Genomic DNA, 144,179 nt, shown 5'->3' on the forward strand with positions numbered 1-144,179 from the left:
TAACATCATTACTACCACATGCTGACTGCCTTTAAATTTAAACACCACAATACCTAAGCTTTACAGCCTTTACTGTAACTTGCAAATAGTGGTTTACCAACGTGGCCATAAAAACACACACTTGTAAGTGTGTACAGAGTTTGGTTTCTCTACGGTACAGCCGGTATTAGACAACATCAAACTCAGATTGTACGACATCCGATCTCGGCACATTATTATATAATTTTTTTTATTAGACTTTGTTTATTAGAATTGTCAAAAAATAGTTTTGAGCATCGTAACATTTCTCGAAATGTGTGATTTTCAGTACAATGCATCATATCAGGTTTTTCAGCCGACAAATTTACCAGAATAGAAAGCCTCTGCCACATCACCCTACCCTCCGGCCTAAGCGTGCTCAAAATAGATTATCTTCAACCTAACAACACATCATCCACTAATTACTCAAATCCGACAAGCAAAGCAAAAAAAACATTATTGATCGATATAGTATTATGGTTAGGCTTAAATCCTATTTACATGTACATCAACAATTGTCCACGGCTCGTAACGTTGCCTACGTGTCATGTTACACGTTCACACGTGTTCAACACCCATTCATTTGACCCTACAGTCAAATATAAGGCGCCAAACGTAGCGTCCATCCTTCAACGGCAGTTAGGCACAAAGTTTAAATTTTCTGCATTACTTCTTTGTATTGGACGTGTCTAACTTTAATTTATCTGTCATCTTGTAGCCATAAATAGTGATTCAACCACTTCAATTGTGTCATCCACACACTCCCTCTCCCCCTCTGCATCCTCAATCTTCATTGATTTCGATCTCTTTCTTCAAATTTTTAGCTCACTGAAGAAGATCAAATCAATCAAAATAATGGGTTTCTGTAAGTTTTCCAAATTTAGTTTTCTCTTCTTGATTATAGTACTACTCATGGTGTCTGGCCAAGACACTGCGGCTAGCATTTCGAGTGATCAATCTTCACTTCTTTCATTCATGTCGGGGATTGTTTCTGACCTTCAATATGCTCTCAAAAATTGGAATTCGTCGAGTGTTCATGTATGCAACTGGTCTGGTGTTGGATGCAATGTGGATAGAGATCGAGTGGTGGAGCTCGATCTTAGTGGCTATTCGCTTCGAGGCACCATTTCACCGGCACTCTCCAATCTGTCTTACTTGGCCATTCTTGACTTGTCAGGTAATTTCTTTGAAGGTCATATTCCTGCTGAGCTCGGATTGCTTTCCGGGCTCAAACAGCTAAGTTTGTCTTCTAATCTTCTTCGAGGGAACATCCCCACACAATTTGGTTTTCTTCACAAATTGGTGTATCTTAATTTGGGAAGCAACCAACTCACCGGTGAAATACCCGTGCCACTTTTCTGCAATGGCTCTGCTTCTTTGCAGTATATAGACCTTTCTAACAACTCCCTTAGTGGGAAAATACCTTTGAGCAATCAATGTGAGCTTAGGGATCTGAGGTTTCTTCTTCTTTGGTCAAACCGGCTCGTGGGTCAAGTTCCTCAAGCCCTTTCAAACTCTTCGAAACTTGAATGGCTTGACTTGGAATCAAATTCACTAAGTGGAGAATTGCCTTTGGAGATTGTACATAACATGCCAATGCTGCAATTTCTCTACTTGTCATACAACCAGTTTGTGAGCCACGATGGTAACACTGACCTTAAACCTTTTTTTGCTTCTTTAGTAAATTCCTCTAACTTGCAAGAACTAGAATTGGCGGGAAATAATCTTGGAGGAGAGATTCCTTCTATTATTGGAGATCTCTCTACTAATCTTGTACAGATTCATCTTGATGAGAATCTTATTTATGGTTTTATTCCTCCTGATTTTTCGAAACTTGTCAATCTCACACTCCTGAACCTGTCTAGTAATCTCTTGAATGGCTCAATCCCACCTGAACTGTGTCGATTGGGACATCTTGAGAGGCTTTATTTGTCGAATAATTCACTCTCCGGCGAGATTCCATCGGCCTTTGGTGATGTTCCCCACTTGGGTCTTCTTGACTTATCAATAAACAAGCTCTCTGGTTCGATTCCAGATAGTTTTGCCAATCTCTCTCAGCTAAGAAGGCTCTTGCTCTACGAAAACCAGCTCTCGGGAACAATACCACCAAGTCTAGGCAAATGCATCAACTTGGAGATTCTAGACCTTTCTCACAATAGAATTTCAGGGATGATTCCAAGTGAAGTTGCAGGACTAACTAGCTTGAAACTGTACTTGAATTTATCTAGCAATCACTTAAATGGACCAATACCACTAGAGCTGAGTAAGATGGATATGGTGCTAGCAATTGATCTATCATCAAACAATCTCTCTGGCACGATTCCTCCACAATTGGGGAGCTGCATTGCTCTAGAGAACCTGAATCTTTCCGGTAATGTCTTGGAAGGCCCTCTTCCGGTATCAATAGGCCAGTTGCCTTACCTCAAAGAACTCGATGTATCCTTTAACCATTTAATTGGAGAAATACCACAATCTCTGCAGGCATCTTCAAACCTTGATCGGCTCAACTTCTCCTTCAATAATTTATCTGGAAATGTACCAACTGAGGGTGCCTTTTCGTCGCTGACCATGGATTCTTTCCTAGGCAATCATGAGCTCTGTGGTTCGATAGAAGGCATGCCGAAGTGCAGGAAGAAAAGGGGACACCATTTCTTGTTCTTGCCAATCGTACTTGCACTATTTTCCATTGCCACGTTTTTCATATTCGGGTACCCTCTAGTACTCAAGCTACAATTCAGGAGGCAATTGGCAGTATTTAATATTGGGGACTTGGAAGGTGAAGAACAAGAAAGGAAAGAGCACAAATACCCGGTGATCTCTCACCGACAACTCATTGAAGCCACCGGAGGGTTCAGAAGCTCAAGCCTAATTGGGTCAGGTCAATTTGGCTTTGTCTACAAGGGAGTTCTTCAAGACAACACAAGAATAGCCGTGAAAGTATTGGATGCGAAGACAGCTGGAGAGGTTTCTTGCAGCTTTAAGAGAGAATGCCAAGTCCTAAAGAGGACTAGGCACAGAAATTTGATAAGGATCATAACAATTTGCAGCAGGCCAGACTTCAAAGCTCTTGTTTTCCCACTCATGCCGAATGGGAGCCTGGAAAGGCATTTATATCCATGCCACGGGTCAAGCCATGGACTGAATTTGATTCAGTTGGTTAGCATCTGTGGTGATGTAGCTGAAGGGATGGCTTATTTGCACCATTATTCTCCGGTCAGAGTCGTGCACTGTGATCTTAAACCGAGCAATATTCTGCTTGACGATGACATGACAGCCTTGGTAACCGATTTTGGCATTGCAAAGCTGGTAAAAGGCAGTGATGATAATGTTTCTAATCATGACACAGCTTCCTACAGCTCTACAGATGGCTTGCTGTGTGGTTCAATCGGTTACATTGCTCCTGGTAAGTAAGTTAATTTCTAGCTAATATATACTTAGATTATATGGTTGAAAATAACTGTGACACTCTTATAAACTAATTCTTTCGCATCTTTGCTTGAACAAATGAAGAATATGGAATGGGAAGGCAGGCTTCAACACAAGGAGATGTTTACAGTTTTGGAGTACTACTGTTAGAAATTGTGGCCGGAAAACGTCCTACAGATGTCCTTGATCACCAAGGTTCGAGCTTGCATGAATGGGTGAAGAGTCACTATCCTTACAGGCTCGACCCCATAGTTGAAGAAGCAATTGCAAGGTGTGTGCCTTATGCCACCGGGGCATACCATGACAAGATATGGCGCGAAGTGATCTTGGAGTTGATTGAACTTGGTCTGATGTGCACACAGTACACTCCTTCAACTAGACCAACTATGTTGGATGTAGCGCAGGAGATGGCTCGGTTAAAGCAGTATCTTTCTAGTCCTTCCACCCAACTCATTGAAGATGATTCTGCTAAAGTCAGTGCTCTCTGATCATAAAAATGGCAATGAAAGAAGCATTGTAGAGAATGGTGGAGATTGATCATTTTTTTCAGTTGTTTCATTTGTTTCTCAGTAGTCCGTCTCAATTTTGTTGAAGGAATTTTCTTTATTTCTTTTTCAGTGCTCTTTTTATTTATTTTTTCTTTTCTTCTTCTCTTCTGTAACTTCATAATTTGTAATTCTTTGTTCATGCATTTCACTTGGACTTTCCTGGTGAGTCAACAATGAAAAAGAGAGATCAATTTTTAGTGATCCATAATGGAATTCTCTCCACTCTCAAGCATTTTAGGACATGACAGATACTACTGTCCACACATTTTTGGAAAGAGTAGTCATGAGCTCTCTCTTTTTTGTCACTATCATGTATAAATATTGAGACGTGCCACTAACTATTTGAAGGCAAATTGTATTAGGATTATAAAGTCAAAATTTTGTATCAAAATTCATTTAAAATACATCACACGAATCAGTCAAATTTTTACTTTTCTTTGGTTCGACTTCATATGACCAAATTAAATTACGGTATCATTTTTTACTGTCTTGTATAATATTTTATTTTATATTATTTTGAGTTGATTTTAATTATAATTTTAATTATAATAAGACCACTTTAATATTGGTTAAGTGACGATTTTGTGTAAAAATTTTGTTAATTCAAAATACGCTAATTAATTCAAATGAGAACTCCTGTCAACCTCAAACCAAACCATATAATAGAACTCGACTTCTAATGCTATTAAAAAAGAATAATGTTTGCCTTAGGCCGCATTAAGGTGGTCCAATAAAATATCAACAAGTGTTAAAGTTTTAAAAGAAAAAAAATTGAAGATTACAGGGAAAAGAAACTGGTCATTCCCTCTTTCTCTCTCATGTGGCTATATATATTACTTCTGTATTTTGAATCTAAAATTAAATAATGTTTCTTTTTAATTTTCGTACATCACCACCATCATAAATTCACAAAGTTTATTGATTTTTAATCAGTAGTTTGATCTTCAAAATCGTACAAGTCACTCAATTATCTTTACGCGGTAAGTATCTCTCTCTAGAACATCAATAATTTATTCTACTTCCTCTGGCAATCTCTGTATATGTTTTGTAATTGTCTATTAAATCTTGTATTTAGATGTTCTCTAATTGTCTATTAGATTTATAAGTGCAATTGATAATTTTTTTCTTTGTTTCTTTTTCTAAATCTCAAAGACATTATTGAAGCTTGATATAAGAACCGATAACAACTTGCAGGTTTAGATTTTATTGTCTCTAAATTTTGTTTGTTTGAGTTTAGATTCAAAACATAGAAGTAATATATAGCTGCGTGAGAGAGAAAGAGGGAAGGATTATTTTCTATTCTTTGTAGTCATCATTTTTTTTTTTTCTTTTAAAACTCTTAACACTCGTTAATGTTTTATTAAGGAGGTTCTTCTTATACTGTTTAAGACCAGTATTATTCATTAAAAAAATATCAGTAGTATTGGATATTGTAAATAAATTAAGATTATGTTTTTGCTTGTTAATTTACAATTATCTTAATTTATTAGCATTGTGTTTGTGGTAACAAACACCGAATCATAGTGCTTGCATAATAGAAATGCACTTATGTTTCTTTCCGCATAGCATTTTAATTGATTAATATACTCTTTTTTTTTTATTGGTAGCTAGTGGAAGGTTGAGATTACCAAACTCACTAGCTCCAACTAGATGATAAAATGCAATTAAAAATAAAAACTTTTATCATCATTGTTAACCAAGATTTTTGGCTTTAATTAGCAGGTCAAAAATATCTAATTTGCTTTCAATTTTTTTCTCATTCCATTTTAAGTTTAACCTAGCAAAGTACAAATTCTTATTCAAATGAACAACAAAATTATTCTCAGGATGTATTCGGATGTATTCGGCTGCATAGAATTGGTGGAATTTGAAAAAAATTTGGTTCAATTTTCTTTGTTATTTTTCTCAAATTCTACCAATTTCAATTTCAATTTCAGTTTCAATTTTAATGATCAAATTACATGCAACCGAACACACTCCATAATAATTATAAAATTACAGCATATTTCATGAAGTAGAATTTTAAATGGTATCTTCTACGTGCTAAACTAAATTACACTTGTTAATGAACAACTTATGTTAGTTGATATCTACTCATCACGTACCAAAATTATAAAGCCCACCCACTGAGTTCTTTGCAAAAATCTCCTCCTGCCCAATCCCCCAAAACCTACCATCACTACCAAGTTCCCCGGTTAGGATTTATATATTCTCTGATACTATTGGCTTTGTTTGCTCTGATGAGTGATGAAAAAATATTATTGGCTTTGTAGCTCTGAAAACAAATATTATTGGCTTTGTAGAGCCGATAAGTAGTACACTTTAGTCGAATTTTTAGAAGTACTTTAATATATTATGCTTTTGTTATGTTACCTTAGTGAGAGGTATTTATTTTATTCTGAACGAATCTGTGTTTGTGCAGTTTCTAGTAAAATCCCTACAACCCGTGAACATAACTCTAATTTTTTGGTGAACCATGCATATTATTGTGAGTGTCTAATCTATTTTCTTTTAATTTTTCACTGCAAATATGTCCACGTGTCAATTTATGTATTGCTTTTGACGATGGATAGTTGGCGATGAGGGAATTAAATACTATGGCACATCTGTTGCAGAGTTCCATTGCAATGTTTTGTGATTGTATATGTGGTGTAACAATCTTTTTTTTACAGAATGAATGGTTTTCTGAGCAGGAAAAAGGCAGGACTCGGTACCAAAAAAAACTCAATGATGACATACTTGTTAGATAACAAGTGGAGACCCAATAGCAAAAAAGGTTACAAGAGATGATATAGACTCTTCTTGGTAAAAGCTTAAGAAAGAACATCAGAATAGGCATAGGTCTTGCAAATTCCTTGCACAGTGGCCTTCTAAACCTAACCACCGCCTGATAGAGTAGTTCCACCCTACTAGAACAATCTTGAGGAAGAACACATCACAAATCTCTTATTCATAAATGAAAAGAAGATGAATGGGACATGGTGCTCCATGACAGAGACATCCACGAGTGACAGCCATTTGAATGTTTCTGTATATACATGTTTATATGAACGAATAGAGACTGAACAAGACGATGATGTAATCTATAATAGACCTGTTTTTATATGGATTCATTTAAATCATGACTTTGCTGGAAAAAACAATGACATTAGGCTGATTAACTTAACCATTATCAACAGTAACTTCGCGATAAGGCCAACACAGTATGGGGATTCTGGGAAGGGGCAACGAATCGTCATTTCAGCAAGTATCTTATGCAAGGAACCCATGGGACTCTATTCTTATGATTTTGGTGAAATTCATGGATTTGGAGTAAATGTTGTGCATGCATAAACTATCAAAAGAAAGCACAACAATCTTCTTGGTTGAGCAGCGAAAACTGGCCATAATTGAGGAATTTACCGAAGCAAAGGGATCTGCACGGTAACTGCTGGAGAAACAATGCCATTTGGCTGAAGGAGGCACAAGATACTCACAAGTCCTTTGGCTGTTGATTTACAAACAAATAAGCAAGACTGATACATTACCAACACTTTCAATATCGTTTTTTTTTTTTGTTTTTTTTTTATCGGTAGATAAAAGAATTCAACACAGTCAATATCACATTTCCTAAAGAAGCACCTGGAGAAACAATGTAGCCGACTGCCTGTTAACTTCTTAGAAACCATAACTTTGAGATTCATTACCATCAAGTCAATCCACCGGAACCTCAACTTCCATTTTCAGGCCAGAGTTCCCAAGAATCTGCAAGGCATACGGCGAGTAACTTTGTAAAGTATATCAAGCTTAACAAATTGTAAAATATAGAATTATATAATTTATACTAAAATATATTATAAAATGTATCAAAATCAAATGATTTTGCATGAAGTTTATCACAAACTATTTGATGTCAGTTATATGGGTCCTAAAAAAAAAAACTCATGGTATATCAACATCCATCACTTGAATAGAATGCTTATGAAAACTAACTAGGAAAAGCTTGGAAACTTTAGTCTGGGCATGGTCTAAAATCAATTTCCGTACCTTGCATAACAAATTCACGCAGTATTATTTATAATATCAGATAAGATATTCTTTAAGAAACCACTTGATGGAGCTTTCCTCTAACTTTCCACATTAAGGCTTACTCTTGATATCATTGGAACACAAGGACCAAGGTACACAAAGCAAATTGAAAAACATGATATTTTGCTGTCCAAGGACAATCTAGTACATGAAGGGTCAAATTAGTTGCCTAAAAACCATAAACATCTCATATAACAATGTCTTTTTCCATGGTATCAACAAAATCCCCTTCAGTCACTGTTATAAAAGCCTAATAAACTACCAAAATTTGAGCTCTCCAATTGTACAACCATGTTGCACTAGAACCAATCCAGCTTTGATTTAAATTTTCATTTTATAAGTAAGTTACTAAGAATGGCGCCTATTAGCGAAGAAATAAGAGACAATAGATTTAGATGGTATGGGCATAAACAACATAGAGTGGTAGATGAACATATTAGAATTGTTTGCATAGAAGATAAGAGACAAAGAGGCAGATCAATGAAGTTATTAGAATGATTTTAAAAAAATAAATAAAATAGGAGAAATGACTTGTAATAGAAAAAATGGAAAAAGAGAATTCATGTAGTGGACCCTGTTCAGATGGGATAGAAAGCAAGGAAGATGATGATGATGCAAAGGATGAGTGCAATGAATACTCTTCTGAACTTGGAACCAACATTTATGTGAGACAAACGCTCGCAGGAGAGCTACTGGACTGCATGGCATTACTTGTAACACCATTTTTTCCAAGGAATCAACAAAATCCCTTTCATCCTATTACAGCCCATTAATTTCTAACCTTGGAAGTTGGAGCTCTCCGTTAGACTGTAGGTAGAGATTGATACCACCATGTTACACTAGACCCAGTCCAGCTATGATTGAAAATTCAATTCCATGGGTAAATTTTAGTCAGTCTGGTGTAGGATGTGTGCAGGGAATACTCTTAAAACTCTGATACAACACTGTAACAGATTACGAGAAGTGCTGCTAAACAACAATCACTTGATTGGAGACCGAACAGGTGTATGTATCATAATTATCAAGTAAGCAATGATGTTCTTCCTGTCAGGACCTTACATGTTTTGCATTATATTAGACAACCAAATGACCCAACAACTTAAGGGTCTAACTTAAAATTTTATAGCATCTACATCGCCCATTTAAGCATAAATAGACTTTCTACCATGAGTGGGTCAAATATCAGGAAGGCAGTAAAAGTTAATGTAAATGTGTTCTCTGATATCACATAACAACCCACAGCTTTAAAAGTTTCAACTGTTATTGTAGTGACGTTAAGCATTTATATATTATGAAGGGCCAATATACTTGCTACATGGAAAAACCACGGTTTATGAACAAACAAGTGTGCATTAACAGAGCTTACCATTCAACCAAAAAAAAAAAGTGTGCACTAACACACATTCTAACATGTAAAAGCATAGTCAACACTTAAATACAATATGCTACCATAATGCTAACAGAAGTAAGATGTCCATCAAAATACACTGTAAAATGAATGAGATGGTTCTTTGTATTAGCAAAAAAGAGTAGCAAGAAGACCTCGAATTTGAGAATGCATGAAAACGCTCAGAGCTATGAAAGTAAAATCTACTAGTGAGTGAAAATAAGTCAAATAATTGATTAAATGAACATGATTAAAGCCTGCACATTCATTCATACAAGAGAAAACTACGTTAGAAGCAACAAGTTAACACAACTATGGAGAAAATAGGCATACCAGTTTGATATTTACAAGTAAGAGATGAAAACAATAAAGGAGAAATGAGAAATACACATACCTGTTAATATCTACAAATTTATATTCAACTAATATAACACATAAATAATTAAAATTTCAAAATTTATTGATTACGTAAGGTTGATATGGACTCATATTACCTTCATAAAGTCAGACACAACTAACAAAGAATCCGTTTTGTATCCAGCTTCCTCAAGAACATGGGTCAGAACTTGCTGTGGAAACAGAGAACATGACCAGAAATATGTATGTTAGCTCCAACTCTCATTGTCTACAAACCATGCAATAATTATATTGACATAGCATGTCGTGCATTCTCAATCATTAATCATGAGTACTACCCACTTTCAAGTCCTTTAACCAACTTCTATTAGAGTTCAGAATTTTAAAAATAAAAAAATAAAAAAGTTTTGCTGTTTGATTGATACATACTTTATAAATTGGATCCATTAGTCTTACATTTTTTTCCTTTAGGCAATTTAACTCACCAGCTAGGATACAACATTGTCATTCGCCACCAACAACAATTCGAATATAATCTTCATAGGAAACTTAACCATTGAGGAATCCCAAGATAAGAACTTGGTGACTGATCCAATAATCCCACACTAATTCAAATAGTTGAAAGACCAACTGAAAATATTAAGACAGCTCAATAGGCCTGTATTAATAAAATTTGAACCTAACACCAACGAAAACCTAATCCATTTAGAGAAAACCATTTGTCTTTTCCTGTATAACTGCAGAGTTCCATATTGCAGATTCTTCACAAAAATAAAATAAAAATAAAATTTGCATCCTAGAAGTTGAAAAAAATGAGTAGTATTCTGTTCAACTGCAGAGCTGACATACAAAGAGCCACAGAAATAAGAAAACTGGATTTTTATTGCAAACTAGGATCAAAGTGGCAATAGCAAAAAGTATAACCCTTTCTTTGGATCTTGGGATGATTGGGAGAAAGGAGAGAACAATATGATGAAGAAAATGTTCCAAGATGATCTCGAACGAAACAATTTTAAGCATTTGCTATGTTTTACGAATATTAGAGAACATGTTAGTTTTCTATTTTCACTATTCTTTAAGAGTTAAATTAAAATGTTAGTTTCCGTTTCTCTTCATGTTACTCTTCATCAACCAAAAAAAAGTATGACGCTCTGGTTGGTGTAGGGAAAAAAAAATTCACATACTACGTTCATTAGTATCATCATTTGGGCATGGATGAATTTCCAAGTACAGCTAAATGATTTAGTTCAGATGAGTTAATCATTTTCTCTTTGACACCATAGTTATAATATCAACCGTTATGTTTGAATTTTATTATAATATTGCTTCCGAAATTTCACTCATAAAACAGAATCAGAGGTAAAGGAAAATACGACCCAATACTACAAAAATAGAAGCCAACCTCCCTTTGTTGTTCAGATATAAATTGCCCCGTCAAGTCACGCAAAACATCCAACATATCACTGAATGTGACTTTGCCATTGCCATCCGAATCATAGACCTTAAAGATGACTACAACACAAATTCCATTATAACAATCAAAAGTGGAAATTTTTAGAAAGAGAGAATGAAATCACATAGGCAGGCTACAAATACAGAAAGTAACTTTTTTCCTGATCAATAATAGAAAGAATAATTACATTCTACTTTTTGCTGCAAGCTTGCGCGAGAACTAAATGCAGACAAGAAAGCCACAAATTCCTTGAAATTCAATCCATCCAGCATCCTCAACAAACTCTGGAAAACAAAAAATAAATAAATCAAAAGTACATATATATGAAGCCAATGTATATGTGTATCTGTATACAAAAATCACAATCATGTAAGGATCATTTGAGCTTCAAAACCCAACCCAATTTTGAGACCTTTTTAAAACATTGAAAATATGGTCAACATGTTTATATATCTCCAAAATGTGGAGCCCAAAAAAAAAAAAAAAAGCGACTTTGAACCTGAGATAGAGGATTGACGGCGAATTCGGGTACGGACAAAAACTCCTCGCCGGAAATGAAGCCACCACCGTTGCGATCCAGCTGACAGAACCTCTCATAGAGAGATACTATCTCCTGCTGCGAAACTGCAGCACAAAGGATCAACCCACACTTAATAAAGAACCCAAAATCTCCACCATTACAAAAATAAAATTATAGATATGTATGAGTATATGTGCTTACAGGTGTTATTACAGTGTTCTTGAACCTCCTCGATGTCATATTGAGTAAGCATGGAAGATGTATTACCCATGATTCCCAACAAAACTGAACCAAGAGAGAAGAAATCGACTGAGCTTGAGGGTAACAAAATTATAAGAACCCTAATTTCAATTATTTGAAAGACTGGATTTTGGGAGGGTTTATTTAGATGGGGTTTGGTTATCTGCTTGCAACAGAATAGAGATCTGTCAAGTTGTCAACACTACGTCAGCTATTGGATCGCGTTGCAAAAGCCCTTGATGTTGTAATTTAAATTGAAACGTTTAAAATTTGGGTAAATTACACTTACCACCCCTCATATTTGGACAAATCTTACACAAGTGAAGCGTTTCAGATTTATTATTTTGACCTCTTTTGAAGTTTGGGTGTATATTCAACAACCCCCCTCCATCAAAACTTGTAAAAAAAATTCATAAAATGAACAAGTTGCCCTTACACTCAAAATTTTCATTTATTTATAATATTTTTTTTAGGAGGGGGTAACAGTGGTGGAGAGGATATAGAAACTAATAAGAGGGATGAGATAGAAAATTAATTTTTTTTAATTTTATAATATATTTTGTATTATAAAAATATATTATATATAAAGGTATATTTGATTTTTTATAGTCGTAAGGGAAATTAGGGTAATAAACCTCAAACGCTCCACAAATGTAAGATTTGTCCAAACTTAAGAAAGGTAAGTGTAATTTATTCTTAAAATTTTGTGAAAAATGTGAAATGTTTTATGATACCTTTCAAAAAATATAAAGGACAAAAAGGATAATTATTTTGCTACATATATGTTATGTTGGGTTGCATAGAATTAAGGATGGTAACGCGTGGTTTGGGTTGTGAGTCTACTATATTACTATGAATCCCACAATTATTGTGAGTGAAGGGCTAACTCGCATACGGAATTGGAACATAAGAAATAAATTTTGAATCCCACAATTATTGTGTGAGTGGTGTATAAGGAATAGATATTGGGTGCGTCTAATGCACTGAGCTCATTCGAATCATAAGTGTTGTACATGTATGGCTCAAATGAGCCCAATATATAATACGGCGTATCTGACACATTCAATATCTTATTGTAAGCAAGTATGCCATAATACTTAGGTATTGTTCTACGCTAATGTTTCATTGGTAGAAAATAAGAAAATTGAATGTGAAATATTCTTAAAGAAGATGTTATATATATTTTCTGTTTGTGTCCGGTAAGGAAAGAAAAGAAAAGAAACAATAATGATAGTGTAAAAGAAAGAGGGATATAAAGAAATGCCTTCAACAATGACTTGTAAAAAAGAAGAAAAAAAATTCATTTAGTTGTCCCTGTTCATAATAAATGAGGGCCACAAGGACCACGATGATGATAACATGAATGAGTGCAACAAGGAATCTGATTGTGAACTCGGATCCAACGTTGATGTGATACAAGACCATATTTCCATGGTGCAACAAAATCCCCTTTCAGTTCTATTTAAGGACTGTTAACCACTACCTTTCAAAAAAAAGTAAAATGAAGGAGGCCATCAAACACCAAGTTAATAAGAAAAACAAATAAAAAGGGCTTTCTATTGGATATTAAATGGGATAACAACAATTCACATACAAATGGAAATTTTCAAGTCTAGGAAAAATACAAAGAACTACTTTAAAGTTCATGTTCTGTTTAAAGTGAGAGACTTGAGTTCAATGGTTGTACGTATGCGAAAAAGTATAATAATGTTTTAATTATATTACTGTAATATAACCATCTTTTAAATTCACAGTTTCTGCATTCTCATCTACAAATTAAACAAAGAAGAGCGGGGCAATAATTAAATTTTTACCTCAGTCAAGTGGTGTCAATCATGAATTCGTGATTGATCACAAATCTATATATATATATATATATAGTTTGTGTACAGTGTACTTGTATATTTTCGTGTCTATGTCTCCAAGAAAAGAGACCATGCATTATATATATATATATATATATACGGTTTTTTCTATTTTTACAAGGATTTTTTTTTGTTTTTTTCACCAAGAAACAAACAAACTAGATTAAAGAGGAAACAAAGTTACATTCAGGGAGAAGAGCAGTTAACCTGTTTGTAGATGTTAAAGAAACAAATAGGACCTCAACCCTTTTTTTCTTTTTCTTTTTTTTTCTATAAATCAACAAATTTTATTAAAAGAACAGAAAATACAAAACGGGCCAAGCCCAAAGGCCAAATCCATACAACGAAAGAGGAGCCCAGCCCACTCCAAGCACTCAAAAAACCGTTGCTACAATAACATTACTGTTAAATCAGCAATCAGAGCACGAAGAAGGCCATCACAGGTCCATCCCTGGTTAGAGCTCAAAGTCTCAAAGATAATGGCAAAGGTTATTTACAAAGGTAAAAAATCATAAAGTTTCAAGTTAAGAAGCAAAAGCCAATTGGAAACAAAGATGAAGAAAATGGATAGTATAGCTATGGTGAGAGCTAAACTTGATGTAAAGTAATATTTGATGCAATTTTCTCAAAGCTCAATTTTATAGGGTTTAGAGTAGACTCCTTCATTCCTCGTACCATGCTCGTCCTATCATGAGAATTAATGCCCGCTCCCTGGCTTGTCCTCAAATACTATTACTCATGGGCTTGTGTATTCACACTGTCCATTCATTTTTGTGTCATCACCAACTCTGATGGAATCTCTGTAGCACCTCACGATGAATCTTTTGCTCTGATCTTCTGTACTAACTATAGACTTTACCAACCATCGACTCTAATACCAATTGTTAGGGATATTAATTCCCTCCAACACACTCAATAGCTTGAGAGTTAAATCATTCCTCGTCACATGTAGCAGAAGATCATCATTAGATCAGTTACACAAACGTATAAGGAGATAACAATCAAATACATTAATGCACAACACAATATTTTACATAATTCTTCTAATTTTAGACTACGTCCATCGACATAGATCTCACTATTATAAATCAATGAAGAGAGTACAACTAGATGTCAAAACCCACTAGTGTAGTCATCACACTCTTAATGCTACATCTTTAAAATCGAAAATTACATATAAATTCCCCTCTCCTCACCGACCCCTTACACTTATGAGTTACTTAAATGTATGCTTACATAATTTTATATTAAATGACATGTAATCAAATACTACTTTTGAGTAAACTTATAATTATATAATGGGATTTTACTAAGTGGTAGTATTACATTACTAAAATCATATAATATCATTATTGTATTGATCAAAACTCTTAGGCCATGCTTTGATTAAGGATAATAATTCTTAAGCCTAAACTTCATGAGAAGATTTGGACAAAGTTAATTGCATATATCTAATTAAGGTGAAAAGAATAGTTGGATAGAGATTCTCTTGACAGAGTCGGTACAGCAATATGTGGTGTGCTGCATTCATACGCATGTGAGTAGTCAGATGCATTTTTTAAATATTATTTGCCTAAAAAGTCAATTACATTAGAATTTTTGTCCGTAGTTATCATCCACGTATATATACACATATCAATATATTTGATTTTTTTATTTACAAAAAAATAAAAACAAACTCTAAAGATCTCAAAATTAACAAACAAAGTGCTCTACAGATAAAAACTTCTGATCTACAAATTAAACAAAGAAGACCCGGACAAAAACTAAATTTTAACCTCAGTGGTGTCAATCATGCATGGAATTCGTGATTGAACTCAAAATCCCTATATATGGTTTGTGTACTTGTATATTTTTGTTTCATGTTTGCTAAAAAAGGTGATCACGCATAATATGTACGGTTTTTGCTATTTTTGGAAGGTGTGCGCGTCCGGATTAGGAACTGTGCAACATGTGGTTGGCCAATCTCCAAACCTGTTTGTAGAATTTAAAGAAACAAACAGTAACTCAACCCTTAATTTATTAAAGAACAAACAAATATTAATTGTTTTTGAATTACAAAGCAGCGGGACATACATTCATTTGCTTAATTTCTCACCCAAAAACCAATTATTAATCACACACACAGTAGCATGGATACCCCCACCTACCTAATTCTAAAAAAGGAAATATTACGATGAGAGCACTCTTACCTTGTACTGATTCAAATTAAGAAAGCGTGATCACTGACCGTTAATCAGATATCTTCATAAAAGAACTTCCTAAAAGCATCCATATGAGCCACCTGCAAGCGCAATGGAATGATATAGGATCCATCTTGGTCGTGGCCGGGTAGGATAAAAGACTTGCCATCATAACCTATAGCTCCAGGTCCCATATGAATCTCCTTTCCCCACCCGAAATCAGCACCATAGAGAGGTAGAGATGCCCAACTCGTGATCTCTAAGTTTGGGTTCCCATAGAAAGCCCCTTTGGTGCACCCAAGTGTGTGGAAATTACGGTACCTAGACATATCATCTTGGCTCCTCACAAAACCAAGATATGATCTCAGGTACTCATCACTCATCTTATCTATTGCTTCTCTGATCTTACTCGAAGTATAAGACAACGGCTTTGACACAATCTCGCCCGACATGCCTATTGCTGCCGTCCGAGCGACTGCATTCCCAAAGTACCCCTTCGGCAATGGTGGTTCCAAACGGTTCCGCAAATTTACGGCAACATCTAACCTTGTTGGCTGCTGGCTTTCGAGCTTCCTAGCCCTGCATGCACACCTCCACATGTGCCCAGCAACAGCCTCGTACCGGCTATAGCCACCGCCGTTTCTGTCTCTACTCTTACCCTCATTTGCTATCTTCTTTAACTTGTCGATTTGGTCTTTGCTTAGCTTCAACATGACCACCATAGTTTCCTTCTTTCGTTCCTCCAAATTATCGGATCGACCAATCAAGAGTGGTGTTGGATTTAACTCTACATGATCAAAACTTGGTGGAGCCAAAGGTACCTTGGCCAGTAATACGGAGCGATCAAGAAACGGAGGGTTGTCTGATTGCTCGCCACGAGCGATTTTGGCCCACTCGGTGACGAAGTGAAACGCACTGGGGCCGTCAACCAAGACATGGGATATCCCCAGGCCGACGCTAATTCCACCGCAGCTGAACTTGGTGAGCTGCACCAACACTAGAGGCTGTTCGTGAATTGGCGAGCTATAGTCTATGGATGGTACGAGGGCTCTGATCTGTGGAGTTGGACAGAAGTCACCGAAGTCGTCTATTTTGGCTTCGGACTCTGCTTCGAGCAGCAGAGCTCCCATGGAGTTGCAGTGGAGCTCGAGGCGGCCTGCGGAGCCAATCCAGTGCAAGCGGCCAGCAAGAGGGTAGAAGATAACAAGGGCTTTGCTGAGAGAGTCTCTTAGGATGTCTATTGGGGTAGTATAATCAAACTTTGAGGAGGGTCGATAGAAATAGACTGTTGGAGCATGAGTTATGGCTTGAATCTGGTCACAGTCTGACAAATCCATAAGACTATTTGGTGTCTGCTCCAATGGCTTCACCATGTAAGAACCCTTTAAGCTCACCATTTTTCAAGAAAGAGAGAGGAGAGGTGTTTGCTGGGCCAATTTACAATGAAACTGAACATACATATAAATACACAAACACAAGTACTAGCGGAGGTGATGTTTGCTCAGTTTCTAAATATAGATTTTGTGTAAATATATAAGAACACACGTATATATTATTAAAAAAAATGTCCTCTAAAATTTTCAAGATGTGATCCTAATTTTTTTTGAATTATATATATTAATTTATTTTGTTATTTGAAGTCAGACTGAATTTAAAAAAGTGGACCAAATAAGCTTTTCAAGAAAATATCCTAACAAGGTGAAAACAAATCCATACAAAACGAGGGAGAATAAACAGACCCATTTATCGATTGCAATGAATTTATGTATCAAATTGAACAACTCAAATGCCGCCATCTTTCATCATTTTATAAAGAGTTTTAAAGTTTCTACTAGGACAGAAACTGGATGTGCATTTGATTTTCAGATGATGGGGGAAAACTGAATGTGCATTGAGTTGTAAAAATATATAGGGTAAAGTACGGTAACATTTCATGAGGTTTGTCAAAAGCACACTCAGATTAAAGTTACTTATTTTTTAGATAATGATACCCCCTTGAAGAAATTCCATTCAAATAAGGCCTTAAATCATATGAAAAGACAAAATTACCCCTTAATATTAAATTCCGAATTTATTTTTAACAAAAATTTCATTCATGTTTTCTTTACTAAAATGAGGTTTCTTTACAAAAAAATATTGTAAAGAAATATGGGGTTTTCTTTATGCGGTTTTTTAAATATGAGGTTTTCTTTATTTTCTTTACAAGAAAATTTTGTTCTTATTTTCTTTACTAATTTGTGGTTTTCTTTTTTCCTTTTTTTTTTTTTTTTTTTACCAAAATTTTGTTATTTTGAAAAATTGTGGCATAATAGAATTAGTTTTTTTTTTTTTTTTTTTTTTTTTAACAAATGGGGTTATCAATTTTGTTATTACCATAAAAGCAGAATGAAAAATAATTAAATAACTAAAATAGCGAATCCAATTTAGGCTATGTAGCAAAGTAATACCCAGTGGCATCAATTAGTTCTTGAAAAACATCATTCAGAGGTTGGATAACCCATCCATAATATCTTATAATTTTTTTAAGGCAAAATTGAACAAACATTGACATATATAAGTAGTACCCACAGATATTTTTTTAGATTGGTCAAATTTTTTTCTTTTTATAAGAAATTAAAAAAAAATTACAACAAAAGAAATATATAATTTTATTATCAATTTTATTATTTTAAGAAATTGTGAATTATTAATTTTATTTGTTTATAAAGAATAATTTCATTCAATTTATTAACTTATAAAGTTATAAATGTCAATTAAATGGTCAAAGGCATCCCTCTTATACCAATAGGAGAATGGTGGGGGATGAATTTGTAGTGGATCCCACACTGTTGGCCGGAGTGCTTTGAATCCATTCATTCAAGCTAAGGTTTGACCATGGGCAAGTAGAAACGTGACCTAAGCGTATACCTATGACACACTGCCAAAGTTATCCCTGTTTGCACTTTCTCCACCTCACAAAATTCAGCAATGAATTAGCCTGTCCAATTCCCAACCGTACCAAAAAGGATTTTAATACCGCTGGCTGGTTTGGTATATTACAGTTGCTATTTGTTTTTACTTTGATCCAAAATAAAAGAAATATTTTTGTTTTAAAATGTGTTTAAATTTGTTTCAAAATTTGTTTGGTTACCTAAATTTATTGTAAGAATTTTGAAAGTAAAAATATGAGAATATATTTGATAAAAAGTGTTACACATTTAAAATTTTGAATGAATAGTAAAAAATATTAATTTCAAAATTTTTTTTTTTTTTTTTTTTTAACAACATTTTGTTATAATGCGGAAGCAAACAAAAATATCATTTTGATACTTCTGATTTTGACCTTAATTTTAGAAATACTTTGATACTATTCAAATGAACAATTTGATTGATTATTGATATAAACACCTAGTCCATGAAAGAGAGAGGAGAGGTGTTTGCTGGGCCGATTTACAATGAAATTATGAAACTGTCCATATATATATATACACAAACACAAGTTGAAGTTGCGTACCCAACAAGTTTTGCTCAGTTTCTAAATATAGATTTTGTGAATATATGTGTAAATATACACACACACCCACACACACACACACGTATATATTATAAAAAATAAAAATAAAAATAAAAAATGTCCACTAAATTTTTCAGGATGTGATCCGAATTTTTTTTGAATTATATATATTAAGTTATTTTGTTATTTGAAGTCAGACTAAATTTTAAAAAGTGGACCAAATAAGCTTTTCAAGAAAATATCCTAACAAGGTGAAAACAAATCCATACAAAACAGACCCATTTATCGATTGCAATGTATTTATGTATCAAATTGAACAACTCAAATGCCGCCATCTTTCGTCATTCTATAAGACTTTAAAAGTTTCTATAAGCACAAAAACTGGATGTGCATTTGATTTTCAGATGATGGGGAAAAACTGGATGTGCATTGAGTTGTAAAAATAAATAAATAAATAAATAATAGACTCCAAATGAAAATTGAATAATAAAAAAAAATTAAAAAAAAAAAAACAAGAATTTATTAACAATGAAACCAGTATATAGTGCATGTTCCTCGGCGCCCGCAATTCTAAAATTGACAATGAATGGAATTTTAAACTATTTCAAAACTTGCTGTTTGAGAGTATTAAATTACTTGTCTCAAATTTAAAGTCTTAGTCTTATTTGAGAAGGATAACTTTTGTGAGTTACAATTGTTTGAGACGGAGGAAATAATATTGAGTTTAAACTAAAAAAAATTTAAATTTAAATTTTTTTTCAATTTTAAATTTAGTTACATATCTTTAGATATAGTCCAATCATTTTCTTTCTATCCAAATCGATACATTTGTCAACAAGGGTGTACTGGTGTAGCAACAGTGAATACGACCTGGGCCAAAAGATACGTGGATGGAAGTGTTCCATATAAACTAGACATTTTATTCCAATAATAATAAAAATAAACTAGACAATAAAACAACTCAATACTATTGAAATATTCGTTTTTGTTCCGTGGAGTGTTTTTGAATCCATTCATTCAAGCTAAGCGTATACCTATCACACAGTGCCAAATAATTTAATCTAATGAAATTTTCTAACTTGGTAAAAACTGTTAGAAATAAAAGAGAGAGAATATTGTATTGATGTCTTGTTAATGAATAAAAGAGAGAGAGAGTATTGTATTAATGTGTTGTTAAGAATTAAGAGTTTATATAGGAATGGTTATGTATGGTGAGTAAGTTAACCTAAATCGTATATGATAAATTTATATATGATAATAATATATTCTATAATATATATATATACACGTTAACTATATATGGTAACAATATATTATATAATATATTCTAACAGTCACTCAAAATTAAGGTGAGTTATATGAAATCATCTTGAATTTGAATTTGAGTTTGAGTTTGAAGACGATCCTTTCACCCTAATGTAGCTGACGTGGCACCGATGTTGATGACATCTCAACTGGAGTGGTAGGTGATTTGGCACTACTACTGGCCACTGTTGCATGACAACTGACGTGGTAAGTGACATAGCACAACTACTGGCATCGTTACAGAATGTGTCTAACGTTGCACCAATGTTAACATATCAGGTGATGTAGAGTGAATCTGTGAAGATCTTGGAAGTAAGTGTGAAGTGTGAATAGGTTGAGATTGCCATCCCCGATGGTAACAACTATAAATTGATGGGTGATGAATTTGTGAAGATTTACCATGTTGAAGGCATGTGTGATCAAGCGCATGATAATCATTGATAGCGCATGGTGGCGCGGTGCAGAAACTGATCCGACACATTGAGGTGCGGGGTTACTGTTGGTGTGCATAAAAATGCATAGAATAATGGAATTATCACCGGATACGCATGATGACGCGTTGACGGCGTTGATCCTGTGTGAAACAAAAAAATGTATCTCTCAGGACCAAAAATGGACGTGCATGAAAAGAATAAATAATAATAAAAAAATAAAAAAAAATAAAAAACATTCCAAAAGGGCAAAAAAGTAAGTACAAAAACTGTAATATTGACGATATGATATGGACGAGAACTAAATAAGTTTAGTGAGCCTACCACCAGTAAATGATGTGGCAAGTGGCCGGCTACCCTTAATTACGTGGTCAGATTCTGAGTTTAAAATTAATTCCTTTTATAAGACTGAACTCTCATTTTCGAAGCAAATGGGCCCCTCTATTTCACTCTCCCAAAAATAGACATTTCTGATTGAAGAGTGTATACTCTCTTTTTTTATTTTTTTTGATAAGCAAAAAAAAATAATAATAATAAAAAATTATATTCTTTCTATTCTGAATTAATTATGACCTTTGATATTTATAACTCATAATAATGTGAGTTACAAATATCAAAGGTGATATTTAACTCGGGACAAGAGGAGTACTAACTAAATAGTATATACTTCGTTTTTAAGGGCCATCTGCAGTGTTACTGTCGGCGCTTGATCACTTGGCCAAATTGGATATATCCTATCCTACACAATACACATCCAATTCGGTCCCGGCATAGTATATGTATGGTACACTGTGATACTTGTCGGCTAAGTTTCTGCATCTTCCAATGAAGTACAGCACACGAGATCACATTAGTGAATAGTGAGTGATACACGTCTATTTCAAAACCTCACAGCTTAAGGCTTATTTCTATTATTTCTTTTTTATTCAAATAAATAGAAATGAGCCAAAATCGACCCACGTGGATATGGAGGCTGATTTGACGAATTGTTCCTTTCCTGTACACTTCGTGTCTTGTCATCTATAATTGGATCGCCTAAAATACGATTTTTTTTTTTTCCTTTCTATAAATTAAAATATAGTTTGATTTTTAATATAAGCATATCTTACCTTCTTAGCCAGTACTAATAGATTTTTTTTTTTGAATGGTCCAGTACTAGTGGAGTTTGAATACAAAAAAAAAACATTCATAAAATTAAATTGAATTTGAAACCAAGGTATGTATTAAAAAATTGATTTCCAAAATACAAATCAATACTATATTACTCAAAAACTAAAAAAACTATAAAATACACTTGTATATTGTTAGGCGAAAAGTAGAAAACACCTAAAAATATATATTTCGCTTAACATTATTTTTCTTTATTTTAAAAAGTGTGTTTAAAACACCCTTAATCTTTTAACATTGTGCAAAAAGACCCCTCAAAATATTTTTTGCAGAAATTTAACCTAAACTAATGATGTAATGCCCATTTTGCCCTTCTACTACATCCCAAAGAGAGACCCAATAAATGATACATTCTAGTCCAACTCATTCAAAATCTACGTAGTCAATACATATAGATACATACACATAAATACACACTGAAGACTCAAACTAAACTATAGGGCAGACTCAACTTGATAGTAGATATCCCATACAAATCGCAAATAAGGTGATCACGAGTCCCTCTTCTATCAGGGCACACACATCTTATATATCCAGCTACCCATCTCAACTGGTAATATACGAGTCAACCCTAACCATTGATCCCGAGGTCTCAAGCTCGTATCATGGTATACAATAATAATATATATATATATAGTTATATCCTGACAATGGCACAACGATAACGACATAAACAATAATATAACCATATCCTAATAATGACACATTCAAAGATCATAACCATATCCTGACAATGAAGACAAATAACAAATATATAACAGGTCATATCTAAGATCATATAATATTGTCATGAACATGATAATAATCATATTTTCATCCATTATAATTGTTATAACAAAATAAGTATTAATAGGCATCATGTGAATAACTTACAACCCAAGTAAAATCCATTATACCTCAAATCTTATCATATTATTGTATATTATACATGCATGCTAGGATTTTATCAAGTCCATATCAGTCATTTAATTCAACATAAAAAAAACCTAAGTAGTAAGTACTAAGACCCACAAAACAAACATCAAAGCCCAAAACCAAACTAAGTCGGCTTCTTCCGGAAGGAGTCGGCTCTTTCTTAACTGAGCCAGCTTTTTCACAACGGAACCTGCTTTGTTCTGTTGGGTTCCTTTTTCTCTGATTATGGCCTCTATAATTCCCTCCGATCTCCATACTTAAGGGTCCTAAGTTTCAAAACTAAGTTTCAGAACATCCCAAACATCCATATGCAAAGCACAGGTACATGATTTAAGCCATCAAAACATACTTTAATGCATTTATATTAAAGGTTCAATGATTTATATACATACATACATATATATATATATATATATATATATATATATATCTATTTTGATCTGTTTTAAGCACGCAACGGTTCAATTTAATATGTTATAAAAACCCTAAAATCATTTTAAGGATGAATCGAACACGAAATCAAAGGAGAAGAGTAAAATAAGAACTTACCTTAAGGGTTTCAGATCAAAAACCCTACTCCTTCCTTCTTCGTTCGTTTCCTCAACTCCGATAGCCTTCGAGTTTTCGTCGTGTACCTCTACTGATCTGGTTCCACCCCACAAACAATTTTCTTCCTTCTCCCTTGGATCGGTTTCACAGTCTCTCTCTCTTTCCCCAAAATGTCTTAAACCACTTAACCTCTCTCTCTCCTCTTTGATCCATCTTCCATTTTATTCTAAGTATGTTACAATATATAGAAATCACTAAGGGACGATGTAATCATTTCAAAAAGCTATTTTGGAGTTTATTTCCTAACAATCATATAAGGAAGGGTTAATTTGCACACATTTTTCAAATATTTAGAAATCATATACTTGTACTAAATAGATAATGAGTTTCCTGCATATATTTTTAGGGTAAAGTGCATTAAACCCCCCTGAACTTTCTTCTCTTTCTCACAAAACCCCCTTGAACTTTCTTCTCTTTCTCACAAAACCCCCTTGAACTATGACAAAGACACTTAACCCCCTAAACTATTCCATTTGTTGCAAATGTTAACTCACCGTTATAAATTTAACAGAAATGGGAGTACTTAAGTCACGTGAGGACTCAAAATTTTTTAAAAGGACAAAATTAGCCCTTATGACACAACTAAGATAAAACACTTCCTTCACCAGAGTGAATTTGAGTCTTTGCTGTTGGTCACCTCAACCACATATCCCTCCTCCCACCTGCAAACCTAAAAACTTAAAAACTAATTTATCTCGTATGGTCTTTGTTGTGTAAAACACCACTTTCTTTCATTTCTTCACGCATCAGATCCATCCCCAAGTTCCATAGGTGGATTTGCATTCTTGCTCCAAGGACTGGGTTGAGTTTGCATCATCTTGACCTGCAGTTCCTGATACATCTTCAGATTCCCAGAACACTGTTGTTCAATCTCCGGCGCCGAGCTTCTCTGATGAAAATCCAGTGAGTAGTCAGTTTTCTGGTGAGGATAATGTCACCGAAGTTATACGCTAACCGCCCTCACCGTAGCCGGCCGAATCTGTTTCCACAGCCTTAGACTTTTTGGCGCGGAACTTGTCCCGAGAAAAGCCGGTGAGTAGACAGTTTTCCGGTGGATCTACAATTTTTTGCCATATCAGAACACTATCTCCGGCTTCGAATCATCACGTCGAAGCTAAAGGGGATGTTGGAAAGAAAGCTGTGACCAATGATACGCGCCGACATCCGCCTCCATTGCTGGTGGAATCTGCTTCCATGCACCCACTCAAACTCTTCAGTGCCGAGATTCTTCGGTAAAAAGTCGGTGAGTAGTCAGTTTTCCGGCTGTGTAGGAACACCATCTCCAGCTTCGAATCATCACGGCGAAGCCAAAGGGGATGTTGGAAAGAAAGCTGTGACCAATGATACGCGCCAACATTCGCCTCCGTCGCCGGTGGAATCTGCTTCCATGAACCCACTCAAACTCTTCAGCGCCGAGATTCTGCGGTAAAAAGGCGGTGAGTAGTCAGTTTTTCGACCGTGTAGGAACACCATCTCCGACTTCGAATCATCACGGTGAAGCCAAAGGGCATGTTGGAAAGGATGCTGTGACCAACGATACACTCCGACATGGGTTTCCGTCGCCGGTGGAATCTGCTTCCACCCACTTAACTCTCCAGCACCGAGCTTCTCCGGTGGACCTTCAGATTTCAGACATGTCGGAACACCATCTCCGGCTCCGATTCATAACAGCAAAGCCAAATGGGACGTTGAAGAGAATGTCGTAGCCAACAATACACTCCCACCACCGTCGCCGTCGCCGGTTGAATTGGATTCCAACGATCTGAACTCTTTGTCGGCGTCTTCACCGGTTTGCTCAGATGGCGTCGTTTCGTCTCTCTCACTCAAGGGTGAGGGTGAAAATTTATTCTGTCCTCTAACCATACCTACAAAAGTCAAGAGTGGAGCTTCACCCACGACCTTTGCTGCCACCACCCAACACCCACAACCTTCGCTGATGGAAATTGTTCCTCATCTCTCTCTATGTTTTTTTTTTTTTTTACTCATTGGCCTTCAACTTCAGCAGAAAATCATTCAACAGGGGTAAGGGCTAAAAGGTAATTTCAATTTTCAGTTAACAGCTAGTTAACGGTTCATCAATGAGTGCAACAAAATGATAGTTTAAAGGGTTTTACTTACTTCAGGAGGATTTTTTGCAATTGGGTCATAGTACAGGGGGGTTTAATGCACTTTATCCTATTTTTTATATAACAAGGAATTTAATGCACTTTACTCTAATCTAGTGTTTGGAGGATATTTTAGATATTTCATTCTTTTATTAATGATCAGACTACTTATTTGCACAATTTGAAAACTATAAAATGTTAAGAGGAGTTTTCGTATCTTTTGTATACAAGAGAGAAATTTTTTTTTTACTATTTTTATTTTATTTTATTTTTGCACCTCACTTTTTAAACACAAACACAAACGGATGTTTTATCATTAATAAACATCTAAACACTTGTTGGTTGGTGCAGTGTCTTTACTATTTCAGTGCATGGGACCGCAGTGTACGGTGTACCAGAAGGGTTTTAATACCTGTATAGCTAAATGATCAATATATATATGTATATATATATATATACACAGTATGTATCATCAAGGAGGGGGAGGAGAAAAAGACGTGGGCTTCCGGAAATAGAAGTGAGAAAGAGTAGGTGGTACTGGTGGAGAGCAAGTGTGGAACGTGGAGAGAGAGCAGAGACAAGTGGGTCAGTGTCCCCCACTTGCCCCTATTGATGGGATTAAAGTTCCCATCCCGGATGAGCTGAATGACTGTGGACGATATTTTTATACTCCTCCGGTTTCAAATTAAGAATAAGCTTGACTAGACGACACTCAATTTAAAATGAAAAAAATACAAATTAATTGTTTTTATATATATATTTTTTCTTCTTAATTTTTACCTTGTTATTGCAAAGGACATTCCCAATAATCAATATTACTATTGCATACGAAATTTATTTAATTTAAGACCACAGATGCCTTAACTATAGAATTTAACAGCAAAGTAATAAGTACAATCAGTAAATGCGGATCTCTCCAATGAAAGTCGGAAAGACATTAAAAATACAAACATTATCTCTTCAATTTAGGTTAATTAACTTGTACTTACAGGACTTTAATTGTAATCCACGACTAAAATTATATATATATTCAAAAGCATTCAACTCCCCTCGCTAATGTGGAAAATAAAGAAATAAAAAATAAAGGGAACTTGTATTAAGAGGCACTCAATTCATAGTATAAAACAGGATATGAAATCATATATGTTAGTCATTTCAAGCATTTTTCCTATGAAACTCTCTATTATTATGTCAAATTACACGTGTCAAAACTTTAGTAATTCAACTTATAAATGATGCAAAGTGGTTTCAATTTAGAAAATCGTTTTCATACTACAGTTACTTGCAATAATATATATTTTTCCCCAAAATGGTGCTCACGTGTTCACCCCATAAAATTTCATCCGAATTTTAGTATGATCTTATATTTGTAAGTTTATATATATATATATATATTATCGTTCAAGACTTCAAATTATATTAAAATGTTAATATCACATTTTTCAAAAAAAAAAAAAGGGCACCGGAGAAAAAATTGCGGGCGACTTGCTCTTAACTTACTTCTTATAAACTGTGACTTTTGTGTTTCATTATCGTCATCGTTGTCGAAATCAAGACTTTTTCTTCCAGCCCGCCGTATCCTTTGATCGGAATGTTTTGATTAATGGTGTGGTGTAAGTGTTCCATCAAGTCCCAAAAATTTTAATATTCAATCACAGTACTTTCAGTAGTAATTATGTATACCTCTATATATATATTTATATATATATATTCATGTTTTTTTTTTTTTTAAAAAAAAAAAAGGAAATTGAAAATGATTGAGAAAAATATAAATATAAAAACAGTCTTCACATGGAGGGGAAGGAGAAAAAGACCGTTGTCGTTACATAAATAAAAGCTTGAAAGAGAGAAGGGTATTAAGGGGGTGGAGGAGAAGCATTAATTGTGGAGAGATGTAGAGCATTGATGAGTGGGGGTTAGTGCTTCCACGTGAAAGTCTATAATATTGCGGAAGGATACACAAGTGGAGAGATGTAGAGCATTCATAAGTGGGTTAGTACTGTTTTTACGTGAAAATTTATACTAAAAAAAAAAAAAAAAAAAAAAAAAAAAAAAAAAAAAAAAAAAAGGTATCAAATTGGATACCTAAAAAATACACAAATAGATATAGCTACAATGTATAATATGTCGGATATGGTGCTAGCAATTGATCTATCATCAAACAATCTCTCTGGCACGATTCCTCCACAATTGGGGAGCTGCATTGCTCTAGTGAACCTGAATCTTTTCGGTACTGTCTTGGTAGGTCCTCTTCCGGTATCATTTGGCCAATTGCCTTACCTCAAAGAACTCGACTTATCCTTTAATTGGAGAAATACCACCATCTCTGCAGGCGTCTTCAATCCTTGAACGGCTCAACTTCTCCTTCAATAATTTCTCTAGAAATGTACCAGACAAGGGTGCATTTTCATTGCTGACCATTGACTCTTTCCTAGGCAATCATGGGCTCTGTGGTTCGATTAAAGGCATGCCAGAGTGCAGGAAGAAAAGGAGACACCATTTCTTGTTCTTGCCAATCTTACTTGCCCTATTTTCCATTGCCATGTTTTTCATATTAGGGTACCCTCTAGTACTCAAGCTAAAATTCAGGAGGCAATTGGCAGTATTTAATATTGGGTACTTGGTGTTGGAATTTATATATATATATTTAAATAATAAAAATTATTTTATGGTCCTATGTATTACGTTTTCTAAAATAGGAATGCAATGTGATTATTGATACTTGTGGGTTATACTTTCCAATTTGGTGGTCTAATAGTTTTATACCGTTGGATTGTGGTTTTTCAACTTATTTGGTGTGATTTAATTCTAACCATTGATATCTAAGTTTCCATGATAGGAAGGGAGACTTAGATATGCTTGTTTGTAGAGAAGCCGTCCCCACCTGTTGTTATTATATATAAGGATTTTAAAACCCTTATTCAGTCCTACCGTATCGACAACTCTCAGAAGGGGGTAAAACGCTCTAATGTTTTACAGGAACTCACAGAGGATTATATGGATATTCTAAAGGTACTCTATGGTTTAATTATCAATCAGGTACGATATCTAAATTACTCTTTAAAGTATTCTTGATTTTTACATCGATTAATTTAATTAAAATCCAACAATTGGTATCAGCGCAAGATTAGAGTTTGTAAAAATCAAGATCAGTGAATTGAATTCACATTATATATTATTTTAAATTAAGGATAAGATAAATAAATAAATTTATATTTGATTACAAATTGTGTACATGAGTTTTGCACTGTTTGAATCGGTTTTGTGTTTGTTTTTCCTGATATGATTTTAATATGAATTAATTGCATATTATAATAATTGATGTTTAAACAATCAATTGATTCATATATATCTAATTAGTAGGATTCCTTTTGTATGTTGTTAATTCTTGTGAACGAGACTGTATGCAATCATAGATTTTTTTAGTTTGTTTTAATATGCAATATAGCTTGTGCACGCTGAACGAGAACATTAACTCAGTTTGTTATTTAATTACCAATCAGAAAAAGACATGAATCAGTTTGTTATTTTAAGCATGAAAAGAATTATTTCAAGCATGAATTAGTTTATTCAATTGTAATCAAATCGTTTTCTTCCTAATTTATGCACACGAAACGAGGAAGAAAAGACTTTGGCTTTACAAAGAATCAGCTTCTTGTAATTAGAATTTGTATTTTTTTTTTTAAGGATGCGCCGAACAAGGAAGACAATTCAAGTGTAAAAAAAAATAATAATAAATAAATAAATAAAAAATAAAATAAAATACTATAAGGTTTTAGTATTGACTACTATTTTTTGTAAAAGATGGCACAAAAGTAGGAAAGGAAAGAAAATCTTAAAGATTTGAATAGTAAAGCTATTGTAAAGTTTTGAAGTTTGTCACTATCTTATTAGTTGGATCAATCGATTATCGTGGTGCTATATAAGGCTGATTCATATATAATTATATATAAAACAAATGTATTGGTTTCAATATCCAAACCATTTATGTAAAAATTATAATATTATATTATAATGAAAGTTTACTTAGAAACAGTAGTCCTACGGATATAGATATAGGTATGAACACATAATTATTTCATGTATATATATATTCATGGGTTAGAGATGTACATGTACAAGTGATGTAAATCTTTTCTTGCCCACATATTTGACTGATTAGTTTTGTGAGCAAGCCTTTGTATTGTGAATATATATATATATATATATATATATATATATATATATATATATATATATATATATATATATGCAGTTTCTGCTTTCATGAATTTAAAGTGGACTAGTTTATTTGAATGTGTTTATACATTCACACGCATCAAATGCATAAATGGTCAATGAGGTATTAAAGTGTGACTTGTTTTTTGCCTAGTTGATGTCAGGTTTAGAATTTTAATTCATGTTATATTACATGTAATCAGTGACCTTTGAGTGGGACATAAGGTTGTGTGCCTATTTAGTCACATTGAGTAATTAATGATACTTGTTCAATTTTAAGTTGAAAACTTATGAGAGCTTGCGTGTCATAAGTAAGTATTATTAACCTAATTGATTTAAAGATTCAAAGTACTTTAAATTGTTTGTCGGATATATAATATACATGCATCACGGTTTAGTTATTTTATTTTAATTAAAGTATATATATAATTGAGATTTTTAAATCTTGATTGATGTGCATGTTATTATTATATTATTCACTGTAATTTCTTAAAATGTATGAGGAGGCTTTATTTTATTTGTATTAAAGTCATTTATATTACAGTGAAATTAAATGCTCCATAATTTTGGGTTTGGCTTATGTGCACTAAATAAATATGACCATAAATAAAATGGAACATCTACAGTTTAGGTCTTTCCTTGGGGTTTAGGAAGACCGGTAAAGTGACCGTTTCAAAGGTAATAGCTAAAGTGGGTGATGCCTGCCAAAAGGTGACACGCTCACGGAGGTTATTATTATTATTATTTTTTATTTATTTTTTAAGACATTGTTCTTAAGGTCTCACAGTGCATTTACCTGCATGAAGGCATTAGTTCTGCCAAAAGGTGACCAATGTCTTAGTGTGGGATAAGTGAGTAGAATATTTGAGAGTGCTTGGATTATAACTAAATAACCCTCTTGCCAAAAGGTAGTGGAAGTGTTTAGCAATAATCAAGTATAATCAAATAGGTCTATGTGCGATTTGATCGCAGGTTTGGGGGTAAAATAAAATCTAAAATTCTGCCAAAAGGTAATTTTTAGATGACATTTTATTTGTTCCCACGGGGTGGATAGTTTTGCACATAATAAAACACCCTGATAAATTTGGCTTAAAACCCCAAGCACGAATTAAAGTTATAATCCCTAAAGCTGAGATATATTACTATATGTTATTTATGTGATGTTATTCAATATAACATTTATTCAGGTTACAGACGCTTCCACTATTTAAAGATATCTTATAGGGATTGAACCATTGAATGGTTAAAATTATACTGCCTAAAAGACAGGTTTTGATATTATATTGGATTTCTTGGACTACGTGTCTGTTGTTTTAGAAAGAAACTCATATGCCCAGTGCATTGTTTTTTTAGGTAGAAAAGTTGTTGCATTTTTTAAGTGAACTACAGGTACTACCATGCCATTAGATTAATTTATACTTCTATTGGTGATACTATTCAGAGTGGTATTGTAGTTTTGATACTGTCAAGGAGCTTCTTGATTTGATCAAGAAAGAGTTAATGGGTATTAAGAAGTAACTACAATACTATTATCTGACATGGATTATGTCAATGAGATATGATGGTAATGGTTCAGTGAGGGAGTACATTTATAATATGTGCAAGCTGGTTAATGATCTGAGGTAGTAGAGAATCATATTTACTAATAAGTTAATTAGTCCACATGGTGATCTATTCTCTGCTTAGGTTTTTCCAGCTTTTCAAGGTGAATTATAATTCACAAGAAGTTAAATGTAGCATTAACCAACTGTTAGCATTTTGTGTTATTGAATGGAAATTACTCAAGGGTGTTAAAACTGAGTCAACTTATCTTACGGTGATAGTAAGAATAGTTTCATGAAGAAACTAGGCGGCAAGAAAGTGAATAAGGCTAAACAAAATAAAAACATTGATCATAGAATGATAAATGTTGATCCTGTAGAAATAAAAGGATATCAAAAGAAAAGGTTATTGTGGTGAAAAGAAAAATAAAGCAAAAAAGAAAATTACCATATTAATATTTGAGCCTAACTTGGTAAAAATATAGGTATAAACATAGTGGATGGATTCGGGTGTGATCCTACTTGCTTCTTGTTTTTCAATTGACTCGATACCATCCGAATAAAATCGTGTTTTGGTCAGAGAGGATTTGTGATGTTACCGATTTTTTTTTTTCGTTTTTCTAATTTCTGGAATTTATTTGATTTTCTAAATTATTTTAATTCTTATCTCGTTTTGCGTGCCACGCGGGCCCCAAGGGGCGTTTTGGTCAATTGTTGAGTCGAGGGTTTTAGAAGTGTATTTTTTTTTTTTTTTATAATCATTATAAGTCAATTAAAAGCGACGGTGTCATTTTTAGAATTTTTGGAGGTCGGCACGATTTCCGGACTCGGGAACTTCTCCCGGTTTTGTCATTTTAAGAAAGGGGTATAATGGACATTTCTCATATATATGTATATATGTATATCTATATATTAGAGGTAGATATTTTTGGGGTAAGAATGGCATTTCATTAAAGGAGGAAGGACATTATAGTAACTTAGCTTGATTTAGAAATTACACAAATGGTGACACTTGGCACAATCTTGGCCATGGAAGATGCAAGACCACTTTTCACCCTTTTCCCTTCTAATTTTTGGGCACTATTCCTCTCTCTCTATCACTTTCTCTAACTCTCTCTATATCTATACATAAGCACATAATTATGTCTTCTAAGAAAAAACTTTGATTTAGAGAGTTTAAAGTAGGATTTTGAGGGAAAGGAAGAAGGGATGTTGGAGAGCTTGGCATGAGCTTTCATTAGAGACCAAAGGTGCAAGGGCTTTGAGGATTTCGAAAATTGGCGCATTTCTTCTAATTGAGGTAGAGTTTGTCTAATTGTCGATTTCCTTGGAATTGGTAGTTAATTAAATGTCTTTCCCTCATTTGACATGCCAATTTGATGTTAATTGAATAATGAAGATTTTAGGGTTTTGGTTGATGCATAAACTTTGTCTAATTAATGTGTTTGATGGAAATTAATTGTTTATCTTGTGTATTAATTTCAATTAACATGCTATGAAGTTGTTATATGGTGGATTATCTCTATTACTCTTTGTATAGTTATCTTGATATATGTAGAAGCATGTTTAAGTGTTGGATTATCTTGTTATGGTTGTGAAATTGCTTATTAGATAATGAAAGTATGATGAGAATTTGAATGGTTGAAATCAAAATATTTCATGTGCATGTCATGAGGGTATTGATGGGTATAAGAGAAGTGAGGGTGTGAATGTGATGTGTGGATGTGTGGAGGGGTGAATGAAATGTGTTGGTGTGTAGGAGTGTGGAAGTGATGCGTGGACATACGATGGTATAGACGGAATGTGTGATTATGTGAGGGTAGAGTGTGATGTGTGGTTGCATTGGCATCTTGTGCATAGCATTGAATATGATGGTGTGTGAATTATTTAAAAATTGAGGTGTCGTATGTGAATCCCTCGCATGATCCCCGTCTCTTTTTCCTATTCATTGCTTGTAAGGCATGTAATTATTTACCATGCTTGAGGATATGCCATTTAGGTATTCTTTACTGAGCCTTGTGCTCACTCCCCTACTTATTATCATTTTTCAGGGATTGAAGATGAGCCGGTGAATAATATACATCCATGGATATCAATGTAGATAGGACTTCACTTTTATTTATACCAAAGCTATGTAAATTTTGGCCATAGAGGCCTTACTCTTATATTTAATTCCTTTGAATTTTGTATAAAATGAGACTTATGTAGTTCGGTCTTTAAATGATGTATTGGAACGTGTTATGTATCCTACAAAAATTTCGTTATCAATATGTATTATTCTTGCAACATGTTAAATGATTGGATTCATTTTGTATATGGCCCTTGGATAATGAAATTAAGTTTTACTCACTCAAAATCAGTTTGTGTGTATTTTAAGTAACATGCGGCAAATTACGTAATAACGTGGTTGTTGTACTCGTATTTATTGTTGAAATGTATTAATTTTGCACGTAAGTGTTGTGACGTGGGTGGTTGAACGATCAAAAGTTGGTGTATAGGGGTTACACAGGACAGTGGAAGGTGGGAGTGAAGATTTTCTTGAACCGGTCGACGTATAACCCAAACCGGTCGACTGGTATCTTCACAGTATGTTTGAAGCATTTCACGTCCCTAACCAGTCGACCGGTATCCTAAACCAGTCGACCGGTATCCATTGGAACTTATGTTCAGAATCAGTGGACCGGTATCCATTGGAACTTATGTTCAGAACCAGTCGACTAGTATCATGGCAGTGGGTTTTTCCACTGTTCATATCCCAAACCAGTTGACGTATAAGAAGTATACGTCGACCGGTTCTGCCTTTTCATGTAATTACCAATTTAAGTTCTTAAAATTACACTTTGGCATCATTTGAAGTTGAAATTAATTATTTTTATGACCCAATTAAATGCCATAATTTTAAATTTGCCCTAAAAGGACTATTTTACCCCGAACCTCATTTTAATTATTGTGTGATGCACGTAAATGACTATAACGTCCTTTGGGTCTTAAATTATTGAAATATGATAAATTACCATCTTGCCCTTTTTTGAACTCAATATTTTAATTTAACGTGAAATTACCATTTCACCGTTGGATGTTTTGGGTCGGGTTAGGACCCGTTTAATGATCTGGATCCATAAGGAGCTGGGTCGTTACAGGATTCATCTATGTTATGCATAGGATATTGGGGAATGTTTCCCAAAAGAGATTTGAACGCTTGGTCAATGATGAGATTATTAGGTCAAAAATTTTATGCGTTGGTTGTGTCAAAAGACAAATGCTAAGAAACGCAATTTTGAGGCTAGTCGGTCATTTGGTTTTAGACTATATTTATATCGACATTTGTGGTCCATTTCTTATTGTAGCTCGTTTGCAGCAAAGGTATTTCATTGTCTTCATTAATTGGTTCTCAAGGTATGATTGTGTACTTAATCCACCAGATGTTCGAAGCACTTGATGTGTGTAAAATCTACTAGACTAAAGTTGAAAGTAGTTGGTATAAAGATTCTAGTTTTAAGATCATACTAAGGTGGTGAGTTTTAATAGAAGAATGATAAGAATGGTGTAAATAGTAGTATTTTCAATACATACTTAAAGAGTAGGGCATTGTGCCACAATACACCATTCCTAGTTTTCCTGAACAGAATAAAGTTGCAGAAAATAGAAAGTGTAAGGATATCTTATAGAGACATAGTTATATAATGCAGATATTAAGGAGCTTAATACTCACATTACCAATAATTATTTTATTAGACATCTTGAAAGATTAAAGAATTCAAGATTTTACTGTTCTGTAGCCCTATGGAGATTATTGGAATATGTCATGCATATTTAATGAGAGTAGTGAATCCAGTGGGAGTTTAAGATATTGTAGTTTCTTTTTGCAGAAATGTATTTTCAGCATCTATTCTATTTATTCCAGGCTTCATTCCACTTTCTTTAGTGGTTTCAGTTAAAACTCATATTCCTACTCTTTCAGTTATTTCTCCTTTGCAGACCTTTCTTTCAGTTTCCAATCTAGTTCCTAAGCCAGTTTAGCTTAGAAGATTTTCTAGAGCTTGGAAGTATGCTATAGTTGGTAATTTTGAGATGTCTGTTGGATATAAAACAAAAATTGATGGCCAAGTACTTAAGCAAAAGTTTAGTGTTGATTTCTTTGAGATTTTCTCCAGTTTAATTAAAGGACTTTTTAAGAGTCATTCTTTCATTATCACTCATTTATGGATTAAGTAAGTTTTAAAGCAGTAGTATCCAAAATTTTGATACAGTGGTTACTAATTGTAAGTTCAAAGAGAATGTTATAGATAAATGCATATACCTCAAGTTTAGTGGGAGTCATTTTGTTTTCCTTGTCCTATATGTTGATGATATTTTGCAAGGTAGCAATGACATTCATATGATACATGATATTAAAAATTTTATATAAAGTTTTGACATGAAGGACATGGGTATGCAAAGTATGTCCTTGGCTTTAGAATCCACATAAATCATGCTACTGATATATTTGGACTTTCTCAAAAGGCTTATATTAATTAAGTATATGAAAAATTTTAACGGTGACCAAGCATAGTAAGCCCATTGACATAAAATTCATTTTCAAGCATGAGAAAGTTAAGGTTTAAGTGCCTTTAAGATTTCCCCATATGGTTACAGAAAGATTGTTACATGTCCTCTCACTAAAGATCTTCAGCCAAAGATAATAAAGTATTTATAAAGCACGTGATTCGGATAAGTGTTCAAGAGTCATTATGTTATGATGTCCGATATTTCTTCTATATATGATACATTGCAGTTAGTTTCTTTACGCCTTGTGGTGACAGTTATTTTTCCTCTAGTTTACGCCTTATGGTGACAGCTATTTTTCCTCCAGTTTACGCCTTATGGTGACAATTATTTGTATCCAAAATAAAGTTATGATGCATAATTATTATTATCTTGATATATATGGTTTATGCACGTGCTATTATGTTTGCCTGGAGTGATATTTCACTCATGAGGTTGTTTGGGTTAGATGTGAGATTGGCATCACATCGATAAATCCAAAATAATTATTAAAGGTTGTTTGAGAGTGATAATTCACTCATACGGTTGTTTGGGCTAGATATGAGATTGACGCCATATTGATAAATCCAAATATAAGATTTGTCTCGGAGTGGTATTTCACTCATAAGGTTGTTTGGATTAGCTTTAGATTGACACCACATTGGTAAATCCAAACATAAATATTAAATTTTGCCTGTGGGAGTTTTTTCACACTCCGTGAGGATAGCTTAGGCTAGATATGGGATTGGCTCCATATCGGTAAACCATCACACTGAACAGAAAGTTGGCGGTTTGCTGTAATATGTTCAGGTGACATACCGCGATGGTATGAAGCAGGACAGATAGTGAGGTGTGTGTTTAGACCCTATGCAGTTTGCACATCTCATGAAATACAGTAAAATCACTATATTTGCTTAAATCCTAGATGGAATCAGTTTTGAGACCATGGAACTGTTTAGACTAATATATTACTTGTCTACGCATTCATTGTAACACCCCCACATTTTCCACGCATAAGTTGATCAGGCTTATACACGAAAAACGAGGGATATCAAAAACAATTGGCAATATACAAGCATGGAATACAAAATGATGGAAATAAAAGAATTTAGACAGGAAAGAAACATTAAATAATACAACATCCATCCATCCTTTATTTAATACAGTACTTCATTACAACTTGGAAATCCTACGTCAGGGATCCCTAAATATAACCCTGAGAGTTCAACGTCAAAAGTAAATAAAAACTGAAACTGAAGTATTACATAAAACTTCTACCCTGCACTGGATCGTAAGAATAGATGAGTTCGGATGATGGTCCTACACTGCTAACCTCAGCCTTGAAACGGATACTGACCGTATCCTGAAATAACAACAATGGTGGGTCAACCCCACGAGCAAGTCCTCTCTACTATGACCCAAATCAGAGAATCAAATAAATTAATCATTATGAATCGGATGAGTACTATATCTGTATACATCCTACGGGAACTATCCGATGTATAACATGACCTCAACCAGAATAGACGGTGATCACTTAGACTCACACTAGGTGGTCAAGTGTCGCCTTTCCCTACCCGGGAAATCAGCTATTATACATGGTGCACGGTACTGACAACACAGACTATAACGAACTACACAGTGATAACACCTCGCAAAGTACTGATGAATATACTGAGCATATAAATTAGGCAACACATGCCAACAATATTAATAAATATACCGAGAATGTCAATTTAGGCAACACATGCCAATAATATTAATAAATATACCGAGTATGTCAGTTAGACAACACATGCCAATAATATTAAACCACATACCCCGACAGCCACACATCTGTCTATCGCAACGAATGCATAAGGTATAAATGAGTCTAAACTTATTAGTCAGCTCACATGGTTCTATATGGCAACACATCCATATAATATAAATGCGACATAATAAACAGTCCATTTATTCCCTGAAATGCACACAGCATAATAATCATGATTTATATACGATTAACAGTATAAACATCCCGTAAGATATCATGGATAATTTATCTGACTAAAACCATGGCCTTATTTAATTTAACAGTAATGTTTGATACCATTTAATATGATAATAACACTATTTATATTTAACAATGTCGTTAAATAAACCACATTAGTATCCGTACTGAGAACGAACCAATAAATACTTAGAAAAGATTAATCGGTCATAGGAATAAGTAACGGGTGTTAAAATAATAATTTCGTGGCCCGTTAAACCCGTAATTACCAACACAGTACCTAAAAATCCAAGTTTAAGGTTCTGGAATTTACAAAACAAGCCCTAGGGGTATTCTGGTAATTTCCAGCAGCTGTAGGGACCCCACACGCGCCCTCACGCGCCTCCCAGAGCCTCCCCACGCGCAGCCAAGCTTTCCCCACTCTCCCACGCGCCTCCACGCGCGTCTGGCATCAGCCACGCGCCCGCACGCGCACCCATGCGCGTCTGGAGAGTCCCACGCGCGCGCACGCGCTGCCACGCGCGCACTAAGGGTGCCTTGCTGACGCGGCGTCCTCCGGTTGGTTGGCTGCATCAGCTTTCCTGCATGCGCGCCACACCGGATCAATCCACCTGCATCTTCTCCATCCAACGTTCCCTGATCCGGGTGTACCGCGGTATCATGGACCGCGATGCACCGGATCAATCAGACTCCATTAATGGCCAGGATGCGCGCGTACACCCTCCTATGGTGCGCCGCGTCGCACCGGATCACTCCGGTCGTCTCCCCCACTGCCGGCGACCGGAAAACTCGCCGGAAGGTCGCCGGAAATTGCAGAAAATGCTCGGAAAAATCTAGAAAATTCTAGAAAAATCCCTAAAGTCTTATTCAATTATTTTTAGCCATTATTAATTTCATAGGACATTAAATAAATATATACCATCCTATATAATTAAAATTCCATTAATTTAATAAAATAAAATTAATTATTTATTAACCTCCTAACCTTGGCTCTATGCATAAAAATAAGCTAAACAATTAATTTATTAATTCAAAGGGGAAAAGTAGATAATAACTTGCCTTTTTGGATTTAAAATAAATCCGCCGGTCTGCGCGTAGTCGGGTAAAATTGCCTACACCGGTCCAAGCTTCTTTCTCTTTCTCTTTTCCTTTCACTCTTATAAAATAGCTCTCTAGAATTTATACTTTGCTTCTAACTCCCTTTATTTTCTTCTAAGGCAAGCTAGTTAATTTATATACAACATATATAATATAAATATTACAAATATCTTATTTATAATAACTTCTCACCCATTTCTCATACTCCTACCTATATGGCTTTAAGACAATGCTATCTTTAATCAAGATATTTGATCCACCATTCTACCATAGTAAATGAAATTCTATCCTAGTATTTAATTTTTCATCATTACCTTGATTTAATACTAATATTATTATTACTAATATTATTATTAATAAAACTTTTATAATTATTATTATTATATTATTATTAATATTATTATTATTATTATTATTATTAAACTAATATAATTATTATTATTACAAAATAATACATTATATCATCATAATACTATATAACACAAATATAATACTTTACTTAACTAATAATGATTAATATAAGCATAACCGACAAATAAAATTATTAATAATAATACATGCATATTTACATGAACAAATTTACTATTTTAACATACACAATTAATTTACATGCACAATTAAATGAACCTAATATAATAATGTAGTATGCACAAATAAATAAAATTAATTAACCTAACACAAAATTAATTTAAATACATTCTTTAAAATTTTGGGGTATTACATTCTCCCCCCCTAATAAAGGAATTTCGTCCCCGAAATTCACTACATACCTGTATTAAAAAGTTCTGGATACTTGGCACGGATAATATCTTCCCGTTCCCAAGTAGACTCTGTAGCACTATGATGGCTCCACTGTACACGTACTAATGGAATAGTCTTCGTGCGCAGTATCTGATTCCTACGATCGAGAATACAGTAAGGTTGTTCCAAATAGGTTGCATCGGGTTGCAACTCAATCTCACCCACATCAATGTGTTGGTATCGATCTTCATCCCGTAGAAATTTTCGCAGCATAGATACATGAAAAACATTATGTACCCTATGAAGATTATCTGGTAGAGCCAGACGATAAGCTACTGCCCCAATCCGATCTGTAATCATAAAAGGACCCACAAAACGAGGCGATAACTTACCATTTGACCCAAATCGCATTACTCCCTTCATAGGAGAAACCTTAAGCAAAACCTGATCACCAACCTTAAACTCCAAAGCACGAGTTCGACGGTCAGCATAACTTTTCTGTCTGCTTTGAGCTGTACGCATCCGATCCCTAATGATAGCGATCTTTTCTGACGTGTCCTTAATAAATTCAGGACCCAGAAAGTTGTTCTCACCAACTCCAAGCCAACAGACAGGAGACCTACACGGTCTACCGTACAAAGCCTCAAATGGTGCCATACCAATAGTTTTCTGATAACTATTGTTATAAGCAAACTCTGAAAGCGGCAAATATTCCTCCCAATTGCCCTTAAAATCAAGAACACATGCCCGCAACATGTCTTCTAAAATCTGATTAACTCGCTCAGTCTGTCCATCTGTTTGAGGATGATAAGCAGTGCTAAGATATAGTTCTGTACCCAAAGCCTGCTGAAAGCTCCTCCAAAATCCTGATACAAACTTCGGATCTCTATCTGATACGATGGACAATGGTACACCATGAAGTTTCACCATTTCTGCAATATACAGCTTAGCATACTGTTCTGACGTAAAGTTTGAACGAACAGGCAGAAAGTGAGCGGACTTGGTCAATCTATCAACAATGACCCAAATAGAGTTGTGATTATGCTGTGAAGTAGGTAATCCCTCTATAAAGTCCATGGAAATACTCTCCCATTTCCACTCTGGTATGGGAAGTGGCTGTAACGATCCTGGCGGTCTCTGATGATCAATCTTAATCATCTGACAGGTGCTACATTTAGAGACAAAGATAGCTATATCTCTTTTCATGCCGGCCCACCAAAACTGGCGTTTCATGTCCTGATACATCTTGTCTCCCCCTGGATGTACAGAGAACTGAGAAGTGTGTGTCTCTCTCATCACAACATTTCTCAAATTATCAGCTAAAGGCACAATTAAACGTCCCTTGTACCTCAATCCTCCATCAGTCCCTATAGAATAAAAAGGAACATCTCCGGAGGCTAACTCCGAAACCCGGTCAATACACTGTTGATCTGAGAGTTGCGCTTGAATAACCTGATGAATGATAGAAGGAGTTACTACCACACATGCCATAAAAGCGTCTGTTAACTCATCAACCGTTTTCAAAGCATCCCACTCTGTTGTAAACAAAGCTGAAAGGCTGACATAGGGTCGGCGGCTGAGTGCGTCTGCTACAACATTCGCTTTCCCTGGATGATACTGTATAGAGAAGTGATAGTCTTTCACGAACTCCAACCATCTGCGCTGTCTCATATTCAGTTCCCTCTGTGTGAACAAATACTGTAGACTCTTATGATCGCTAAACAATCGAAAAGTCTCCCCCAAAAGATAATGTCTCCAAATACGCAAGGCAAAAACCACTGCGGTGAGCTCTAGGTCGTGAGTCGGGTAATTAAGCTCATGAGGCTTAAGCTTCCTAGACCCATAAGAAACTGGTCGCTCTTCTTGCATCAACACACAACCCAAACCCTTCAGAGAAGCGTCGGTAAATACTAAATACTCAATTCCACTCTGAGGTGTGGCTAAAACAGGTGCAGAAGTTAACTTACTCTTTAATTCAGCAAAAGCAGTCTGACAAGAATCATCCCATACAAATGGTACATTCTTCTTAGTTAGATGAGTAAGTGGACCCGCAATTTTGGAAAATCCCTGGATGAACCGGCGATAATACCCCGCCAATCCCAGAAAACTGCGAATCTCTGTCGGTGAGGTAGGCTGTCCCCACTCCATAACGGCCGCAACCTTGGCTGGATCTACTGCTAACCCTTCTTCTGACACTACATGTCCCAGAAATTTGACCTCTTTCTGCCAAAATTCACACTTCTCAAACTTCGCAAACAACTGATGTTCTCGAAGTGTCTGCAATACTGTGCGTAAATGTCTGGCATGATCCTTCTCCGACTTAGAGTAAACCAGAATATCATCAATGAAAACAATGACAAACTGATCTAAGTATTCTCTGAATACTCTATTCATCAAGTCCATAAAGACAGCTGGAGCGTTCGTTAAACCGAAAGGCATAACCCGAAACTCATAAGATCCGTACCTCGTGAGAAATGCTGTCTTTGGAACATCTTGTTCTCTGACTCGTAGCTGATGATAACCAGACCTCAAATCGATCTTTGAGAAGTAAGTAGCTCCCTTCAACTGATCAAACAGGTCATCAATTCTGGGCAACGAGTACTTGTTGCGAACAGTGACCTTGTTCAGTTCTCTGTAATCAATACAAAGACGAAGAGATCCATCATTCTTCTTGACAAACAGTACTGGTGCTCCCCATGGTGAAGTACTCCTGCGAATAAATCCCTGGCTGAGCAACTGTTGAATTTGATCTTTCAACTCTCGCATCTCCACTGGTGCCATTCTGTACGGCGCCTTAGCAATAGGCGTAGTGCCTGGAGCTAAATCAATAACGAAGTCTATCTCTCGACTCGGTGGCAAGCCTGGAATTTCCTGGAATACATCCTGGAATTCCTGTACTACCGGGATGCTGTCAAGAGATACCGCAGTCGCTTCCTGTGAGTCCTCCTCAAGAACGAATAAATAAGTGCTAGGCCCTCTATCAGGTTGTGGTACAACAAGAAGATACATCTCCTGTCCTGGTATGGAAAATACAATAGACTTTTCGTAACAGTTAACCTGAGCATGGTACTGAGATAACCAGTCCATCCCAAGTATAACATCATACGAATGCATATCTAACACTAACAAATTTGCAAGAAATCGAAGCCGGCCCATATCTATAAGGATATCACCGCTATACTCTCGTAAAATTGCGCCAACTCCCAATGGTGTATAAATATTAAGAGGTTGGTCACATAACTGAGTCGTCATACCAGATAAGATAACAAAAGATCTAGACACAAAAGAATGTGATGCACCAGTGTCAAACAGTATACGAGCAGTTCGACCATGTATAGAAAACATACCCTCAATAGCCTGAGGAGCCTGCGCATTATGTGGCATGAAGTTATAAACTCTGCCATGATGCAATTGCTGTGGAGGTTGTCCCGGAGGAAATGGTGGTGCTGGAAGTGCCGGAAAATTCTGAACTTGCCCACGTGGCATCGGTGGGGCCGGTAGAGGTAACGGCTGATTAGGTCTCGGCTGCCCATACTGTCCCTGTTTAGCTTTGGGACACATCTTGGCCGGATGCCCAATCTCTCTACAGTGATAACAACGTCCCGTAAAAGGACCTGCCTGCCTCCTCTGTTGACTTCCCGACCACTGTTCCTGTCCGGTCTGAGGTATCCCACCTTGTCTACCCTGATTAGGGACTCCATCCCTCTGCACATCTAGGTTTCCTTTGTTTTTCTTCCAAGGTTGATGTCCTTGAAATCTGCCCCGATCATTGGACTTGGCACCACTGTTGCTTCCTTTCTCCACTGTCTGGTAGTCTCGGTTAGTCCGCTTATCTCCCTTGGACTTCCGGTAATCACTCCTCATCTGGCAGTGCTGTAAGGCGGCATTAACCACCTGGATATAAGTAGTATATGCCGGACTACCTAAGATCACCACTTTAATCGGCCATATCAACCCCTTCACAAAGCGGTCTCGCTTCTTTTCTTCCGTATTGACCTCCTCTGGTGCAAATAATGACAAATTAATGAACTTCTGTTCATACTCAGCCACAGTCATATCTTCCTGCTGCAGATCCAGAAATTCAGTCTTCATCGCTGATCTTACTGACATAGGAAAATACTTGTCGTCAAAGCGAGTCTGAAATTCAGCATACGTCAATCTGGTCCTCTCATCGACAGTAGTAATAGACTCCCACCACTGCAATGCATTGCCTATCAGCATAAACGTAGCCAGCATCTGTTTCTGCACTTCGGTACAGATTACCATCCGAAGATGACGCTCGCTCTCCTGTTTCCACTGATATGCTAACAGGACATCTGTGGACCCTGCAAATGTCGGTGGATTTCCCCGGATGAACGAGTGACGAACTTTGTCCCATGACATTGGCTGTGCCACTGGTTCAGGAACAGGTACTATCGGAGGAGGTTGCTGGTTTCGTAGAGCAGATGCTACTCCTGCTGCCACAGCTCGTGCAATGATGTCAGCAACTTGAGGAGAAAATTCTTGATTCTCATTTTGAGTTGGGGAAATACTGCGATGACGGTTCGCATTCCTTGTCCCACGCCGAGACATCCTTCTTTTAAATTCAGAAAAAATCTAATGTCAGTACATTATAATGGACCGACTAAAAGAATACAAAGAACCCTAATACTTAGGCTCTAATTATCAGAATACACAACGCGGAAGTATAGTAATCACAGATCCCTAAGACACTCGAACCTGGAATGCTCTGATACCAACTGTAACACCCCCACATTTTCCACGCATAAGTTGATCAGGCTTATACACGAAAAACGAGGGATATCAAAAACAATTGGCAATATACAAGCATGGAATACAAAATGATGGAAATAAAAGAATTTAGACAGGAAAGAAACATTAAATAATACAACATCCATCCATCCTTTATTTAATACAGTACTTCATTACAACTTGGAAATCCTACGTCAGGGATCCCTAAATATAACCCTGAGAGTTCAACGTCAAAAGTAAATAAAAACTGAAACTGAAGTATTACATAAAACTTCTACCCTGCACTGGATCGTAAGAGTAGATGAGTTCGGATGATGGTCCTACACTGCTAACCTCAGCCTTGAAACGGATACTGACCGTATCCTGAAATAACAACAATGGTGGGTCAACCCCACGAGCAAGTCCTCTCTACTATGACCCAAATCAGAGAATCAAATAAATTAATCATTATGAATCGGATGAGTACTATATCCGTATACATCCTACGGGAACTATCCGATGTATAACATGACCTCAACCAGAATAGACGGTGATCACTTAGACTCACACTAGGTGGTCAAGTGTCGCCTTTCCCTACCCGGGAAATCAGCTATTATACATGGTGCACGGTACTGACAACACAGACTATAACGAACTACACAGTGATAACACCTCGCAAAGTACTGATGAATATACTGAGCATATAAATTAGGCAACACATGCCAACAATATTAATAAATATACCGAGAATGTCAATTTAGGCAACACATGCCAATAATATTAATAAATATACCGAGTATGTCAGTTAGGCAACACATGCCAATAATATTAAACCACATACCCCGACAGCCACACATCTGTCTATCGCAACGAATGCATAAGGTATAAATGAGTCTAAACTTATTAGTCAGCTCACATGGTTCTATATAGCAACACATCCATATAATATAAATGCGACATAATAAACAGTCCATTTATTCCCTGAAATGCACACAGCATAATAATCATGATTTATATATGATTAACAGTATAAACATCCCGTAAGATATCATGGATAATTTATCTGACTAAAACCATGGCCTTATTTAATTTAACAGTAATGTTTGATACCATTTAATATGATAATAACACTATTTATATTTAACAATGTCGTTAAATAAACCACATTAGTATCCGTACTGAGAACGAACCAATAAATGCTTAGAAAAGATTAATCGGTCATAGGAATAAGTAACGGGTGTTAAAATAATAATTTCGTGGCCCGTTAAACCCGTAATTACCAACACAGTACCTAAAAATCCAAGTTTAAGGTTCTGGAATTTACAAAACAAGCCCTAGGGGTATTCTGGTAATTTCCAGCAGCTGTAGGGACCCCACACGCGCCCTCACGCGCCTCCCAGAGCCTCCCCACGCGCAGCCAAGCTTTCCCCACTCTCCCACGCGCCTCCACGCGCGTCTGGCATCAGCCACGCGCCCGCACGCGCTCCCACGCGCGTCTGGAGAGTCCTACGCGCGCGCACGCGCTGCCACGCGCGCACTAAGGGTGCCTTGCTGACGCGGCGTCCTCCGGTTGGTTGGCTGCATCAGCTTTCCTGCATGCGTGCCACACCGGATCAATCCACCTGCATCTTCTCCATCCAACGTTCCCTGATCCGGGTGTACCGCGGTATCATGGACCGCGATGCACCGGATCAATCAGACTCCATTAATGGCCAGGATGCGCGCGTACACCCTCCTATGGTGCGCCGCGTCGCACCGGATCACTCCGGTCGTCTCCCCCACTGCCGGCGACCGGAAAACTCGCCGGAAGGTCGCCGGAAATTGCAGAAAATACTCGGAAAAATCTAGAAAATTCTAGAAAAATCCCTAAAGTCTTATTTAATTATTTTTAGCCATTATTAATTTCATAGGACATTAAATAAATATATACCATCCTATATAATTAAAATTCAATTAATTTAATAAAATAAAATTAATTATTTATTAACCTCCTAACCTTGTCTCTATGCATAAAAATAAGCTAAACAATTAATTTATTAATTCAAAGGGGAAAAGTAGATAATAACTTGCCTTTTTGGCGTGAAAATAAATCCGCCGGTCTGCGCGTAGTCGGGTAAAATTGCCTACACCGGTCCAAGCTTCTTTCTCTTTCTCTTTTCCTTTCACTCTTATAAAATAGCTCTCTAGAATTTATACTTTGCTTCTAACTCCCTTTATTTTCTTCTAAGGCAAGCTAGTTAATTTATATACAACATATATAATATAAATATTACAAATATCTTATTTATAATAACTTCTCACCCATTTCTCATACTCCTACCTATATGGCTTTAAGACAATGCTATCTTTAATCAAGATATTTGATCCACCATTCTACCATAGTAAATGAAATTCTATCCTAGTATTTAATTTTTCATCATTACCTTGATTTAATACTAATATTATTATTACTAATATTATTATTAATAAAACTTTTATAATTATTATTATTATATTATTATTAATATTATTATTATTATTATTATTATTAAACTAATATAATTATTATTATTACAAAATAATACATTATATCATCATAATACTATATAACACAAATATAATACTTTACTTAACTAATAATGATTAATATAAGTATAACCAACAAATAAAATTATTAATAATAATACATGCATATTTACATGAACAAATTTACTATTTTAACATACACAATTAATTTACATGCACAATTAAATGAACCTAATATAATAATGTAGTATGCACAAATAAATAAAATTAATTAACCTAACGCAAAATTAATTTAAATACATTCTTTAAAATTTCGGGGTATTACATTCATGATCCACTATTGAGGAAATTTATGGAGGAGAGTGTTCTAAAGTTTCAATCCATCAATTTCGATAATTGTATTTTCTAAATAAAAATGAGTGGCCACTCAACTTTTATAAAGTGTGTTGCAATCCATAGTGTCATTTTATAAAACTTAGAGTGCATGGACCAAGTGGGAGATTGTTGGAATTTTAATATATATATTTAAATAATAAAAATTATTTTATGGTCCTATGTACTACATTTTTTAAAATAGGATTGAAATGTGATTATTGATACTTGATGGATTGGGTTGTACTTTCTAATTTGGTGGTCTAATTGGAAGTATGGTTTTATACCGTTGGATTGTGGTTTTCCAACTTATTTGGTGTGATTTAATTCTAACCATTGATATCTAAAGTTCCATGATAAGAAGGGAGACTTAGATATGCTTGGTTGTAGAGAAACCGTCCCCCCCCCCGGTTGTTGTTATATATAAGGGTTTTAAAACCCTTATTCAGTCCTATCGTATCGACAACTCTCAGAAGGGGGTAAAGCGCTCTAATGTTTTGTAGGAACTCACAGAGGATTACATAGATTTTTTAAAGGTACTATGTGGTTTAATTATCAATCAGGTACGATATCTAAATTACTCTTTAAAGTATTCTTGATTTTTACATCGATTAATTTAATTAAAACCCAACACTTGGAAAGTGAAGAACAAGAAAGGAAAGAGCACAAATACCCGGTGATCTCTCACAGATAACTTATTGAAACCACCGGAGGGTTTAGAAGTTCAAGCCTAATTGGTTCGGGTCAATTTGGCTTTGTCTACAAAGGAGTTCTTCAAGACAACACAAGAATAGCCGTGAAAGTATTGGATCCGAGGACGGCTGGAGAGGTTTCTTGCAGCTTTAAGAGAGAATGCCAAGTCCTAAAGAGGACTAGGCACATAAATTTGATAAGGATCATAACAATTTGCAGCAGGACAGACGTCAAAGCTCTTGTTTTCCCACTCATGCCGAATGGGAGCCTGGAAAGGCATTTATCTCCATGCCACGGGTCAAGCCATGGACTGAATTTGATTCAGTTGGTTAGCATCTGTGGTGATGTAGCTGAAGGGATGGCTTATTTGTACCATTATTCTCCAGTCAGAGTCGTGCACTGTGATCTTAAAACAAGCAATATTCTGCTTGACGACGACATGACAGCCTTGGTAAAAAATTTTGGCATTGCAAAGCTGGTAAAAGGCAGTGAGAATAATGTTTCTAATCATGACACAACTTCCTTCAGCTCTACAGATGGTTTGCTGTGTGGTTCAATCGGTTACATTGCTCTTGGTAAGTAAGTTAATTTCTAGCTACATTATTGATTGAAGCTAATATATACTTAGATTATATGGCTGAAAATAACTGTGACACTCTTATAAACTAATTATTTCGCATCTTTGCTCGAACAAATGAGAACTACCTCAAGTATGTAAATTTTCAACAATTTCCAAGCAATCTCCTACGGTTTTTGTTGTCCTCGACTTGTGGATGTAGCTTTGGAACTGTTGCATTGATGATGGCCTTTGATTTTTTGCATTTCAAGAGAATTGGATCCTTTTTAAGGGTGGTGTTGAAGGAAGTTGTGAAATTATTAGATGCGGGGATAATCTACCCCATCTCAGATAGCAAGCTCATTCAAACCTGTTTTCAAATCATAATATCCATGCAGTTCAGTAATCAGTCAAATATAGCAAGTACAGCCAATTATATCATCAGAAAAACTTTCAACTTCCAAAATGCCATTTTTGCATGTCAAAATCTATATTTTGAGAATACTACTTTTACTTGTCCATTCGGTACATTCGCATATAGACAGATGAAATTACCTCAATCAAGGTACCTATTATGTCAGTAGACATTTTTTTATGTATAAAGATTGAATCTTTGAAAGAAAATAATTTCTACGTTCGTTTTAAGGGTCCCTAACCAAACACTTGACATTCATTTCGTTCATTTGCAACAAGGATTCGTCTAGGTGCACCACAGTTCAACTTTAAAACCGGGATTGGGTTTCGCGAGTGTTATCTTGTAGAAGTTTTCCACGGGCTCTACCCATTTTGTGTAGATGCCCTATTGTATCTAGAATGCAAACTGAAACCTAAGGGAAGTTCTTTCTCTTACTCCTTCCCCTAGACTTGTGTTATTTCATAGGGTCTCATTAATCACGTATGAAGTGTGGCCAAGGGCCAAACGGTAATTTGAAATCATTTATTAATTTTAGTTTTCAAATTTTCCATTTCTAGTTCATTTTAGCCATTTTTGACCTCAGCGGGAGCTGAATATGAGACAGCGCAGATGGTTAAAGTTTGTGATAAACTATCATTTCTCTATACAGTACATATGTTTCAATTTATACTAAGATAAGCCTTGTTGCTTAATGTTTGTGGGTATCATTTCTGTTGAAACTGTAGGCAAATGATCTCTTTGGCATAAGGAAGGCGCAAGGGACAATTGCACTTGCACAAAGCATCCAAGAGCATGTTAAAGGCAATTTCTGAGAACTTACTTTTTCATACGAAACAGTGAGAGTAATGACAACTGAAGAACACCACTAGCATTAATGACAATCAAAGAATACCATTAGCACTCATGCAATTGAAATGAACTATGGCATACAAGTATACATGCTTAAACACACTAAACCGTATTAAAACATGATGCACCACTGCATCACCTGAAGGAGTTTGTACAAAGAACACAAAATCCAGAGCTAATTCATGTTCTCACAACTCTCTATACTCAACTTACACTTGCACAAATAATGTTCTCAATTAGCAAAGCAAGATAATCACACTTCAGCACAAAATCAGTGACGAAACAACGTAGCTCAGGTTCAGTTTTGAAGCTTCTGTGACTAAGTTTGAGGTGTACAAGCCACCAAGAAAAGAAGCCATCCGGACTCCGAATCAAGTGATTATTGAGTTCATCTTTGTTAATTTCATATGGGCCTTCCCATTTGGTACGCAACTTCCCGAGACAAGTTTAGGCCTAGGGGCAAAATGGTCATTTCTAGAAATATGTGTGTGGGTGCTACTGAGCACACCGTTGGATAGACGATATGATTCCCTAGATCTTGAACCTCCTGTAATCCCAACTGAACAAACTTCTGAAACCCTTTGACGTCACAAAGAGTATTTTAATGAGTAAAAATTGAATCTTTGAATGAAAATACCTCAATTAAGGTCAAAAATTTTTAAAAATCCATTTTTACAGTTTTTTAACTCAGAATCCAAAAATCTGCTCTCTCCAACCTCCATCCAACGAACAGGGTGTTTTCAGAACATGACCCATAATGGGGCCTCTTACAAGCAGAGAGAGAAAGTGCTTATGTGTATTTTTGTGTAGCTTATTTGTTAAGATATAAATGATTTAAATATAGAATGATGTATGTTTTTGGTACCATGGGCTTAGTCAATATGGAATGGGAAGGCAGGCTTCAACACAAGGAGATGTTTACAGTTTTGGAGTACTACTGTTGGAAATTGTGATCGGAAGATGTCCCACAGATGTCCTTGATCACCAAGGTTCGAGCTTGCATGAATGGGTGAAGAGTCACTACCCTTACAGGCTCGACCCCATAGTTGAAGAAGCAATTGCAAGGTGTGTGCCATATGCCACCGGGGCATATCATGACAAGATATGATATGGCGCGACGTGATCTTGGAGTTGATTGAACTCGGCCTGATGTGCACACAGTACACTCCTTCAACTAGACCTACCATGTTGGATGTAGCGCAGTAGATGGCTCGGTTAAAGCAGTATCTTTCTAGTCCTTCCACCCAACTCATTAAAGATGATTCTGCTAAAGTCAGTGCTCTCTGATCATAAAAATGGCAATGAAAGAAGCATTGTAGAGAATGGTGGAGATTGATCGTTTTGCTTTTTAGTTGTTTCATTTGTTTCTCGGTAGTCCGTCTCCATTTTGTTGAAGGAATTTTCTTTATTTCTTTTTCAGTGCTCTTTTTATTTATTTTTCTTTTCTTCTTCTCTTCTTCTCTTCTGTAACTTCATAATTTGTAACTCTTTGTTCATGTATTTCACTTGAACTTTCCTGGTGAGTCAACAATGGAAAAGAAAGATCAATTTTTAGTGATCCATAATGGAATTCTCTCCAATCTCAAGCAGTTTAGGACATGACAGGTCCACACATTTTTGGAAAGAGTAGTCATGAGCTCTCTCTTTTTTGTCACAATCATGTATAAATATTGAAACGTGCCACTAGCCATTTGAAAGCAAATTGTATTAGGATTATAAAGTCAAATTTTTGTATCAAAATTCATTTACAGTACATCATACGAGTCAGTCAAATTTTTACTTTTTCTTTAGTCCGACTTCATGTGACCAAATTAAATGACAGTGTCATAAAATAATATTATTTTGAGTTGATTTTAATTATAATAAGACCACTTTAACATTGGTTAAGTGACGATTTTGTGTAAAAAAAATTTTAATTCAAAATACGGTAATTAATTCAAATGAGAACTCCTGTCAACCTCAAACCATATAATAGAACTCAACTTTTAATGCTAGCATTATAGTGGTCCAATAAAACATCAACAAGTGTTAAAGTTTTAAAAGAAAAAAAAAAATAATAATGATTACTGGGAAAGGGAAAAGAAACTGATCATTTCCTCTTTCTCTCACACAGCTATATATATTACTTTTGTATTTTGAATCTAAAATCAAATAATGTTCCTTTTTAATTTTCGTACATCACCATATCATAAATTTACAAAATTTACTGATTTTTAATCAGTCGTTTGATCTTCAAAATCATACAAGTCACTCAATTATCTTTACTCGGTATCTTTAATCGTTAAGTATCTCTCTCTAAAACATCAATAGTCTATTCTACTTTCTCTGGCAATCTTTGTACATGTTTTGTAATTGTCTATTAAATATTGTATTTAGATGTTCTCTAATTGTCTATTAGATTTATAAGTATAATTGATAATTTTTTTCTTTGTTTCTTTTTCTGAATCTCAAAGACGTTATTGAAATTTGATATAGGAGCCAATAACAACTTGCAGGTTTGGATTTTATTGTCTTTAAATTTTGTTTGTTTGAGTTTAGATTCAAAACACAAAAGTAATATATATAGCTGCGTGAGAGAAAAAGAAGGAAAAATCAGTTTCTATTCATTATAGTCATTATTTTTTTTTCTTTTAAAACTTAAACACTTGTTAATGTTTTATTGGCCACCTCATCTTAAGAAGGAGATTCTTTCTTACACGGTTTAAGACAAACATTGTTCATTAAAAAATAAGTCATCCTTAGTATTGGATATTGTAAATAAAATAAGATTATCTTTTTGCTTGTTAATTTACAATTATCTTAATTTAGTAGCATTGTGTTTGTGGTAACAAACACCGAATCATAGTGCTTGAAAAAAAAAAAAAAATCATAATGCTTACATAAAAGAAAGGACAATGATTAGCTACTCACCCGTGAGTAGGGGAAAGCTACTCAACTACTCACCCCTATACGGTTCAATAACAAAATAACATATTATCTTTAATAATTTCTCTATTTTCTCGGATCAACCATCGAATAAATATATATAATGTTTTTAAGTGTGAATTATTTTATTATTAAAAGTGATGTATTATTTTGTTATTGGATCACATAGAGGTAAGTACTTTCACCCTATTCATTGGTGAATAACTAAGCATTATCCTAATAAAAATGTACTTATGTTTCTTTCCGCATAACATTTTAATTGATTAATATACTTTTTTTTTTTTTTTATTATTATTGGCAGCTAGTGGAAGGTTGAGATTACCAAACTCACTAGCTCCAACTAGATGATAAAATGCAATTAAAAATAAAAACTTTTATCATCATTGTTAGCCAAGATTTTTGGCTTTAATTAGCAGGTCAAAAATATCTATTTCGCTCTCAATTTTTTCTCATTCCATTGTAAGTTTAACCTAGCAAAGTATAAATGTTGACAAATATTCAAATAAATAATAAAATTATTTTTATGATGTGTTCCACTGCATGGAATTAGAGTTTTGGAATTGATAGAATTTGAAAAAAAAATTTGTGCAATTTTCTTTATTATTTTTCTCTAATTCCACTAATTTCAATTCCAATGATCCAATTACATATAACCGAAGACACCCTCATAATAATTATGAAGTTACAGCATATTTCATGAACTAGAATTTTAAATGGTATCTTCTGCATGCTAAACTAAACAACTTATGTTGGTTGATATCTACTCATCACGTACCAAAATTATATAGTCCACCACTGAGTTCTTTACAAAAACCTCCTCCTTCCCAAATCCCACAAAACCTACCGTCACCACCCAGTTCCCCTGTTAGATTTATATATTTCTCAAACCGTTGGCTTTGTTTGCTCTGATGACAAAATATGATTGGCTTTGTTAGCTCTGATGACAAATTATTAACAGAGGAGTATAGAACCTGATAAGTACGGTACACCATAGTAGAATTTTTTGAAGTATTTTAATATATTCTGGACTTGTAATGTTGTATTAGTGAAAGGTATTTATTTCATTCTGAACGGATCTGTATTTGTACAGTTTCTCTAAACACAATGTAATCCCTACAACCCGTGAACGTAAGTCTAATTTTTTGGTGAACCACGTAAAATATGTGCATAATTGTGTGTGTTTGATCTATTTTCTTTTAATTTTTCGTTGCAAATATGTCAATTTATGTATTGCTTTTGACGATGGATAGTTGATGATGAGGGAATTAAATACTATGGCACATACCTTGCAGAGTTCCATTGCAATGTTTTCTGATTGGATATTTGGGTGATAAGAGTAACATCTTTCTTTTTTTTTTTCTCAATGATGACACACTTGTTGGATTAACAAGTGGAGACCCAATAGCATAAAAGGGTACAAGAGATGATATAGACTCCTCTTGGTAAAGCTTAAGAAAGAACATCAGAAGAGGCATAGTTCTTGCAAATTCCTTGCATAGTGGCCTTCTAAACCTAACCACTGCTTGATAGGGTAGTTCCACCCTACTGAACAATCTTGAGGAAGAACACATCACAAGTCTCTTATTCATAAATGAAAAGAAGATGACTGGGACATGGTGCTCCTTGATAGAGACATCCACAAGTGACAGCCATTTGAATGTTTCTGTATATACATGTTTATATGAATGAATAGAGACTGAACAAGACAATGATGTAATCCATAATAGACCTTGCTGGAAAAAACAATGACATTAAATCATGACTTTGCTGGAAAAAACAATGACATTAGGCTGATTAACTTTAACCATTATCAACAGCACCTTCGCGATAAGGCCAACACAGTATAGGGATTCTGGGAAGGGGCAAGGAATCATCATTTCAGCAAGTATCTTATGCAAGGAACCCATGGGACTCTATTCTTATGATTTTGGTGAAATTCATGGATTTGGAGTAAATGTTGCGCATGAATAAACTATCAAAAGAAAGCTCAACAATCTTCTTGGTTGAGCAGCGAAAACTGGCCATAATTGAGGAATTTACCGAAGCAAAGGGATCTGCACGGTAACTGCTGGAGAAACAATTCCATTTGGCTGAAGGAGGCACAAGATACAAGTCCTTTACGCATAAATAGACTTTCTACCATGAGTGGACCTTACATGTTCTGCATTATATTAGACAACCAAATGACCCAACAACTCAATGGTCTAACTTAAAATTTTATAGCATCTACATCGCCCATTTACGCATAAATAGACTTTCTACCATGAGTGGGTCAAATATCAGGAAGGCAGTAAAAGTTAATGTCAATGTGTTCTCTGATATCACATAAGAACCCACAGCTTTAAAAGTTTCAACTGTTATTGTGGTGACATTAAGCATTTATATATTATTAAGGGCAAATATACTTGCTACATGGAAAAACCACGGTTTATGAACAAACAAGTGTGCATTAACACAGCTTAACATTCAACCAAAAAAAAAAAAAAAAAAAAAAGTGTGCATTAACACACATTCTAACATGTAAAAGTATAGTCAACACTTAAATACAAAAATGCTACCATAATGCTAATAGAAGTAAGGTGTCCATCAAAATACACTGTAAAATGAATGAGATGGGTCTTTGTATTAGCAAAAAAGAGTAGCAAGAAGACCTTGAATTTGAGAATGCATGAAAACGCTTGGAACTATGAAGTAAAATCTAGTAGTGAGTGAAAATAAGTCAAATAATTGATTAAATGAACATTACTAAAGCCTACACATTCATTTGTACAAGAGAAAACTACGTTAGAAGCAACAAGTTAACACAACTATGGAGAAAATAGGCATACCAGTTTGATATTTACAAGTAAGAGATGAAAACAATAAAGGAGAAATGAGAAATACACATACGTGTTTATATCTACAAATTTATATTCAACTAATATAACACATAAATAATTAAAATTTCAAAATTTATTGATTACGTAAGGTTGATATGGACTCATATTACCTTCATAAAGTCAGACACAACTAACGAAGAATCCGTTTTGTATCCAGCTTCCTCAAGAACGTGGGTCAGAACTTGCTGTGCAAACAGAGAACATGACCAGAAATATGTATGTTAGCACCAACTCTCATTGTCTACAAACCATGCAATAATTATATCGACATAGCATGTTGAGCATCCTCAATCGTTAATCATGAGTACTACCCACTTTCAAGTCCTTTAACCAACTTCTATTAGAGTTCTGAATTTTAAAAATAAAAAAGTTTTACTGTTTGACTGATACATACTTTATAAATTGGATCCATTAGTCTTACATTTTTTTCCTTTAGTCAATTTAACTCACCAGCTAGTATACAACATTGTCACTCGCTACCAACAACAATTCGAATATAATCTTCATAGGAAACTTAACCATTGAGGAATCCCAAGATAAGAACTTGGTGACTGATCCAGTAATCCCACACTAATTCAAATAGTTGAAAGACCAACTGAAACTATTAAGACAACTCAATAGACTTGTATTAATAAAATTTGAACCTAACACCAATGAAAACTTAAGCCCATTTAGAGAAAACCATTTCTCTTTTCCTGTATAACTGTAAAGTTCCATATTGCGGATTCTTCACAAAAAAAAAAAAAAAATTGCATCCTAGAAGTTGAACAAAATGAGTAGTATATTCTGTTCAACTGCAGAAACAACATACAAAGAGCCACAGAAATAAGAAAACTGGATTTTTATTGCAAACTAAGATCAAAGTGGCAATAGCAAAAATTATAACACTTTCTTTGGATCTTGGGATGATTGGGAGAAAGGAGAAAACAATATGATGAAGAAAATTTTCCAAGATGATCTCAAACGAAACAATTTTAACCATTTGCTATGTTTTACGAATATTGGAGAACCTGTTACTTTTCTTTTTTCACTATTCTTTAAGAGTTAAATTAAAACGTAAGTTTCCGTTTCTCTTCATGTTACTCTTCATCAACCAAACAAAGCATGATGCTCTGGTTGGTGTAGGGAAATTTTTTTTTTTTCCACATACTACGTTCATTAGTATCATCATTTGGGCATGGATGAATTTCCAAGAACAGCTAAATGATTTAGTTCAGATGAGTTAATCATTTTCTCTTTGAGACCATAGTTATAATATCAACCCTTATGTTTGAATTTTATTATAATATTGCTTCAGAAATTTCGCTCATAAACCAGAATTAAAGGTAAAGGAAAATCCGACCCAATACAACAAAAATAGAAGCCAACCTCCCTTTGTTGTTCAGATATAAATTGCCCCGTCAAATCACGCAAAACATCCAACATATCACTGAATGTGACTTTGCCGTTGCCATCCCAATCATAGACCTTAAAGATGACTACAACACAAATTCCAACAATCTCTGGAAAACAAAAAAATAAAATCTAAAGTACATATATATGAAGCCAATGTATATGTGTATCTGTATACATAAATAACGATCATGTAGGGGCCATTTGAGCTCCAAAACCCAACCTAATTTTGAGACCTTTTTAAAACATTGAAAATATGGTCGACATGTTTATAAATCTTCAAATCCGTGCATAGTACGAATTTGTGGACCCCAAAAAAAAGCGACTTTGAACCTGAGATAGAGGATTGACGGCGAATTCGGGTACGGACAAAAACTCCTCGCCGGAAATGAAGCCACCACCGTTGCGATCCAGCTGACAGAACCTCTCATAGAGAGACACTATCTCCTGCTGCGAAACTGCAGCACAAAGGATCAACCCACACTTAACAAAGAACCCTAAATCTCCAGCATTACAAAAATAAAATTATATGTGTGTGTGTGTGAGTATATGTGCTTACAGGTGTTATTACAGTGTTCTTGGACCTCCTCGATGTCATATTGAGTAAGCATTGAAGATGCATTGCCCATGATTCCCAACAAAACTGAACCAAGAGAGTAGAAATCGACTGAGTTTGAGGGTAACAAAATTATAAGAACCCTAATTTCAATTATTTGAAAGATTGGATTTTGAGAGGGTTTATTTAGATGGGGTTTGTTTTTCTGCTTGCAACAGAACAGAGGTCTGTCAAGTTGTCAACACTACGTCAGCTATTGGATCGCGTTGCAAAAGCCCTTGATGTTGTAATTTAAATTGAAACGGGTAAACTTACCTTTCTTAATATTTAGACAAATCTCACTGAGCATTTAAAATTTATTGCTTGGACTCCCTCTCATCAAAACTTGTAAAAAATATATACCGCCTCCGTCCCAAAAATAATATCATATTTAAGAAACTGTGTCAATTCAATTTGTGAGAGTCACAATTTTTTAAAAGTGACACTATTTATAGGACGGAAGGAATATATAAAATTATCAAGTTACCCTTAGACTCAATATTTTTTTAATTTATTTACAATATTTTTTAGAAAGGGGTAATGATGGTGGAGAGAAGATAGAAAGTAATAAGAAAGATGAGATAGAAAATTAATTTTTTAAGATTTTACAATATATTTTGTATTACGAAAATATATTATATATTAGGGTATAATTGACTTTTTATAATCTTAAGGGGAGTGAGAATAATAAATCTCAAACGTTCCACCCATGTTAGATTTGTCTAAACCTTAGGGGAGATAACTATAATTTATCCTTAAAAATTTATTAAAAAATGTGAAAGGTTTTATGATACCTTTCAGAAAATAGAAAAGATAAAAAGAATAATTATTTTGCTACATATATGTTGTGTTGAGTGAGTTGCATATAATTAAGGACGGTAATGTATGATTTAGGTTGTGAGCCTACTGTATTATTGTGAATCCCACAATTATTGTGTGAGTGGTGCATAAGGAATATATATTGAATCTCACAATTATCGTGTGAGTGGTGTGCGAGGAATAAATATCGGGTGCTTCCAGTGCACTGAGTTTATTCAAGTCATAAGTGTTGTGCATGTACGGTTCGGATGAGCCTAATATATTGTGCACCGGCGCATCCAATATCTTATTGTGCGCAAGTATACCACAATAACTAATTATTATTCTATACTGATGTTTAGTTCGGTTGGAAAGGAAAAAAATTTGAAATTTTGAATCTGATTTTGGATGCATGTATGCCACAATAACAAGGAATAACAACGGAATCTGATTGTGAACTCGGATCCAACGTTGATGTGATACAAGACCATTTTTCCATGGTGCAACAAAATCCCCCTTCAGTTCTATTTAAAGACTGTTAACCACTGCCTTTCAGAAAAAGAAAAAAAATCTCTGTTAACCATTAACCTTGAGCTCTTCAATTGTAGAAATTGATACAACAATGTTAGCCAGATGTTGGATGCATGCAAGGAATACTTTTTAATATATTGTGATATGACACTGATGTGAGACACGGTTGCGAAAGATTATGAGAAGTGCAGCTACTATTCAATCAATTGTAATACGATGAAAAATAAAATTACTTTGTTGAAAAATGTATGTAATTTGTTGAGAAGTGTACAACATTACGACTATAAAAAGAAGTTATTATAGATCATGTTCTTTTACAGATCGGTTTCAAGCCTCAGTTCTAAACTTCTAATTTTTTAAGATCAGTTGAATTTGGTTCAGAACTGGAGTCGAATGGAACTAGACCGTGTGCACTTGCAAAAATGACCCAGAGCCCACGGGCTAGCCCAAGCCTAGTCTGAGCCCGTATAAACCTAGCCTGGCCCATCCCTATAAGAGAATAGGGTAGGACCTGGGTATAGTGTTCAGTCCATTGCTCGGCTCGCCACCCAGGCCCCCCACCAGCCCGCATACACTAGCCCGTCCAGAAATTCCCGATCTTGCATGATATGCTTTTCTGAATAAATAGTTTGTGAGGTTTAAAAAGAGTAAACAAGAAGGCTACAAAGGAGAAAAGAACCCTACAAAATAAAATTAAAATGAAGGAGGCCATCAAACACCAAGTTAATAAGAAAGAATAAACAAATAAAAACGGCTTTCTATTGGATATTAAATAGGATAACAACAATTCACATACAAATGGCAACTTTCTAGTCTAGGAAAAATACAAGGAACTACTTTAAATTAAACAAAGAAGAGCAGGACAATAACTAAATTTTTACCTCAATCAAGTGGTGTCAATTATGAAATTCGTGACAACTTATGTATGGTTAGCCTTATCCTAAACCTAGGGGTGTCATTGTATTTTTACCCCTATGTATTTTTGTGTCATTATGTTTCCAAAAAAAGAGATGATATATATATATGTGTGTGTGTGTACGATTTTTTCTATTTTTACAAGGTGTGTGCTCTCTCAGTCTCCTTACCTGTTTGTAGATTTTAAAGAAACGAATAGGACCTCGACCCTTTTTTCTTATTCTTTTTTTTGGTAAATCAACAAAGTTTATTAAAAGAACAGAAAATACAAAACGCGCCAAGCCCATAGGCCGAAGCCATACAACGAAAGAGAAGCCAGCCCACTCCAAACACTCAAAAAAACCGTTGCTACAATAGCATTACTGTTAAAAAATCAGAGCACGAAGAAGGCAACAAAACAACTAAATAAACGTGGTATCCTCAACCACAACAGATGTCGGAAGCCTCCAAGCCCCTGCTGCAGACATCAGAATAATTGTGGACCTCAATCCTTTATTAAAGAAACAAAAAATTGTTTCTGAATTCCAAATCAAATGGACAAACATTGAATCTGAGACTGCTCTTACCATGCATATATAGATGCTCTAGCTGAAGGTTTCTTTGAATCTGAGTAATATTGAGTACAGCAAATTTGTCTTTGTCGTACTCAAATCATCTTAAACCTACCCAGCTGTGCATGTACCGGATTGAAAGAAAGGACAACACGACCAACGGAGGGACCTAACAGTATGAGTCAGAAGGCTGACCATTAAAAGTGTTAATTAGATATCTTCATAAAAGAATTTCCTAAAAGCATCCATATGAGCCACCTGCAAGCGCAATGGAATGGTAAAGGATCCGTCGTCGTCGTGGCCGGGTAGGATAAAAGACTTGCCATCATAACCCATAGCTGCAGGTCCCATATGAATCTCCTTTCCCCACCCGAAATCAGCACCATAGAGAGGTAGAGATGCCCAACTCGTGATCTCAACATTTGGGTTCCCATAGAAAGCCCCTTTGGTGCACCCAAGTGTGTGGAAATTACGGTACCTAGACATATCATTTTGGCTCTTCACAAAAGCAAGATGTGATATCACGTACTCACCTGTCATCTTATCTATTGCTTCTCTGATCTTACTCGAAGTATAAGACAACGGCTTTGACACAATCTCGCCCGACATGCCTATCGCTGCCGTCCGAGCGATTGCATTCCCAAAGTACCCTTTCGGCAAATCCAAACGGTTCCTGAAATTTATGGCAACATCTAACCTCGTTTGCTGCTGGCTTCCGAGCTTCCGAGCCCTGCATGCGCACCTCCACATGTGCCCAGCAACAGCCTCGTACCGGCTATAGCCACCGCCGTTTCTGTCTCTACTCTTACCCTCATTTGCTATCTTCTTTAACTTGTCGATTTGGTCTTTGCTTAGCTTCAACATGACCACCATAGTTTCCTTCTTTCGTTCCTCCAAATTATCGGATCGACCAATCAAGAGTGGTGTTGGATTTAACTCTACATGATCAAAACTTGGTGGAGCCAAAGGTACCTTGGCTAGTAATACGGAGCGATCAAGAAACGGAGGGTTGTCTGATTGCTCGCCACGAGCGATTTTGGCCCACTCGGTGACGAAGTGAAACGCACTTGGGCCGTCAATCAAGACATGGGATATCCCCAGGCCGATGCTAATTCCACCGCAGCTGAACTTGGTGAGCTGCACCAACACTAGAGGCTGTTCGTGAATTGGCGAGCTATAGTCTACGGATGGTACGAGGGCTCTGATCTGTGGAGTTGGACAGAAGTCACCGAAGTCGTCGATTTTGGCTTCGGACTCTGCTTCGAGCAGCAGAGCTCCCATGGAGTTGCAGTGGAGCTCGAGGCGGCCTGCGGAGTCAATCCAGTGCAAGCGGCCAGCAAGAGGGTAGAAGATAACAAGGGCTTTGCTGAGAGAGTCTCTTAGGATGTCTATTGGGGTAGTATAATCAAACTTTGAGGCGGGTCGATAGAAATAGACTGTTGGAGCATGAGTTATGGCTTGAATCTGGTCACAGTCTGACAAATCCATAAGACTATTTGGTGTCTGCTCCAATGGCTTCACCATGTAAGAACCCTTTAAGCTCACCATTTTTCAAGAAAGAGAGAGGAGAGGTGTTTGCTGGGCCAATTTACAATGAAACTGAACATACATATATAGACACAAACACAAGTACTAGCGGAGGTGATGTTGTACCTAACAAGTTTTGCTCAGTTTCTAAATATAGATTTTGTGTAAATATATAAGAACACACGTATATATTATAAAAAAAATAATAATAAAAAATGTCCTCTAAAATTTTCAAGATGTGATCCGAATTTTTTTTGAATTATATATATTGATTTATTTTGTTATTTGAAGTCAGACTGAATTTTAAAAAGTGGACCAAATAAGCTTTTCAAGAAAATATCCTAACAAGGTGAAAACAAATCCATACAAAACGAGGGAGAATAAACAGACCCATTTATCGATTGCAATGAATTTATGCATCAAATTGAACAACTCAAATGCCGCCATCTTTCATCATTCTATAAGAGTTCTAAAGTTTCTACTAGGACAAAAACTGGATGTGCATTAGGTTGTAAAAATATATAGGGTCACTCCCTTTAAGGTTCTTTAAAAGGACACTGAGGAAAAAGTTATCTGTTTTTGGGAGAATGACACCCTTTTGAAGAAATTTCATCCAAGCAAGGCCTTAAATCATATAAAAAGACAAAATTACCTTTTAATATTCAATTCAGATTTATTACAAAATATCATACATGTCAAAGTGACGCAATTGCCTATGAAAGTTTAGGGTCACAAATTAATGCCACTTAGTGCCAGATTAACAACATGTGAATTGCAAAATATCAAACCTGTATTTTTTTTTTTTTTTTTTTTTTTTACCATTATTTACTATATTATCTATTAACTTGCAAAAAAAAAATATGGGTTTTTTTTTTTTAACAAAAATTTCGTTCATGTTTTCTTTATTAAAATGGGGTTTTCTTTACAAAAAAATATTGTAAAGAAAATATGGAGTTTTCTTTATGCGATTTTCTAAATATCAGGTTTTCTTTATTTTCTTTACAAGAAAATTGTGTTCCTACTTTCTTTACTAATATGTGGTTTTCTTTGTTTTTTTTTTTTTACCAAAATTTTGTTATTTTCAGAAATTGCGGCAGAATGGAATTAAATTTTTTTTTTTTTTTTTTTTTTTTAACAAATGGGGGTTATCAATTTTGTTATTACCATAAAAACAGAATAAAAAATAACTAAATAACTAAAATAGCAAATCCAATGTGGGCTACGCAGTGAAGTAACACCCAGTAACATCAATTAGCTCTTGAAAGACATCATTCAGAGGTTGGATAACTCATCCATAATCTCTCACAATTTTTTTAATGCAAAATTGAACAAACATTGACAGATATAAGTACACCCATAGACACCTTTTTAGATTGGTCAAACTTTCTTCTTTTTGTAAAAAATTTACAGCAAAAGAAATATGCAATTTTATTATCAATTTTGTTATTTTGAGAAATTGTGAGTAAATAATTCTGTTTGTTCATAAGGGGTAGTTTCGTCTAATTTATTAACTTGTAAAGTTACAAATATCAACTAAATGGTTAAAGGGCTATTTGGTCAATTTTTCATGCCAGTTGACTTTAAGGGGTGCCTTTGTCCACTTTTTACTCTTCAAGGGGTGTCATTATCTCAAAAACAAGTAACTTTCGTCTGAGTGTCCTTTTAACAAATAGTTGTTGTACATATCTCTCCAGCAATTCTAAAATTGACAATGAAAGAAATTTTAATCTATTTCAAAGCCTAATCTTAAAAAAAAAATTATATTGTGCTTGAGAACACAGAATATTAAATTACTCCCTCTCCCTCAGTCTCAGATTAAAAATTTTATTTGGGAATTATAAGTCTGGTGAGTTACTTCTATTTTGAAACAGAAGAGTAGTATTTTGAATTTAGACGAAATTTCTTTTAATTTCAAATTAAATTGCATGTTTGATACGCTACTCTCAAGCGTATCATTAAATATATTATAATCATTTTCTTTATATGCAAATAGATACATTAATTTGTTCCAATATATGTATGTGTGTGTGTGAACTCAACAAGGTGTAGCCGGGGTGAATAGGACATGGGCTTAAAAGATACGTGGTTGGAAGTATTCATTATGATTAATTTCCGAAAAATATATATATATTCATTATGATACACATTTTATTGTTAAGGTGACTGACGCTAGCACCCCTCTTATTCCAATAGGCGATTGGCGGGGGATGAATTTGTAGTGGATCCCACACTGTTGGGTGGAGTGCTTTGAATCCATTCATTCAAGCTAAGGTTTGAACATGGGCAAGGAAAAACGCGACCTAAGCGTATACCTCTGACACACTGCCACAGTTATTTAGCAATTAGCCTGTCCAACTACCAACCGTACCAAAAAGGATTTAATACCCTATATAGTTTTTTATTTTTTTTTTATTATTATTTTTTTCACAAGACAACGGGGAAAGGAAACTAAGAAACAGAAAAAGGAGAGGCTTACCCTATATAGTTATAGCTGTTCCGTTTCGTATTTCTCAGTTATTTTGTATTTTTGCTTTAAAGCGTGTTTAATAATGTTTCAAAGTTTATTTGGCAACGTATATTTATTATAAAATTTTTTAAAAGTAAAAACATAAAAACATAATTAATAAAAAATATTACAAATTTGAAATTTTAAATGACTAGTAAAAAATGTTAATTTTGAAAGATTTTTTTATTTTATTTTTTTAACAGTATTTTGCTACCGTGTAAAAGTATTATTTTGATGCTTCAGATTTTGGCCTCAATTTTAGAAGCGTTTCGGTACTATTTAAATGACAAAAATATTACCAAACATATTTCGTGTTTTACTTTACTACCATGCACTAATAAAAGTAAAAAACACAAAATAAAAGTATTAGCCAAACATGCCCAATGATTTTTTTTAAAATGTCATCGAGGGAGGGGATTCTCTGTTTTAATGTGAGATTGTGAGGGACTATTTACCCAATAAATTTTATAGGGTTAATTTCACTTACATCCTCGTAAGTATGTAGGTATGGCTAAATATCACTTCCAAACATCTTTCGACTTTTTCACCGCTAACACCGTTAGAATGAGGGTGGAATGACATTTTTATCCTTAATTTTTAATGTCTTTTATTTTAAAATCTGTAAGGACGAAATCACCCATCACCCTCACCCTCACCCTCACCCTCACCCACACATCCTCTCTTCTAGAGCCGGCAACGTCACTCGCACACCTTCTCTTCCAGCGTCGGCCTAATCTACATCTCCACTTGTAAAGTAAAACCATAAAACAACATCCTAAAATATTAGTAATTCAAAAGGGAATATTCCATGTAGTTGCTGGAAGAGAGAGACATTGAAGAACATAATTTTTCAGGGTAAGGAATTGTGGAGAAATTAAAAAGAACTGAATTGGTATTCCAGATTAACAAAATTGGAGGAATTAAGGTGAGTAAATTTTCCTATATTTAATCATTTCTACAAAGTCTAGACATGTAGAATATAAAAGAAAAAATAATTTCTCCCTTCATCACCAATATTTTTTTTATTTTAATTATTCTTATTTTTTCCATAAACAGTTCTTTTGGTTCATATTCCTTTCCTTAGAAGGATTTGGAAAGAAAAGGAAAAATAGAGAAAACTTGGAAGGCTTGATTGACATTGCATATATCACTGTCGCTTCAGATTAGACACCATGAACGGCTATGGATTTTGGCCAAAAATAATGGACGACATTGGCAGAGGAATGTTTGGCCGGAAAAAGGATAGTATTGGTAGCGGAATGCTGGAATAAATAGACGCCAGCAGAGGAAAACTTGGTCGAAAATAATGGACAACGCCAACAAGATTCCTTGGGCAGAGACATTGGATTACGAATTTTATTTTGTCGTCGACCGGAGACATTAGATGACGCATCGACAATTACAGAGGCGTGTCTGGATTAGGTTTAGGATAGAAGATAATGTAGACACGAGATAGAGTATTTGGGAGGATAGGGTTATAGGAAATTACATAAAAGTCAATTGTTTTGCGAAGGTGTCATATTTTAATAAGGGTACTTTTGTCCAATAAAATGTTGGGAGAGGCTTATCATTCCATGAAGCCATAAAGGTGGGATGTTAGCTTTGACTGTGTAATATAATATATAGGTTAAAGTGCATTAAACCCCCTTAAATTATTAATCATTTGCAAGAAATCTCCCTGAACTACAAAAAACTCCCCTAAATTATGATTTTGTTGCAATTTACTCCCTTGAACTATTGGTCATTTGCAAGAAACCCCCCTAAACTACAAAAAACTCCCTTGAACTATGATTTTGTTGCAATTTACCCACCTGAATTATGATTTTGTTGCAATTTACCCCCATGACATCAGCTTCCGGCACCGAAAATTTTGAAAGACCGGTTTACCCTTATAAAACACTGCGTCGTTTTAACTTATACACTTCTTACATTTTTTTTTTGCCAAAAGATATTTTTCACCCAACACAACCCAAAGCAGAGAGCTAGAGAGAGAGAGAAAAGACCAAAGAAATCCGAGGTCGGCGGAATGGGTCGGTCTCGGATGATAGCGGCTTGTGCGCAGAGGACTGGCTGTGATGAGAGCTCGGTTGACTTGGCCTGAACTGTGGAGGCGGCGGTGAGCTCAAGGGGGCTCGGCGGTGAACTGTGGACGGCTGTGTGCTCGAAACACGGACGGCGGTGTGCTCGGTTATGAAAATGGAGGAATGAGCCAGCGAGCTTGGAATGGACGATGGAATGGACCGGCGAGCAAGGTGAGCTGAACGGCGGGCAAGGCGATGACGGCGATGGGCTGACGCAACGGTGCAGAGAGGTGCGATATATATTGCCGACGGATCTGGCGGGTGGTGCAATGGCTATGATGGAGCTATGACAGGAGACCCACCGATCCCAGCAACAAATTCCTCGGCTTCATCGTCCCTTTCAGTCAATCAATTCGCGCGGATGGGATAAACTGTAAAAAAATATATAGTTCAGGGGGGTTTCTTGCACATACCCCAATAGTTCAGGGGGATTTTTTGCAACTTTTATAGTTCAGGGGGGTTTCTTGCACATACCCTAATAGTTCAGAGGGATTTTTTGCAATTTTTATAATTCAGGGGAGTTTCTTGCACATATCCCAGTAGTTCAGGGGAGTTTAATGCACTTTACCCTAATATATATAATACAATTATAAATTTGCAAAGTATTTAAAAATATTTTAGTCTTTTAATATATTTATTTAGGTTAATCAAAGGGTATTAAAGTCATTTTACATGGTGTTATGTAACGGTTCGGTGTAAGTTAAAAACGGAACAAACATTTATGTATGAATGATAATATCTTTTTAAAGTTATTTTAATATGATATTTTGTCAAACCTGATAAGAGTTTTAGTAAAATTAACCCAACTTCATGTTACTTCTTTCACCAATAAACTTCAAAATGATGCACCATTGCATTATATCTATATATATATATATATATATATATATATATATACACACACACACACATACACACACACTTCTCACTAACCATTTTAAACTTCAAAACTTGTTGACCAGAGTGGATAACAGCAATAAATAAGCTGATGTGCTTCAATGTAATAATAAATGAAATTAAACCATGGTCAGATAGTGCGGGTTTGGAAGAAAACAAAGAATAGTATGCCATAAGGGGTCAAGATCTGGCTTAACATGGAGTCTATAACAACCAACAGTATTTGTGTAATTTTGATAGAGAACAAGTCATTAACATGTGTAACAAAAAAAAAAAAATCAAATCATTAACATGTGAATTTAATATTTCAATTGAGTTGTATCTTTCAGGCTTTATGTGTTAGAATAGGGACGGATTCAAAACAATATGTGAGGGGGGACGATTTTTAACCAAAAATATTGAGGAAGACAATAGTAGAGTTTTTCTTTAATTTTAATGGGGGAAAATTCAAAATTTTTAAATAAATTATTTTTTTTACAAAAAGCAAAATTAGTAAGTGAAAAAAAAAAAAAAAAAAAAAAAAAAAATCAATGGGAGCCATCACCGGTCCCTCCCTATTTAGAACTGATCAAAGTCTCAAGGATAATGGCAAAGGTTATTTACAAAGGAAAAAATTCATAAAGCTTCAAGTCAAGAAGCAAAAGCGAATTGGAAACAAAGATGAAGAAAATGGGTAGTATAGCTATGGTGAGAGCTAAACTTAATAGAAAGTAATATTTGATATAATTTTTACAAAGTTTAACCCCAAGGGGTTGGTTTAGTGAAAAAGACTTGGTTCTGGAGGCTCATTAAGTTTCAGATCTTAAGTTCGATTTTCTTTATATATATGTGAGCAATTTCTTGGACCCATGATCGCAGATATAGTTCGAGTTTTACCCGATTTGTGTAGGGAATCGCCTTACACAAGTCAAAGCCCCGAATAACCCAGTTATCAAAAAAAAAAAAAAAAAAAAAAAAAAAAATCACAAAGCTCAAGTCTAAAACCTTGAAAGACTTTAGGACCATGAATTTTAGAGTTTCCTAAACACATTGACTTACCCTTTGAAGTAATGAAATTCATACTTATATAAATTCAAAAACCAAAAGTCTCAGTTAAGCTTTAAAAGGCTCTATCCCCTATCTTCCTTCTTTTCATCCCATTGATGCATAATTGCTTACTCTTAACAATCCACCGACAATTAATACTTTTTTTTGTTTTTTCTTGACATGCTGATTTAGCGCTGACTTGATAATGACAAGGATATGTTAGGAAGGTGACGTTAATCACCACCGTTAGAATTCACTAAACATCGTTCAGTGAGAAAGTAACTAGAGAAGATTTGTTTCCTTCTATTTCACTCACCCAAAAGCATAGGCATTTCAGATTGAAGAGTATATACTTTTTTTGGGTAAGTAAAAAAAAAAAAAAAAAAAAAAAAAAAAAAAAAAAAAAAAAAACGTAAAGTATTGTAATTGAAGAGTATATACTGTCGGCCCTTGAATTGCCACTTGCCAAGAACTTGGAGGAACTAGACTAATAATTGAATGGGATAATTTCACTTACCTCCCCTGAGTTTAGGCGTAATTACAGGCAATTCCCTTTACGTTTCAAAAATTACACTGACCTCCCTCCAAACTGATCGGCATTTTATTCCGGCCATTGACCATGTTAAATGACTAAAACACCCTTCAATATTTTATTAATATCACATAAAGAATATCTTCTTTTTTTTAAATTACTATATTGTCCCTAATGGTTTTAGAGGGAAAAAAACTGACGGCTAAGTCCCATCATCTGCAACCTTTCATTTCATTCATTATATCAGGCAACTCATTCATTTCCTTTTTTTATATCACAGAACCCTTTTATTTCCTTTACACATATCACACAGGTTCAAGAGAGAAACAGAAGAAAGAGATGGAGAAGCACAGAGGTGAAGAGTTTGATGCGTTGCCTTTCAAACCCTAGATTTCTAAGGACTTTGATCTTCTGTTCTCTTTGCTAGCCATTACATAACCCATAATCATTCAACAAGCAGGCATCGATACAATATTTTTTTAAAAGCAAGCATCGCTGGTGAAGGTAAGCCTAATTTTTTGAAAAAAATTACGGGTTTTGCTATTCTTGTTGAAGTCTTAGGGTTTTTGCCTTATAGATATATAATAGGTTCCTGTTCATTGCTATTTTGTTATGCACGTCTCTTTTCGCAATGATTTTTAGGGTTTTTGTTATAGTTGTTCATAGTATTTCGTTTCTGATATATATATATATATTGCCTAATTTGTATTCTGATTTTGCCATATTAATATGTAATGAGTATAGTTGTTTACAGTATGATTTTTTTTTTTTGTTTTTTGTTTTTTTTTTTTTTTGAATCTGGATTTTTTTATATGCATCCTTTTTTTTTTTTTTTTTTTGAATATGGGTATTATTGGATAGGTTCTTCAACAAGACATAATTAACACTTATATCTGATATGTAATTATTGTCAGAGATTTTTTTCGTATCAACACTTATATCAGTTGTTGGATATGTTTTTTTATATGCATCATAATTTTTTTCGTATCAACACTTATATCACTTTATATATATATATATATATATATATATATATATATGCAACGAGTATAGTTGTTTCATAATTTGGATTTTTATTTATTTATTTATTATTATTATTATTTTTTACAGTATAGTTGTTCACAGTGTTTGGTTTCTAAAATTTTAATGAAAATTACCATATAGAAATAATTTAGTGAAAATTCATTATATATATAGAATAAAAATTCTATATATATAATGAATTTTTATTCTATATATATAATGAATTTTCACTAAATTATTTCTATATCTTTTTTTTTTTGAGATTATCATATATATAATGAATTTCCACGTACTGGATTTTTTTTATAGTTATCCTAATGTTTTTGTATTTTGATTTTTCCATATTAATATGTGTTGACTGAGAAAATTGTGCTGTTATTTTAAAATATGCATGTGATTTTGTTATATGTATCCTAATGTTTTTTCTTATGTGGTATAAACAGATGGCAGATTCTGAATTGCATGACATTATTGTGCACTACAAGTTCACTGTGAAAGGAATTTATAATGTTAACCCTGATAGGTACTGTTTTATTGATTTGATGGATGATGTTTTACAAGTGTCTTTAGAAAATTTACCTGCACAATTAGGAGTCTCAATTATCATGCACTGTGATTTGCCTAGGAGTCATGAGAAAATGGTAATGCAGAGTGATGCTGATATGTTACAAATGTTTACCTTGCATACTAATTATTATAAAAAAATTGTTCATGTTCATGTTGAGTTAGAAAATTGTTAAAAATTTAAACATGGTATGTGAGAGGAATGGTGCTGTGAGGGATGGTGAAAGGGATGGTTGTCCAAGGGGTGGTCATGTGAGTGGTGGTGAGAGGGGCGGTAGGGTAAGGGATGGTGATGAGGAAGATGAGAGAGATTATATGTTTAGTTTCAGTTCAGAAAATGAGGAATGGGAAGATGAAAATGAAGGTTATTTTAGTGATAGTGGACTAGTAGATAAAGGTACCATGGGGGGAGTTCAAATAGGTAGTGATGATGGTTTGTTAGATTATGGGTCACGGGATGAATGTGGATTAGAATAAAGTATTGAAATATTGGGTGATACTGATAAAGAAGATAGGGCTAAGGGTAAAACTTTTGATCAATGTTTGTTTAGGATAGAATTTCATAGAGTTCCAAGACAAAAGATAGAGCTACTGAAAGATCACCTATTTGACAATATTAAGAAATTTAGGGAAGTGTTGAGGGATTATGCAATTCAAGAGTGTTTTAAAATGGTTAGAAAAAAAAAAATGAAAAAGACAGAATAAGATGTCATCGTGCTGTTACAAGTTGCCCATGGATGATACATGTATCACCTCTCTTTGATAAAAATCACTTATCAGATTAAAAAAATAAACAAAGAGCATACTTGTGTGAAGGAGAGCACTTCTAGGTGTAACGACCCACTCCATCACATAGTATGATATTGTCCACTTTAGGCCTGAGCCTGCACAGTTTTGCTCTTAGGCTTTACCCTAAAAGGCCTCATGTCAATTAGAGTGACACACCTACATATAAGCACTTCACCTTTCCCTTTCTCTTTCCCAGACAATATGAGATTGTGCACCCGTAACTTGCCAGTGTGGTAGCTTGTCAGTGTCTTGCACAGGCCCATGGCACACCCGCTGTGATGACCTTGTGGGAGGGTATGCCGTGGGCTGGTGCGAGACACTGACAGGCTACCACACTGGCAAGCTACGGGTGCACAATCTCACATCACCTAGGAAAAGGAAAGGTGAAGTGCATATATGTAGGTGTGTCATTCTAATTGGTATGAAGCCTTTTGGGGTAAAGCTCAAGAGCAAAACCGTGCGGGCTCGGGCCCAAAGCAGACAATATCATACCATATGGTGGAGTGGGTCGTTACAAATGGTATCAGAGCCTGACCCAGCCGGAAGTGTGCCGACGGGGACATCAGTGGATTGTGATGACCCTGTGGGAGGGTGTGCCTTGGGCCGGTGCGAGACACTGACAGGCTACCACACTGGCGAGTTACGGGTGCACAATCCCACATCACTTGGAAAAGGGAAAGGTGAAGTGCTTATATGTAGGTGTGTCACTCTAATTGGTATGAGGCCTTTTAGGGTAAAGCCCAAGAGCAAAATCGTACGGGCTCAGGCCCAAAACGGACAATATCATACTATGTGGTAGAATGGGTCGTTACACTAAGGAAGCAACATCAACATGGATTGCTATGAAGTTTGCAGATAGGATAAAAGAGAATCCTAAGATTAAAATAACATCTTTGGGAGCTACAGTGAAGACATTATATGGAATTAAACCTAGTAGAATATAGTTGTATAGGGCAAAGAGGAAGGCACTAGAGGAAATTAAGGGTGATCATGCTGAAGCTTACACATTACTTCCAGTTTATGCAAATGAAATTGATAAAACAAATCCAGGAAGCTTGGCTAAAATTAAGAGGTTTAGGGTAAATTTGTATATGTACCCAGTCTTTAACAGAATTTTCATCTGTTTTAAGGCACTGGCCACTGGTTTGAAGAAAGAATGTAGACCATTTATTGGTCTAGATGGCTGCCATTTGAAAGGACCCTATGGTGGTGTTCTACTTGCAGCCACTGCACTAGATGGCAACAATGGCCTTTTTCCTAGTGGCCTATGGTGTTGTGGAAAGTGAAGGAAGGGAAAGTTGGGGTTTTTTTCTAACACATCTACAGATTATGATTGGCAAAGATTTTGAGGACAACCTATGGTCTTTCATGTCTGATCAACAAAAGGTATTTTCATATTAAATGTTATTTAATATTTTTTTTTTTTATTGTCTTTGGTAAATTTGACTGTTGACACTGTTTTAACTATTTTATATAGGGACTAGATTCTGCAATTTCTTATATCTTTCCTAAGGCCCACCATAGATATTGCTGCAGACATTTATTTAATAATTTTAAAAAGAAGTAACCTGGTTTATTGTTGAGGAAGTACTTTTAGAGGGCTGTAAGAGCTTACAACCAAGTTGACTTTGATATTGCCATGGGGCATTTGAGGAATCTTATAGAAGAAGGGTATAATAATTTGATGGAATTGCCTGTATCATCATGGTCTAGGCATGGGTTTGATGAAAATATGAAAAAGAATCATGTCACAAACAATTTAAGTGAATCATTTAACAATTGGGTTGGTGCACAAAAAAATAATACAATTCTGAACATGTTAGAATGGATTAGGATGCAATTGATGGGTAGGATTCAAAAGAGGTATGAGGTGGCATGCAGTTGGCAAACAGTGGTGACTCATTTAGGAAGAGGTTAAACTAACTCATAGAAGAGTCTAGACAATGTAATGTCATCTTTGCTGGAAGGAATGAATATGAAATAATGGATGAAACTGGTACAACTATGGTAGACCTTGGTGCTAGGATTTGTGTATGTAGGGATGGCAAATTTCTGGCCTCCCCTACAAGCATGCAGCTACTGCAATGGCTTACAAAAGAATGAATATTGAGCTATTTTGTGATGAAAATTTTAGTAAGGATGCTTATTTGGAAGCTCATGGGGGAATGATACATCCCATAGTTGACTCAAAACGATGGCCACCTGTGATACCCCTAGATTTCCAGATGCAGGTTGGCCAGGCCCACGCCCGATTATTCGAGGATATCAAACCAATTAACAATAAACGAACACAGAATATAATTAAGGAAACAGGAATAAATAAAAATTTGCTGAAAAGAAACTAGAATGCTAATCCAAATACTGAAATCTCAGAATAAAATTAAATTAATAAAGAATTATTCTGATACATCCAAATTCTCCATTTCTAATACAACTCGGGAATCCATCTGGTGGACCCCTAGAAACTCCAACACTGAAATCATCAACTGAAGAACTCCACTGCTAAATCATGAATAAGCTCCTACGTCGTCAGAAGAATGAGAAGCCGTCTCTGCTCAGCACGAACAAGATCTAAGACCTGGAACCGTCCGTTACCTGAAAAAATAATAGTGGGTCAGGCCCACGAATAAGTTCTATCCTAACAATAATCCAAACAGAGACCCGATACGCAGATACATCCTAGATGTCTCAACCATATCTATATAGTCCGTAATAGATAAATATATATCCACACTACAAGACTCTCACTAAACTATGCTGAGGGTCTCAACCTGAATAGAAGGCAACACGCAATACGCACCTGAGTGGGTATGACTACCTAAGCCTAACAGGGTATACCTCAACCAACATAGCTAGCTACGCATCCTATTGCATATACGCACCCTAATCGTCGACTATGAGACTCAAGCTCAGATCGCGGTATCATAATTTATATATATAAATTCCCATCCAAACTAATGTAGTGCCGCTCAACTGTCGTTGCCATGATAAAATTAGGATTTAAATATTTTAATTAAATCCCTATCCCAATTATATATATAAGTTACCTTTAAGTACAATGTTGTGCCGGTTAACAGTTCATTGCTCAAGACACAATATGTAATCAGGATTTAAACGTTTTAGTTAAAACCCTATCCTTCCTAATACAGAAATATAAACAACCATCCAGTATGTCGTTCAACTGTTTTAGTTGACAGGACATGAAACCATGTAGGATTTAATTATTTTAGTTAATCCATTCCGTATGTATGATTGGGTTGGAATTAGCGTTTTGATCTAATCCGTTCTTCCGTATGTCACCGTCCCATACCCGTACATACCATGCATATGATCAGTAAATGATACACAATCATTAGAACATCAAATAAATCCACATAATCCAAATAGTTGATAAAACAGAATTTAAACAGTTCATCAACTATCATCCCAAAATAATATCTATGAAATTGACGAGATAAAGTTTAATTGTCTGTTAATTTAAAATCCCGAATCCAACTATGTAATTGATTAGACAAGATTTAAAAGTTCATCAATTTAAATTCCAAAATACTAATCCCAGTAATTGCAGAATAAAGTTTAGCAATTCAGCAATTAAATTCCGAAACTGTAATTGCAGATTAAGGTATAGCATCTCAGCAATTATCAACCAAAGTAAGCACAAACCAAGTCCGACAATTATATGACCCTATTATGTGTCCAGAACATAATTTATGAATCATACTTCAGTACATTAAATTTGTTTCAACAAAGCTAATTATTTAATCCAGTCCATCCATTATCTATAAGTAAGATCAGTTAAACCTTCATTTTGTTAAGTCCAAGAGTACCAAGCCCTTTATTAGGCAATGTGAGTTCTAAAATGTCATATTTAGAATCCGTGCTACAATCCGTTAAGTTTTTAAAACACGATTTAACAATCTAGTTTTCCTATCCGTTACATCCGTGAACAGCATGCAATTTGTTTTAAATTTTTATACCGTTTAAAACATTAACGTATAAATAAATTATTGCATCCTAGGGTTTTAATACCTCATGAATTAATATTTAAAAACCTCTCCCTAACCCAACACAGTTCAGAAAACCCAATTTGAACCCAAACAGTGCGCAAAACCTCAGAAAACATCAAAATAGGAGAGAACCTGCTCTCAGAACTTGAGAGCAGGCTCTGAAAAACCATGGAGCCGCCTCCTAGAAGGGTAAAGCCGGCTCTAACTCTCCTAGAGCTGGCTCTACAATGGGGGGAGCCGGCTCTTTGCATTCCAGAGCCGGCTCTCCCTCTTTAAGAGCCTTTCTCTTCCGTTGATGCTCCGTCTGACTACTGATAAACGCCGAATATTGTATATTCAAGCGCTCTAAATTGCATTAGTAAAGTCCGTTGTATGTTAATTTATGTAGATTATCTTAATTTCTATGTTTTTATGCATTTTCAGGTTCCTTGGCCCAAAAGGAGCAAAAATAAGGTGTTGTGGATTTTTGATCAACAATGTGCTCAAAAGCTGAATTTCAGGCAGCAGTGGAACTCAATTTTGATTGCCACTTTTGACCCAGAAAGCTCAAGATCTGGACTTCCATTATAAAATGGCATATTTAGAGCTCTAAATTATCTTTCTAAATCTTCAAACGGTTTGTCATTCGGAGCTCGGAGCAGAGAGTTATGGCCTTATTACCAGAGATGCGCAGAACTGCCTGGCAGCAATGAAATTCTGTCTTGATCTTCATTTTCGACCAACCATCCTTGAGAATTGGATCTCCACTAAAACATGAAGTATTTAAAGCTCTGAATTAGCTCTCCAAATCTTCAAACAGTTTGTCATTCGGAGTTCAGAGCGCAAAGTTATGACCATTTCATCAAAGTAGGTCCGGGCGGGGCAAATGGAGAATAGGCATTCTGCCCAATTTTCGAGTGCTCGAGGCCCAAATTTGAGCACTCGAATTTAGGGCAGTTTGTCTCCGAAAAATCACTATTTCAGCCACTTGTTTCTTGGTTCCTTCATTTTCTGATTTCGTTCTTTATGAGGTGGTTGGAGATGTTCCTAGGGGGGAGGGAGAGAGCCTAGTTTGGTGGTAGATAAGAGGGATAAGAGCCACACATCTCCTAAGCTAGTTTGGATCAGATTTTGGGGAGAGAAGAGGGCAAGGAGATAGAGTTCTTCAAGCTTGAAGAAGGGAGCACGAAAATGGAGGAGGTCTTCAAGCTTCTTCCTTCTTCCATTGCTCCTATGGGTAACTAAATCTTCTCTAGGGAGGTGATGAAGCCCCTCCCTTGTAAGCATGTTGCTCATTACACTAATTTTGAGTGCTCGAGACCACCCTTCGAGTGCTCGAAATTCTGGCAGATTGCACTCGGAAATGGCTCAATTTCAGCCACTTGCACATTGGTTTCCTCAATGCCATCTTCCTTCTTTATGAAGTGGTTGGAGGTGTTCCTTGGAGGAGAGAGAGCCTTGACTTGAGCTTGATAAGAGAGAGGGAGGACCACATAGATGTTAAGCTTCATTTTACAAGATAGAGGAGAGAGAAGAGAGCAAGGAAGAGGGTGTTCTTGAGTGCTACAGTAGGAGCTCGAAAATGGAGATGGATCCTTCTTCTTCTTCTTCCATTTTTGTATCAATGGAGAGCTAAACCTCCATCTAGGGAGGTGATGAAGCTCCTCCCTTGTAAGCATGTGCTAGTGTAGATTTTATTTTGGGGAGAACAATGTATAGTTTTTGGTTATTTTATGATCTAGAGCATTATATTTGTTGTAATGAACTTTAATGTCTATACATAATTATTTTGAGTTATTCCTCTTGTCTTAGATGATTACTTCTCTTAATCATAATGCTTACACTTTCATAGTGACAATGGAAGTTAGATCATGAAATGGTTTTATTGACTTGAAGTTGGAGAACTTAGATAGTCCATTGCTTAGGATCCCCCTTTGATGGTCTATGCTTAATTCCTAATTTTATGTGCTTTCATCATTCCATTAAGGACTTGATAATCTTGGGCTTAGGGAGCATGTGAAGGCTACACCCTAGTTTAGGTGGCTTGAGTATGTGAACCTTTGATGGATTATTCTTGTTGTTGATTTAATGAACTTCTTGAAAATACTATAACAACCAAGTGTTGCCATGTATCATGACCATCATTTGTGTTGTTTTTCCCTAATTTAATCTTAATCTAGCATGTGTATAGGGTTGAGTGAATTCATCTCCCTAGTCTTTTCTACTTGTATCTCACTTCTTCAATTTCATTGCAATCTATTGTTTTATGCAATTTAATTTCTTAGTTTAGTGACAAACACACAAACCCTTTATAAACCCCTCATCACTCTAAAATGACTCTGAGTACTTAAGTTGCCTTAAGACTAGCGCAGTCCCAGTGGTTCGACTTACCCGTCCAATAGCCATATTTTACAATGATTCGTGCTATTGCGAAGAGGGTTGATTTATAATTGATTTCGACCGTCGATTAACTACCAGCTTCGTCTCCGACCATTCTCGACCCTCTGTTCACCTTAATACTGAACCTAAGAGTCCTATTTGTACCCTATCTCATCCCCATGACTTGTTCACAAAAGTCCAGATCAATTACAGACATAAAGATCTTTACAGATTTCATATGCTCAAAGAATAAAGTGACACCAAACTTACAAGAACAATTTCAGTTTAACACTAACGCATACAGATAGTTAATTTAAGCTATACTAAGCATGCATGATCTGTTTAATATCCGTTTAAGATCCTAGAGAACATCTACGAATGCACAGAACACAGGCCAAAGGGAGAGAGAGAGAATAGAACTTGCCTTTGATTTCAATTATGAAATCTCGGCGTCGTGTCCACTGTTTTGGCAACACGAACCACTGTACAGCCTCCTAGTGCTCTAGAATAATCCACCAAAATCCCACCTTGGTCCCCTCTGTTCTTCTCTTTGCCAACCCTTACGGTGTTCTGTTCCTTTTACCCTCTGTTTTTACAGAATTAACTTCACGTTTTTGTGCTATGGGTTATGAGCGTAAATCATAGGTTACAGCATAATGGTTATATTTATAGACTTAATCCTAAAACCCTAATCCTTGTAATATTAGAGACAGAGCCCTAATGTTACCCCAAGTCGGCCCATAAAGCAACCAAGATTTATCTATGTTGGTTAAACACACTGTCTTCCTAGAGACCCTAGTAAACTAACGTAATAACCAAAAACTCATTTAACTTATTGATATTAAAATTAATAATTACTAAATTAATCCATTTAAACATACAAGCCAATTAAATAACAATTTTAATTAATTCAATTAAAAATACAAGAAAAAAAATAATCTATTTAAGTCAACCAATCAATTCATACATCAAGTAATTCAAATTGCACACATAGCCACATAAGCACCTAAAAATAATAAAATAAATATTGAAAGCAACAAAATAAATAATAAAATTCTGATTATATCCCTTTCAAAACTAAGGGTATTACACCACCTATTTATGGTGATCCACTTGATCCTTCTCCATCTTATAGAAGGCCTGGCAGGCCAAAGAAAAATAGAAGAAGAGATGTAGATGAACCTGCAGCAGGGACTAGTCAAGTGAGAAGGTCAATGACTATAAGATGCATGATTTGTAATGCTCTTGGACATAACAAAAGAACATGTTGAAAAAATACAAATAAGGTCCAAAAGGGAAGTTCTTCAAAAGCTGCAAATACAAGTGGTCCAGAGGCTAGTTCAAGCATATCTTAAGTAATTTAATTATCTGGTTTAATTTAATTAAGTGTTTTAATAAAAACTAAATTAGTGCATGCCATTTATTCTTATGTAGGATTCATGGTGTAAATTTGTAATTGATGTATAAAGAGGCCATGAGGCCATTTTGAATCAAATTGAATGTTACCCACACCTTTTCCTTACAAGTATTTTTGGAAATTTTCATGTTTAAGCCTTATATCAGGTTTATAGGATGTTTTGGGTTGAGTTTAAAGCTTATTTCAAGTCCATGGTGGATGCCAATGAGGTCCCCAAGGTTCTATGCACTTGCAGTGACCAAATTTTAGACCTTCCAGGTGGAGAGCCGGCTCTTCCCTTTTGGGAGTCGACTCTTTTTGGTCCAAAAGCCAAATTTCATAAAAAAACGTAACATGGAACCTGCTCTTTAAAGTGGAGCCTGTTCCTTTAGAATGGAGCATGCTCCTTTGGAGTGGAGCCGGCTCCTTCTGCAGAAAGGAGGCGGCTCTATCCAAAATGGGAGCCGACTCCCTTTTTTTTTTTTTTTTTTTTTTTTTTAAATTCAGACTTTGAATGGCTATCACTTCTCGGTTCAAATCCAAATGGGTTCATTCTCAAGTCAAATTTCAAGTATTTTTAGTTAGCTTTCCAATGAAATTAATTTCACTCAAAAATTCAAATTGTAGAGAGATTTACGACCTTTTTAGTGTGGACTGCTCCGGAATTCCTTAAAAATGAAAGGCACAATTGTGCGGAATCCTCATTCTTAGGTCCAGGACTTTGCGTCATGGGTTCAAAAGACCTTTATGACTTATGTTGACCTATTTGGACTCATTTAGAATTATATAATTAATCTTCATACCCTAATTGACCGTTTTACCCTTAAGTGTTTTCGGGTTCGGTAAGGACCCGGTTAGCGATTCGGACCCACGGGTTGGAGTCGTTATAGTTATTTCAAAACAAAAGTAAGGATTGAAATGTCCTTCCAACTATATTAAGGGTAAATGTGGTATTTCAGGCTAAAAAATGGTTTATGTCATAAAAAATCATCATTGACCGGCATTGAGTTTTACTAGAAGGGGCAAAGTGATACAACGGAGCAAATCTTAAGGGAAGTCGATGTAATTTTTGAAACGTTAGGGGTACCATGTGTAATTGGGCCTAACCTCGAGGGAGGTAAGTGATATTTTCCCTATCTTTTATATTTTCACGTTGGTGAGTTATATGATACAAAGCTAATATGTAAATTTAGTTAAAAACTATGCTTCAATGACCTTAGATGGGTGAATAGATCAACTTACTTGATTTTTGTGATTAAATAAATAACTCAGAACAATTAACAATTACATATTCACAACCACAAAATATGAACAATAGAGTAAAACAAGTAAAGTAAAGTTTGAGAGATAACACCATGATTTTTAGCGAGGAAATCTTAATCGGAGAAATTCAATCAATTAAGAGAAAATCTTGGATACTCTCACGTAGTTTCAAGCGAAACAATCCATTATATTCGAAATAAAGTGTGATGTACTTTAAGTAATGGACTTTGACTCTAATTCAGGCCCACACCCACTCCGCTCTACCAAAAACCAATTGATGAGCATTTCTCGCATTGCGAATTCCAGTTCAAATGCTCTACACTTCAGATCAACTTACTCCTTTGATCGTTATAAAAGGATTCCTAGTAGATTATGTATAGCTTGATTCCTTCACAATGTGACTGATTCCTCATTTCCTTTAAATCTGAATTTATGAAGGCAAAAAGAAAACTCTATTTTTTTATTATCAATCTCTATAATTTGAAGTAGACTATGAAGATTTAGTTGATCAAATGATGAATATTACCCTAAATCATTCACGTGTTTAAGTGTCTGCTTTCAAAAGTATCAAATTAGATTTCACTTAAAATCTTTCTCGGTAGAATTGACAAAAAAGTATAAAAAATAAAAAATAAAAGAAAGAAAAACACACACACAGAAGATTCAAAATGTTTAAAATGAACATGTCATTAGACAAAATCATATGAGTCATTTTAATATATATGTTATGTAATGACTCGGTCATGTTATTTCCTTTCCTTTTCTCATATTTTCACGGATATTTTTTTTCCGTTGATCTTTTTCTTTCTGAGTTCGGTTTCTCGCCATTTAATGTCATCTTATGTGCTCGGGGATGGTTTCCGAGACTCTTTTCCTTGAATTGACGACTTCCTTTGAGGACCGATTCATTTTCACATTTTCACTTTTGTGACACTATTTACTTTCGTCATTTTCTCGGTTGTCACCTTGTGGGCATAACTTCACTTTTTGTATTTGGATTTGATTCCGGTTTTGCATGCATCCACGATATTTAAATTCCATACTATGTGAATTTTCACTTTTGTAGAAAAGCATGCTAAGTGCTTACTTTTCTTGTAAAGGGTATAGACGCATAACCTTTTTGTAATTTTCCTAACTTTTGGGGTTTTGTGTAATTACTGTAAAGTAATTATTTTTCGTCTTAGGGACCATTTTGTAATTTAATTTGGAAGATATTTTAAAAAGGACCTTTTTGTAATTTTTGAAAAGTGTGACAAGTGTCACACTCGCATTGGTCCACTTGTTGACATTTGTGTGGAAATACTTTGATGCCTTGGATGACGACATGTGGAGGGTGAAGATTTACCCACTTGTTAGCCTAGGATTGGTGCACTTGTTGGCTTGGATGGTTAACAAGTGTAGGCTTAGGATTAAGCCTACAATGGATGCTTGGATGAGTGGCAAGTGTAGGTTCACAATTTGATCTTGCATTAGTGTATGTGTGAGAGGTAGTGTAAGAGCACATAGTGAATGGAGGATCTCTATCCCCTCCACTCACATATCATCTTCATCATTTTTCATTTCCTCCCTCTCTTGTAAAGAAAACCCTAGCCTCCATGGATGGAGCCTAAAGCCTTAAGCTTTGACCTTAATTTTTGAGGGTCTTCCACTCACCTTAGACCTTGAAGCTTGGAACACTTTTTGTTCCCCTCATCCTCCTCTACATAACCCTAGAAGGGTTTCCCATTTTGTGTTAATTTGCCTTGGATTCTACAGAGACTCTTCTCTAGTGAGGTAGGGGATGTTATAGGGTTATATTTTTGTTTCTTGCATGCTATTGATACTTATAAAAGTTGTATGCATGTCTCTTGCTAATTTAAGAAATTAGTGAGTTATCATAGCTTGCACATAACTCATTTTAGACTTGGTAAATGGCATGGCCATGAGTTAATCTTTGATATATATTAATTTGGGTTGATTTATATGAGTTTTCAAATCTAGAGATTAAATGGATTTAATTTGATTTAAATTCTAGTAAATTGTGTTTTGCTTGTAATCCATCTTAGACTTGATATATGGTATAACCATGACTTAGTAGAGATCATTTGGACAACTTTTGAAATCTAGAGATTTAATTGATTTAAATTAATTAAATTCTATTTGATGATATCTTGCTCATCTTGCACTTTTGATTTGATATATGTAAAGACCATGATATGTTGCTTAACATATATTAATTTGAGGTTATTTGAAATTTAGAGAATTTAATCATCTTGTTTAATTAAATTATATCTAATGGCTCCATGGATCTATTGGTATTTTAGAAGTTGTTTCTATATTCAAATCATGGACTTGAACTTGTTATGTATTCACTTTGTTGTGTTTTGAGCATTGGACAACTTTGTTGTTATACTTATATTCATGAGAACATGTTTTCTTTATGGAATATATTGATGCCATGTGTAATGAATTGCACACTTTGTAATTGACATTATATATGCCATTTTAGAATTGAAACTCTAAGGCATAGATTGTGTGATTTCAATCTACTTGTGCATGGAAGGTGGTTTTCGTGCATTATATAAATTACGTATAAGTTGTGAACTTATTTGATTATTTTGGATTCTCTTGGAACATGGTTACTAGTAACATGGCTAGAGTTTGGCTCTAGTGCAGAAGGTATGAGTTCTCCCCAATTGAGATAGTACGCACTTAGGGTGGTCTTCCCTACGGGTTAATGCCCGGAATAACCATTGAGGTCTCGGCAGAATTCCGAGCTTAGATGTCCAAGTCTTCCACTATTTGGTTTCGCATTCAATTCCAAGTTAACAATCATGTTTATATTGTAACTTGTGGTTTTGGTTATTGGCGATTTTGATGTTGTTAAGTACATCTACGTTTATGATTTTAATGAATCATTTTGATGTTGTTAAGTACATCTATGTTTTATGATTTTTGTGAATCATTTTGATGTTGTTAAGCGCATCTATGTTTTATGATTTTAGTGAATCATTGTGAACTTTGATATTGTTAAGTACATTATGCCTTATATATTCAAATGTGATTTAGGAATGATCTTATAGATTCATTTGGAACATAGACGTTGGTGGCATGACCCACTTTGGTTATTATAGCATTTTAGATTTCAAGTTGATAACTTTGAGAATCTATATCTTGTTGCTTATATAGCATATTCCTATGTTGTTTGGAATTGCATGAAAGATGTGATTTATGCTAGAAATGATCTTAGGTAGCTTAGGATGCTCCCTGGGTCACCTTTTGACATAGACGTTAGTGGCATGAGCCCCTTTAACATGTTTCACCTTAAGGTGATAAAATTGTAAAAAGTTAGATCGATGCATGCTCATCTCCTACGAGTAGCTTTATTTCACTCACCCACGTTGTGGGGACATTTTTCAGGTACGAAAACTTGGTTCGTGATACTCATCATTCCATGGATAGCTTGTAGTCCTTAAGTTTCCATTTCATGCAAATGTTAGCATGAGATGCCTTTTGTAGCTTTATTTGACAAAATGTGTATATTTGATTCCATATATGTAATGTGTACATGAGTGCACTCCTTAGAATGTTTTTAATATGTATGAGATGAGGCCGGAGGCCAATGACTTGTATTTTGTATCCTTTGTACTTTTTGACTCCATGAAATATTATGAATATATTGAGAAATGTTAAGTTATTGTCTCACTATGTTTGTATCGGGTGTGGGAATTCCATTTTGATTCTTCCGTAGGATCTCATTAATCATGTATGAAGTATGGCTAAGGGCCAAACGGTAATTTCCAATCATTTGTTAAATTTTGGTTTTCAAAATTTCCATTTCAAATTCATTTTCGCCTTTTGGCCGTTGGGGGGTCGGATTTTGACTCGACCATTTTCGGGAGCCGCGGACCATTTCCACCTGCTCAAAATCACTTATTACGTATGCGTGCATATTCGTTTCAGCCTAGAAGTACATTTGTGGTCAAATGTATGTTTGGTGCAAACTTACATTTTTGCCGTTTTGAGCCTAAACTGAGCATAAGGGAATTTTGGGGTTTTCACATGAAAAATAAAGTTTTATTTTGGCATGGTTGGCTAGAAAACATGATTTTGAGGGGGGTTTCTTCTTTGTGTTTTTTTCAAAAAGGTCCAGAAAGTCCTCAAAATTGCATTTCAAGGTTGCATTTCAGGTGCAGCCTACAGCCGTTCGAGCGCTCTAAGGGGGGTTCGAGCGCTCGAAGTTGGGGCAGAGAGTTTTGGCCCTTGGGCGTGTGCCGTTCGAGCACTCGAAGCCCTTGCACGAGCACTCGAGGTACTGTTCATATGTGTGTGTGTTTGTGTCTTGGTTCAGCACTGCACCTCCGACTTTAAACTATCATATCTTCTTCATTTTAACTCCGAATTGGTCCGTTCTTGAGTCTAAATTGACCGCATCGAAATAAGATTTCCAATGGTACTAATTATAGCTTTAGATTATTCTTTTATCTCAAGATATTCAAGTTTTAGTAAGATTGTGTCTGTTTTTGGTTCGAACAGTGATAGGGTTTCCCTTCCTTCGACTTCAGAACTTGATATCTTTGTCGTTCGGACTCCGAATCAGGTGATTCTTGAGTCTAAATTCATTAATTTTTCATTTTCTTTCCAATGGTGTGCACGGTGGCACCCATTTCAATGTGGAATGACCATTTTACCCCTAGGTTCATTCTTGTCCGTTTTTTAAACATCGCTTCCGCATTTGCTTCTTTTGTGTTTCATGACCTCGTTGAGGGTCACATTAGTGTCCTAGAGGAGTGTTTTATCTCTAGAGATTGTTGTTCTATCTTTCTCTTTCGCATTTTGGATCCGTTTTGGGTCATCACATGACACACTGGGTTGAAAAATCCAGGGTCATCACAGGTGATATCATAGCTCCTAGGTTTGAATACCTTGGACAACGGGTTTTGGGTACATATCATGCTTATGTTACCATGCTCTATGTGCTTATATGCTCCATGATAACATGTTTTGGTTTGATAACATGTTTATGTGCTTATGTGCTATATGTAGTATGCTAACTGTATAGCTTGCTAGGATTTCATTGTAAAGAGCATGACATATGATGTATGCTAGATTAGATTTGTATATGCATAACTGTGTTGCATATTCGGCATGACATGGGATTGGTCATTGAGGCACGAGTTGAGGTTGATGGTGATTGAAGTCACATTCTCGTGGTAGTATAGGTTGTTGTCGACTTAGCATTGGTTTTAAGGTAGGTGGTGAGACACCATTTGTTTAGGCTCTCGTGAGGTGAGTCATTTGGCGTTGTCCTTGTGCTGGATTTGTTAGTTTTGGGCCATGATAAGGTCATCGACCTCTTAGGATCCTTAGTTGTTTTGGAAGGTTCCTCTGAGATTGCAATTTTCGTGGGCGGGTACGTTTGTGAGCGGGTGCATGGCACTGTCATGCTACCGTACTGGCTAGCTACAAGTGCAGTTTGGATGGAATAAATGTTGGTTTTATTGTGATAGGTGTTGTCCTTTTGGTTGGTGATGATGTGAGTTTTATTTTGAGCGTTTGGTGTTAAGGCAGTGATTGATGGTAGTTTTGAGGACGATTTTGGAGATTGATTCGGTTGTCTAATTGTATGGCTAAAGTAACCATTTTGTTTGAGTTCTCTTTGTGTGATGATGCTTTTGGGATCGAGTCGATTGATCAATATTTTGGGTTGGTGAGAGCATTGCATTGTTAGTGTCATTTATAGTGTTATCTCTAGATTCGGAGTTGGATTGTTGGAGTCTTACCATTGTGGTAAAGGCTCACGTTTGTTTTAAGATAGGTTGTTGTCGCATTGGTTTTTGGAGACAGTTATGGCTAGGATTGATCTTTTCTTTTATCTAGACACTCTAGGACACGATGTCCATAGGGTTCATTGTTGCATCATTTTGTTTTCTGTAGTTTCGTTTACTACCATGTTAGTAGTATGATTTGTGTTGTTATGATGCATAAGTAGGTAGAAGTGTATCCACATTTGTCTCCTTGTTGTGTGGCATTAGCATGACTTCTTTATATGCTTAGATATGCCATGTTTTTACTGTGTTTCAGTGACATAATTTTGTGCTTATGTGGAGACGTGCTGCATGTACCCTTGATTTTTATTTATGTGAGTAGATTTACTTATTTGGTAGTTGCATTCCTTATCATATGCATGACTTCCATATTCGGTTCTCCCTTTTGTTCCCTTTTCGTGTTTGTCGTGTTGACATTTGTGGGAGAATAGGGTTTCTTCTCTTTCTGGGTTCAAGTAAGGGACTTCACAAGGAGTGAGTCTCTTCTCTTTGTCGCTTTGTGCACGGTTTTGGGTTTGGTTGGTCCGTGAGGATCACCATTGTTGTCTTGAGTCCTTGGTAAGGATTTGGTTAGTTTCGGTCGATTTACTTCCATGTAGGGGGTGAAGTCTTTGACCTTGTGGTCTTTCGTTTCAGAGACTGAGTCATGGTGTTGTCCTTCTTAGGACTGGTGGTTCCCTTTCTTTCGTGTTTTTCCTTGGGGAGTTTTGCCGTGGTTGTTGACGGGTTGTGGTACTCAGTGTGAGTAGATTGGTGTGAGATCATTTTACGGGGACTTGTGTCCATTTGATTGAGGATTTGGTTGACTCGTTGTGTGAGTTTGACGCTGTTTAGGGATGTCTTTTGGAAACTTGTTTCAGTTTTGGAGACCTTGATATGGTTAACTCTTAGGAGGAGTTTTGAAGGATCGCTGTTGGATATGGCTTGTTTGTGGAGTCGTCTCATCCTAGTTGTGACTAGGTATAGTTTTGAGGAATCGTAGTTCCAATATTTGTTTATGGATTGATGGAAAATTGAGGAATTTTGACTGAACTTGGTGTTGCCAAGTACGGTTTTGAGAGACTTATTTTGTGATTTTGATTGTTGTCAGAATTTTGATATATGTGCCACTTAGTGGACTTGTGTTTCGAGGATTTAGTTATCCATGATAGGGATATGGATCTGATGTTTGATCATAGTGATTGGTCTTGTAGTTGATCTATTTCAGGGAGAAATGTAGGACTTTCGATGAAATATCTTGTGGTGAGGTTCGTTTTGATTTTTGGAGGTTTTGATTTGCTTTTCAGGTTTTGGATTCTCAATTGATATTGTTGGTAGTAGCATTTTGAGACATTAGAGATGTTGGTTTTACTGTATTGAGGATTTTGGGCCTTAAGCATAATGGTGCCTATGACATTGTTGTCAGAGTTTAGGATTGGCCAGAATGGTCTGGAACGTCTTTGGACCATATTCCAACTCTCACAAATGCCTGGTTCCCATATTACCTTTGGCCATGATCATTTTGTGACATTGATGTCATTTGTATCGAGAGGTTTCATGGGTAGACTTAGTGGGGGGCAGGTTATGAATTAGTGCCATATACTGTTATGCTACCGTACAAAGTTGTGTGTTGTAGGCGAGTGCTAGTTGCCGACGATGCTACCTTATTGAAGAGTAAGTGTGTGCGGGCACTAGGTACTATCATTGCTACCACACATTTGGGTATGTCGTGGGCGGGTTCTAGTCGCTATTTGTACTGCCATGTCGTCTTTGTTCAGTACCCTGATTTGATATGTGGTTATTTTAGAGTCCTTTTTGGTGGATGTTTTTGGATCCGCATGATGGTTCAGTAGGAGGGATGATTACGGTTGTTGTCTTCTGTTCCTTTGTCTGACCTTGGGTTTTGTGTGTGACCTTTGACTTGTTGTGTGGCCATGTGGTCACTTTCCTTTTGAGAGGTTGTCCTGTCGAAAGCACGTGGGTGCAAATGACATTGGTCTGTGTGTTGTCCTTTAGTTTTGGGATTGCTTTTGTAGCATGTTGTGTGGGATACTCAGAGATGTACTCTGTAGTTATCTTGGTTTTTCCTTTTGTTTTGTCGGGGCTGGATTTCGGGGATGAAATCCCTTTAAGGTGGGAAGATTGTAATGACCCGGTCATTTTCTTTCCTTTCCTTTTCTCAGATTTTCACGGATATTTTTTTTTCGTTGATCTTTTCCTTTCTGAGTTCGGTTTATCGTCACTTAATGTCATCTTGAATGCTCGGGGATGGTTTCCGAGACTCTTTTCCTTAGATTGACAACTTCCTTTGAGGACCGAGTCATTTTCACATTTTCACTTTTGTGACACTATTTACTTTCGTCCTTTTCTCGGTTGTCACCTTGTGGGCATAACTTCACTTTTCGTGTTCGGATTTGATTCCGGTTTTGCATGCATCCACGATATTTAAATTCCATACTTTGTGTATTTTCACTTTTGTAGAAAAGCATGCTAAGTGCTTACTTTTCTTGTAAAGGGTATAAACGCATAACCTTTTTGTAATTTTTCTAACTTTTGGGGTTTTTGTGTAATTACTGTAAAGTAATTATTTTTCTTCTTAGGGACCATTTTTTAATTTAATTTGGAAGATATTTTCAAAAATGACCTTTTTGCAATTTTCGGAAAGTGTGACAAGTGTCATACTCTCATTGGTCCACTTGTTGACATTTGTGTCGAAACACTTTGATGCCTTGGATGATGACATGTGGAGGGTGAAGATTCACCCACTTGTTGGCCTAAGATTGGTGCACTTGTTGGCTTGGATGGTTGACAAGTGTAGGCTTAGGATTAAGCCTACAATGGATGCTTGGATGAGAGGCAAGTGTAGGCTCACAATTTGATCTTGCATTAGTGTGTGTGTGTGAGGTAGTGTAAGAGCACATAGTCAGTGGAGGATCTCTATCCCCTCCACTCACATATCATCTTTATCATTTTCCATTTCCTCCCTCTCTTGTAAAGAAAACCCTAGCCTCCATGGATGGAGCCTAAAGCCTTAAGCTTTGACCTTGATTTTTGAGGGCCTTCCACTCACCTTAGATCTTGAAGTTTAGAGCACTTTTTGTACTTTTTGACTCCATGAAATATTTTGAATATATTGAGAAATGTTAAATTATTGTTTCACTATGTTTGCATCAGGTGTGAGAATTTCATTTTGATTCTTCCGTAGGATCTCATTAATCATGTATGAAGTATGGCCAAGGGCCAAACGGTAATTTCTAATCGTTTGTTAAATTTTGGTTTTCAAAATTTTCATTTCAAATTCATTTTCGCCTTTTGACCGTTGGGGGGTCGGATTTTGACTCGACCATTTCTGGGAGCCGCGGACCATTCCCTAGTGCTCAAAATCACTTATTACGTTTGTGTGCATATTCGTTTCAACCTAGAAGTGCATTTGGGGTCAAATGTATGTTTGGTGCAAACTTACATTTTTGCCGTTTTGAGCCTAAACTGAGCATAAGGGCATTTTGGAATTTTTACATGAAAAATAAAGTTTTTTTTTAACATTGTTGGCTAGAAAACATGATTTTGAGGGGGGTTTCTTCTTTGTGTTTTTTTCAAAAAGGCCCATAAAGTTCTCAAAATTGCATTTTAAGGTTGTATTTTAAGTGCAGCCTACAGCAGTTCGAGCGCTCCAAGGGGGGTTCGAGAGCTCAAAGTTAGGGCAGAGAGTTTTGGCCCTTGGGCGTGTGCCATTCGAGTGCTCGAAGCCCTTGCACGAGCGCTCGAGGTACTGTTCATATGTGTGTGTGTTTGTGTCTTGGTTTAGCATTGCACCTCCGACTTCAAACTATCATATTTTCTTCGTTTTAACTCCGAATTGGTCTGTTCTTAAGTCTAAATTGACCGCGTCGAAATAAGCTTTCCAATGGTACTAATTAGAGCTTCAGATTCTTCTTGTACCTCAAGATATTCAAGTTTTAGTAAGGTAGTGTCTGTTTTTGGTTCAAACCGGGATATGGTTTCCCTTCCTTCGACTTCAAAACTTGATATCTTTGTCGTCCGGATTCCGAATCAGGTGATTCTTGAGTCTAAATTCATTAATTTTTCGTTGTATTTCCAATGGTATGCACGGTGACACCCATTTCAGTGTGGAATGACCATTTTACCCCTAGGTTCATTCTTATCCGTTTTTGAAATATTGCTTCCGCATTTGCTTCCTTTGTGTTTCATGACCTCGTTGAGGGTCACATTGGTGTCTTAGAGGAGTGTTTTATCTTTAGAGACTGTTGTTCTATCTTTTGCTTCCACATTTTGGATCCGTTTTGGGTCATCATAGGACACACTGGGTTGAAAAATCCAAGGTCGTCACATGTTAAATACCCGAAATGTCTTAAACCACTTAACCTCGCTCTCTCCTCTTTTTGATCCATTTGTGTCTTCCATCTCGTTCTAAGTATGTTACAATACATAGAAATCATTAAGGGACGATGTAATCATTTTAAAAAGCGAGTTTCGTCATTTTCTAACAATCATAAAGAAGGGGTACTTTGCTCACATTTTTCAAATATTTAGAAATCAGATACTTATACTAAATAGATAATGAGTTTGCTGCCCCCCCTCCCCCAAAAAAAAATTATTGCCCTTTTTAAAATAACCCCATGAACTTTTGATTTGTTACAATTAAGGACAACTCCATCACAAAAGACCATTTTACCCTTTCTCATTAAAATGTTCATTTCTTATTAAATTATTTTTATTATCTTTTCTCTTATGTAAATATTAATTATACTATTTACCTTAATTTTATTTTTAGTATCAATTTACCATAAAAAAATAGATAAATAGATTTGTAACTACCATTTTTTAAATTGATTAACTTATTATTAAAACTTTATTATTTATAATAAAATGTATTATAACAAATTTAAACATTTTTATTATAAAAAATAGCATCTTTTTCATACAATATATTGATGAAAAATTAATAAAATACTTTTGAAAAAAAATACCTTCTTTTTATGTAATATATTCATTAAAAATTAAAAAAATTAATTAATTGTTAAAAAAATATTTTACTAAAAATTTTTATTTAAATAATTCATTAAAAATATAATGGTAAATTTATGAAAATTTAATGAAAAATATCTCATCAAATTAGTATGAATTTTTTCATAATTTATTTAGATAAAAAAATATATTAAATATAATTCAATAAGAAGGGGAATTATGGTTAGATAATAAAATATAGTATAGTGCTTGAAATATGTTGTAACAAATAAGATAGTTTAGGAGATTTTATGTCTAAAATATAATTCAATGGGGTCCTTTACTTATTCAAACATAGTTTAAGTGAATTTTTTGCGCTTTATTATAATTATTTTTTAGGTAAATTACACTCAGACCCTTTGAGGTTAGGTCATATTTCAGCTAGACGAAGATTTTAGTTTTAGATTTCACTTGTATTTGAATTAGTGCTTTAAGATTTCACTTACACCCCAATTGTCAATTTTGGATGGATCACATTACTTTTAAAGTGTTAAATGACTATAGTACCTTTTGACCTCATGTTGACTCTTTTTGTGACCAAACTACCCCTTTATTTTTTCACATGGCTTGGCGTTCTCTCTCCTCTCCTCTTCTTCCTCCTCCTCGTACCATCATCATCCCAATCATGCTCCAACACGCTGGTCGGTTATCACATAAAGAAATAATATACTGGTACTTGCACATGAAACGGGTGTGTGGAAGCAGTAGGGAGCGGATAATGGTGATCATAGCATGTTGGCAGGTCATGGAGGGGCTTTTTGGTCATTTAAAAGTATATATATTTTGTATTAAAAATTTGAGAGTAAAAGTGTCAATTTGCATGTATCAGATGCCAAATAGTAAATTGAGGTGTAAATAAAAATTAAAACTAAAATATTCATCAAGCTAAAATATGGCCAAACTTCAGTAATAAAATATTCATCAAGATTAATTAATTTATCCTTATTTTTTATATAACAAGGAATTTAATGCACTTTACTCTACTCTATTCTTATATTTGGAGGATATTTTAGATATTTTATTCTTTTATTAATGATAGGAATACTTATTTGCACAATTAAAAAAATGTAGTGTTGAACTTTTCGTATCTTTCTGGATGTTTGTCATTAATAAACAAAATTACTTGGTAGTGGTGCAGTGTTTTTACTATTTCAGTGCATGGGACCGCAGTGTACGGTGTACCAGAAGGGTTTTAATACCCTGTACAACTAAATGATCAATATATATATATATATATATATCTATATATATACTGTATATATCACAATGAAGGTGAAAGGAAAAAAAATTAAGATAGTTTAAGAGATTTGACACATAAAATATATTTCAATGGGTTCTTTGTTTGTTCAAGAATAGTTTAAGTGAATTTTTTGTGCTTTACCTTTTTTTATATAACAAGAAATTTAATGCACTATACTCTACTCCAATATTTGGAGGATATTTTAGATATATATATATTTTTATTAATGATAGAAATATTTATTTGCACAATTTGAAAAATATAAAGTGTTAAACTTTAATTTCAGAGGAGTTTTGGTGTCATTTTGGATGTTTGTCATGAGTATCTTTTTGGATGTTTGTCATTAATAAACTTAGGAGGCCCAGGACGACATGGGCCGGATCTGACTTGCAAGCACGACATCCGGTCCGTACAGCTGGGTCGGCCCATAAAAAGACACTGCTATATGGGCCGAACGCGAATAAGCCCATCAAAGGCGACCAAGACTTATGGAGAAACAGGCCCAGATCCAGCAATCCGTCAATATTTGTAAATATCTTGTAAATATCTATAAAGGAGGGAAGGAATGAAAGGAAGAGGGAGATCTTTTTGGTTGAAGTGTAAGAATTCTAGAGAGAGAAAGAGGGAATGAATTTCTTGCATCTTCAATTGGCGCCGTCTGTGGGAATCGTATGGAAGTTTGGTTGATCAATGAGGAATATCGAGTGGATTCAGACCAATTCGGTTGATCGAGACTCGATCTTTGGGATTTGGATCCAGATCTGAGCGATTGTGACCTACTCTGGAGGAATTACAATTCTTGAAGCTTTGGCAGAAGTGGCTTCAGATCTACGCAACAACGAGTTGTTCGATTGTGGCGGGATCTGACGGATTTAGAGTTCAGACAATTCAGATCTCGTAAACGGTGAGCGTAATTCGGAGAATTCGAAACCAGATCTGAAAAATTCCCACTCACGAAGCTCAGATCTACTCGCGAACTTGAGATTAATGCCTTTACTCCGTTCAGGAATAATGATAGGTGAAAGCTCCAATCCGATGGAGGCTGTCCAGCAAACAAAGCTTGAGGAGTTGATGAACTTGATTGAGGCTCTCAAAAAAGAGAATGCAGAATTGAAAGCTGGAATACAACATCGGCAAATACCTGCGGTTTCGCATCCACTTCCGGTCGGTGAAGGAGGTGTTCAATCTAATATCGCGCGTCAAGGCGAACAGGACGAGAACAATCAGTCAGCTCACCACCGTGATGAAAGGATGATGGACAATTTGCCGCCAAATGTTCGTCGAGTTGAAGATCACGAAGGATCGACTCACGTTGATCCGCATCGGGAAAGGTTCGACCGAGAGGAAGTGATAGAGGTTGATCGCCGTCGAGTAGTGTCGCCTTGGCAAAGAGAGTTCATAGAGGAACGGTCGTTCGATCCGTCTTACCGGCCCTCCATGGCTACTATCACTCATCGCGGTTCGGAGGGCAGAACCGTAACTCACAGAGCTACCACTGGACTCCAGAGAGAGAATGAAGCTCTCCGATCCGCAGCTCGGACGGTTGATTCACCATTCACCGACGAGATCTTGAATGCCCCGCATCCAAGGAAGTTTGCTATTCCAGTCTTTATTCTGTTTGACGGAACAACCGATCCGATCAATCATGTGTACCATATCCAGTTGAAAATGGCCCTGAATACGAAAAACGACTCTTTAATGTGCAAATGTTTCCCTACAAGCCTGGCCGGACCGGCGCTCAGCTGGTTCAAAAACTTGCCTAGGAGCTCCATTGGTAGCTTCAGAAACCTGTGCGATCGGTTCATAAGCCAGTACTATGGGAACAAGCGCCCGCCGAAGGACATCTCGAGTCTATTCACGATGAGGCAGCACAAAGATGAACGTCTCCAGGCTTTTCTTACCAGGTTTAATCTCACTAAGAGTATGGTGATCGAATGCCACCCTTCTACAGCAGTTCAAGCCTTCAAGTTAGCCATGACACGTGGAACTCCGTTTCACACCAGTCTGGTAGTGAACACGCCGACTACTATGGATGAACTCAATGAAAGAGCCGATGGCTTTGTGCGCCTAGAAGAAGAGGAGGCAGCTAATGCTCGGACAGCGTCGCTCGTGTCGACCGAGGAAAAGTCCAAGGCAAAGATCAGGCAGAAGCAGGCTCAGCCGCAACGTCAGACCTCTTGGAAGGCAGAAAAAAGGCCCAGGGAGGAAGAGCTGATTACTCCGCTGAAGGTCACTCTGGCGAGGCTGTATCAGGAGAACAAAGATAAGTTTCATCCACCACTGCCAATTAGGCAACCCCTCGAACAGAGGGATCAAACTAAACATTGTGCTTTCCATTCCGATTTCGGTCATCAAACTAACGAATGCAGGAACCTGAGGAGGCAGGTGGAGATGTTGATAGCTAGAGGGGAGTTCGCGAGTTATGTTCAAGGCTCGGCGATAGAGCACAATCGACCGGTGGAACAAATAAAAAGGAGTCATAAACAAAGCTCCCACAATTCACAACCAGTTCATATAATCAATGCTATCCATGGTCGACCCGAGCCTAGTGAAGAGTCAGATGAGTTACTCCGGGCGCGCCTGCGGCAGGCGCAGATGAAAAAAAGGGTCAGCAGTGTGAATACTCTACACCAGCAGAGCCCGTCGATGCAGATAAAGTTCGACCGGACAGACCTGCAGCCTGTTCAACTGCCCCATGAAGACCCGTTGGTAGTCAGTTTAACAGTGGCGGACTGCTTGGTGCGCAGAGTTCTGATCGATCCTGGGAGCAGTGCGAATGTCATGCTGAGGGACACATTTAATAGGCTCGAGATTAAACCAGAGAGGCTCAAGCCCACTGGAAATCCCTTGTTAGGGTTCGATGGGAAGAGGGTGGAGCCCGTCAGGATGGTGGAAGTGGAAGTTCAAGCTGCAGAACGAGCTCTTATGGAAACTTTTGTGATTGTAGAAATTCACCCCTCGTATAATCTCCTGATGGGAAGAGGATGGATTCACAGAGTCCAAGGTGTACCCTCAACTCTGCATCAGGTCATGAGGTGCCTCGGACCCGATGGAGATAAAGTGATAGACATTCGGGGGGATCAGGTCGCAGCCAAAGAGTGTTATTCCGTCACATTAAAGCATGCTGGGAAAGGGAAGGCGCCCGTCCGTTCGGCAAGCCCCAGATAGCAATTACAGGAACCTCCGCCCGAGCAGAACAGGGTGGAGGAGTCAGTCGACTTGACCGAGGAGCCCCTTCTGGATGTGCAGATCGATCAGTCCAGGCCAGAACGAACTACCAGAGTAGGTATAAGACTGACCAGAGAAGAGCAGCAAGAGCTAGTGGATTTCTTGTCCCACAATGCCGACGTATTTGCATGGAGTCACCTAGACATGCCTGGAATTAGTCCCTCCGTATCCTGTCATTCCCTGAATGTCAATCCCAATTTCAAACCAGTGAAACAGAAGCAGCGAAGATTTGCTCCAGAACGTAATCAAATCATAGCAGAAGAGGTCGATAGGCTGCTTGATGCGGGATTTATCAGAGAAGTGCACTACCCTGATTGGTTGTCCAACGTCGTTGTCGTGCAGAAGAAGAATGGGAAATGGCGGGTATGCATTGATTTCACCAATTTGAACAAAGCCTGTCCGAAGGACAGCTTCCCGCTGCCTAAGATTGATCAAATGGTGGATGCCACCACCGGGTATGAGCGTTTAACCTTTCTGGACGCTTATTCAGGTTATAATCAGATCCCTATGGACCCCGCGGATGAAGAAAAAACTTCTTTTGTCACCGAGCGAGGAACATACTGCTACAAAGTTATGCCTTTCGGACTAAAGAATGCGGGAGCAACTTATCAAAGACTTGTTAGCAAAATTTTTAAGAATCAAATGGGTAAGATTGTGGAAGCCTATATTGATGATATGGTGGTAAAGAGTAGGAAGAAGGATGATCATCTGAAGCATCTGCAAGATGTATTTGATGTACTGAAGCGATATGGGATGAGGCTCAATCCAACCAAGTGCTCGTTTGGTGTGAGTTCCGGACAGTTTCTGGGACACGTGGTCAATCGCAGAGGCATCGAAGTTAGCCCCGCTCAAGCAGAGGCTTTGATTAAGAATGCCGAGCCAAAGACGATCAGAGAGGTGCAAGCCCTCACAGGACGAATAGCTGCATTAAGTCGATTTATTTCAAAATTGTCAGATCACTGCAAACCGTTCTTTGACACGATTCGGAGCCATGGAAGGCAGGTCTGGGGGGATGAGCAACGACAAACATTGACTCATTTGAAGGAATATATGCAGAATCCACCAGTCCTGTCAGCCCCAGATCCGGAAGAAAAGTTATTTCTATATCTTGGAGTATCTGGTGTCGCGACGAGTGCCGTTCTGATTCGTTGCAAGGAAGGGGTGCAATACCCGGTATTTTATGTAAGCAAAACACTGACAGAGGCAGAAAAAAGATACTCAAAGGCCGAACGGGTGGTACTTGCACTTGTAAATGCAAAAAGAAAGTTGAGGCATTATTTCGAATCCCACCCCATAGCTGTTCTAACAACTTTCCCAATCAGAACGCTTATGCACAAGCCAGAGCTCTCGGGCAGAATGACAAAGTGGGCCATAGAGTTGAGTTCATTTGACATAACGTATGAGCCGAGAACAGCTGTTAAAGGGCAAGCGGTGGCCGATTTCCTGCTAGAATGTGATGCCGAAGATACGGAAGAAGACCTTAGATGCGGCTCTTGGAAACTTTTTGTGGATGGCTCCTCTAACCAGATGGGGGCTGGAATTGGGATCAAACTGCAAACCCCAGAGGGTACTTCCTTGAGCCAAGCACTCAGACTTGAGTTCCGAGCCACCAATAATGAAGCGGAATACGAGGCGTTGCTAAATGGATTAAAGTTGGCCAGAGAGCTACAGATCAAAAGTTTGACTGTGTATAGTGACTCGCAGCTGATTGTTCGGCAGGTAAATGGTGAGTACGCGACCAAGGATGACACGATGGGGGCATATCGTTCTGCCGTTCTGCATAAAGCCAAGGACTTTGCAAAGATTGAATTCATACAGCTGCCGAGGGAACATAATGCAGATGCGGACCGGTTAGCATGTAGTGCTTCGAGTTGCGGTGAAACATTGGCGAGGGTGATTCCAGTAGGAATACTGACCCAGCCATCTATTTTCGAAGAACCGTTGGACTCTAACCCTTGGCAAGTCAACGTCATACCGTATGAACCGAGCTGGATTGACCCCATCATTACCTATATTCGAGATGGCGTTTTGCCTATGCAGAGGGATGAAGCTAGGAGACTCAAAAAGAATGCTGCAAAGTACGCCATCGTGCGTAACCAGCTGTACAGAAGGTCCTACTCTGGCCCATACTTGAAGTGTGTCACCCCCGCGGAGGCGCAGCAGGTATTGCGAGCTATTCATGAGGGTGTGTGTGGCAATCATTCTGGGGGGCGATCGTTAGCGCATAAAGCAATGACACAAGGGTATTTCTGGCCAAACATGTCAAGAGATGCGGAGGAGTTCTCTCGAAGGTGCGATAAATGCCAACGATATGGACCATTGATCCACCAACCACCTGAGGAATTGCACGTAATAGCCTCGCCATGGCCTTTCGCGCAATGGGGGATGGATGTGGTCGGTCCTTTGCCAACTGCAAGAGCTCAGAACAAGTATGTGTTACTGGCCACGGATTACTTCACTAAATGGGTGGAAGCAGAACCATATCCTAGCGTGACTCAGACTCATGTGAGACGATTTATTTGGAACAATATTATCTGCCGTTTCGGTGTTCCCAGATCAATAGTCATGGACAATGGCACAAACCTCGACAGCAGGCAAGTAAGAAAGCTGCTGGAGGAGTATGGAATCAACCAGAAGTTGGCTGCAGTAAGTCATCCTCAGGCCAACGGACAAGCAGAAATCACAAACAGAACCATTTTCGCCTGCATTAAGAAGAAGCTGGAAGATCATAAAGGGAAGTGGTTGGATGAACTCCCGAACGTTCTATGGGCTTACAGAACCACCCCAAGGCGGCCGACTGGCGAGAGCCCGTTTGCAATGGCGTATGGTACCGAGGCAGTTATACCGGTTGAGCATTTGGTCCCCACTATCAGAAGCTTAGCATGGAGTCGAGATCAGAACGACAAGATGTTAAGATTGAACCTCGATATGATAGACGAAAGGAGGGACGCAGCGGCTATAAGGTTAGCATCGTATCAGCAAGTATTGGCGAATAGTCACAACAAAAGAGTAAAACATAGGGATTTTGCCCCTGGCGATCTGGTTCTGAAAAGAAAGGTGGGGATGGTCAAAAAAATGATGCCACCCTGGGAAGGCCCATACAAAATTGCAGAAGTCATAGGCAAGGGGGCATATACGTTGGAAACCATGGCGGGAAGGTTGGTCAGCAAGCCCTGGAACGCCACGTCTCTGAAGAGGTACTACCAATAAAAGCTAAGTTTCGGCTTTAATTGGATGTTGTTTGTTGTCAATCAAATACGTATGAATGAGCAAGTTACTGAAATTTACAAAAAAAATAATAACTTTCTTTTCCAACGGCCTACTAAAAAATTTAAAGCCAAGTGGCAAGTGGCATTCTAGCCGAGCGCCAGGCACTTAAGCAAGATAAGTGGCAGCTGGCACCATAAGCCGAACGCCAGACACTTGCTAATAAACGAAAAGCCAAGTGGCAAGTGGCATTCTAGCCGAGCGCCAGGCACTTAAACAAGATAAGTGGCAGCTGGCACCATAAGCCGAACGCCAGACACTTGCTAAAAATTTAAAGCCAAGTGGCAAGTGGCATTCTAGCCGAGCGCCAGGCACTTAAGCAAGATAAGTGGCAGCTGGCACCATAAGCCGAACGCCAGACACTTGCTAAAAATTTAAAGCCAAGTGGCAAGTGGCATTCTAGCCGAGCGCCAAGCACTTAAGCAAGATAAGTGGCAGCTGGCACCATAAGCCGAACGCCAGACACTTGCTAAAAATTTAAAGCCAAGTGGCAAGTGGCATTCTAGCCGAGCGCCAGGCACTTAAGCAAGATAAGTGGCAGCTGGCACCATAAGCCGAACGCCAGACACTTGCTAAAAATTTAAAGCCAAGTGACAAGTGGCATTCTAGCCGAGCGCCAGGCACTTAAGCAAGATAAGTGGCAGCTGGCACCATAAGCCGAACGCCAGACACTTGCTAAAAATTTAAAGCCAAGTGGCAAGTGGCATTCTAGCCGAGCGCCAGGCACTTAAGATAAGTGGCAGCTGGCACCATAAGCCGAACGCCAGACACTTGCTAAAAATTTAAAGCCAAGTGGCAAGTGGCATTCTAGCCGAGCGCCAGGCACTTGCCATAAACAAACACACGGCAAAGCTAATATAAAAGAAAAGAGAGAAAAGATGTATATGTATTGAAAATAAGTTGAACAGAGCACAACACAAAGGGAAAAAGAGTTCTGTCATTTCATTGATATAAAGCATTGAGTTTACAAAAGTGAGATGTCCATCGTTACAAAAAGATATGGAATGGAAGAGTCCAAAGGAGCCCTAGCTAGACGCCTCAGTACCAACAGCATCCTGGTCGTGCCGACCCGCCTCCTCGGCCCCATCAGCCGTCTCACCTTCACGAGGTGGGGAATCAAGATGAATGACTGAATCGTTCGGCTGTGGCTCAGCGTCAGCAGTGGCTATGGAAGGTACCACGGTTGACGATTGAGGAGCGGTCAGAGGCAGAGCGGTAGGAGGAGCTGTGATGATCCTTGAGGAAGCAATGTCCTGGCACCCATCGAATATGGGTTCTGGATCGACATAGACCCCCAGAGGTTCGATCCCTAGATCCTTGTCGACCTTATCTGGAGTGGAACTGGTCTGTCCCTCATCCGGAACTCGGTCGGCGAAACCTTCCCGGAATCCTTGAGCATATCTAAGAGCACCGACCCTTGAGAACCGAGCGTGAAGAGCCAGCATCCCACCGCTCACTCTGCTGATCGCATCGATCAGAGCGGTACGCTCGTCCAGAGCTCTTTTCTCAAAAGCCATCCGAGCAGACTGTTCATCAGCCAGAAGGCACTGGAGTTCTGCCTTTTCTTCTCTAATTGAGTCACGCTCAGTCTGCCAGACGCTCTTTTCAAGCTGGAGGGCATCCTTCTCATCCTGAAGGGAGTCATTCTCCTTCTTTAGGACATCTCTCTCTTGTTCAATTTTGTCAAGCCGAGCCAGTACCTCGGTATTCTTCATGGCGAGGAGGTCGTTTTCTTTATTAGCCACCTCCAGGCTATCAGAAAACTTACGAGCCCTGGCGTTCCCCATCTCCACCTGCTTCTGCATAGCCATCATTCCGAACAATGTCTGCATAGGTGCACATTAAAAACGGTTAAGCCAATAGTCAGGTCGGGCGAAGGCAAGACCAAATAATATGAGAGAATTCATGAGTTGGAAAATGAAAGTCACCTCCATAGCAGATTGGGGAAAGCGGCTGAACACATCCTTCTGGGATAGGCCCTTTGCCGCCTCAAGGTCTTTCGGAGTCCACATGCTCCTATAGTACGCCATGGCGGTCTGGCCATCCTTCAGCATGGTCTCGTTCGGTTTCACGAACGTCCCATCCGTTCGGGTGTACCAAGGGGCCCATGGCGGTAAGGTGGGGATAGAAGGGGGGCCCGAAGCAGAAGCGGAGCCACCAGCTGCAGTAGGCCCAGAGGGAGCAGGAGCTCTGATCGCACGGTGCAAGAGAGCACCCGGCCCGGAGACCCGGGTCCTTCTTATGAGAGGCTCCTCCTCAGGATCGACCTCACTGTCAGGATGAGGCCTTTTGCCTCGTTCTTTGTCCCGAACGCCCCCCGCAGCCGCAGGAGTTGTGGTAGTTTGGGGAGACGCGCTCTGGTTGGCAGCAGGGGCGCTGACAACAGAGTTAGTAGCCACTGTGCTCGGGATAGTGTCAGAGATGGTGGCTGAGGAAGAGGCTGATGCTGGAGAGGAAGTCGCCCCAGCAGCAGGAGTGGCTGGGGGAGTATTTTTCTTCCTGCCAAAAGAAGGAATCTGAAGCCTGCTCATGTTGTAGCCGAGTGATGAGAGCGCTAATAGGTTGTCTGAAGTGAGGAGATCTGAGCAGGAAGGAATATCGTTCAGAACGTATTTCTTCAAGTAATTACTCCTATCCCTGCAAACACTGTAGCTCAAGTCATCACAAGGTATTCCTAAGGAACGGCATAAGAAAGTACAAAAACGGGGAACGCATGTTTCGCAGGGGCAATCATGTTTATGAGATTTGAATTTCTTATAGGAGGAGACAGAACAGACACCAAAGGCGCTCGGGATTGGGTAACCCTCTGCAGCCGGCGAAGACCAAGCCCCACTAATGCCCACGATGCTATCCCTCCAACCCTTTTCAGATTTTATTGTGTCCGTACATATGGACATCTTCTCGAACGGGTAGAGGTGGTAAAAGGGTTCGTTAGTACGGATCTTACTGACCTTATAGCACAGAAGAAGGTCTATGAGGTCAAGGTCCAGATTTCTGTCACGCATCAACAGGAGCATAACGGATATGATTCTAAAGAAGTTGGGGTTGACCTGCAGGGGGGATATCCCCAATCTATTGAAGACATAACTAAAGAAAGGGTGCAGAGGGAACCTAACAACATTCAATTGAAGGTTCGTGAATAAGACTTGCCGGGCAGGAGGCCGGCACCGGTCATAATGTTAACGTCCTGAGGGTAAACCCTAACTTCGATGTTGTCAGGAAGTCTAAGTCTCATACGAAGAACATCCAGATCTACAACCATGGTGGAAGTGCTTGAAGGATCTAAAAGGGGGTAAATAGAAGCCTGCCGAAAGTAAAAAGGAACAAGACTAACCTCAGAGGACTGCAAGATCGCTGGAAGAATGACTCTTGAAGGATTTCACCAGAAAAAGCTTAGCACTGTTCTAGAAAGAGAGAGATTTGACTGATGATGGAGACGGTAAAAGGACGTGAAGTGGTATTCTAGAGCTTTACAAAGGCGAGGGGGGCCCGAGGGCCGAAGCGTCGGGAAGGCGAGAAATTCCTCGAGCCCCGGAACATTGATTCTGGATCTGACCGTCCGTTCCCCCACGTGGTTTTCTCGAGCCGTCAACGTCATGATGAGACGCCATCAATAATTACCCCCTTATTAAATAAGGGGCAATTATGGGGGCAGTTGAGGAGGCCCAGGACGACATGGGCCGGATCTGACTTGCAAGCACGACATCCGGTCCGTACAGCTGGGTCGGCCCATAAAAAGACACTGCCATATGGGCCGAACGCGAATAAGCCCATCAAAGGCGACCAGGACTTATGGAGGAACAGGCCCAGATCCAGCAATCCGTCAATATTTGTAAATATCTTGTAAATATCTATAAAGGAGGGAAGGAATGAAAGGAAGAGGGAGATCTTTTTGGTTGAAGTGTAAGAATTCTAGAGAGAGAAAGAGGGACTGAATTTCTTGCATCGTCATAAACATATTTGGTAGTTGGTGCAGTGTCTTTAGTATTTCAATGCATGGGACCGCAGTGTACGGCGTACCAGAAGGGTTTTACTACCCTGTATAACTAAATGATCAATATATATATATATATATAAATATAGATATATATATATATACTGTATATATCATAACGGAGGGGGAGGAGAAAAAGTCGTTGACGTTACAGAAATGGAAGGGAGAAAGAGTAGGTGGTACTGGTGGAGGGCAAGTGTGAAACGTGGAGAGAGAGCAGAGACAAGTGGATCATCGTCCCCCACTTGCCCCTATTGATGGGATGGGATTAAGTTGCTCATCGAGGATGACCTGGATGACACTGACGTTATTTAATACAAATTAACTGATTTCATATATATATTTTTTTCTTTTTAGTTTTTACCTAGTTTGCAAAGCACATTTCCCAATAATCAGTATTACTATTGTATACTCAAGTTATATTACCACCACTGTCAATATCACATTTTTAAATAAAAAAAAGTCACCGTTGCTCTTTCCTTCTTAGGAAAAAAAAAAAAAAAAAGGCAGGCTAGTTGCTCTTTCCTTCTTAGAAACTGACTTTTATGATCATCTTGTCGTAATCAAGACCTTTTTTTTCCAACCCGCCTATCCTTTGACCGAATGTTTTGATTAATGGTGTGGTGTAACTGGATTTTAATATTCAATCACAGTACTTTCAGTAGTAATTATGTATACTGTATATCTATATATATACACATCTATATCAATATATTCATTTTTTGAAAAAAAAGAGAAAATTAAAAATACAAAAAAGTCTTCACGCGGAGGGACAGGAGAAAAAGACCGTTGTCGTTGCATAAATAAAAGTTTGGAAGAGAGAAGGGTATTGAGGAGGTGGAGAATAAACATTAATCGTGGAGTGATTTAGAATATACAAGTCGGGATCAGTGTTTTCACGTGAAAGTCTATAATATGGCGGGAAAGATAGTAATCGTGGAGAGATGTAGAGCATACACAAGTGGGTCAGTACTGTTTTCACGTGAAAATCTATAATATGGCGGGAAGGATGGTACTCGTGGACAGATGTAGAGCATACACAAGTGGGTCAGTAGTGTTTTCCCCTAAAAATCTATAATTTTTCACAAAGTATAATAAATACTTGCATGACAACAAAAATACAAATTAGTGTTCTTTAAATAATTTGTTAATGCATATATTTGGTCCTTCTCTATCTTTCAATCACTTTTTCTTTAAATTTATTTTGAAAAAATAAACCTATTAAAGGATTAGATATTGATCGAATAGGATATCCAAAAAATACACAATTAGATATAGATTCAATAATGTATAATTTATTGGATTGTCGAATCGAATATATTTCTTATCAACTTTAAATCGAATTGAATCAGATCAGATTCAAACTGATTTGAAAGAAAATACCAGTCAAAAAATTATCATGCCTCTTTCGGTGGACTTAGATTCACTCAAAGGCTTCAAAGCTCATTTTTCTAGCTAATTGGGTTTAATCCGAAACGAAGTTATGATCATAACATCACACAACATTTGTGTTAGTTTAATTGATTGTATGTTCATGTTGTACCTGAGTGTTTATAATTATTAGGTAGTATTATGTTTTTTTTGGAAGATTAAACAAATTAATTAGATGAAAAAGGAAGGATATACAAAATGGCCCAAAGAAATGAGCCCAACCCATACGAGACCTAGTTATTGTGGTGTTTGAAATACTTGTTGCACGTCAGGTTATTGGAATGTGTGTTGAGGGAAGGCGTAGTTCAGGGCAGTCTCTGGAATTTCTAAGTTGATCATTTCAGGTTATTGGAATGAGCTCATATCTTCACATTTGGACGGAAACATCAAAATACTTTCGTTATTTCAATCTTGATGCACATTGAATTATTATTATTATTTTTTTTTATTTTCTTTTTTCAATTTTAATAGAGAAATGATAAACATAATTTTCATGATAAATTATTATGAATGATGTGTCATGTGAGTTGGCAACCTGGTGTAATCTAAAAGCAAATTTTTAAAAGAAAAAATAGGAGAAAGAGAGAAACTGATAAATATGTATATTTTGATTGATTAACAACTTTTGAGATCATGTTTACTGTATAGTGAAATCAGGTTGTGTAAACATAATTGGAATCTTCATGGGATTCGATATGAGTTTATATTTGATAGTTTGAGAGAGAGAAAGTCAAGTCTGATGATTTAAGGGGAAAATAAAAGTAATTAAATGATTTAGAAAAAAAATAAAATAGATAAATTAGATGGAAGAGAGAAAGTGACCGATGAGTAAGGCCTATAAGAGTTGGTCCCATTAAACTTTGACAGTGACAAAAAAAAAAAAAAAAAAAAAAATTATATATATTCAAAATGCAAATCTAAAAAGTTATTTCATGATGCCTATCAGATGCTCATTTTAATATACTTTAATCTTGTTAGATTAGACAACTTTCAATGAGTATCACGTTTCTCACATTTTAATAATATATAAACAGCTCTCTCAGACTCTCGCGATGAATTTAATTTTTTACGAGTATAAACTCTCTTTTTCCGGAGTCACGTAGTTTGTCTTATTTACAATTTTTTGAACACGTGTATCTGTTTGAGAAATTAGACTCTCTTCCAATTAGACAACTACGGAATACTCCTAAAAACAATTAACATTTATGTACGTACAGACATTTCTCTTGTTTGTTGAAAGATGAAATTTGTTAGCTCTGTACTGGTTAGTTGAACTAAGGTAAAGTTAACATTAGCAGGAAGTCCTACCTTTTCATCTAATCACCAAAGAATTCATATCAATTTCCAATAAGGCTATCAAATGTTTCCATGTTAATTATAAATCTCACAAATTTCCAACTTTATAATTTGTAAAATCATATTTTCAATTTATTAAATTTTTAAAATTAATTTTGTATTTTGATATTTACCTTGATAAGAAATACTCACACACTCACTTTGCCTCTATGTGATATCATCTTTTTTTTTTTTTTTTTTTTTCTTTCTTTTTTTCAAATGGTGTCAATCATCTAATTTGAGAGGCCAAAAACAAACGCTAGACTACAACTTTTGGTGTTAATTTTATATTTCTAATATATATTTTTTTAAAGTTAAATTTTTAATTTATATAAATATATATCAACAGTTTTACAAGCCAGAAACGACAACATCCCCCAATCTTACAACAACCAACAATCTGATATGGTGGTTTATCTCACTAGATATGGGTCTTATGAGTTTCGTGTCATGCCTTTCGGACTGACTAACGCACCAGTAGTTTTCATGAACTTAATGAACAGAGTCTTCAGGGTTTATTTAGATCAGTTTGTTATTGTCTTCATAAATGACATTTTAATTTATTCAAAGTCAGAGGACGATCATGCTAGACATCTTCGCATAGTCTTGCAGACGCTTCGTGAACACCAGTTATATGCCAAGTTCGAGAAGTGTGAATTTTTGCAGCAGGAAGTGAAGTTTTTGGGTCCCGTGGTGTCAGAAAGGGGAATAGTGATGGATCTAGCCAATGTTTCAGCGGTAGTTGAGTGGGAACAACCTACTTCACCTACCGAGATTCGAAGTTTTCTTGGATTGGCAGGATATTACCGTAGGTTCATTCAGGGGTTTTCGAAGATAGAGGGACCACTCACTTATTTGACTAAAAAGGGTGTACGGTTCATGTGGGATGAACACTGTCAGGAAGTTTTCGATGAGCTAAAATGCAAGTTGACTTCTGCACTGGTTCTGTCTACTCCACAGAGCGGGATTGAGTACCTTGTCTATACAAATGCCTCTTTATAAGGTCTGGGATTGCAACGCTTTCTGGGGGTTCCCATTATGCCGCAACTCTTGTTGCATTATGATTGATGATAAAAGTAGCTTGAATTTAATATTTGTAATTGGTCAACCTTTGTCTCAGTGGATTTGGGTTTAAAATTTTTGTTTTTCCTCCCTTTAATAGTAACATTATTTTATTTAAAAACATTTGAAAAAGTTTCTTATATGTTGAAAATTTAAACTAATTGTTTAGAACTTAAATTTATAAAGTATCAAAAAAAAAAAAAAAATTACATGATACTAAAATACTACACACATTCGAATAGTTACAGTTAATATTATAACAAATTAATTTCTGAACATAATTTATAAGTTTAAAAATGGGATTTAACTATTTTATTGAATTATTTACCCTTAGTTATTTTACAAATTTCACTCCACCTTTTTCTTTTTCCTCTTGTGGATGCTTTTCTTTCTCTACTCTCTCTAGACAAAGAAAGCCCGTTACAACTAAACTGCTCTCCTTGAATCTGATCTTCTCCAAATGGCACTATCTCACTCTATCACCGGCTAAACCGTTGCTCCACCGTTTATTATTATTAAAACAACAGATATGAAATTGCGTAAGCTGAATCACAAGATCAAACAATTGAGAAAATTGTTACGTCCATAAAACAGGAAGAACTGTCCAAATGGTGAAGTTTAATTTTCTCTAATTTTACAATTATTTAGATAATTTATTTTTTATTTTCAGAACTTAAAAATCATTCCAAAAAAACGTTACTACACATATAGGTTGAAAATGATATCTTATCCGGTAGCTTTGAAATGTTACAAGTAATAGTTAGATATATTCAATTTTCAAGAATGTTTTAAACTTAGCATTCAAGTCATGTGATCTTGTAAACAAAAAAATAAATAATAAGTCATGTGATCTTTTTTTCTTTTTTTTTCTTTTTTTTTTATCACCAGGAACTCCCCTCAGTAGGGCCCCTTCGGGACCCACCCAAGGCTACAAACCTGGGGGTGTAGAGCACCGTCCCAATGATACACCAGGTAAGTCGAAGAAGTATTAGGCTCTGGAGGACTCGAACACGGGCCGCCAAGCACCTTATCATCACTGCTACGCCCCCGAGGGCAAGTCATGTGATCTTTACATGTAAGAAAGGCATGCAATCAGGCAACTCACTTCAATTTTAAACTTGTGCATTCAAGTCATGCGATCTTTACAAGTAAGAAAGGCATGCAATCATGCAACTCACTTTATATAGAGTCGGTTTTCAGCTAGCTTTTTCAAAAATTAAAATTTGAGTCATTAAAAAAATAATAATAATAATAATAATAATTGTAGGAAGAAAGAAAATTGTGCAAAATATTTGTATGAAATGCCTTAAATATGATGTAAAGTTATTCGACTCCGACACTAATAAACGAGATTGGATTTACAGTTGACAAAGTCGTAAGTAAAGCCATGAAAACAATTTCCATCTTAAAGATATGAAGACAAGGAGAGCAAATCAAATACTTGTGTTATTGTCGGCATCAATACTTGACAGTCACCTTAGCAATGATGTGGATTAGTGAGAAGCCGACAAGTGTTCAATATGTTTTAAGAGAAGTCGGCCGGTTGAAGAACATTAGGAGAAAATTTAAAAAAAAAATACTCAGCCATCTCGTCAATAAGGTTGTTGCTGAACAACTAATATTTGACTTAATTCAAATAGGTTGTTCACTGGGAAGGAAAGACTATGAGATTCCGCTAAGGTAAAACAATTAATATAGGTTGTTCACTGGGAAGGAAAGACTATGAGATTCGGTTAAGGTAAAACAATTAAATCCCTATGAAGGGATTTAGTTAGAGAAGAGAAGGAAAGATTCAAAAAAGGGCAGCCGCGTCACTAATGACATGGATAAATTTAAAAGCGAAAAGTGGCTGTTGGGCCATTTAAGGGAAGATACAGCTGCCAAATCTATGATAAGTGGTTGCTATAAATTAGCAACTGAAGTTGACTGAAGTAAGAAAGTTTTCCAACCATGATGGGAGATCAAAAGAAGGTTTTGGAAACTGAAGGAAAGCGTACAAAAGGAGCAAAACACTCCAAAGTTTGACCCAGGTTAAATTGCAAAAGAAGAAAATCAAGGAGAAGGAGATTCTTGTAGCAAATAAATAAGAAAATAAGTTGATTACGACTTCTATAAATAGAAGTATTATAATTCATTACAAACCGTCTAGCACCATCCACAAAACATGAATAAAAAATTCATTCAATTGACTCTATGTCATTTATCAATTCCTTAATTCTTTTGTCCAAATGACAATTTCCATTCAAAGAATCTAAATTCCAGTAACTTACTTTTCTTTTGCAATGCTTTAATTACTCTTTACATATTAATTATTTGTTTTTATTCAATTGAATGCAATGACAATCTTTGATGAGATTCTTGTCATTTAAATTCAGCCAGTTTATTTCACTACATTCATTGCTTTTCATGCAATTTCCATTCAGCCAATTTCTTTAAAGTCTATTTCCATTCGGCCAGTTCTTTTACAGTCAATTTCAATTCAGCCATTTCCTTTACCGTCAATTTCAATTCAGCCAGTTCATTCAATTTTCTTTAGTTATTGCATTTTATTTATTTTAAGCAACTACTATAAAAAAGTCCTTACAAACAAGGCTGAAAAAAACCTCGTTGGGAGTTCTTACTATTCTCTTTCCTACATATTCGCCTGAAGTCAGCCACTAATTAAAAGGGATAGTTAGTGTTCAATCATATTTTGAGTATTTACATACTCTGGCACGCCCGCAAAAGTCCATCAGCCGGTGTGAGCACAAAAAACCCGCGAACATAATTTGGCACGCCCGGTGGGACCCCTACTTGGTGTTAAAAGAATATGCAATGCTGCAACCGAAGAACTCTAAGGCCGTAGCCATAGACGATGATCCGGAAGAAGGACATCAGCCAACTCACACTACAAGAAAAACAGTTTTTTATCACGCCCTTTTTACCACGATTTTAAAATAACCGTGGTAGAAGACACTTTCTACCACGGTTTTAAAATAACCGTGGTAGAAAGTATATATTTTACCACGGTTAAGGAAAAACCGTGATAATAATTGTATTTTTTATCACGGTTATAAAAGAATCATGGTAGAAAGTGAATTTATTTCACCACGGTTATAATAATCGTGGTAGCAAGTGAATTAAGAAAGTGAATTAATTTGACTCAGATTTAGGCCCGCTCTTTTTACCACGGTTAATAAAAAATCGTTGTAGTAAATTATTCTACCACGGTTCAGGCACCGTGGTAGGAAGTGAATTTGGTTTTAGGGTTACGGTTCAGGCACCGTGGCAGGAAGTGAATTTGGTTTTAGGGTTACACGCGGGTCTTATTCCCGCTACTTTCTTAAAATTTTAGGGCAAATCATTTCAGACCACACACAGATGCCTCCATCTACAAGAATCAGATCAGCCTCCCAAATCGCCTCCATCTCTATTCTCGTTATCAACTCTGAACTTGCCCTCTCTCGGTCTCTGCGACTGTAAACTTCAAAATCTACAAGAATCAGATCAGCCTCCCAAATCGCCTCCATCTTTATTCTCGTTCTCAACTCTGAACTTGCCCTTTCTCTGTCTCTACAACTGCAAACTACAAAATCTACAGAAATCAGATCAGCCTCCCAAATCGCCTCCATCTCTATTCTCGTTCTTAACTTTGAACTTGCCCTCTCTCTATCTCTGTAACTGCAAACTACAAAATCTACTAGAATCAGAACCCATATCGGTATATCATTTCAGATTGTTCAAAATATCAAAACCCATATCCTTCAGTTTCCATCGCTCGCTGTTTCGGTTCGAGTTCGCAAGCTTCAGCCGTTGGCCCTCTGTCTCTCAACTCTCAAGCCCCTCTCTCTACAACTTCTAACTTGTATGTAGGGTGTTGTTTTAATTTTTTTTTTCTAAATCAAGTAATCAAGGTCTGTAATTCTTGTTTTGCAAACTAAATCATATTTAGTGAAATTTTTTGTAGGATCTGAAAGACTAATTGGCAAATTTGGGTTGAAACAAGCTGAAGGCCCTTATACTAGTAAGTCATTTCTTCAATTATTCAATATAAATATTTTTAGGACAAATCATTTTAGCCTCCCCAATCGCCTCCATCTCTATTCTCGTTCTTGACTCTGAACTTGCCCCCTCTCTCTGTGCAACTGCAAACTACAAAATCTACAAGAATTTGAAGTTCAAAACCCATATAATTCAATTTATCCATCTGTATGCAAGAATCAAAATTTCAAAACCTATTATCTATATCAAAACCCATATCCGCATATCATTTCAGATTGTTCAAAAAATCAAAACCCATATCCTTCAGTTTCCATCGCCCGCTATTCCAGTTCGGGTTCGCCGTTCGCAAGCTTCAGCCGCTGGCTCTCTATCTCTCAACTCTCAAGCCCCTCTCTCTGCAACTGCTAACTTGTATGTGTGGGTTTTGTTTAAATTTTTTTTTTTTTTATTTATTTTATTTTTTTTTTTCAAGGTCTGTAATTCTTGTTTTCCAAACTAAATCCTATTTAGTGAAATTTTTCATGAACTTTTTTATTTTTTTATGAATTTTAGTTATAAATATTTGTGAAGATAATGACTGAATTTGTGGAATTCTGAAATTTTAGTACTGGGTAGGGGTCAATTTGATACTGCATACTTGTATCAGAATTGGGTTTTTGGTACCGGGTAGTTTCACAGTTGTAATTCTATATCTATGTGGGCTCCAAGATACTCATGCATGAATCAAAGATTGGAAATAGGTACAACAAAAAGGATGTTAATATCCATCGTGGATACTAGTGGTATCAAATATTTTCAACATGTCCACTTGCCTGCAACTCATGATGAACCTATTATGTCTCTAGAGAGAGAAAGTGAATACATAGAGAGGGAGAGTGTGTGTGTGTGTGTCAGTGTGTGTGTGATGTAGGATGGGTGCCAAGTTATATTTCTTTGGGTCCTATAAATAGCAGTGACACTTCCATTTTCTTCATATCCTACGAACTTCGCATGGTCTCTCTGTTCTTTAGCTCTTACTCAGTTCTTAGTCTCTGTTTGGGCGGTCCTTAATTGGCTGACAAATTAAGAAAGCAAAGTGACAATTATGGAGAACACAAATCGAGTGGCTGGTTCATCTTCGTCCTTTACTTTGGATCTCTTTGGTCCCAAGGAGCCTTCATCGTCCTCTGGACTATTTGGCTCTGTTTTTGGACCGCCATCCACGGTATTTTCATTCTACAATTATGAATATTTGTGCTCTATGAAATTTCTGCTACTTATATAAAAAATGACAGTGTAGGTTCATTTTAATTTTACAAACTAGTGTATTTCGAATGGAGAAAAGTTGGCATTTTAGAATTATACCATGTATTAGTCTTTTGTTTTTTACTATGTTGATCTTATCTCACTTGTGTCATTGTTAGTAGTAGTATCAGACTATTTGGTGCAGTTTTTTCGAAACTGTTTAAGATGGTAATAAAGCATACTCTGATTTTTATTTATTTTCTTTTCTTTTTTTCGGTTTTCTAATTTTAGGGGCTAGGGAAGCACTCCTCACATGCTGGAATTGTAGGATCATTGAGGAGACAGGACTTGGGAATCCAATATGGCTATGCAAAACATGGAACTCTAGGTTTGAGAACATTTCCTCTAGCAACTTGTCGTCGCTATACCCTATACCTTTCGGGAAAAATAAAATAAAATAAAATTTCATTGCTCTTTTACCATGCTTAAACTTTACCATAGAGTCCGTAGATTATTTCTTATATCAAATTAACCTTTACCTTGTCCCTATTTTTGGAACCATTTTAAGAGGTTTGATGAATTTAAAAATTTTTTTTTTTTAGAAGAGAATGTAAACAACAAATTTTATGATAGCACATTTGTAATGCTTTTTATACTCATGCTCGGGAGGTCACATGCCTTTAAGTGACCAATTTTTCGGTGTATAGGGGATCACGTGCCTTTAAGTGACCAATTTTGCGGTGTATAGGGGATCACGTGCCTTAAGTGATCATTTTTTATTTATTTATTGTACATCATTGAATTTACTATATAGAAACACATCATACCTAATTAGATCTCTTCCTGAAATTGTATAGATAATATTAAGGTATATATATAGGATCACTACAAACATATGAACTCAATAATCCTCCAACTATGTTCTGCAAGTCTTCTATGTAGTAACTCAGTTGTAGAACACTAGATATCAGTCCTAAATAATGGAATTTTCTATATGGTAAAAAATTCCTTGCTTCAACTAATCGTGGATCGTCATAAAAGACCAAAGTAGCTGTTTCCTATATAAAATTATAAACTTTGCTGGCTGTTTAGGATAGAATTTGTCTGAATATAGAAATCCAAAACACTCTTACATAGAATTCCTCATGTTATAGTCATAAGTATGTGGATTTATTAGGATAGAATTGGCCTAGTCTAAGGAAGAATTGGGTACCAAGTTGAAGGTACTGGTCCTTATTTAAGTCAAGCAGCTAGCTTTAAGCTGCCGCTATTACTGAAGGTTCATGTTTCTTCGGCTGTAGAGTTGAAGATTAGCCTATATTTATTGAGTTCAATATGGTCATCTAATACTTGTAGTGTTGTAGGATCAATGTTCTTCCTCAAAGGCCACTACTTGGTGTTAACCTGCTTAGACAAAAAAAATTCATATTCCATGACAAGCACGAAATCACATTCCCATTGGTTTGGGGGAGAGGGGAGTTTGGAAAGGAGCGGAGACAAGAGAGAGCATGATAGAAAGCAGTAGCAGCTGTTGAAAAAATGATTCTAATTCTGGCATAAATTGGCAGATAATGTTCCGAAATACTTGGTTCAAATTTGTAGGGACAGAATACCAGACAAATTGCCTAACTAAGCTTTTAGAAATAGGGTAATATCAAACGTGAGTCCATGAGGACCATGCATGGAAATACCTTCTGCCAAGATCTGTTTGCATATCAGCTTCTGAGATAGAAAGCCGAGGTGGACATCCATCAATTACACATCCAACGCCCCCACCATAAGATTCCCCCATATGTTGTAACTCGAAAATAAGTTCCATATGTACTCCCAGCAGCCTGAATCTCTGTGAATCAGTGTGCAATATGTCAAATTTTAAGCTCTAACTTAGATCAGATCAAGCAGGCAAGCAGAAGCATTCAAAAACAAACAAATAAATTCTCCCGTCAGGAAAATATTTTGAACAAGCCTTTAGGATTTTATGGTAACTTATTCTGAATGCAGATTGATTCTTCAAATGTTTAAAGCAAAACTTATCTTACAGGAAAACTCTCAGCATAAACATACACAAGTTTTGAAACTAAAAGGCTGAAAGAAAAAGAAAGATTAAATCAGCATATCATATTGCTGCTTAGAAACTGTGATAATAAGCTGCAAGCCTACAACGGTGCGACCTCTGTAGTGGCATCGACTGATCCTGATTAATAACCAGATACTGAATTTAAGTACAAAATAATATTTCAACAGTCCAAATTCTGTATTTTTTTAGTAATTTCTTAATCATGCATCACATATCACGCATTTTTTCAATTGTCGATGTCACCAATCAGCCAAAACATCAGCTTACAGAATACATGGTACTACGCCCATTATTAAATGCAATAGCATTTTATTACCTCCAATCAAAGATTCACTTGTTTGATAATGATACTCCCATCAAGAAATGCAACATAGCTTGATCAAATGAACAATCAACGTGGTCATGCTTGATAGTGAAGGGGAAAGCATATGCTAGGTTTTTATAATAGTCAAGGACACTCTGCAGACTATTTTTTAAAATCTAAGATCCATGTCAAATGCTTTACTGTTGTAGAGACTGACAAACTCTAATGTAGTGAACTTTCTTTAATTTTTTGACAAGTTGAATGTAGTGAAATTTCTTTATTTTCTTTTATTGGCAAGTCGAATACGGAATTTTCTTAAATCATTGTATGTTTTAAGAAATATATATAATGCTCAATTATTCGTTCATAGCTTGTGTGCTTTATAAATGTTTTGATAAACTCTTCAAATGTATTAATAAATCTTCTTTGTCCGGAAATCACCTATTAAATAAGCCATGCTTAAGCTTTAATCCTGGGATTATTTCTTTGACACACTGAACTTGCTTTGCTTGAGTTAAGACAATGTTAATACTTGCTTTGCTTGAGTTAACATGAAGAGTAGATCTTTCAATGTACCTTATTATAATGCTTGCTTTGCTTGGTTTAATTTTGACAACTTTACAACTTGCTTTACATTAATTCTCTTACTTCAACTATTACATCTTTGTAGGTCAAAGCTAGGATTGCGGGTTACAGTTGCCGTTACTTTTTTTGTTGCCGCTATATTTTTTGTATGGCTCATAAAGAAGTTGCAAGAAGATATGAAGAATTTTTGTTTTATTTTGGTTAAGTAAATATATAAGGTGAGGAACATGTACTTATTTGAAATTTGTATATGGCTAATTTTTATATAAAACAATGATTTGGAATTGGTTATATATATATATATATATATATATATATATATATATGTGTCAGTTGTTAAAAAAAAAAAAAAAAAAATTAGCCACAGTCATGCACCGTGGTAGAAAGTCTTTCTTTCTACCACGGTGCAAAACCGTGGTAGAAAGTCTCTACATTACTACCACGGCTGTTTCCACCACGGTTCAAAAACGTGGTAGAAAGCCTTTTCCACTGTGATAAAAAGTCATTTTTCTTGTAGTGTCAGGTTGGTAGCTCTACCTTGGCCTGTGGATGAACTAGTTATACCATCAAAAGCATCAATGGTTCAAACACAGGTGTGTTCTTTGTTAGAGGTGATTGGAAAAATGAGTGCAAATCAAAATGACCTGCATGAAACAATATCTCAGCTTTCAGCCGCCATAATGAATAAGCCGGCTCAGGCTAGGAGCTCCAGCAATCAAGAATCAGCAACTCAGCCGATTTTGTCACAATTTGTTCAGCCGGCAACGGCCGCTGAGCGATCACAACCAAGGCCGCCTGTGGTTCTACTTCAACTAAGCACGACAACAAGTTTACCACTAAATTTGCCACCGGTTTGGGTAGAGAACCAACCGCAGCCAAATATTTCAATTTTTCAGCAGCCGCCAACGACGAATCAGCATCAGCGGCCAAAGGTAATTCCTCCGAACCCTTCTCAGGTACCCTTTAACTCGGGAGGCAATTAAGTAAGGTGGAGAGCTCCAAATCCACTTTATGCTCAGGAATTACCACAGCCGGGACTTGGAGGGAAACATTTGGCTAATCAGCCACAAGATTAGCTAAATTATAATCAGTCACCGGTGAAAAATCAGCCACCAGTGGTAAATCAATCGCAACAAAAATGGCCAGAATATCAGCCTTATGCTTCCATACCATAACCTTCGACACTCGGGGGGTAGCCGATGGCTAATCAGCCACAAGGCTGGCCGATTTATAATCAGCCACCAGCGAAAAATTAGCCGCAAATGGTATATCAGTTAAAACCTTTGGGACTCGGGGGTAGCTGATGACTAATAAGCCAGAAGGCTGGCCAAATAATAATCAGCCACCAGCGAAAAATCAGCCACTATTGGTAAATCAATCACAGCAAGGTTGGCCAATTTACAATCAGCACCTGTGGTAAATCAGCCGCAAGTGGTACATCAGCTAAAACCTTTTAACTCGGGGGGCAACTAGATAAAGTCGATAGCTCAAAATCCACTTTATGCTCAGGAACCACCACAACCAGGACTCAGGGGGCAATTAATGGCTAATCAACCAGAAGGCTGGTCGAATTATATTCAGCCACCAACGGAAAATCAGCCACTAGTGGTATATCAGCGAAAACCTTTGGTACTCGGAGGGCAGTCGATGGCCAATCAACCGCTAGTGGTAAATCAAGATTGACTAATCATTGATCAGCCCAATCAGCCAATGGCGGTCGATAAGGTTCAGCTGGCTGATGTTATTAAGCAAGAATATGGTAATGGCCTCAGGCGAATAGGCCGACCAATGTACAAAAAGCCCTATCCAGACACATATGACTTGATAAAGTTTCCTAGATGATACAATGTCCCTAACTTTGTGACTTTCAGTGGTGAAGGAAACCAATCAGCAGTAAAGCACATCTGCTGCTTCACAGTTCAATGTGGTGAGGTTGGTACAAACCCTTGGTTGAAGATGAGACTTTTCCCAAACTCTTTGAAAGGGGCAGCCTTCGCGTGGTATATTCATCTGCCACCAAATTCCATCTTTAATTGGCAAAAGATGGAAGAAATATTTTTCACTCAATTTGCCTTATCAAGCCAAAATCAGCCACATGCGACACTCGAACATCTACCGTATCGGCCAAAAGGGAGTGGGTGATATTGGAAAAAAGGCAATTGAAGATGACACTTTGAAGTTCTCCAAAAAGCTGTCGGAAGTCAAGGGGGTCGACAATGATCTTTTTATAGTAGGTCATAATGTGATCGGCCACGCTCCCAAAGAGAAGGTTGATGAAAGGAATCAGCCTAAGGTTGCTGAGAGTACACATCAGCCACTCCAAATGCCAAAGCTGTGGAAGAATTAGAAGAATAATTGAGAGAAACACAATATGCTCTCATTCAACATGGTTGTTGTCCTCAGTGGAAGGTTATTAACCAAGGTAAAGTGATATTTACAAGTAAGAGATGAAAACAATAAAGGAGCAATGAGAAATACACATACTTGTTTATATCTACAAATTTAAAAACAATAAAGGAGCAATGAGAAATACACATACTTGTTTATATCTACAAATTTATATTCAACTAATATAACACATAAATAATTAAAATTTCAAAATTTATTGATTACGTAAGGTTGATATGGACTCATATTACCTTCATAAAGTCAGACACAACTAACAAAGAATCCGTTTTGTATCCAGCTTCCTCAAGAACATGGGTCAGAACTTGCTGTGCAAACAGAGAACATGACCAGAAATATGTCTGTTAGCACCAACTCTCATTGTCTACAAACCATGCAATAATTATATCAACATAGCATGTCGTGCATCCTCAATCATTAATCATGAGTACTACCCACTTTCAAGTCCTTTAACCAACTTCTATTAGAGTTCTGAATTTTAAAAATAAAAAAATAAAAAAGTTTTACCATTTGATTGATACATACTTTATAAATTGGATCCATTAGTCTTACATTTTTTTTCCTTTAGTCAATTTAACTCACCAGCTAGTATACAACATTGTCACTCGCCACCAACAACAATTCGAATATAATCTTCATACGAAACTTAACCATTGAGGAATCCCAAGATAAGAATTTGGTGGCTCAGATTCTTCACAAAAACTTTTTTTTATTTTATTTTTTTTTTTTTTGATAACCCAGAACTCCCTGAGGTAGGGCCCTTCGGACCCACCTCCAAGGCACCAAACTAGGGATACTGCAGCCGGCCCTATAGCTACATCACCAGGTTAGTCAACGAAACTAGAAGACTTGGTGGAGGACTCGAACACTGGCCTCGTGTGTGCCAGGCCCAAGATTTTGCATCCTAGAAGTTGAACAAAATGAGTAGAATTCTGATCAACTACAGAGATGACATACAAAACTGGAATTTTATTGCAAACTAAGATCAAAGTGGCAATAGCAAAAATACAACCCTTTCTTTGGATCTTGGGATGATTGGGAGAAAGGAGAGAACAATATGATGAAGAAAATGTTCCAAGATGATCTCGAACGAAACAATTTTAAGCATTTGCTATGTTTTACGAATATTGGAGAACATGTTACTTTTCTTTTTTCACTATTCTTTAAGAGTTAAAATTAAAACCTAAGTTTCCGTTTCTCTTCATGTTACTCCTCATCAACCAAAAAACAAGCTTCATGCTCTGGTTGGTGTAGGGAATTACGTTCATAGTATCATCATTTGGGCATGGATGAATTTCCAAGTACAGCTAAATGATTAGTTCAGATGAGTTAAATCATTTTCTCTTTGAGACCATAGTTATAATATCAACCATTGTGTTTGAATTTTATTATAATATTGCTTCAGAAATTTCGCTCATAAACCAGAATCAAAGGTAAATGAAAATACGACCCAATGCAACAAAAATAGAAGCCAACCTACCTTTGTTGTTCAGATATAAATTGCCCTGTCAAGTCACGCAAAACATCCAACATATCACTGAATGTGACTTTGCCATTGCCATCCGAATCATAGACCTTAAAGATGACTACAACACAAATTCCATTATAAGAATCAAAAGTGGAAATTTTGAGAAAGAGAGAATGAAATCACATTGGCAGGCTACAAATACAGAATGTAATTTTTTTCCCGGTCAATAATAGAAAGAATAATTTCATTCTACTTTTTGCTGCAAGCTTGCGCGAGAACTTAATGCAGACAAGAAAGCCACAAATTCCTTGAAATTCAATCCATCCAGCATCCTCAACAATCTCTGGAAAACAAAAATAAATAAATCAAAAGTACATATCTATGAAGCCAATGTATATGTGTATCTGTATACATAAACATGTAGGGATCATTTGAGCTTCAAAACCCAACCCAATTTTGAGACCTTTTTAAAACATTGAAAATATGGTCAACATGTTTATAAATCTTCAAATCCGTGCAAAGTACGAATTTGTGGACCCCAAAAAAAAGCGACTTTGAACCTGAGATAGAGGATTGACGGGGATAAAAACTCCTCGCCGGAAATGAAGCCACCACCGTTGCGATCCAGCGGACAGAACCTCTCATAGAGAGACACTATCTCCTGCTGCGAAACTGCAGCACAAAAGATCAACCCACACTTAACAAAGAACCCTAAATCTCCAGCATTACAAAAATAAAATTATATGTCTGTGTGAGTATATGTGCTTACAGGTGTTATTACAGTGTTCTTGGACCTCCTCGATGTCATATTGAGTAAGCATTGAAGATGTATTGCCCATGATTCCCAACAAAACTGAACCAAGAGATTAGAAATCGACTGAGTTTGAGGGTAACAAAATTATAAGAACCCTAATTTCAATTATTTGAAAGATTGGATTTTGGGAGGGTTTATTCAGATGGGGTTTGGTTTTCTGCTCTCAACAGAACAGAGGTCTGTCAAGTTGTCAACACTACGTCAGCTATTGGATCGCGTTGCAAAAGCCCTTGATGTTGTAATTGAAATTGAAATTGAAACTGAAACGTTTTGGTAAATTACGCTAACCTTATTAAGATTTGAACAAATCACACATAAGTAGAACATTTGAAATTTATTATTTTGACCTTAAAATTTGGACATATGCTTAACAATTCCCTCTTTCCATCAAAACTTGTAAAAAAAAAAATAAAAAAAAAATTATAAAATGACTAAGCTACCCTCACACTCAATATTTATTTATTTATTTTTATTTAAATAATTTTTAGAAGGGAGTAACGGTGGTGGAGAGAAGATAGAAAGTAATAAGAGATGAGTTAGAAAATTAATTTTTTTTAGATTTTACAATATATTTTGTATGATGAAAATATATTATATATTAGGGTATAATTAACTTTTTATAGTTTTAAGAAAGGTTAGAATAATAAACCTCAAACGCTCCATTCATGTGAGATTTGCTCAAATTTTAGGAGAGGTAACTGTAATTTACCCTTAAAAATTTATTAAAAAATGTGAAAGGTTTTTATGATACCTTTCAAAAAATATAAAAGATAAAAGAATAATTATTTTGCTACGTATATGTTGCGTTGAGTGAGTTGCATATAATTAAGGACGGTAACGTATAATTTGGGTTGTGGGCCTATCCCACAATTATTGTGTGAGTGATGCATAAGGAATAGATATTGAGTGCTTCCAGCGCATTGAGCTTATTCAAGTCATTAGTGTTGTGCATGTACGGCTCGGATGAGCCCAGTATATTGTGTTCTGGCGCATTCAATATCTTATCATGCGTAAGTATGCCACAATAATTAGGTATTATTCTATACTGATATTTAGTTCGGTAAAAGAGAAGAAAATTGAATATGAAATATTCTTAAAGAAGAATTTTTTTTTTTTTCTATTTTTTTCGGATTAAATTAAAGAAAAAGAAAAAAGAAATAATAATTTATTTTGATTGATAGTGTAAAAGGAAAAAGAGATGTAAAGAAATCACCTCAACGACTTGTAATAGAAAATGAAAAAAAAAAAAAAAAATGAAAAAAATGAAAAATTCATTTGGTTGTCCCTGTTCATAATAAATGAGGGCCACAACGACCACGATGATGATAAGATCAATAAGTGCAACAATGAATATCATTGTGAACTCGGATCCAAGTTGATGTGATACAAGACCATTTTTCCATGGTGCAACAAAATCCCCTTTAGTTCTATTTAAAGACCGTTAAACACTACCTTTCAGAAAAGGAAAAAAATCTTTGTTAACCGTTAACCTTGAGCTCTTCAATTGTAGAAATTGATACAACAATGTTAGCCAGATGTTGGATGCATGAAAGGAATACTTTTTAATATATTGTGATATGACACTGATGTGAGACACGGTTACAAAAGATTACGAGAAGTGCAGCTACTCTTCAATCAATTGTAATACGATGAAAAATAAAATTACTTTGCTGAAAAATGTATTTAATTTGTTAAAAAGTGTACAACATCACTACTATAAAAGAAGTTATTATAGATCATGTTCTTTTACCGATCGCTTTCAAGCCTCAGTTCTAAACTTCGAATTTTTTAAGGACAGTCCAATTTGGTTCAGGACTGGAGTAGTATGGAACTAGACCGTGTGCACTTGCAAAAATAACCCAGAGCCCACGGGTTAGCCCAAGCCTAGTCGGAGCCCGTATAAACCTAGACTGGCCCAACACTATAAGAGGATAGGGTAGGACCTGGGTATAGAGTTCAGTCCATTGCTCGGCTCGCCACCCAGGCCCCTCCATCAGCCCGCATACACTAGCCCGTCCAGAAATTCCCGATCTTGCATGATATGCTTTTCTGAATAAATAATTTGTGAGGTTTAAAAAGAGTAAACAAGAAGGCTACAAAGGAGAAAAGAACGCTACAAAATAAAATTAAAAGGGATAATTTCACTGATACCCCCAGTAATTTGGCCAAATATCAGTCTAAAATATCTTTTGAAAATAACTATCACTTAGGTCCATTTTCGCTTTTCCGTTACAGCCTCCGTTAAAAACATGGGAAAAGACATGTTTGTCCCTAATTTTTTAATCATATTTATTTCAAAGTATCAGATAACCTAATTACTATTATACCCCTATTTAAATTATACAATTAAAATGACTCTTTTCTGGGGAGTCATATATATATATATATATACACACACACACACACACACACGCACACACACACTCAACCGAAAATTGAAGACCACGTTGGTGGAGGTGGCGGTATGGTGATGGTGGTGTGTCGCCAGTGGAGGTGCTAACTCGGACCTTTGCCACCACCGAGTCTAACTCGGACGATGATGGCGACGATGAATTTCAGATGATGGGCGGCGTAAGGCAAGTGATGGGTGATGGCCGTCGAGGTTGTAATCCGACATTCCGACGGTGATGGGCGACGACGAATTTCAGAATTCCCCTTTCTCTCTCTAAAAAACCTCCAATTTCAGAATTTCCCCTTTCTCTCTCTAAAAAACCTCCAATTTCAGAAAGGCTTTGGTGACTCGCCGGTTCAACATCAACCTTTCCCTCCCCAGAGACGCCTTCGATGTCTTCGTTTGCGCCAAGACTGCCCTCGATCTTGCCTGCCCTGCCGTCGTCTCCTGTGCCGACATCATCGCTGTTGTTGCCCGGGAGCTCGTCACCATGATGGCTCACCTACCCCGCCGTCGTTTCCTTTACCTGATGCGCCACCGTCTCTTGCGCCAAGATCCACGCCGGTGTTGTGGTGGTGTTGTACTTGTGTGTGTGTGTGTATATATATGTCAGATATATATATATAAAATTAGAATCCTTGCCGGTGTTGGTGGTGGTCGCCGGTGTTAGTGGTGGTGTTGAGGAAAATTGGAATCCTCACCGGTGTTGGTGGTGGTCGCCGGTGTTGGTGGTGGTGTTGTGCTTGTGTGTAATATATATATGTGTGGGGGGGGTAAAAATGTCATTTGAATACTTAAAAAAATAATTTAATTAGTCAAATTAAAGTCAAATGAGGGTAAACATGTCATTAAGTGGGTCAAACCAAAGTCAAAGGGTAAGAATGTCTTTTTACATGTAAAAAGTGGTCTGACACACCTGTCAACTAACTTTTGGGGTGTGAGTGAAAAACGGAGTAAACGTTTGTAATGTGAGTGATAGTTATTTTCGAAAAATATTTTAGACTGATATTTGGCCAAATTAGTGGGGGTGTCAGTGAAATTATCCCAAATTAAAATGAAAGAGGCCATCAAACACCAAGTTAATAAGAAAGAATAAACAAATAAAAGGGCTTTATATTGGATATTAAATAGGATAACAACAATTCACATACAAATGGCAACTTTCAAGTCTAGGAAAAATACAAGGAACTACTTTAAATTAAACAAAGAAGAGCAGGACAATAACTAAATTTTTACCTCAATCTAAGTGGTGTCAATCATGAAATTAGTGACAACTTATGTATGGTTAGCCTTATCCTAAACTTAGGGGTGTCATTGTACTTTTACCCTATGTATTTTTGTGCCATCAAGTTGTTGGGAAACGTGCTAGTTTTAAAAACTTTTCTAGGGATTTTAATTCATAGATTTTGATTCATCACATAGAGACAAGTTTTATGCAAAAATAAAACATGATGTATCATTAAATTAAAAGATTGAATACTTACATCAAGATTTGAGTAAACCTTAAATCTCTTCTCTAAAGTGAATGTTCTCACTTATTGTAGATCCCTTTTGCTAGACACCTTTTCCATGGATCTCCATCTTCTTGGTAATAGTCTTGCCTTTAGGAATCACTCATAAGCCTCCATGAATGACCTTGGAAAACTAGGCTTGTGGAAGCCTCCATTAGATGAGAACACTAACCCTAATTTTCTAGAGAGAGAAAATTTATTCCTTTTTCCTTCTCATAAAAATCGCCCCTAAAATATACATAAATCATGTATAGGCAACATAAAGATAAAGAAAAGAAAACTATAAATTCTTCTCAATCTCTAATTCACATATCTCAAATCTAATATGATTCCAATATCAAGTTGGGCTATGAGTGAGAATCCTTTGGGCTTATTATTTTTATTGGCTATAATGAATTAATAATTGGCCCGGTCCATTGACCCAATTAAATTAATTCATAAATTAATTTCTACTCCACTAAAAGAAATTAATTGAACTTCAATTAAATAATAAATAACCTCTAAGTCAATGTTGCACTTTGACCCATCTATGCATAATTAGTTATCGAATAAATAATGCCATCAATCCGACTGCTTAATTAATATATTAATTTTGGTACCTTTGATTATTTCTGGCTTGATCACAATAAAACATTTGTTTGACAAAAAATAATAATTTAAATAAATAAATATATAATAAATCATTTTGTCTAAAAACATACGAAGGCCTTCGAATTTACTTTGTGATCAACCATAATCAATACAAAATAAATACAAGTAGCAATGATGCAAATATTGAAAATACAACTCTCTAACTATTAATTACATAACTACCCAAAGTGTCGGTCTAAGGATCCCGAAGAATCCGCCTAACAAATCAAAGTAATTATTAATTAACAAAAAAGTCTATACTTTTCTCATGCTTAAGAGTCAAATGCCATGACGGTAATAGGGAGCAATTGCATACGACGGCTCTCGCAATATATCTCAACCTAAAGCGGATTCAGTCCAAGTCTTAATTAATTATGATTCCATCCATAATTACCGACTATGAACAATTTATGATTACTATTTATATTAATGTATTGATCGCCATCTCATACACATATAAATATTTTTTGTAATCAAGAGGACACTATCAATTCTATAATGAATCGAAACACAATACATTGAATTCACCAATTATATAAATTATAAATATTTCAGATATGTTAAAAATATATGTCACTTTAATCCAAATAGGAATATGCTATGCCAAGGTGTAAGACCCCTAGTTTTAAAAGGGTTATAATTGGAATTTTAATATTCCTTTTACTGTTTTCATTATTTATTTTATTTATTTTTGGTATTTATGTGGTTAGGCTTTTCTGAATTAAATTAAGTGTTGGGTGAATTTAAATAGTTATACATTAAATTGATTTGTTAGTTGTTTTATTTTTCCTTGGTTTAATTGGTAATTGTGATATTTAAATTAATTGGATTTTTATTTTATTATTTGAATTGTTGGACCTATTTGTAATTATTTGAATTATTTGCGTTAATGATATTATTATTTGACTGAATGGATTTATTAGTGATTATCGGTATTGGTTGCGTAAATTTCATTATTGGGTTTAAATTATTGTAATTAAGTTAAGTGAGTTTTTAGACGTCACCTAAGTGTAGCCGACATAGATTTTAAACGTAGGCTCTGTTTATGGGCCGACTAGTATTTAGATTAGGGCTCTGTTTTTAATCCTACAGGGAATAGGGTTTCAATTAAGTCTATATATATATAGAGCAGTATGTCACCTTAGGGTTTTAGCAATCACAGACCTTATTTACGTTCAGAGTATTGAGAGAACAATAGAGAGGAACTGAGAGGGGTCGTGAGAAACAAACAGAGCTACTTTGGTGAGGGTTTGGCCGTGGCTTACAGGACGGACGTAGGAGAAGGGAAAATGGAGCAATAGGAGATTTAACGGTGAATGGGATCGCCGGAAAAACTTAGAACGACAGCAACAGAGTTTTGAATCCAAAACTGTAAAGGCAAGTTCTTTCCTTTCTCTCTCCCGTTGCCTGTGTTCTGTGCATCCTTAGACTGTCTCTAGGGTTTTAATTGATCAATAATTAAATTATACATGTTTGTTATATGCTAAATCAGATGTCTATATGTGTGGAATTATTCTGTTAAAGTTCTGGTACCTCTGGTTTGCAGTTTGGAGTGGAAGCATGTTTAATTGGTTAAGGTTTTAAACACTGTAATTGAATTGAACTATTATGAACAAGTCATGGGGATGTTAATGGGATGTTATAAGACCTTAGGTTCAGTTTTGAAGAGGAGCAGAGGGGTTGGAATGGAACTGTAGTTGCAAGATTGTATTCAGTGTTTGATCGTAAAAGCGTGTTAAGACGATTGTTGTTTTTGTTGTTGTTTTAATTCCTACTGTTATAACAAACTGATGGGATGCTACTGGGTGTTAATTAAACTCCTAAGATCAGTTTTAAAGACCAACAAAGTGTTAGGAATAGACCAGAGGTGAAGAGGACGGACTGAAACAAAGCAGGAACGGACTGAAGCTCGCAGAAGGGGAAAGAGACGGCTCCACGGAGGGAGGAGACGGCTCCCCCATGAGTAGAGCCTGCTCTAGAGGAAGTAGAGCAGGCTCTACCTCTAAAAGAGGCGGCTCTAGGCAGGTTAGAGCCTGCTCCATTTATTTGGAGAAGGCTCTGTGATCCTATTTGTGTTCTGGGGCTGTTTGTGTGTTGTTTGGTTCGATGGTGGTTTTTCTGAGCTGTGTTTGGGTTAGGGAGATGGATTTATATATTAATTCAAGAAATATTAAAGCCCTAGGATGTATTAATTTATTTATATGCTAAGGTTTTAAACCGTAGGAAAATCTAAGGCAAGACGCAGGCAGTTTACGGACTTAGCGGACCGAAAGGACTTAATTGTGCAACCTGCGTCTGGAAATTAAAAAGAGTTGGAACATGGATTCCAAACATTATATTATGCTATACTAGAGCCATGTTTAATAAATTAAGGTCTTTATACTCAGGGGTTTAAGCGTGGGAAGGTATACAGCAGTGCAGGTTGTTAACGAATGAAAGAAGTTTAATTGTTTTTTTTAGTTTAGCAATTTAACGGAATATGTATATATTTATAAATCTTGTTGGGGTGCCATGCTAGGATCATTTAATTAACAAGTTTGATCTAGGCATATCCTGGATGTTAATTGTTGAAATACTAAATACTTTTCTGGAATGCATGGACTTAAGCTTGTAATCTTAATTGCGGTAACATTAAGCATTTCACTGCAATTACTTGGATTAGGGTTTGGACTTAAATTGCTGAACTAGTACTTAGGTTCTGTCAATCTGATTGGATGTTGGCCTGGAATTAATTGAAGAATTAAATATATATTTTCTGTCAATTACAGGGATGAATGCTGGAATTTAACTTGACGAATTAGTAAACTTTGTCTTGTTTGATTACATGGATGGATTCTGGATTTGTAGTTGATAACTTGTTTAAATTATGTGTTTATCAACTATATGGATAATGTGGACTTTATTTGATGTACTGCTTATATTGTTGCATCATTTACGGATCATATGCATGGTATGTACCGGTATGGGACGGTGACATACGGAGGGACAGATTAGATCAAAACGCTAATTCCAACCCATTCATACATACGTAATGGATTAACTAAAACAGTTAAATCCTACATGGTTTCATGTCTTGTCAACTAAAATAGTTGAACGATATATTGGATGGTTGTTTATATTTTCTGTTAATAGGAAGGATAGGGATTTAATTAAAATATTTAAATCCTAATTATATGTTGTGTTTTGGCGACGAATAGTTGACCGGCTCAACATTGTATTTGGATGGGTTGTATATACACTTAATGTATGTTAGTCTGTACGGCTGAACAAGCTGAACGACTAGCTGGATTTCTTATGGTTGGATAGGATCGGACTTTATATATATAATTATGGTACTGCGATCTGAGCTTGAGTCTCATAGTCGACGGTTAGGGAGCGTATATGCAGTAGGATGCATAGCTAGCTATGTTGGTTGAGGTATACCCTGTTAGGCTTAGGTAGTCATGCCCACTCAGGTGTGTTTTTGCATGTTGTCTTCTATTCAGGTTGAGACCCTCAGCATAGTCTAGTGAGAGTCCTGTAGTGTGGTTATATGTATATATCTATTTACGGACTATATAGATATGGTTGAGACATCTAGGATGTATCTGCATATCGGGTCTCTGTTTGGATTGTAGTTAAGATAGAACTTGTTCGTGGGCCTGACCCACTATTATTTTTCAGGTAACGGATGGTTCCAGGTTTTAGATCTTGTTCGTGCTGAGCAGAGACGACTTCTCATTCGTCCGACGACGTAGGCGGTTCTTGTATGGTTTAGCATTGGATTCTTTTTCGGTAGTTCATTTCTCAGTGATGATTTTATTAGGGGTCTACCAGATGGATTCCCAAGTTGTATTAGAAATGGAGAATTTGGATGTATCAGAATAATTCTTTATTAATTTAATTTTATTCTGAGGTTTCAGTATTTGGTTTATCGGTCTAGTTTCTTTTCAGCAAATTTTTATTTATTCCTGTTTCCTTAATTGTATTCTGTGTTCGATTATTGCTAATTTGTTTGATATCCTCTGGTAGTCGGGCGTGGGCCTGGCCGACCCGCTTCCGAAAATCCAGGGGTATTACACAAGGCATATAAATCCCAACAGCTCCCACTTGCCCTCATAGCTAATTCAAATTGCATATAACTCCAATGTTATCCAGGTGTTGATAAAAACTATTGATCGATGACACCTTTGTAAATGGATCAACAAAGTTGTGCTCCAATGCAATGTCATAGCCATGAGTACATATTCTTGCCGAACAATATCATGTAGGACATGATACTTTCCTCTCAATGTACCTTGTTCCTCTATGGAACCTTGGGTCGTTGGTTTGGATTACTTCTGCACTATTGTCACAACATAGCTCAATAGGCAGGCTAGTATACTCCACAACCTCTAAATCAGTGAGATCAAACCAATAGGCTTCCTTTGCCGCCTTTAAGGCTGCAATATATTCCACCTGCAGGTTTGAATCAGCAGTTGAAATCTGCTTAACAATCTACTAACTGATCTCCCTTCCATTAAGTGAACATACATTAAGTCATGAACCTCATAGTATATACTTCTGATTGAAAATCAGAACTAGCATACCTGACTAGGACCATATCATCACATCCATAAATGAGTATGATATCCTCGGTCCTTCTTAGGTACTTAATAAAAATTTTTCACAACAGACCAGTTATCAAGTCCAGGATTGGATTGATATCTTTTGACTATCCCTACTATGTAGCGGATGTCCTATTTGGTATAAACCATGGCATATATGAGACTTCCATATGCCAAAGCATATAGTTCCAGTCTCATTTGCTCAATCCCCTCTTCTAGTCTTAGAAAACTACTTACTAGAGAGAGCAATCCATATCAATAAAGTAAGAACTCATTCTTTGAGTTATGCATACCAAACCTGATCAAAACTTTATTAATGTAGGATTATTAAGATAAGCCTATTTTCCTTTTAACCTGATCTTGCAAAAGCTTGATCCTAGGAATATAGCTTACATCTTGAAAATCCTTCATTTAAAAGTAATTGAACAACTACCTTTTTATCAATGACAAAACTTCCACATCATTCTAAATGAGTAGGATGTCATCAATATATATAGAATCAGAAAAATAATGACATTCCCTTGTACACTCATGATTTATTCACTAAGAAATCTTCTGGTATCTTTTTGTAGATTAACTTGCTTTCCATAGGAATCACCCTACTAGAAAGTTCTACAAGATTCCAGAATTTATTAGAATACATAGATTCCAACTCTGATTTCATAGTAACTCGCCAAAACGATCTGTATTTATATCGGTTCACGCTTCCATGTAGCTTACTGGGTCCAACCCATGTTTAATAGGGATGTCCATAATGGTCTCACCTAAAAACATAATTCTGTCAGATTGGATGATAATCCTCCCATTATATCAATGTACCGATGCAAGAATCTGTGTACTAGATGATGCTAACGCATCAATAGGGAATTCATATATTATTCTCAATCTCTATAATAAGTGTGTTCACATGTGGTACATCTGGTACTTATACAAAATTATCTAACATTATGCTACTAGGAATGTGATTCATAATATGATTCTCCTATAGATAAACAGTGAGTGAAAACAATCAACTTTTATCTTTGAGATCATAAAATAATCCATCCTAGTGACTTTAGAGTAGCTATCAAATCTAGCATGCATATGATCTGCCTCCAACTTACTTGTCCATATCAAGCGCACATGTGCAAGACTACCCCATATGTGCATGTGATTCAAACTAATATTTAGTCAAAAAAACACAGCTCAACAGTATCCTTGAGACAGACTAAGATGGAATGCAGTTCATAATACGCATCGACATCATTAACGCTAAACTCTTAAATAAAAGAGATAATGTAGCATAACTGTTCATAGATCTCACCATGTTAAGCAGAAATTCTATTATTCCTATTTGACACCTCAACCCATTGAGCATCAACTGCGGAAAACTGGTACACAATACCCTCATTGACTATATAGTCTTTGCACTATCCCAAGAAATACTCATATCCACGATCAGATCAAAGTGTTTTGATAAGTTTACCTAATCTGTGCTCCACGTCAGTCTTGACACTTTCGGAATATACCAAAAATTTAAGACTTGTGTCGCATCAGATAAATTTATCCAACAAGTGAGTAATCTTGCTTGGATGTTCATAAGACCACACGTGTTAGTGTGTACCGACTCCAATTGTCCTTTATGTCTATTTCATCTGGCTGATTAAGCCCTTAGAGTTATTTATCCTTCAAAACAGGGTTCACAAGTTTGGTTTAGACTCCTCTGCCTCACTAGGTAATTAACCTTCTTTGACCAATCTTTGAATCTCATTTTGACTGATTACAACCCAAAAATAGACACTAAAAATACAATGAGTCAGGAATAACAATTTTTCTCTTAACATTCAATCTAAAAGATGCAACATTAGTTTCTACATCCTGCAAATCTTAAGAGTTTGTGATTATAGTATATTAACCATCTTTTAATGCACCAGAAGCAATCGCATATCTATTCAATTTTATAAAACCAGTTTTACAAAATAACAACACAGTTTTTATAAACCACAAGTGAAACAAGAATTAGATAGCGTCTAATTTCTGTGCATAAAGATAGTTCTCTAATACTAATATCCTCATACTCTCTAATTTCGGATGTAATACTCCTACTGACTTAGCTACAACCTTGACATCAGGTCAAGTACAAATATATTCCATATCATCGAGGTTTCTGGATTCCTAAAATCCTTGCAACGAATTGCAAAATGTTTAGTGGCTCCAGAATCTATCCATCAGGAATTAATAGATACAACCACATAACATGGCTCAATGATTAAATATATATTTTCCTATGCCACGTCATTGCTTAGACAGTTCGTCCTTTAGTGTCTTCGTTAGCAGCAAAAGAAATAATTTAATTTGCCCTCAACATACGCTGCTTTATTCCCTTTAACCTTTTGGATACCCATGTTTTGTGTTAGCCTAGTCCTATGATCATCCTTCTTCTTTACTTTGCCCGTCCACTTGGGCCTAGAAGAAGATGGTATAGACTAGGTTAGATTGATAGGAACGCCCATACTCTTGATTATCCCTTCATTTGTTTCCAATTCTATAAGAATATTAGCGAGTGTGAACTCAAACTGATTCCTTATTTAGTTCACTCTAAAAACCGAACCAGTTTGGTAACAAGGCAATAATCATGTCAATTTGAAACTTACCATTCAAGTCAGCCCTATTGACCTCCAGTTCAATTTTTAAATAATAAACAATCATTTTTCAAAATCCGATATCAAAACTGGAGTTCCTCAGGCTATCTTGATGATATTTAAATTTGACATAGTACTTAGGCATATGCTCTATCTAATCTCACCAAAACATCTCATTAAGTATCTTAAGGTAAAGGAATTAGGTATAGGAGTATTCAATACATTTTGTACCCTTACGTTGTGAATAAAATATCTAAGTTCATTTTCCAGTCATTATAAATGAGGTTCAGTTACATTGAATATGTAAGCAAGCAGATAAACTGGATTATACATAATTAATCTGAATATAAATGTATTCATACGATATGCAAGGTGAATTATTAATACTATCATGCATATTTAAAATTAAAATGAGTTTATTAACCACATAATATAATAAATCTCAATCGAACAAGAGATCATTATCATTATTGGTGAACAATCCCTTTTAATTAATGCCGGTCCTTCAACTCTGTAGCATAATAAATCAACCAATCAATATGTCAATAACTTATCATGTTGGAGGAGTTCATTATTACTATTGTTGAGATTCATTTACTATTAGGCGAGCACTTCCATTAAAATAGTATGTGGGTCCCTTAACCACTGCATGAAAAATCAGATAACCAATACGCCAATAACTTATTCTGTTGGTGAAGTTCATTGCGGGCAAATCCCATCATCTCCATATCTCTTAAGACAATGCCTTGTCTATCTATATGAAAGGATTCCCGATTATGTTTAGCCTTTCTAAAATCACCTAGTGTAGACCACTCCGTTGGGGAGCTAACACTATTGATTTTAGATTGAGTGCATAACGTTATTAATGCTCTAATGAAAAATAAAACATTAAATATCTTGTCATTATAATCTAGACTCTTTAAATCATGCGTAGTGCCTTATTTTTAAAGATCTAATTACAATGAACATTTAATATTATTATTTTCATGAGATAACCATTCTTGTAATATTAAGACTCTTCAAATCATGCGTGGGGCCTTATTTTTGAAGATCTAATTACAATGGTGTTAATAATGAAGGCCATGGGACAATGTATAAAAATCCCCGCTCCCACTCAATTTTTAATCATTCCTAATTAGGGTTTTCATTTTATTCATTTACATGACATAATGCATGCAAAATGTCTTGATTTTAATCCAATAAAATTTAGAAAATATTTGAACTTTAAATGATTCACTAATATTTAATTTAAAGCACACTTTAAAAATAATTTACAAAAATAATTTTTTATTTCCCAATAAGTGCTCTCAAATTAATTAGTAATCAAATCCAATTAATTTTCATAATTTAATTAATATAAATCAAGTCATTTAATTAAATATCATGGATCCAATGCATGAATAATAATTAATTAATAATTATATATTCCATGCATTTCATACATCGCATAAATAAATAAATGATAGATAAAGCATACAAAATGGCCAATGAAATCAGCTTTTAACATTTAATTACTCTAAGTATTGCGGGAAGATCATCCATCGGCTTGCAAACACCCACATAAGGCTGGTACGCATCGGGAGAAGCAAAACGGTGGTCCGAATGCGCTCGAATGGTCTTACACGAGCCAACACGCGCTTACCATGCGCCTTCCAACCTCTTCAAGTGCCTGGATGCGTCTCTAGAGGTCTCCAGCGCGTGCCACGCGCTGGGAGAATGTTGAAGCGCGTGCCACGCGCTCCTAAACGCGGGCAAGCGCGTTTGCGAATTGCCAGCGCGTTCCACGCGCTGGCACGCGCCATGCTCGCTGATGTGGTTTCGACGCGTGTCATGCACGTGCCTTGCTCCTGGTGGTGCATGGGGCAACTTCCAGCCGCGCTCCACTGGATCTTTGCCTCGCTGAACTTTGATTCGACGGTTGCTGATGCGCGCTCATGTATACCGCACCACACCGGATCATCCGTCCACCTTCCGGAACTGTCCCTTGTCGCCGACTATCGCCGATAAATTCCAGAAAAATCAGAAAAATTCCCAAAAAATTAAATTAAGCCTCAAAAAATTTCAGAAAAATTCCAAAAAAATTCCAGAAAATTACTGAAGCATAATTTAACCCTTTCGGACCTTCTTGAAGCTTCATAGCATCCTTTGATGAATATTACATGACTTTAAAAATATTTACAATTTGAAATACAATGGAAAAAATTAAATTACATCATTGAACTTTCAAACGGCTAAATCAAAACCTTAATTACAGTAATCCAAAGATAAAATTACATTCAATAAACCTATAAGCTTCATCCATGACCCAAATACACATCATCATCCATTCACAATTATACATACATCATCATGTATCAATATATTAAATCATACATCAATATATATATATATATATATATATATATATATATATATATATATAATTTGGATCCATGATGATGAATTTCATAAAAACATGATCTCTAGTAATGAATCAAACCATGCTCTGATACCACTGTTGGGAAACGTGCTAGTTTTAAAAAATTTTCGAGGGATTTTAATTCATAGATCTTGATTCATCACATAGAGACAAGTTTTATGCAAAAATAAAATATGATGTATCATTCAATTAAAAGATTGAATAATTGCATCAAGGTTTGAGTAAACCTTAGATCTCTCCTCTAAAGTGAATGTTCTCACTTATTGTAGATCCCTTTTCCTAGACACCTTTTCCATGAATCTCCATCTTCTTGGTAATGGTCTTGCCTTTAAAAATCACTCATAAGCCTCTATGAATGACCTTGGAAAACTATGCTTGTGGGAGTCTCCATTAGATGAGAACACTAACCCTAATTTTTTAGAGAGAGAAAATTTATTCCTTTTTTCATCTCATAAAAATCACCCCTAAAATATACATAGACCATGTATATATATAGGCAACATAAAGATAAGGAAAAGGAAACTATAAATCCTTTTCAATCTCTAATTCACATATCTCAAATCTAATATGATTCCAATATCAAGTTGGGTTATGAGTGAGAATCCTTTGGGCTTATTATTTTTATTGGCTATAATGAATTAATAATTGGCCCGGTCCATGGACCCAATTAAATTAATTCATAAATTAATTTCTACTCCACTAAAATAAATTAATTGAACTTCAATTAAATAATAAATAACCTCTAAGTTAATGTTGCACTTTGACCCCTCTATGCATAATTAGTTATCAGATAAATAATGCCATCCATCTGACTACTTAATTAATATATTTATTTTGGTACCTTTGATTATTTCTGACTTGATCACAATAAAACATTTGTTTGACAAAAAATAATAATTTAAATAAATAAATATATAATAAATCATTTTGTCTAAAAACATACAAAGGCCTTCGAATTTACTTTGTGATCAACCATAATCAATACAAAATAAATACAAGTAGTAATAATGCAAATATTGAAAATATAACTCTCCAACTATTAATTACATAACTATCCAAAGTGTCAGTCTAAGGATCCTGAAGAATCCGCCGAACAAATCAAAGTAATTATTAATTAACAAAAAAGTCTATACTTTTCTCATGCTTAAGAGTCAAATGCCATGACGGTAATAGGGAGCAATTGCATGCGACGGCTCTTACAATATATCTCAACCTAAAGCGGATTCAGTCAAAGTCTTAATTAATAATGATTCCATCCATAATTACCGACTATGAATAATTTATGATTACTATTTATATTAATGTATTGATCGCCATCTCATACATATATAAATATTTCTTGTAATCAAGAGGACACTATCAATTCTATAATGAATCGAAACACAATACATTGAATTCATCAATTATATAAATTATAAATATTTCAGATATGTCAGGAATATATGTCACTTTAATCCAAATAGGAATTTGCTAGGCCAGGGTATATAAATCCCAACACATGTTTCCCAAAAAAAGAGATGATATATATATATATGTATGTACGGTTTTTTCTATTTTTACAAGGTGTGTGCTCTCAATCTCCTTACCTGTTTGTGGATTTTAAAGAAAAGAATAGGACCTCAACCCTTTTTTTCTTATTTTTTTTTTGAATAATCCTCAGCTAGTCATATAATAAAGTTACTCACCTATATGTGGTTTAATAATAAAATACACATCACATCTAATAATAAAATAATTCACACCTAAAAATACTATATACGTTTATTCAATGATTGATTCGATAAGGCATTGTCCTTGTTTTTTTTTTTTTTTTTTTTGGGTAAATCAACAAATTTTATTAAAAGAACAGAAAATACAAAACGGGCCAAGCCCTAGGCCGAAGCCATACAACGAAAGAGAAGCCAGCCCACTCCAAACACTAAAAAAACACCGTTGCTACAATAACATTACTGTTAAATAATCAGAGCACGAAGAAGGCAACAAAACAACTTAATAAACGTGGTATCCTCAATCATAACAGATGTCGGAAGCCTCCAAGCCCCTGCTGCAGACATCAGAATAATTGTGGACCTCAATCCTTTATTACAGCAAATTTGTCTTTGTCGTACTCAAATCATCTTAAACCTACCCAGCTGTGCATGTACCGGATTGAAAGAAAGGACAACATCAACATGACCAACGGAGTAACCTAACAGTCTGGATCAGTCAGAAGGCTGAGCATTAAAAGTGTTAATTAGATATCTTCATAAAAGAATTTCCTAAAAGCATCCATATGAGCCACCTGCAAGCGCAATGTAATGATAAAGGATCCATCGTCGTCGTGGCCGGGTAGGATATGAGACTTGCCATCATAACCCACAGCTGCAGGTCCCATATGAATCTCCTTTCCCCACCCGAAATCAGCACCATAGAGAGGTAGAGATGCCCAACTCGTGATCTCAAAGTTTGGGTTCCCATAGAAAGCCCCTTTGGTGCACCCAAGTGTGTGGAAAGTACGGTACCTAGACATATCATCTTGGCTCTTCACAAAAGCAAGATGTGATATCACGTACTCACCTGTCATCTTATCTATTGCTTCTCTGATCTTACTCGAAGTATAAGACAACGGCTTTGACACAATCTCGCCCGACATGCCTATCGCTGCCGTCCGAGCGATTGCATTCCCAAAGTACCCCTTCGGCAAATCCAAACGGTTCCTGAAATTTATGGCAACATCTAACCTCGTTTGCTGCTGGCTTCCGAGCTTCCGAGCCCTGCATGCGCACCTCCACATGTGCCCAGCAACAGCCTCGTACCGGCTATAGCCACCGCCGTTTCTGTCTCTACTCTTACCCTCATTTGCTATCTTCTTTAACTTGTCGATTTGGTCTTTGCTTAGCTTCAACATGACCACCATAGTTTCCTTCTTTCGTTCCTCCAAATTGTCGGATCGACCAATCAAGAGTGGTGTTGGATTTAACTCTACATGATCAAAACTTGGTGGAGCCAAAGGTACCTTGGCTAGTAATACGGAGCGATCAAGAAACGGAGGGTTGTCTGATTGCTCGCCACGAGCGATTTTGGCCCACTCGGTGACGAAGTGAAACGCACTGGGGCCGTCAATCAAGACATGGGATATCCCCAGGCCGATGCTAATTCCACCGCAGCTGTGAGCTGCACCAACACTAGAGGCTGTTCGTGAATTGGCGAGCTATAGTCTATGGATGGTACGAGGGCTCTGATCTGTGGAGTTGGACAGAAGTCACCGAAGTCGTCGATTTTGGCTTCGGACTCTGCTTCGAGCAGCAGAGCTCCCATGGAGTTGCAGTGGAGCTCGAGGCGGCCTGTGGAGTCAATCCAGTGCAAGCGGCCAGAAAGAGGGTAGAAGATAACAAGGGCTTTGCTGAGAGAGTCTCTTAGGATGTCTATTGGGGTAGTATAATCAAACTTTGAGGGAGGTCGATAGAAATAGACTGTTGGAGTATGACTTATGGCTTGAATCTGGTCACAGTCTGACAAATGCATAAGACTATTTGGTGTCGGCTCCAATGGCTTCACCATGTAAGAACCCTTTAAGCTCACCATTTTTCAAGAAAGAGAGAGGAGAGGTGTTTGCTGGGCCGATTTACAATGAAACTGTCCATACATATATATACACACAACACAAACACAAGTTGAAGTTGCGTTACCTAACAAGTTTTGCTCAGTTTCTAAATATAGATTTTGTGAATATATGTGTAAATATATACACACACGTATATATTATAAAAAAATAAAAACTGTCTACTAAAATTTTCAAGATGTGATCCGAATTTTTTTTGAATTATATAGATTAATTTATTTTGTTATTTGAAATCAGACTGAATTTTAAAAAGTGGACCAAATAAGCTTTTCAAGAAAATATCCTAAGGTGAAAACAAATCCATGCAAAACGAGGGAGACTAAACACACCCATTTATCGATTGGAATGAATTTATGTATCAAATTGAACAACTCAAATGCCGCCATCTTTCATCATTATATATATATATATATATATATGTCATTCAAAGATTCAAAGGCCTAAAGCCACGATGGTAGTAGAGAGGCATAAAGTCAAGCCAAAAAAGGCATACAAATCTTGAAGCAAAGTAAATAAATGAAGAACAGATTTCAGATTTGTGGAGGAAACAGAGCCCAACACTCTGCAAACGGAACCACCATGGGAGAAAACAACAAACTGGAGAGACCGAAAAGTCTGGTTATCAGTACGGTAACCGCTCCAAAGCTACAACCACAAGGCCCTCCGACACACAAAAACCCGCACAAGATCCAATCAAGAAGAAAATGATCAAAAACTGGATGTGCATTGAGTTGTAAAAATATATAGGGTAAAGTAAAGTAACATCCCCTCAGGTTTGTTAAAAGGACACTAAACGAAAAGTTACCTGTTTTTGGAATAATGACACCCTCTTGAAGAAATTCCATCCAAACAAGTTTTAATTCATATGAAAAGACAAAATTACTCCTTAATATTAAATTTAGATTTATTACAAAATATCATACCTGTCAAAATGACGCAATTGCCACTGAAAGTTTAGGGCCACAAATTAACGCCACTTAGCGCCAGATTAACAACCTGTGAATTGCAAAATATTAGACTTGTTTTTTTTACCAAAATTTTGTTCCTATTTTATTTACTATATTATCTATTAACTTACAAAAAAAAATATGGTTTTTTTTAACAAAAATTTTGTTCCTGTTTTTTTTTTTTTTTTTTTTACTAAAATGGGGTTTTCTTTACAAAAATATATTGTAAAGAAAATATGGAGTTTTCTTTGTGCGGTTTTCTAAATATCGGGTTATCTTTACAAGAAAATTTTGTTCCTATTTTTATTTATTTATTAATATGTGGTTTTCTTTGTTTCTTTGTTTCTTTTTTTACCAAAATTTTGTTATTTTGAGAAATTGTGGCAGAATGGAAATAAATTTATTAATTTTTTTTAACAAATGGGGGTTATCAAATTTGTTATTATCATAAAAACAGAATAAAAATAACTAAAATAGCGAATCCAGTGTGAGCTACGGAATGAAGTAAGACATCATTCAAAGGTTGGATAACCCCATCCATAATCTCTCGTAATTTTTTTAATGCAAATTTGAACAAATTTGACAGATATAAGTAGCACTGATAGACACCTTTTTAGATTGGTCAAACTTTTTTCTTTTTGTAAAAATTTTTTAGGAAAAGAAATATGCAATTTTGTTATTTTGAGAAATTGTGAGTAATCAATTCTGTTTATTCATAAGGGGTAGTTTCGTTCAATTTATTAACTTGTAAAATTAAAAATGTCAACTAAATGGTCAAAGGATAATTTGATCAATTTTTTATACTAGTTGACTTTAAGGGATGCCCTTTGTCCATTTTTTAATTTTTAAAGGGTGTCATTGTCTCAAAAACAGGTAACTTTCATTGTCCTTTTGATAAACATGTTGCTGTACATGTTTCTCCAGCAATACTAAAATTCACAATGAAAGGAATTTTAATCTATTTCAAAGCCTAATCTTTAAAAATTTATGGTGTGTTCGAGAATACGGAATATTAAATTACGTAGTATTTTGAATTTAGACGAAATTTCTTTTAACTTCAAACTAAATGGCATGTTTGATACTCCAGGGGCTTTGGTTTCTTCTTTGTTCTTGGTTGTTTGAGGGCAAGCTTGTCTCTCCTTTGTCCGTTCGGCGTTTTGATGGAAGACGCCCTTGCATCTCAACTGGATTATTGCAAGCTCTCCGAGGAGGAAGAACGTGAAGTGGTTGTGGCCGATTCAGGTGCCACAGCCGATTCTAACTGGTGTGAATTTAGTCTCGCCGGACACCTTTGTTCGGATAAGCCGTTAAAGTTATTTTGTATGCCGAAGGCCCTTAATGAGGCCTGGGGTTGCTACAGGCTCCAGATGTTTCAAATCAAAGAGTTTATGTTCCATTTCATCCTCCCTACGGCGGACGACAGGGAGCGTATTTTGCGCAATCGCCCATGGTGTTTTGATGGGGATCTAATCTCTATTCAACTGCGGTCTCCCGAATTCGAATTTTGTAAGGACTCCTTTATTATTGCTCCTTTCTGGGTTCGTGTTACAAATGTTCCGTTAAGTCTTACTACCGAAGCTTTTGCTCGTGATCTGGCTTCTTTCTTCCCCAATTGTGAGACGGTGGAAGTTCGTGATCTTGGGTTGAATGGGGGCAGGTATCTTCGGCTTCGCATTGGGGTTGATCTTTCTAAGCCTTTCTGGCGTGGGGTTAAATTTGTTCATGATGGCAAGCACCGGTGGACGAAATTCCGATATGAGCGACTTCAATCTCTCTGCTATAACTCTGGCCGTGTAGGCCATGATCTTAGGTCTTGTCCGGCTCAGACCACTGATCCTATTGATGAACGACAATTTGGTTTATGGTTGAAAGCCTCCGGTTCCGCTGGGAAAATGCGTAAAGGGCCTAAAGGTTCGCCGTCCAACAGTTCTTCTCATTCTTGGAGTGCTCAATCACAGGGCCCTCATGGTCCGCTGCTCGGGGTTAGTCTCACGACGGCAGGCAGTGGTGCCGGCGTTTCTTCTCACTCTCTCACTTCAGGTGCCTAGGCCGATCAGGTTTTTGGCTCTCAGTTACCCTTTTTGCCCTTACCCAATCCTCTACGTGTCAGTTTCCCCGGGGCGGAAGGTGGATCTCTTTCCAATCGCCCCTTATCCTCTCCCAGGGATCCTTTGGAGACCCAGTCGGTTTCGGGTGGGGTAGGAGTTCCCGGATCTGATGTCTGGGTTGACTTTTTAAAACATTCATCTCCTTCACGGGCTGAAAGGGAGAGGTCTGTGTCTTTGGGCCTTGATTTGGGCGATGTTGTTCTGGCCCAGTCCGATCGGTTATCTCCACAGGAACTCGATTCTCACTCTCCACCTTCCTTCTCTGTTCGTTATAACGGCAGCCCTTATTGCTCGGCACTGCCTATGCAAGGGGAGCCCAATCTACAGGCTCCCTCCCTCACGGCCACCGGCCCTTCTTCTCCTCCCCATGGTCCTTCGGAGGCAGTGGTGTCTCCAACTTTTCGGACCTAGAAGCGCAAGGGTCGGACGAAGGGGGTGGTTTTTTTGGCAGATTCAACGATGACTCTGAAGAGATCATCTGAGGACACTCAGTTACTCTCTTCTCCATCCCTAAAAAAATCCAAAGTTCCAGCTTTTTCTTCAAGTTCCCCGAGCACAGATGGAGAGTATTCTGCCCTTCAATCCAAACCGATGGTGGTAGCCAGCCTTGCGTGGCCCCCAACCCCTCAATAAAGGTTTTGGTGTGGAATTGTCAGGGTTTGGGGAACCCCCTTACCGTTTCTTAGTTGAGGAGGTTAGTCCACCTTCATTCTCCGTCTTTGATTTTTCTTTCGGAAACTAAAAATGCTATTGATCGTGTTGAAAAAGTTCGAGCTTTGCTTGGGCAGTATGAGTCCTTCGTAGTTCCTTCTATGGGTAAATCTGGGGGTCTGGCTCTTTTATTTTCTCCGAAGTGGCATATTACTATAATTGACTTTATAGAGTTTCAAATTACATGTAAGATTGTCGGAGGGAAAGGTAACACTCCGTGGTTTTTTACCGGCTTGTATGGTTCCTGCTCTGAACAGGATCAGGTCCACTAATGGAGTTATATTCATAGCTTGAAATTTCAGTTGGGGCCTCAATGGATTTTGATGGGTGATTTCAACGCTTTACTGCATCGTGATGAAAAACGGGGTGGGCGATTGAAGCAAGAGTGGATGTTAAGGGAATTCAAGCTTTTTGTGGAGGATTGTTTGTTACAAGATCTTCAGTTTAAGGGTTTCCCTTTCACCTGGAGAAATAATAGAGATTCTAGTAAGCTTATTTTAGCTCAATTGGATCGGGCCCTTTGCTCTTCTCCGTGGTCTACGCTTTTCCCTCGCTGCATGCTGCACCATCTTTCTGTCCAAGGATCGGATCATCATGCTCTCTTACTATGCTTGAATGACTCGGTTTCTCATGTCAGGCGTCATTTTCATTTTGATGCGCGGTGGGTGAAGGAAGCTGACTTTCACTCTACTGTGGCGACGGCTTGGGATCATCCCTTTCCGGGTCCTCCCCTGCAAGGTATTACTTCCAAACTTTCGCATTGTAAATTTGCTCTCCAGTCTTAGCGCCGGGATAAATCTAATAACGCTATGTCAAAGATTAAGGAGTTAGAAGCAAAGTTGAAGTTCTTAAAAGAACAAGTTATTGGTGTTGATAGAGCTGTAGTTTTTGTTTTGGAGTGTGATTTGGGTGCTGCTTGGAGAGATGAAGAGCTTTTTTGGCTTCAGAAATCTCGAATTAATTGGCTTACCCACGGCGATAAAAATACAAAATTTTTTCATCGGAAGGCCTTCATTCGCCATCGGAAAAATACGATTCTTGGGTTAGTCAATGCTTCAGGCCATTGGAAGGATTCTAAGGATGAAATTAGGCTTGTTGCCGAGAATTATTTTTTGACTCTATTTGCCGCTTCTCCAGGTTCTGTTGATTTTGATTTCTGGTCTGCTATAAGGCCAAAGGTTACAGATGATATGAATCGCGCTTTGTTATGGGAAGGCAGTGTGGAAGAACTTCGGGAGGCTCTAGGGGCTATGGGTCCTTACAAAGCTCCAGGCCCTGATGGGTTTACCCCCCTATTTTTTCTAGCCAACTGGGAGGCTTTGAAATTCGATTTATTGAACGGGTTTAACTCCTTTCTTCAAGGAGGGATTTTGCCACCGGGCCTCAACTCTACTCATTTAGTTCTAATCCCTAAGGTTTCCAACCCAACGGAAATGTCCAACTTTCGTCCAATTTCTCTCTGTAATGTGGCTTACAAGATTTTCTCTAAAGCTCTGGCGAACCAGCTCAAGCCTTTTCTTCCTTTACTTATTTCCGAAACACAGAGTGCTTTTGTTTCCCAACGGAGTATTCATGATAATATCGTTCTGGCTCATGACCTTCTTCATGTCCTCAAGTCCAAAAAGAAAGGGAATTCTTGTTTTTTAGCCCTCAAACTTGATATGGCCAAGGCGTATGATCGGGTGAGCTGGTCATTCCTTGGGAATTTTTTACGGCACTTATGTTTTGATCAAAGGTGGGTTCGGTTGATGTTAGAGTGTGTTGGTACCGTTTCCTATTCTGTTCTTATCAACGGCGAAAAGAGAGCTAGTTTCAGTCCTTTCCGAGGCCTTAGACAGGGGGACCCACTATCTCCCTACCTGTTTCTATTCTGCACAGAGGGCCTATCCTTTTTATTCCAGGAATATGTTGGGAGGAAGCAGTTAGGGGGCTTGCAAATGGGTCGCGGTTGCCCTTCTATTTCCCATCTCCTTTTTTGCTGACTATGCCCTTATGTTTTGCAAAGCTAAAAGTCCAGAGGTGTCTCATATTAAGGCTATCCTGGTCCGATATGAAGCTTTAACTGGTCAACTAATTAATCTAGCGAAGTCCTGCCTGTATTTCTCTCCAAATACTCCTCTGTCCTAGAAAGTTTTTTGCCGGAATATGTTGGGTATTTTTTCAGTTGATTGGCATAACAGGTATTTGGGGCTTCCGTCCTTTTTGGGGCAGTCCAAGGTGGCGGCTCTTTCTTTTATCACTAAGCGAGTCACGGTGAAAACTAAAGCTATAAAAGGCACATTACTTTCCAAAGCCGGTCGTGAAGTCTTGGTGAAATTGATTCTTCAATCTCTCCCCACCTTTTCTATGCATTGTTTTAAGCTTCCGAAGCAAAATTGTTTTGCTCTTTCTAGTTTGTTTCTTAATTTTTGGTGGAGTAGTGTGGTGAAATCTTCTAAGATTAAATGGATCAGTTGAGAGTCTCTTTGTAAACCTAAGGTCGAAGGGGGTATTGGTTTCAAGAATGTGGAGGCTTTCAACTTAGCGCCACTTGCAAAGTTTGCTTGGC

General features: G+C 36.4%; 5 protein-coding genes, 3 long non-coding RNA genes and 2 pseudogenes across 10 annotated transcripts; 3 read left to right on the forward strand and 7 right to left on the reverse strand.

Moving 5' to 3' along the window:
• Positions 1-873: 873 nt before the first annotated feature.
• Positions 874-3,932, forward strand: LOC132278048 (putative leucine-rich repeat receptor-like serine/threonine-protein kinase At2g24130). The gene is made up of 2 exons (XM_059779878.1): positions 874-3,421; positions 3,529-3,932. The coding sequence occupies exons 1-2, from the start codon at positions 874-876 to the stop codon at positions 3,930-3,932; spliced, it is 2,952 nt and encodes a 983-aa protein (XP_059635861.1).
• A 3,477-nt stretch (positions 3,933-7,409) lies between these two features.
• Positions 7,410-12,228, reverse strand: LOC132279661 (uncharacterized). Of its 2 annotated transcripts, XR_009471374.1 has the most exons (7): positions 11,979-12,228; positions 11,757-11,881; positions 11,445-11,541; positions 11,207-11,316; positions 9,942-10,016; positions 7,614-7,736; positions 7,410-7,479 (listed from the first exon to the last, which is right to left on the reverse strand). XR_009471374.1 is itself a non-coding variant. In XM_059781697.1 (6 exons), the coding sequence occupies exons 1-6, from the start codon at positions 12,046-12,048 to the stop codon at positions 7,686-7,688; spliced, it is 528 nt and encodes a 175-aa protein (XP_059637680.1). In that variant the 5' UTR covers positions 12,049-12,228; the 3' UTR covers positions 7,410-7,685. The 2 variants fall into 2 exon arrangements, 1 of the variants encoding a protein (XP_059637680.1); XM_059781697.1 differs by having other exon boundaries at positions 7,410-7,736.
• Positions 12,229-15,885: 3,657 nt separating this feature from the next.
• LOC132279663 (hydroxycinnamoyl-CoA:piscidic acid hydroxycinnamoyltransferase-like) lies at positions 15,886-17,576 on the reverse strand. Its single transcript, XM_059781699.1, has one exon. It carries the CDS (start codon positions 17,460-17,462, stop codon positions 16,119-16,121), a length of 1,344 nt encoding a protein of 447 aa, XP_059637682.1. The 5' UTR covers positions 17,463-17,576; the 3' UTR covers positions 15,886-16,118.
• A 10,284-nt stretch (positions 17,577-27,860) lies between these two features.
• Positions 27,861-51,957, forward strand: LOC132279450 (putative leucine-rich repeat receptor-like serine/threonine-protein kinase At2g24130; annotated as a pseudogene).
• Positions 51,958-57,287: 5,330 nt separating this feature from the next.
• Positions 57,288-58,360, reverse strand: LOC132279096 (uncharacterized). The gene is made up of 2 exons (XM_059781024.1): positions 58,079-58,360; positions 57,288-57,977 (listed from the first exon to the last, which is right to left on the reverse strand). Exons 1-2 carry the CDS (start codon positions 58,146-58,148, stop codon positions 57,799-57,801), a joined length of 249 nt encoding a protein of 82 aa, XP_059637007.1. The 5' UTR covers positions 58,149-58,360; the 3' UTR covers positions 57,288-57,798.
• A 1,295-nt stretch (positions 58,361-59,655) lies between these two features.
• Positions 59,656-62,576, reverse strand: LOC132279667 (hydroxycinnamoyl-CoA:piscidic acid hydroxycinnamoyltransferase-like). Of its 2 annotated transcripts, none has more exons than XM_059781704.1 (2): positions 60,925-62,576; positions 59,656-60,059 (listed from the first exon to the last, which is right to left on the reverse strand). In XM_059781704.1, the coding sequence occupies exon 1, from the start codon at positions 62,455-62,457 to the stop codon at positions 61,120-61,122; it is 1,338 nt and encodes a 445-aa protein (XP_059637687.1). In that variant the 5' UTR covers positions 62,458-62,576; the 3' UTR covers positions 59,656-60,059; positions 60,925-61,119. The 2 variants fall into 2 exon arrangements, with proteins under 2 accessions (XP_059637687.1, XP_059637688.1); XM_059781705.1 differs by having other exon boundaries at positions 59,656-60,123.
• A 7,145-nt stretch (positions 62,577-69,721) lies between these two features.
• Positions 69,722-77,637, forward strand: LOC132279668 (uncharacterized). Its single transcript, XR_009471375.1, has 3 exons — positions 69,722-69,982; positions 70,945-71,024; positions 76,285-77,637. It is a non-coding gene; the product is annotated as an uncharacterized LOC132279668 (long non-coding RNA).
• Positions 77,638-113,937: 36,300 nt separating this feature from the next.
• LOC132279671 (uncharacterized) lies at positions 113,938-119,481 on the reverse strand. Its single transcript, XR_009471376.1, has 3 exons — positions 119,304-119,481; positions 118,057-118,131; positions 113,938-114,294 (listed from the first exon to the last, which is right to left on the reverse strand). It is a non-coding gene; the product is annotated as an uncharacterized LOC132279671 (long non-coding RNA).
• A 21-nt stretch (positions 119,482-119,502) lies between these two features.
• Positions 119,503-120,515, reverse strand: LOC132279672 (uncharacterized). The gene is made up of 3 exons (XR_009471377.1): positions 120,061-120,515; positions 119,852-119,963; positions 119,503-119,634 (listed from the first exon to the last, which is right to left on the reverse strand). It is a non-coding gene; the product is annotated as an uncharacterized LOC132279672 (long non-coding RNA).
• A 15,543-nt stretch (positions 120,516-136,058) lies between these two features.
• Positions 136,059-137,924, reverse strand: LOC132279673 (spermidine hydroxycinnamoyl transferase-like; annotated as a pseudogene).
• Between the last annotated feature and the right edge of the window lie 6,255 nt (positions 137,925-144,179).

This window comes from Cornus florida, unplaced genomic scaffold (genome assembly GCF_030987335.1).
Source record: "Cornus florida cultivar Cherokee Brave unplaced genomic scaffold, ASM3098733v1 CherokeeBrave_3.0.0_Hap2_Chr10, whole genome shotgun sequence".
Classification (NCBI taxonomy): Eukaryota; Viridiplantae; Streptophyta; class Magnoliopsida; order Cornales; family Cornaceae; genus Cornus; species Cornus florida.

Coding starts and splice junctions, on each gene's coding strand:
- LOC132279663 (XM_059781699.1), bottom strand. CDS start 17,462: ATGGTGAGCTTAAAGGGTTCTTACATGGTGAAGCCATTGGAGCAGACA.
- LOC132279096 (XM_059781024.1), bottom strand. CDS start 58,148: ATGGGCAATGCATCTTCAATGCTTACTCAATATGACATCGAGGAGGTC. Junction 57,978..58,078: donor AGAACACTGTAATAACACCT/GTAAGCACATAT, acceptor TTTGTGCTGCAG/TTTCGCAGCAGGAGATAGTG.
- LOC132279667 (XM_059781704.1), bottom strand. CDS start 62,457: ATGGTGAGCTTAAAGGGTTCTTACATGGTGAAGCCATTGGAGCAGACA.
- LOC132278048 (XM_059779878.1), top strand. CDS start 874: ATGGGTTTCTGTAAGTTTTCCAAATTTAGTTTTCTCTTCTTGATTATA. Junction 3,422..3,528: donor AATCGGTTACATTGCTCCTG/GTAAGTAAGTTA, acceptor GAACAAATGAAG/AATATGGAATGGGAAGGCAG.
- LOC132279661 (XM_059781697.1), bottom strand. CDS start 12,048: ATGGGTAATACATCTTCCATGCTTACTCAATATGACATCGAGGAGGTT. Junction 11,882..11,978: donor AGAACACTGTAATAACACCT/GTAAGCACATAT, acceptor TTTGTGCTGCAG/TTTCGCAGCAGGAGATAGTA. Junction 10,017..11,206: donor TATCTGAACAACAAAGGGAG/GTTGGCTTCTAT, acceptor CTGTTTCCACAG/CAAGTTCTGACCCATGTTCT.